Genomic DNA, 144,179 nt, shown 5'->3' with positions numbered 1-144,179 from the left:
GCATGGTGGCTTTGCCACAAATAGGATGTCAATTACATGATCATGCAAGGCAATATGACAATGATGAAACGTGTCATGATAAACGGAACGGTGGAAAGTTACATGGCAATATATCTCGGAATGGCTATAAAAATGCCATAATAGGTAGGTATGGTGGCTGTTTTGAGGAAGATATAAGGAGGCTTATGTGTGATAGAGCGTATCGTATCACGGGGTTTGGATGCACCGGCGAAGTTTCCACCAACTCTCAAGGTGATAAAGGGCAATGCACGGTACCGAAGAGGCTAGCAATGATGGAAGGGTGAGAGTGCGTATAATCCATGGACTCAACATTAGTCATAAAGAACTCACATACTTATTGCAAAAATCTATAAGTCATCAAAAACCAAGCACTACACGCATGCTCCTAGGGGGATAGATTGGTAGGAAAAGACCATCGCTCATCCCCGATCGCCACTCATAAGGAGGACAATCAAAGAACACCTCGTGTTTCAAATTTGTTACACAACGTTTACCATACGTGCATGCTACGGGATTTGCAAACTTAAACACAAGTATTTCTCAAATTCACAACTACTCAACTAGCACAACTTTACTATCACTACCTCCATATCTCAAAACAATCATCAAGCATCAAACTTCTCTTAGTATTCAACACACTCATAAGAAAGTTTTTACTAATCTTGAATACCTAGCATATTAGGACTAATTTCTCAATTAAAGCAAATTACCATGCTGTTTTGTAGGAATCTCTAAATAATATAAGTGAAGCATGAGAGAACAATAATTTCTATAAAACAAAACCACCGCCGTGCTCTAAAAGATATAAGTGAAGCACTAGAGCAAAAACTATATAGCTTAAAAGATATAAATGAAGCACATAGAGTATTCTAATAAATTCCGAATCATGTGTATCCCTCTCAAAAGGTGTGTACAGCAAGGATGATTGTGGTAAACTAAAAAGCAAAGACTCAAATCATACAAGACGCTCCAAGCAAAACACTTATCATGTGGTGAATAAAAATATAGCTCCAAGTAAAGTTACCGATGGACGAAGACGAAAGAGGGGATGCCTTCCGGGGCATCCCCAAGCTTTTACTTTTTGGTGTCCTTGGATTTACCTTGGGGTGCCATGGGCATCCACAAACTTAGGCTCTTGCCACTCCTTATTCCATAATCCATCAAATCTTTACCCAAAACTTGAAATCTTCACAACACAAAACTTAACAGAAAATCTCGTGAGCTCCGTTAGCGAAAGAAAACAAAACACCACTTGAAGGTACTGTATTGAACTCATTATTTATTTACATTGGTGTTAAACCTACTGTATTCCAACTTCTCTATAGTTTATAAACTATTTTACTAGCCATAGAGTCATCAAAATAAGCAAACAACACACGAAAAACAGAATCTGTCAAAAACAGAACAGTCTGTAGTAATCTGTAACTAACGCAAACTTCTGGAACTCAGAAAAATCCACCAAAATAGGACGACCTAGATAATTTGTTTATTGATCTACTGCAATTGTAATCAGTATTTTATCACGTTCGGGTGATTTTTAACAATTGTTTTCGTGAACAGAAAGTTTCTGGAGTTTTCAGCAAGATCAAATAACTATCATCCAAGAAGATCCTATAGGTTTAACTTGGCCCAAACACTAATTAAAACATAAAAACAAATCTAACCAGATGGTAGATCAAAGATTTATTCCTAAACAGAAGCAAAAAGCAAAAAACTAAAATAAAATTGGGTTGCCTCCCAACAAGCGCTATCGTTTAACGCCCCTAGCTAGGTGTAAAAGCAAGGATAGATCTAGGTATTGCCATCTTTGGTATTGGGAAAGAAAAGAGAAAATTTATTATCTATAGCATTTATCTTTATATTTTGAGAAAGCACGTGGCCATTAATGGTGGAAGAAAGATTAAGTACGCTACGGAAATTTGCATCTAAGCTAGCCTTCATCTCTTTGATAATTTCGTTTTGGTAAAAGCACAAAAGAGAGGTGGATTCAACTTTCTCACTCATAGGGTGCCCAAATATAGTTTTCATCTTTTCATAGGTATCTATGGGTTCCCCCTGAAGAAAACCCTCTTCAAAAATAGAATCTAAAACTTGCTTGAACGAAGCGGGCAGCCCAACATAAAAGCTTTTTAGGTATATCTCAATTTGATATTGGGGCACATAGCTAGCTCGGATCCTTAAAAGCCTATCCCAAGCATCTTTCAAAGACTCATCAAGCAAATAACAAAATATTTCGGGATCATCTTCATCGATATTATTCAAACACTCATCGATAACCCGGGTAGGCCTTTCCATAACATCATTATTTATGAGCTTAGAGAGGACAGAAGGACTATCCAAAGTACTAAAACCCTGGAGAGAGCCCTTAGCCCTTTTTGGTTCGGCCATGGCACAAGAAAAACAACGGGAAAGAGGCAAACGGAAAGAGAGGGCGAATAAAACGGCAAGGGTGAAGTGGGGGAGAGGAAAACGAGAGGCAAATGGCAAATAATGTAATGCGAGGGATAAGAGTTTGTGATGGGTACTTGGTATGTCTTGACTTGTGCGTAGACTCCCCGGCAACGGCGCCAGAAATCCTTCTTGCTACCTCTTGAGCACTGCGTTGGTTTTCCCTTGAAGAGGAAAGGGTGATGCAGTTAAGTAGCGTAAGTATTTCCCTCGGTTTTTTAGAACCAAGGTATCAATCCAGTAGGAGACCACGCTCGAGTACCACGCACCTACACAAACAAATAAGAACCTCGCAACCAACGCGATAGAGGGGTTGTCAATCCCTTCACGGTCACTTACGAGAGTGAGATCTGATAGATATGATAAGATAATATTTTTGGTATTTTTTGGATAAAGAGAAATAAAGATGCAAAGTAAAATAAACGGCACCAGAAATAGCTTGTTGTTGGGAAATTAATATGATGGAAAATAGACCCGGGGGCCATAGGTTTTACTAGTGGCTTCTCTCAAGATAGCATAAGTATTACGGTGGGTAAACGAATTACTTCGAGCAATTGATAGAATTGAGCATAGTTATGAGAATATCTAGGTATGATCATGTATATAGGCATCACGTCCGTGACAAGTAGACCGAAACGATTCTGCATCTACTACTATTACTCCACACATCGACCGCTATCCAGCATGCATCTAGAGTATTAAGTTCATAAGAACAGAGTAATGCTTTAAGTAAGATGACATGATGTAGAGGGATGAACTCATGCAATATGATATAAACCCCATCTTTTTATCCTCGATGGCAACAATACAATACGTGCCTTGCTGCCCCTGCTGTCACTAGGAAAGGACACCGCAAGATTGAACCCAAAGCTAAGCACTTCTCCCATTGCAAGAAAGATCAATCTAGTAGGCCAAACCAAACTGATAATTCGAAGAGACTTGCAAAGATAACCAATCATACATAAAAGAATTCAGAGGAGATTCAAATATTGTTCATAGATAAACTTGATCGTAAACCCACAATTCATCAGATCTCGACAAACACACCGCAAAACAAGATTACATCGAATAGATCTCCAAGAAGATCGAGGTGAACTTTGTATTGAGATCCAAAGAGAGAGAAGAAGCCATCTAGCTAATAACTATGGACCCGAAGGTCTGAGGTAAACTACTCACACATCATCGGAGAGGCTATGGTGTTGATGTAGAAGCCCTCCGTGATCAATGCCCCCTCCGGCGGAGCGCCGGAAAAGGCCCCAAGATGGGATCTCACGGGTACAGAAGGTTGCGGCGGTGGAAATAGGGTTTTGGCTCCGTATATGATGTTTCCAGGGTATATGGGTATATATAGGAGGAAGAAGTACGTCAGTGGAGCAACGAGGGGCCCACGAGGGTGGAGGGCGCGCCCAGGGGGGTAGGCGCCCCCCTACCTCGTGGCTTCCTCGTCTGTTGCTTGACGTCCACTCCAAGTCCTCTGGATCACGTTTGTTCCGAAAATCACGTTCCCGAAGGTTTCATTCTGTTTGGACTCGGTTTGATATTCTTTTTCTGCGAAACCCTGAAATAGGCAAAAAAAACCAGCAATTTGGGCTGGGCCTCTGGTTAATAGGTTAGTCCCAAAAATAATATAAAAGTGCATAAATAAGCCCATTAAACATCCAAAACAGAATATATAATAGCATGGAACAATGAAAAATTATAGATACGTTGGAGACGTATCAAGACACCACGTGATGATTGGGTGTGATAATCTCTACGTTCACATACAACGGGTGCAAGCCTGTTTTGCACACGCAGAATACTCGGGTTAAACTTGACGAGCCTAGCATATGCAGATATGGCCTCGGAACACTGGAGACCGGAAGGTCGAGCGTGAATCATATAGAAGATATGATCAACATAGTGATGTTCACCATTGAAAACTACTCCATCTCACGTGATGATCGGACATGGTTTAGTTGATATGGACCACGTGATCACTTAGATGATTAGAGGGATGTCTATCTAAGTGGGAGTTCTTAAGTAATATGATTAATTGAACTTTAATTTATCATGAACTTAGTCCTGGTAGTATTAGCATATCTATGTTGTAGATCAATAGCTCGCGTTTAGCTCCCCTGTTTTATTTTTGATATGTTCCTAGAGAAAACTAAGTTGAAAGATGTTAGTAGCAATGATGCGGATTGGATCCGTGATCTGAGGGTTATCCTCATTGCTGCACAGAAGAATTATGTCCTTGATGCACCGCTAGGTGACAGACCGATTGCAGGAGCAAATGCAGACGTTATGAATGTTTGGCAAGCTCAATATGATGACTACTTGATAGTTTAGTGCACCTTGCTTTACGGCTTAGAATCGGGGCTTCAAAGACATTTTTGAAACGCCACAGAGCATATGAGACGTTCCAAGAGTTGAAATTAGTATTTCAGACTCATGCCCATGTCGAAAGGTATGAGACCTTTGATAAATACTTTGCCTACAAGATGGAGGAAAATAGCTCAGTTAGTGAGCATGTGCTCAAAATGTTTGAGTACTACAATCACTTGAATCAAGTGGGATTTAATCTTCCAGATAAGATAGTGATTGACAGAGTTCTCTAGTCACTATCACCAAGTTACTAGAACTTCGTGATGAACTATAATATGCAAGGGATAACGGAAATGATTCCCAAGCTCTTCGTGATGCTGAAATCGACGAAGGTAGAAATCAAGAAAAGCATCAAGTGTTGATGGTTGACAAGACCACTAGTTTCAAGAAAAGGGCAAATGGAAGAAGGGGAACTTCAAAAAGAACGGCAAGCAAGTTGCTGCTCAAGTGAAGAAGCCCAAGTCTGGACCTAAGCTTGAAACTGAGTGCTTCTACTGCAAAGGAAATGGTCACTGGAAGTAGAACTGCCCTAGATACTTGGCGGATAAGAAGGATGGCAAAGTGAAAAAAGGTATATTGGATATACATGTTATTGATGTATACTTTACTAGTGTTTATAGCAATCCCTCGGCATTTGATACTGGTTCAGTTGCTAAGAGTAGTAACTCGAAACGGGAGTTGCAGAATGAACATAAACTAGTTAAGGGCGAGGTGATGATGTGTGTTGGAAGTAGTTCCAAGATTGATATGATCATCATCGCACACTCCCTATACTTTCGGGATTAGTGTTGAACCTAAATAAGTGTTATTTGGTGTTTGCGTTGAGCATGAATATGATTTGATCATGTTTATGGAATACAGTTATTCATTTAAGTTAGAGAATAATTGTTGTTCTATTTACATGAATAAAACCTTCTATGGTCATACACCCGATGAAAATTGTTTGTTGGATCTCGATCGTAGTGATACATATATTCATAATATTGAAGCCAAAAGATGCAAAGTTAATAATGATAGTGCAACTTATTTGTGGCACTGCCGTTTAGGTCATATTGGTGTAAAGCGCATGAAGAAACTCCATGCTGATGGGATTTTGGAATCACTTGATTATGAATCACTTGATGCTTGCGAACCATGCCTTATGGACAAGATGACTAAGACTCCATTCTCCGGAACAATGGAGCGAGCAACTGACTTATTGGAAATAATACATACTGATGTATACGATCCGATGAGTGTTGAGGCTCACGGCGGGTATCGTTATTTTCGGACCTTCACAGATGATTTGAGCAGATATGGGTATATCTACTTGATGAAACATAAATCTGAAACATTTGAAAAGTTCATATAATTTCAGAGTGAAGTGGAAAATCATCGTAACAAGAAAACAAAGTTTCTACGATCTGATCGTGGAGGAGAATATTTGAGTTATGAGTTTGGCCTTCATTTGAAACAATGTGGAATAGTTTCGCAACTCACGCCACCTTGAACACCACAGCGTAATGGTGTGTCCGAACATTGTTACCGTACTTTATTAGATATGGTGCAATCTATGATGTCTCTTACCGATTTACCACTATCGTTTTGGGGTCATGCATTAGAGACAGCTGCATTCACGTTAAATAGGGCACCATATAAATCCGTTGAGACGACACCATATGAACTGTTGTTTGGCAAGAAACCAAAATTGCCGTTTCTTAAAGTTTGGGGTTGCGATGCTTATGTGAAAAAGTTTCATCCTGATAAGCTCAAACCCAAATCGGACAAATGTGTCTTCATATGATACCCAAAGGAGACAGTTGGGTACACCTTCTATCACAGATCCGAAGGCAAGACATTCGTTGCTAAGAATGGATCCTTCCTAGAGAAGGAGTTTTTCTCGAAAGAAGTGAGTGGGAGGAAAGTAGAACTTGATGAGGTAACTGTACCTGCTCCCTTATTGGAAAGTAGTTCATCATAGAAATCTGTTCCTGTGACTCCTACACCAATTAGTGAGGAAGCTAATGATGATGATCATGTAACTTCAGATCAAGTTACTACCGAACCTCGTAGGTCAACCAGAGTGAGATCCGCACCAGAGTGGTACGGTAATCCTGTTCTGGAGGTCATGTTACTTGACCATGACGAACCTACGAACTATGAGGAAGCGATGATGAGCCCAGATTCCGCGAAATGGTTTGAGGCCATGAAATCTGAGATGGGATCCATGTATGAGAACAAAGTGTGGACTTTGGTTGACTTGCCGATGATCGGCAAGCCATAGGAAATAGATGGATCTTCAAGAGGAAGACGAACACTGATAGTAGTGTTACTATCTACAAATCTAGACTTGTCGAAAAAGGTTTTTGACAAAGTTCAAGGTGTTGACTACGATGAGATTTTCTCACTCGTAGCGATGCTTAAGTCTGCCCGAATCATGTTAGCAAATTACCACATTTTATGAAATCTGGCAAATGGATGTCAAAACTACATTCCTTAATGGATCTCTTAAAGAAGAGTTGTATATGATGCAACCAGTAGGTTTTGTCGATCCTAAAGGTGCTAACGAAGTGTCGAAAGCTCCAGCGATCCATTTTTGGACTGGTGCAAGCATAGGAGTTGGAATATACGCTTTGATGAGTTGATCAAAGCATATAGTTTTATACAGAATTGCGGTGAAGCCTGTATTTACAAGAAAGTGAGTGGGAGCACTAAAGCATTTCTGATAAGTATATGTGAATGACATATTGTTGATCGGAAATAATGTAGAATTTTCTGGAAAGCATAAAGGAGTATTTGAAAGGAGTTTTTCAAAGAAAGACCTCGGTGAAGCTGCTTACATATTGAGCATCAAGATCTATAGAGATAGATCAAAACGCTTGATAAGTTTTTTCAATGAGTACATACCTTGACAAGTTTCTGAAGTAGTTCAAAATGGAACAGTCAAGGAAAGAGTTCTTGCCTAAGTTACAAGGTGTGAAGTTGAGTAAAACTCAAAGCCCGACCACGGCAGAAAATAGAAAGAGAAAGAAAGTCATTCCCTGTGCCTCAGCCATAGGTTCTATAAAGTATGCCATGCTTTGTACCAGACCTATTGTATACCCTGCCCTGAGTTTGGCAAGGAAGTACAATTTTGATCTAGGAGTAGATCACTGGATAGTGGTCAAAAATTATCCTTAGAGGACTAAGGAAATATTTCTCGGTTATGGAGGTGATAAGGAGTTCATCGTAAAGAGTTACGTCGATGCAAGCTTTGATACCGATCTGGATGACTCTAAGTCACAATCTAGATACATATTGAAAGTGGGAGCAATGAGCTAAAGTAGCTCCATGAAGAGCATTGTAGACATAGAAATTTGCAAAATACATACGGATCTGAATTTGACAGACCCGTTGACTAAACTTCTCTCACAAGCAAAACATGATCACACCTTTTTACTCTTTGAGTGTTAATCACATGGCGATGTGAACTAGATTAGTGACTCTAGTAAACCCTTTGAGTGTTGGTCACATGGCGATGTGAACTATGGGTGTTAATCACATGGTGATGTGAACTATTCGTGTTAAATCACATGGCGATGTGAACTAGATTATTGACTCTAGTGCAAGTGGGAGACTGAAGGAAATATGCCCTAGAGGCAATAATAAAGTTGTCATTTATATTTCCTTATATCATGATAAATGTTTATTATTCATGCTAGAATTGTATTAACCGGAAACTTAGTACATGTGTGAATATATAGACAAACCAAGCGTTACTAGTATGCCTCTACTTGACTAGCTCGTTGAATAAAAGATGGTTAAGTTTCCCATGAGTTGTCATTTGATTAACGGGACCACATCATTAGAGAATGATGTGATTAACTTGACCCATTCCGTTAGCTTAGCATTTGATCATTTAGTATATTGCTATTGCTTTATTCATGACTTATACATGTTCCCATGACTATGAGATTATGCAACTCTAGAATACCGGAGTAACACTTTGTGTGCTACCAAACGTCACAACGTAACTGGGTGATTATAAAGGTGCTCTACAGGTGTCTCCGATGGTACTTGTTGAGTTGGCATAGATCGAGATTAGGATTTGTCACTCCGATTGTCGGAGAGGTATCTCTGGGCCCTCTCGGTAATGCACATCCCTATAAGCCTTGCACGCAATGCAACTAATGAGTTAGTTGCGGGATGATGTATTACGGAACGAGTAAAGAGACTTGCCGGTAACGAGATTGAACTAGGTATTGAGATACCGACGATCGAATCTCGGGCAAGTAACATACCGATGACAAAGGGAACAACGTATGTTGTTATGCGGTTTGACCGATAAAGATCTTCGTAGAATATGTGGGAGCCAATATGAGCATCCAGGTTCCGCTATTGCTTATTGACCGGAAACGTGTCTCGGTCATGTCTACATAGTTCTCGAACCTGTAGGGTTCGCACGCTTAACGTTCGGTGACGATCGGTATTATGAGTTTATGTGTTTTGATGTACCGAAGGTAGTTTGGATTCCCGGATGAGATCGGGGACATGACGAGGAGTCTCGAAATGGTCGAGACGTAAAGATCGATATATTGGACGACTATATTCGGACATCGGAAAGATTCCGAGTGGTTCGCGTATTTTTCGGAGTACCGGGGAGTTACGGGAATATGGGGGAAGAAGTATTGAGCCTCATGGGCCAAGTGGTGGAAGAGGCAGGACAAGGCAGGGCGCGCGCCCCCTAGCCCAAACCGAATTGGACTAGGGGGGCCGGCCCCCTTTCCTCCTTTCCTCCCTCTCCTTCCTTCTCCCTCCCTTCCTCTTGGTGGACTCCTACTAGGACTTGGAGTCCTAGTAGGACTCCACACTTGGGCGTCCTCTAGGGCCAGCCGGCCTCCCCTCCTCTCCTCCTTTATATACTCAGGCAAGGGGCACCCCATAGACACACAAGTTAATCAGTTGATCTTTTAGCCGTGTGCGGTGCCCCCCTCCACCATAATCCACCTCGGTCATATCGTAGCGGTGCTTAGGCGAAGCCCTGCGTCGGTAGCACCATCATCACCGTCATCACGCTGTCGTGCTGACGGAACTCTCCCTCGAAGCTCTGCTGGATCGGAGTTCGTGGGACGTCACCGAGCTGAACGTGTGCTGAACTCGGAGGTGCCGTGCGTTCGGTACTTGGATCGGTCGGATCGTGAAGACGTACGACTACATCAACCGCGTTCTCATAACGCTTCCGCTTACGGTCTATGAGGGTACGTGGACAACACTCTCCCCTCTCATTGCTATGCATCACTATGATCTTGTGTGTGCGTAGGAATTTTTTTGAAATTACTACGTTCCCCAACAATACCAGCATATGTTATGAGTGTTTTCAAAATCCCGGCTTCGGTCTGTGATGATCTAACAAGGATGCTACGCCAGTATTGGTGGGGGGTGGAGAACGGGAAGAAGATGGCCTGGATGAGCTGGGATAAACTGCGATTGCCTAAATCCATGGGAGGTATGGGTTTTAGGGACATGAGGGCGTTTAACCAGGCGCTGCTAGCTAAACAGGCCTGGAGGCTCCTGGATAGGCCGGATAGCCTATGTGCGCGTCTGCTGAAGGCAAAGTACTATCCTTCTGGTCAGCTTTTGGATACGGTGTTCCCGGGCTCCGGGTCAGAGGTGTGGAAAGGAATCCTGCATGGCCTTGAGTTGGTCAAGAAGGGCGTCATTTGGCGAGTTGGTAATGGCATGAAGATTCGTACTTGGCAAGACCCTTGGCTGCCTCGGCCTTATTCCTTCTGCCGATCACTCCGAAGGGGAACTGTCGCTTCAACAGGGTCTCTGATTTCTTGGATGGCAATGGAGCATGGAAGCAGGACCGGTTGAGGGAGTTTTTTTGGCCGATGGATGTTGATCACATTCTGAAAATCAGAACCTCACCTCGCCAAAGAGATGATTTCTTGGCCTGGTATCCGGAAAAAAGTGGTGGGTTCACGGTGAGAAGTGCCTACAAGTTGGCTACACATGATCATAATGTTGTCGCTGCTAATGGTGCGTCGAGTACTGCCCCAGAGGGGAACCGAGCAGGGTGGAACTACATTTGGAAGTCCGGGGTACCTCAAAAAATGAAAATCAATGCATGGAGATGTGTGACAAGGACGATGGCAACACAGAGTTGTAAGGTCTTCAGACATTTAGCAACGCGCTCAACCTGTCAGCTATGCGGGGTGGAGGAGGAGGACTCGTTTCATGCATTGATAACTTGTTCACATGCGAGAACGCTCTGGACAAATATGTGTCGCCGTTGGCCACTTCCTGAAGATGACCTCCTTATCCATGATGGGAAGGAATGGCTAACTTCATTGCTGGCGAAGTGTTTGACCGACGTCCAAGATATGCTGATTATGTTCATTTGGCGGATTTGGCAGCTCCGTAATGATTTGACCCACGGGAAGGAAGTACCTCCTGTGCCGACTGAGGGAGTCCTGGACTAAGGGGTCCTCGGGCGTCCGGCCTGTTAGCCATGGGCCGAACTGATGGGCTGTGAAGATACGAAGACCGAAGGCTACGCCCGTGTTTGGATGGGACTCTCCTTGGCGTGGAAGGCAAGCTTGGCGACCAAATATGAAGATTCCTCTCTCAGTAACCGACCTTATGTAACCCTAGATCCCTCCGGTGTCTATATAAACCGGAGGGCTTAGTCCGGATCAGGGGATATTCATAACCATAGTCATACAGGCTAGGCCTCTAGGGTTTAGCCATTACAATCTCGTGGTAGATCAACTCTTGTAATACTCATATTCATCAAGATCAACCAAGCAGGAAGTAGGGTGTTACCTCCATAGAGAGGGCCCGCCCCTGGGTAAACATTGTGTCCCCCGTCTCCTGTTGCCATCGACCCTAGACGCACAGTTCGGGACCCCCTACCCGAGATCCGCCGGTTTTGAATTGGTGCTTTCATTGAGAGTTCCACTGTGCCGTCGTCAAACGGTTTGATGGCCCCTTCGATCATCTACAATGACGCTGTCCAAGGGGAAGTTTTCCTCCCTGGACAGATCTTCCTATTCGGCGGCTTCGCACTGCGGGCCAACTCGCGTGGCCATCTGGAGCAGATCAAAAGCTATGCCCCTGGCCATCAGGTCAGATTTGGGAGCTTGTATTACGTCGCGGACATCCGCGGAGACTTGATCTTTGACGGATTTGAGACCGCGGCTGCCGCTCCCTATCACCTTGATGAACATGACTTAAATCTGTCATCGGACCACATCCAGGAGATAGTTCCTATAACTACTTCGGCCTTAGATCCGGAGCATATCGCGCCATCCGAGGACGGGAAGCTCAACTCCGCCACGGAGGCCACAGATTCCGCGGCGTTGGAGCCGCACACAGACTTAGCCTCATGTGATATCTGTGTCACTGGAACTCTGGACTCGTTTCCGGTATAAGTTCGAAACCATGTGCGTCCGCGGACGCCGAGCTTGATCGCTTATCGATCTTCGAATTTAGCGCCGTAGACATCTTCCGACACTCGCCTTTCGGTGATGTGCTAAACTCATTAAAGAATCTGTCCTTGACGGGGGACTCACAGCCGAATTATGTCCGGTTTGAACTGGAGGCTGATGATGGGGGAGAATTCCGCTTCCCACCCGCCACCCACTTCATAGCCACTGTCGAGGATTTAACTGACGTGCTTGATTACGGCTCCGAAGACATCGACGGAATGGACGACAATGCCGATGAGGAGCAGGGACAAAACCCGCCGCTTACCGGACGATGGACGACCACTTCTTCGTATGATGTATACATGGTGGATACACCTAAAGAAACTAACAACGATGACGAAGAGGATCTAGTTGAGGACAAACCTCCTGAGACACAGCCCAGACACCGGCGCCAGCAACGCCGCTCTAAGTCACATCATGCAAAAGAAAGTAACGCCGGCACTGGAGAAAACAATACTCCGGACGATGCCGAAGACAATGAAGACCCCGTTGGGGCAATCTCCGAACAAGATAAACGGGAAGACGGGCACGTTAGCCCTGACGAACAGGCCATACACGAAGACTTGGAGGATAGTAATTATCTCCCGCTTTTCGAGGAAGAGGAGAGCCTCGGCAACGAGGATTTCATCGTGCCTGAGGAACCTCTCGAGTAGGAGTGCTTTAAACGCCGGCTATTAGCCACCGCAAGGAGCCTGAAAAAGAAGCAGCTGCAGCTTCAAGCTGACCAAGATATGCTCAATGATAGATGGATCGAAGTCCTGGCCGCCGAGGAATACGGCCTTAGTGGCCCAGCCAAAAATTACCCGAAGCGCAAATTGCTACCTCAGTTCGATGACGAGGCGCTGGAGCCCGTACCATCATCTCACAACGCGACCGAACGACCGCCACGCGGTCGGGATAAAGCGGCAACTCAAGCCGAACACCAGACCGCCCCACCTCGCCGTAAGGGCAGGAATAAAACAGCTCGGGGTTATACATACGACCTTCGGCAGGGCCTCGATAGCAGAGCAGGACATACAAGATCGATTTACGGATCGTGAGGATGCGCCTCGACACGCGACGACGGCTATCTATTTGGACGTGACAAACCTAGCCACGCCCGGGCCAAAAACCGCAAACGGACTCCATCGGAGATACGTCGCAGTGTAGCCCAATATAGAGGCATCGCACACCCTCTTTGCTTCACTGACGAAGTAATGGAGCATGAGTTCCCAGACGGGTTTAAACCCATAAATGTCGAATCATACGACAGAACAACTGATCCTGCGGTATGGATCGAGGACTTCCTCCTCCATATCCACATGGCCCGCGGCGACGACCTCCATGCCATCAAATACTTGCCATTAAAACTCAAAGGACCAGCTCGATACTGGTTAAACAGTCTGCCGGAAAAATCTATCGGCAGCAGGGAAGACTTGGAAGACGCCTTCCGCGACAACTTCCAAGGAACATATGTCCGGCCAACAGATGCCGATGACTTAAGTCACATTGTCCAGAAGCCCGGAGAGTCAGCCAGGAAGCTCTGGACTAGGTTCTTAGTTAAAAAGAACCAAATCGTCGACTGTCCGGACGCGGAAGCCTGATAATCCCCAAGTGCAGGGAATCATCGTAGCAATTACCAAAGGAGGAAGTGATAAGTATGGAGTGTCGAACCCACAAGGAGCTAAAGGTAAGATCAATATTCTCTCAAGCCCTATCTGCCACTGATACGACTCTACGTACACCGAACGTTTGCTTCCAACTAGAAACGAGAAATAAAACTATGTTGTGGGTATGAAGAGGATAACTTTGCATGATATCGGAGAGCTAAAATATAAAAGTAGTTGCTGTTATCATAAAGTTAGAATATACTACGAAATATTATAAATAGCGAGTGTGGAATAATGATGATTCGATGTGCGGAATTGTCCTAGGCAATTGTTAACAAGACCGATAGTCGTCATTGCAATTTCATATGAGGGAGAGGCATAAGCTAACATACTTTCTCTTCTTGGATCATATGCACTTATGATTAGAACTCTGGCAAGCATCCGTAACTACTAAAGATCATTAAGGTAAAACCCAACCATAGCATTAAAGCATCAAGTCCTCTTTATTCCCATACGCAACAACCCCCTTACTCGGGTTTGTGTTTCAGTCACTCACCAACCCACTATAAGCGAATCATGAACGTATTGCAAAACCCTGCAGCGGGAATCCCTCACGCTTGCGCGACACGGAGGGCATAATAGGACAACACCAAAATAAAACATACAAATCGTACCAATATAGATCATCAATCAACCCAAAGACAAAGGATATCTACTCAAAACATCATAAGATGGCAACACATCATTGGATCATAATATGTGGCATAAGGCACCATGTTCAAGTAGGGATTACAGCGGGGTGCGGGAGAGTGGACCACGTAAAATAGATGAGGATGGTGATGATGATGGTGATGTTGATGAAGACGATCACCGCAGCGATGATTCCCCTCCCGATGGCACTCTGGCGCCACCGAGAGAGAGGAGGAGAGGTTCTCCCCCTTGTGCTTCCTCCTCCATGGCCTCCCCCCTAGATGGGGAGAGGTTCTCCCCCTTGTGCTTCCTCCTCCATGGCCTCCCCCCTAGATGGGGAGAGGTTCTCCCTCTGGTCCTTGGCCTTCATGGCAATGATGGCCCCTCCGGGATCCTCCTCCATGGCCTCCGGTGATGATGGCCCCCTCCGGCAGGGTGCCAGAGAGGGCCTAGATTGATTTCTCGTGGCTACAGAGGCTTGCAGCGGCGGAACTTCCGATCTAGGTTATTTTCTGGGGGTTTCTGTATTTATAGGAATTTTTGGCATTGGTTTCACGTCAGGGGGGGGGGTCTCTGAGTCGTCCACGAGGCAGGGGCCCACGCCCGGGGGGGTGAGCGCCCCCACCCTCATGGACAGCCCGGGACACTTCTGGCCCAACTCTTTTGCTCCAGGGGCTTCTTTTGGTCCATAAAAAATCAACAAAAATTGGCACGTCAATTGGACTCCGTTTGGTATTCCTTTTCTGTAAAACTTAAAAACAAGGAAAAAACAGGAACTGGCACTGGGCTCTACGTTAAAAAGTTAGTCCCAAAAGTCATATAAAATAGCATATAAATGCATATACATCTAAGATGGATAATATAATAGCATGCATACTTCATAAATTATAGATACATTGGAGACGTATCAGCATCCCCAAGCTTAATTCCTGCTCGTCCTCGAGTAGGTAAATGATAAAAGAAATAATTTATGAAGTGTGAATGCTAGCAGGTGCACAAGTTTGATCAATGATAATTTCAATCACCTTTTCTAGCATCATTATATGTCATAACAGTAGCTCATCACATAAAACTTTTCATGATCAAGTAACAAGCTATTCACATGTTAAAGTATAGATCATAAACTTTCTTGAAACTAACAAACTATATTCTCAGTCACCAAACAATTGCAATTCATCTTATTTTCAGGAAGGGTCTATGTCAGAGCTTTGATTCAGCAAACTCCACATACTCAATTATCATTTAATCTTTCGCAATTGCTAACACTCACGTGATATTTATGGGTTCAAAGTTTTAATCGGACACAGAGAAAGATAGGCGCTTATAGATTCGCCTCCCAACCTTTTATGGTAAAGTCAACAATAATAGTTCATGATAACTTAGATCCAATTGGATATATATCAGGATCTTTCCAACACAATGCGCTTGCCAAAGGATAAAATGTAAAAAGGAAAGGTGAAGATCACCATGACTCTTGTATAAGGGTAGAAAGTAAAAGTAAAAGATAGGCCCTTCGCAGAGGGAAGTAGATGTTGTCATGCGCTTTTATGGTTGGATGCACAAAATCTTAATGCAAAAGAACGTCACTTTATATTGCCCCTTGTGATAAAGACCTTTATTATGCAGTCCGTCGCTTTTACTACTTCACTATCCCAAGTTTGTATAAAGCTTATTTTCTTCGCACTAATAGATCATACATATTTAGAGAGCAATTTTTATTGCATGCACCGATGACAACTTACTTGAAGGATCTTACTCAATCCATAGGTGGGTATGGTGGACTCTCATGGCAAAACTAGTTTAAGGGTCATTCGGAAGCACAAGTAGTATCTCTACTTGGTGCAAAGAATTTGGCTAGCATGAGGGGGAAAGGCAAGCTCAGCATGTTGGATGATCCATGACAATATACTTTATTTCGGATATAAGAAAACATAACCCATTACGTTGTCTTCCTTGTCCAACATCAACCTTTTATCGTGTCATATTTTAATGAGTGCTCACAATTACAAAAGATGTCCAAGATAGTATATTTATATGTGAAATCTCTCTTCCTTCAATATTCTTTCATGAATTGTTCAAGTGACCAATTCCGCGTTTGCTAACTTTCAATAAGTTTACTACCTATACTTATTATGTGTGAAGTCATTACTCCCCATGGTATAAGAATATGAAACATATATAAATTCAGATTTATGATTTTCAATTCATTCAACCATTTACTTATAGGATATATGTGAAGCACATGAGTAAATGACAAACTACTCCAAAAAGATATAAGTGAAGAACACTGAGTAGTCAAACAATTAACTAGCCATGGGAGGATTCTTTTTCATTCAATATTTCAGATCCAATGATTTTATTCAAACAGCAAGTAAATTGAAAATACGCTCCAAGCAAAACACATATGATGTGACGAATAAAAATATAGCTCCGAGTAAGGTATACCGATAGTTTTGAAGACGAAAGAGGGGATGCCTTCCGGGGCATCCCCAAGCTTAGGCGCTTGAGTCTTCCTTGAATATTAACTTGGGGTGCCTTGGGAATCCCCAAGCATAGGGTCTTTCCACTCCTTATTCTCCTCATATTGATATCTCACCCAAAGCTTGAAAACTTCAATCACACAAAACTTAACGGAACTTCGTGAGATTGGTTAGTATGATAAAGAGTAAACCATTTACTTTGGTAGTGTCAAAGACAAGGTTCATTATTTTTCTCACACAATGCCTACTGTACCATATCATTTCTACAATTTATATTGAGAAATATAAGCCATATAAAATAGGAAACAAGCAAACTATGCAATGAAAACAGAATCTGTCAGAAACAGAACAGTCTGTAATGATCTGAACATCAACCATACTTATGCTACTCCAAAAATTATGAAACAAATTGATGGACGTGAGTAATTTGTCTATTAATCTTCTGCAAAAAGAATCAACTCAAAATCACTCTTCTGTAAAAATGGCAGCTAATCTCGTGAGCGCAAAGTTTCTTTTTTTACAGCAAGATCACATGAACTTTCACCCAAGTCTTCCCAAAGGTCTTACTTGGCACTTCATTGAAACAAAAATCTATAAAACATGATTAATACAGTAGCTTAATCATGTAAACACACAAAAACGGTAAGGGTAAATATTGGGTTGTCTCCCAACAAGCGCTTTTCTTTAATGCCTTTTAGCTAGGCATGATGATTTCAATGATGCTCACATAAAAGATACGAATTGAAACATAAAGAGAGCATCTTGAAGAATATGACTGGCACATTTGAATCTAGCCCACTTCCTATGCCTAGGGATTTTGTGAACACATAATTTATAGGAACAATAATCAACTAGCATAGGAAGGCAAAACAAGTATAACTTCGAAACCTTAAGCACATAGAGAGGAAACTTGATATTATTGCAACTCCTACAAGCATATATTCCTCCCTCATAATAACTTTCAGTAGCATCATGAGTGAATTCAACAATATAACCATCACATAAATCATTCTTTTCATGATCTACAAGCATAGGAATTTTTCTACTCTCCACATAAGCAAAATTCTTCTCATTCGGAATAGTGGGATCACTAATTCCTAAAGTTGACACTCTTCCAAACCCACTTTAGATGATAGTATTATTCATACTCCAAAATATATAAGTGAAGTTCATGGAGCATTCTACAATTAATATAGACTAACCAATATCCAAGCTCAAAATGTATAAGTGAAGCACACGAAGCATTCTATAAAACCATACTCAAAAGATTTAAGTGAAGCACAAAGAGCAATTCTATAAGCTCATACTTAAAAGATATAAGTGAAGCACATGAAGTATTATATAAATCAATGAAGGGCTATCTCATACTAGCTTGGTTCTTAAAGGAAAAACAAAAACACAAAGGACATAAATCATGTGAACAAAACAAAAACCGAGGTATACCGATATTTGTTGAAGAAGAAAGATGGGATGCCAACCGGGGCATCCCCAAGCTTAGATGCTTGAGTATCCTTTGAAATATTTACTTGGGGTGCCTTGGGCATCCCCAAGATTGAACTCTTGCCTCTCTTTATTCTTCTCATATTGATAGTTCATCGATCTTCGAACACTTCATCCACACAAAACTTTAACAAAAACTTTGTGAGATCCGTTAGTGTAATAAAGAAAACTACCACTTTAAGGTACTGTAATGAACTCATTATTTATTTATATTGGTGTTAAACCTACTTTATTCCAACTTCTCTATGGTTCATACCCCCCGATACTAGCCATAGATTCATCAAAATAAGCAAACAACACGCGAAAAACAGAATCTGTCAAAAACAGGACAGCCAGTAGTAATCTGGAAGTTTAGTAAACTTATTTAACTCCCAAAATTATGAAATAATTTTGAAAATTTGAAACATTTGTACAGAAGTAATTTTCAAAACGTTTCAGACCCATTTGACCTTCCAGTAAAAAATGTAAAATCACGCACTACAGCCAAAGTTTCTGTTTTTGTTCTGCACATAGTAAACAAGCAATCTAATCATCCTAAAACCAAAGCTTGGTACATTATTTTTATAATACAATGGATATACACAAGGGGATAATTATTTACAGAGAAAATTCCATGAAAAATTCTACATTGTTTCCGTGAGCATGAACACAAGTGCTCAAGGTCGACCCTCACTTCTTCAATGCATAACTTTCCAATCACTTCTCTTTTTGAAAAACTTTTTAGGCATGAGAGGCAAATAATTTTTCTTGTATTTTTATTCTTTAAATTTTTTTTGTATGTTTCACCCACAACTAAACAGAAACAAAAAGGAAAAACAAAATCTACATAGTGGAGAAAGCAAACAAGCACACACGAGAATATCAACCCCACGCCATTGCTCCCCAGCAACGGCGCCAGAAAAGAGCTTGATAATCCCCAAGTGCAGGGAATCATCGTAGCAATTCCCAAAGGTGGAAGTGATAAGTATGGTGTGTCGAACCCACAAGGAGCTAAAGGTAAGATCAATATTCTCTCAAGCCCTATCTGCCACTGATACGACTCTACGCACACCGAACGTTTGCTTCCAACTAGAAACGAGAAATAAAACTATGTTGTGGGTATGAAGCGGATAACTTTGCATGATATCGAAGAGATAAAATATAAAAGTAGTTGCTGTTATCATAAAGTTAGAATATACTACGAAATATTATAAATAGCGAGTGTGGAATAATGATGGATCGGTGTGCGGAATTGTCCTAGGCAATTGTTAACAAGACCGATAGTCGTCATTGCAATTTCATATGAGGGAGAGGCATAAGCTAACATACTTTCTCTTCTTGGATCATATGCACTTATGATTGGAACTCTAGGAAGCATCCGCAACTACTAAAGATCATTAAGGTAAAACCCAACCATAGCATTAAAGCATCAAGACCTCTTTATTCCCATACGCAACAACCCCCTTACTCGGGTTTGCGTTTCAGTCACTCAACAACCCACTATAAGCGAATCATGAATGTATTGCAACACCCTACAGCGGGAATCCCTCACGCTTGCGCGACACGGAGGGAACAATAGGACAGCACCAAAATAAAACATACAACTCGTACCAATCTAGATCATCAATCAACCCAAAGACAAAGGATATCTACTCAAAACATCATAAGATGGCAACACATCATTGGATCATAATATGTGGCATAAAGCACCATGTCCAAGTAGGGATTACAGCGGGGTGCGGGAGAGTGGACCGCGTAAAATAGATGAGGATGGTGATGATGATGGTGATGTTGATGAAGACGATCACCGCGGCGATGATTCCCCTCCCGATGGCATCCGGCGCCACCGAGAGAGAGGAGGAGAGGTTCTCCCCCTTGTGCTTCCTCCTCCATGGTCTCCCCCTTAGATGGGGAGAGGTTCTCCCTCTGGTCCTTGGCCTTCATGCCGATGATGGCCCCTCCGGGATCCTCCTCCATGGCCTCCGGTGACGATGGCCCCCTCCGGCAGGGTGCCAGAGAGGGCCTAGATTGATTTCTCGTGGCTACAGAGGCTTGCGGCGGCGGAACTTCCGATCTAGGTTATTTTCTGGGGGTTTCTGTATTTATAGGAATTTTTGGCGTTGGTTTCACGTCAGGGGGGTCTCTGAGTCGTCCACGAGGCAGGGGCCCACGCCCAGGGGGGTGGGCGCGCCCCCACCCTCGTGGACAGCCAGGGACACTTCTGGCCCAACTCTTTTGCTCCAGGGGCTTCTTTTGGTCCATAAAAAATGATAAAAAATTGGCACGTCAATTGGACTCCGTTTGGTATTCCTTTTCTTGAAAACTCAAACAAGGAAAAAACAGAAACTGGCACTGGGCTCTAGGTTAATAGGTTAGTCCCAAAAATCATATAAAATAGCATATAAATGCATATAAAACATCTAAGATGGATAATATAATAGCATGAATACTTCATAAATTGTAGATACGTAGGAGACGTATCAAAGCCCTAGCAGCCTTCAAACACAGCGTCCGGGACGAGTGGCTTGCCCGCTACCTTAGTCAAGAAAAACCAAAATCCAAGTCAGCCCTTACCGCTCTGATGACCCGCTTTTGCGCGGGAGAAGACAGCTGGCTCGCTCGTTGAGGGAGTCCTGGATTAGGGGGTCCTCGGACAGCCGGACTATATACTTTAGCCGGACTGTTGGACTATGAAGACACAAGATTGAAGACTCCGTGCCGTGTCCGGATGGGACTCTCCTTGGCGTGGAAGGCAAGCTTGGCAATACAGATATGTAGATCTCCTCCCTTGTAACCAACTCTGTGTAACCCTAGCCCCCTTGGCTATACGAAGGAGAAATTTTTTGATTTCTTTTGAATTTTTTTTTCCAATTTTTAAATTTTTGAATTATTTTCAATTTAATCTCTAATCACCCCTCATGATTGCTCTATTTAACCTCTAATCTCTAATAACCTCTCATCATTCCAAATTCACTAACTTCCCGGCCGGTCACCCATCCTCTCACTACTCCAGCCTGAGCATGCTTAACTTCTGGGTTCTATTCTCTCTGATTTCCAAGTCTGCACTTGTTGTTTTCCTGACAATAGTAAGATGTCAATCCTATTAACCCTCAGGAGTTTAGCTTGAGCATCAAGTCACACGTTTCACTGTTTGAGTTTGAAACTATTATTCTAAAAAACAATTATTATTTAGTAACACTAATATTTCTTGAGTAAGTAGTTTGACCATAGTTTGACCACAGTTTGACAACATTTTGACCACAGTTGGACCAGATTTGACCAAAATTCAAAAAAATTAAAATAATTATTTAGTAACACTAATATTCTTGAATAATTATGTAGTAACACTAATACTTCTTGAATAAGCAGTTTGACCATAGTTTGACCAGGTTTAACCAAAATAAAAAAAAATGAAATTTGAGCATATCTTTTTTTGCTTTTGGAATTTGAGGATTCTAAAAATTTGCAAACAAGCCGTAGGCCGTCAAAATCGGATGCAGATTTTCATGCTGAACATTTTGATATATTATACGTTTTTTCTGACATCGTATGCAAAAGTTATATCCGTTTTACATTTTCCCTACACTTTTTGCAAAACATGTCCAAATTTAAGTTTTTAAATTTTCCTAACTAGTAGATGTAGTAACATAACTACATCTCGAAGGATTTTAATTTTTGAAGTTTTTATCATTTTCTTTTGCTTTTTACAAAACTGGAAAGGCGATCCACCGGGGGGGTAGAGTTTGAAAATGGGACCTTTAGTCCCGGTTTGAGACCGGGACTAAAGGTCTAATCTTTAGTCCCGGTTTGAGACACGAAACGGTACTAAAGGGCATCGCACCCTTTAGTCCCGGTTCGTGTCTCAAACTGGGACTAAATGGCTCATCTGAACGGGGACTAATGCCTTTAGCCGCACGAACCGGGACCAATGCTCACATTAGTCCCGGTTCTTATACGAAAGCCATGTTTTCTACTAGTGCGTGAAGGCCGCGCACTCAACGGCGATAGAGCCGAATGCTGACTTCACTTCCTATGAGACCCGTGTTGCCGGACACCTGGATTCGTCCCCGGCCACGGGCTCTGAGCCGCCTGCGTCTGTGCCTATCGAATCCGATTGGGCACCGATTATGGAGTTTTCCTCCGCGGATATCTTTCAGCACTCACCACTAGGCGACGTGCTAAACTCATTGAGGTCTCTCTCCTTGTCAGGAGACCCTTGGCTGAACTATGTCCGGCTAGAATGGGATGCGGACGATGAAGAAATTTGCTCCCCACCCACCACCCACTTAGTAGCCACTGTCGACGATTTAACCGACATGCTCGATTTCGGCTCCGAAGACATCGACGGTATGGACGACGATGCAGGAGACGAACAGGAACCACGGCCCACAGGGCGCTGGACTGCCACCTCATCATATGATATATACATGGTGGACACCCCCAAAGAAGGCAATGGCGATAAGACAACGGAGGATAATCCCTCCAAGAAGCAATACAAGCACCGACGTCAGCGGCGCCGCTCTAAGTCCCGCCATAGCAAAAGCAGCGATACCGGCACAAGAGACAATAACGCTCCGGATAGTGCCGAAGACGACGACAATCCCCTCCAGCCAGACCTCGAGCGGGAGGATGAACAAGCTAGCCCTCCGGAACAGGCAGCAGACGGAGAATCAGAGGATGACAATTACATGCCTCTCTCCGAAGACGAGGTGAGCCTCGGCGATGAAGAATTTATCGTGCCTGAGGATCCCGTCGAGCAGGAGCGCTTCAAGCGCCGGCTTATAGCCACAGCAAACAGCCTGAAGAAAAAGCAACAACAGCTTCGAGCTGATCAAGATCTGCTAGCGGATAGATGGACTGAAGTCCTGGCGGCCAAGGAATACGAACTCGAGCGCCCAACCAAGAGTTACCCAAAGCGCATGTTGTTACCCCAACTCGAGGAGGAAGCATTAAAACCTACATCACCAGCGTATGATGCGGCTGATCAGCCACCTCGTGGCCGAGACAGAGGGGCATACCAGCCCGAAGTCCAGCCCGCACCCCGCCGCCATTCAAACAAAAATACCAACGCCCGGGGCAACACGCGGGACCTGCGAGACGTATTGGAAAACAAAGCATGACATACAAGATCGATCTACGGATCACGGGGTCGCGCCCCAACGCGTGACGATGATCGTCATGCCGGATACACTAAAAGCAAATCCGGCCGGGCCGAATACTGCAGACAAGACTAGTATGAACTGCGTCGTGACATAACCCGGCACAGAGGCGCCGCACACCCCCTATGCTTCACCGATGAAGTAATGGATCATGAATTCCCAGAAGGATTCAATCCCGTGAACATTGAGTCATATGATGGCACAACAGACCCCGCGGTATGGATCGAGGATTTCCTCCTCCACATCCACATGGCCCGCGGTGACGATCTACATGCCATCAAGTACCTCCCACTAAAACTCAAAGGACCAGCTCGGCATTGGCTGAATAGCCTGCCAGCAAACTCCATTGGCAGTTGGGAGAATTTGGAAGACGCATTCCTTGACAACTTCCAGGGCACTTACGTGCGACCACCAGATGCTGATGACTTGAGCCACATAACCCAACAGCCAGGGGAATCGGCCAGGAAATTCTGGACTCGGTTCCTAACTAAATAGAACCAAATTGTCGACTGTCCGGATGCTAAGGCCTTAGCGGCATTTAAACATAACATCCGGGACGAGTGGCTCGCCCGACACCTCGGCCAAGAGAAGCCGAAGTCCATGGCAGCCCTCACGACACTCATGACCCGCTTTTGCGCGGGCGAGGACAGCTGGCTGGTTCGCAGTAACAGCACATCAAGAAATCCAGGCAATTCAGACGCCAAAGGTACTAACGGAGACCACGTCGCAACAGACACAAGCACCGGAACAACGGCGACAACACCGAAGACACGACAGTCAATGCCGGATTCAGTGGCTCTAAATCCGGTCAGCAGAAGAAGCCGTTCAAAAGAAGCAATCTGGGCCCGTCCAGTTTGGACCGTATACTCGATCGCTCGTGTCAAATTCACGGCACCCCCGATAAGCCAGCCGATCACACCAACAGAGAATGCTGGGTATTCAAGCAGGCTGGCAAGTTGAATGCTGAAAACAAGGACAAGGGGCTGCATAGCGACGACGAGGAGGAGCCTCGGCCATCGAACACAGGAGGACAGAAGAGGTTCCCTCCACAAGTGAAAATGGTGAAGATGATATACGCAACCCATATTCCCAAGAGGGAACGGAAGCGTGCACTAAGGGACGTCTATGCGATGGAGCCAGTCGCCCCAAAGTTCAACCCATGGTCCTCTTGTCCGATCACCTTCGATCGCAGGGACCACCCCACTAGTATCCGTCATGGCGGATCTGCTGCATTGGTCCTTGACCCCATCATTGACGGATTTCACCTCACTCGCGTCCTTATGGACGGTGGCAACAACCTGAACCTGCTCTATCAGGATACAGTGCGCAAAATGGGCATAGACCCCTCGAGGATCAAACCCACCAAAACCACCTTTAAAGGTGTAATCCCAGGTGTAGAGGCCTGTTGCACGGGCTCAATCACGCTGGAAGTGGTCTTCGAATCTCCGGACAACTTTCGAAGCGAGGAGTTAATCTTCGACATCGTCCCCATTCGCAGCGGCTATCACGCACTGCTCGGACGAACCGCAATTGCTAGATTCAATGCGGTACCGCATTATGCATACCTCAAACTCAAAATGCCAGGACCACGCGGGGTTATAACAGTTAATGGAAACACAGAGCGCTCGCTCCGCACGGAGGAGCACACTGCGGCTCTCGCAGCAGAAGCGCAAAGCAGCCTTATTGGGCAAACCGCCAATTCGGCGAAAAAGACCCCATACACCTTCAACCGAGTCCGGGGTACCCCGCAGGAGGATCGCCAGGCACGTTTTGAGCTCGCCTAGCAATTCGGCCTCCGTCCTAGTCCCAGTCAAGTGGCGAAATTTGCGTCGTGCGTACATAACTACGCACTCAAGATACCATGGGCATAGGCGGAGGCACAACTACGGAACGTCCCACAATGCGGCTCAACCGCCCCAGGGGCCATATACCTTTATCATTTTCTCTCTTTCAGGACCTTACTCTCTGGAAGCCCTTTCCGGCAGTCTAATTGTTGGACCCATCACGGTAAGGAAATACCAAGGAAGCAAGACGCTCTGATGTACAAGGGAATCCCCAGGTGGTCTCTGATAACGATCGAAATACCTGTTTTACATACCCATACGCAGCTTGCCCTTGGATAGGACATGTCAAATAGTCCTATTTTTTGCTTATTGCACTACTTGTATCCGTACGCTTTGACGTATTATTTAATAACAATGCATAGCGTTAGTCTATTATTGCATTCCCCTTCCTTTTTTCCCTTGTCTGCTTATTTACGACAAATTGCACCCGTACATTCTGGTACGACCAGTGCGCCAGGGGCTTTAGTATACCCCATAATACGGCGTGAGAAGTCCGAACACTTTCGACAGTGCGGCACCCCGAACTTATAGCATTATATGCATCAACTCCAAATCATGTCTTGGGTCAATAGTTGGGTTTGCCCGGCTCCCATGTTTTGGTACCTTACGTTCCGCAATATCGGCTAAGGTAGCACTGGGAGAACTACTGCGATTGTGTTCCGGTTCTTCCGGACGAGCACCTCAGTAGAGAAAGTCGAAAACTGACTGTCATGATGAGGCGAGAGTTGGTCGCTGTTCGAGAGGTCTCAAGTCCTTAAGGACTTTTTCCGCTTCGGGCGAGGAGTCGGCCTTGCCCGACTTAGGTGTATATAGCGCCCCAAATTCAGCCTTCCGAATACTAGGGGCTTCGCCAAAATTTAAAATTGTAGACTTCTATGGCTAAGTGAGAGTGATAAAGCTTTATGGTCCGATTGCCTGGTTCGTTGTGCTGAACACCTCCTTCGAAGGACCCAAAATTGGGATAAAGAGTGCTCAGGTTTATCCCGAACACCTCAATACTAGTTACATGGGGGCATAAGCCGACGACTGGCCAACTCTCAGATTTTATAAACGGCCGCACAGAAGGTAATATTTTAAATTAACAAGCGTTGCATAGCGCAAATGAACTTGTTTCATATTACAGGATCACATGAGTACATTCATTCAAATATTACATCCTTAGCACATTCCTCCGCCACAAGGTGAGCACCCTTCAGGACACTGTCATAACACTTTTCGGGGTGGCGATGCTCCTTGCCCTCCGGCGGCCCCTCCTTCACCAGCTTTTCGGCGTCCAGCTTCGCCAAGTGCACCTTCGCCCGGGCAAAAGCCCTGCGCACACCCTCAATGCAGACGGACCGCTTTATGACTTCAAACCATGGGCAGGCATTCACAAGCCGCCTCACCAGACCGAAGTAGCTACCAGGCAGGGGCTCGCCAGGCCACATCCGGACTAAAAGACCCTTCATGGCCTGTTCGGCCGCCTTGTGAAGCTCGACCAGTTGCTTCAACTGGTCGCTCAAGGGCATTGGGTGTTCGGTCCCAGTATACTGAGACCAGAACAACTTCTCCGTCGAGCTCCCCTCCTCGGCCTGGTAGAACTCCGCGACATCCGACACACTGCAGGGTAGATCTGCGAACGCTCCTGGAGAGCTCTGAACTCGGGTAAGTAAAAAGAAAGTTTCCTTCACATGCTTGCTTTGCATAATGAATGCCTTACCCGCCGCTATCTTCTTAACCGCCTCAATTTCCTGGAGGGCCTTTTGGGCTTCGGCCTTGGCATGTTGTGTGCTTTCGAGGGCCTTCGCAAGCTCGGACCCTTGCGTCTTAGAGTCAAGCTCCAAGGACTCGTGTTTCTTGACGAGAGCCTGGAGCTCTTGCTGCACCTCGCCTACTCGGGCCTCTTGCTTCTCTCGCTCGATGCGCTCCTTGGCCGCTTTGTCTTCGGCCTCGGATAGCGCCTTCTGCAGGGCCGCCACTTCGGTCGTGGCCCCTAGCAAAATTCATGACGATCCTATTATTCCAAAACCAAATTTTTCTTTATCAATATTCAGACGGGGTGTCACTTACCTTTGTTCTCTTCGAGCTGCCTCTTGGTAAGGCCGAGCTCTTCCTTGGACCGCTCAAGGTCCCGCTTCAGTGCGGCGACCTCCGCAGTACGAGCGGCGGCGGCCAGCAGTGAAGCCTGCTTATTCACATAGACACATTCTGATTAGACTCCTGCGATTATTATTTGATCCTCTATTCGGCCTTTCTTCCGCGAACGCCAAACAGAGCATCAGGGGCTACTGTCTATGCTGTAACATTTTCTTACAATTTGATTACTTACCTCAAAGCCGGTTAGGAGGCTGGCACAGGCTTCAGTCAGTCCGCTCTTAGCGGACTGAACCTTCTTGACTACCGCACTCATAATAGTGCGGTGCACTTCGTCAATGGAAGCGCCGCGAAGCACTTCCAGCAAGTTTTCCGATGCCTCTGGATGGACAGAGGCCATCGGCACAGACGGCTTGCCCCCCTTAGCGAGGGGTTGCCTGACAAAATCCGGAACCACTGAAGGTTCCGGCGCCGTATTCGGCTTGGGGCTAGACTTGCTGCCCCCGGCGTTAGGGCCCAGGGGAGTCTTGCCCCTCATGCGCCTAGCGCCTGGAATGTCGCCTTGGGGCGCCTCCGGAACTGTCTCCCCTTGGTTCAGTTCCCTTTGAGACAACACTTCGGCGTCGCCCGTAGGGCGGGGGGAGGAGGCGGTCGGGAGTGAATCGCTGTTCATATCTGATGGGCCCAGAGAATCATCCGACGAAGATACGTCGATATGGGCTCGGGACGGACTGCATAATCATGCGCGGTGTGATAAGAAACAGTACAATAAGACGTACCAAGAATTATTATGGTATCCAGATACTCACGACTTTGCCAGGGGCTTGTCCCTAGGTAACCACTCCTCGTCGCTGAAAGCGGCCGTCGTGGAGCAGGCCGGGAGGAGGGTCCTTCCCTTCTAGGACCCTTCGGCCTCCCCTGATGGGGCGGCCTTCCTTTTCCTGTCCCCCCCGGCTGGGGGCAGAACTTTCCTCTTCCTCCTCCTCGTTTTCGTGGGAGGAGTGCGCCTTGGTGTTTTCGGACGATGAGTCCGATATAACCTTGCGCCGGAGACCCTTCCTGGTCCCCGTGGCCTTCTTCTTGGCCTTCTTCTCCGGCACCTCATAAGGCACCGGAACCAGCATCTCCGTTAGGAGAGCATCCGCTGGATCTTCGGGCGGGGGGCTGGACAATCGATCTGCTCCGCTGTCGCTACCCAGTCCTGTTAAATGGCGTGGAGGCTTAGATCCCGCGCGTGGTTATACTGGGGAAAAGAACATCTTATGAGATATAAAAGAATTACCGGATTGGCAGGACACTTTGCGCTGAGTCCGCGGTCCTCGGTAAGGGGAGGAGGTACCTCGGCGCCCTTGAACAGCACCTTCCAGACGTCCTTGTGCGTCGTGTCGAAGAGCTCTCGCAGCGTCTGGTGCTCGGCCGGGTCGAACTCCCACAAATTGAATGCCCGTCTTTGACACGGGAGGATCCGGCGGAAGAGCATGACTTGGACCACGTTGACAAGCTTGATTTTCTTGCTCATCATGTTTTTGACGCAGGTCTGGAGTCCGGTCAGCTCTACCGAGGAACCCCAGGATAGGCCCTTCTCTTTCCAGGAGGTGAGCCGCATGGGGATTCTGGATCAAAATTCGGGGGCCACCACCCAGTTGGTGTCGGGCGGCTCGGTGATATAGAACCACCCCGATTGCCACCCCTTTATGGTCTCCACACAGGAGCCTTCGAGCCAGGAGATGATGGGCATTTTGCCCACCATGGCGCCTCCGCACTCCGCTTGCTGGCCGACCACCACCTTCGGTTTAACGTTGAAGGTCTTCAGCCACAGGCCGAAGTGGGGCTTGATGCGGAGGAAGGCCTCGCACACGACGATAAACGCTGAGATGTTGAGGATGAAATTGGGGGCCAGATCGTGAAAGTCCAGCCCGTCGTAGAACATGAGCCCGCGGACAAACGGGTGGAGGGGAAATCCCAGTCCGCGGACGAAGTGGGTAAGCAATACCACCCTCTCATGGGGTTCTGGAGTAGGGACGATCTGCCCCACATCTGGTAGCCGGTGCGCGATATCCGCGGCCAGGTATCCGGCTCCCCGTAGCATTGTGATGTCCTTCTCCGTAACGGAGGAGACCATCCACTTGCCTCCCGCTCCGGACATGCTTGGAGTGGTTTGAGGAGAAAATGCGAACTTGGGTGTTGGAGCTCAAGTGCGCAAGAACGGATGACCAAGGAGGAAGAGGGCGTGGGTGAAAAAGATGAATCCTTGTCTCTTTATAAGGGCGGAAGGAACTATGTTCCTCCCCACCTGCCTGGTAAACTCGCTTATTCCCCAAGCGCCGTAATTGATGGCGCGGTTAGGTTACCCACACCCGTATTGATGAGAATCCCGTGATAAGGGGACACGATCTCTGCTTCGACAAGACGTGCCAAGAAAACCGCCTCACGATATGTGCAGTGGCTGGTTGAGAAAAACGGTTCGAATAATGACCGGGCCATGGTGTGATGTCATGCTGCAGAATGTGTCAGCAGATTAGATTTGTGGAAATATTATTCTCTCTACGGTGGTATGTGGAATTTGTTTTGCAGAGCCGGACACTATCCTTGTGTTCAAAATCTTCTATGAAATATTCGGAGGAGGAACCCGCCTTGCAATGCCGAAGACAATCTGCGCGCCGGACTCATCGTCATTGAAGCCTGGTTCAGGGGCTACTGAGGGAGTCCTGGATTAGGGGGTCCTCGAACAGCCGGACTATATACTTTAGCCGGACTGTTGGACTATGAAGACACAAGATTGAAGACTCTGTCCCGTGTCCAGATGGGACTCTCCTTGGCGTGGAAGGCAAGCTTGGCAATACGGATATGTAGATCTCCTCCCTTGTAACCGACTCTGTGTAACCCTAGCCCCCTCCGGTGTCTATATAAACCGGAGGGTTTAGTCCGTAGGACAACAACAATCATACCATAGGCTAGCTTCTAGGGTTTAGCCTCTACGATCTCGTGGTAGATCAACTCTTGTAATACTCATATCATCAAGATCAATCAAGCAAGAAGTAGGGTATTACCTCCATCGAGAGGGCCCGAACCTGGGTAAACGTCGTGTCCCCCGCCTCCTGTTACCATCCGCCTTAGACGCACAGTTCGGGACCCCCTACCCAAGATCCGCCGGTTTTGACACCGACACTCGTAGAAGCAACAACGCCAGCGATCCGGGCACTTCCGAAGTCCGAGACGGCAATGGCAAGCCACGACGTAGCAAAGACAAACGTCACAATGATAATGAAAGAACGCGCGACACAGCGGTCAACGCCGGATTCAGCGGTCCCAAACCCAGTCAACGGAAAAAGCTATTCAAGGCGAACAGAGACGGGCCGTCCAATTTAGACAAGATATTGAATCGACCCTGTCAGATCCACGGCCACCCCAACAAACCAGCTAATTATACCAACAGAAGCTGTTGGGTCTTCAAGCAGGCCGGCAAGCTCAACGCCGAACACAAGGGGAGGAGGCCGCCCGGTGATAGCGACGACGAATAGACTCACCAACCAAATACTGGGGGTCAGAAGCAATTTCCCCCCGAAGTGAAAACAATGAACATGGTATACGCGACACACAACTCTATAAGGGAGCAGGAAAAGCACTCCTTCCGGACTGAAGATTATACTGCGGCAACTTCAGTACAAAACCGTCTTATTAAACCGCATACCTTGTTGTCCATTAAGCCACCGGTCTCCATTCAACAGGATCGACCAATTCCAGAGCGGAAATAGCAGTTCGGCTTCCGCCGCCCATCTCATATACCTGCGAAATTCGTATCGCGCATACATAACTACGCACTTAAGATACCATGGGCATCGGTGGAAGTACAATGCGGACAAGCCTGCAAGAATTTCAGTAACATTTTTATCTAAATTACTTTTTCTTTCTTCATTATCTCTTAAAAACAGGTGACACAAAGGACAAACATATAACTGACTCTATCGGAGTTCGGATCCGTACACTCACCTAGGGGGCTACTTCCGTCCAGGAACCCCCTCGCCGAGGACAGGCGGCGCAGACGTGCGAGAGGAGGTCCAAAATAACTTTTTGTAGACCACACTCTTTATTTCGAGCCTGTAATATGCCTTTTTCCTCCGCCTTCGACCCCGGGCATGTCAAATAGCCGGGGTTGTGATCTTTTTATCTATGAAGTAACCATTGGCATATCACTCAGGTCCCAGTAAACATAATACGCATTCATCATTCGTTTCTTTTTCAAATATGAATTTGGCTCCTATGGTTGTTTCACACACATACCTCGGCATAACCTGCCAGGGGCTCGGTATGGGAACAAATGAGTTACCGACAAAGTCCGAACAGCTATATAGCGTACTTCGGCGTCTCGAGTTTGGCCTTATATGCATCAGCTCCGAATCATGTCTTGGGTCAATGGTTGGGTTGCTCGGCTCCTGTGCTTACTACCTTATGTTCCGCTCTATCATCTAGGGTAGTAAAGGGAGAACTACTGCGATTGTGCTTCCGGTTCATCTAGTCAAGCACCTCAGTAGAGAAAGCCAAAAACCGACTGTCATGATGCTGCGAGAGCTGGTCAACCACTCGATAACTTATCGGAATCTTTCGCGATTCCCTCCGTATTATATGAAGGACCTTTTTCTTTAGGTCATATATGTAACGCACCATATTGGAATAAGCCGTACACATACCAGGGGCTATATCGTAGTCCCCCCTATAAAACCCCTATGGCTAAGTGAAAGTGTTAACGCCCTATAGTCCGATTGCCTCGTTCACCGCATTGACACCTCCTTCACGGACCAAGACGTTGGGTCAAGAGTGCTCAGATGCTTTTCCGAACACCCCCGTATTTCCTACGAGGGGGCTGAAGCCGACGACTTGAAAACTTTCAGACCATATACAAATGGCCGCATAGGAGGAACAAAATCCTTTTAGGCAAAATTAAAATATAGACTGATTATAAAAATTGTCTTTTACAATTCGGATACACTTCACTCAAAAATTATGTCTTTCGAGCATTGACCCTCGATTAAGCGGGCAGCCTCTAAGACATCATCGAAATAATGCCCTGGTGCGTGATGGTCCTTGCCCTTGGGTGGACTCCTCGCTGCAACATCGACGGCCTTCATCTTCGTCCAGTATGACTTGACACAGGCAAAGGCCTCCGTGCACCTTCAATGCACGTTGACCGCTTAACGGCGTCGATACGCGGCACCGCGTCAGCAAGTCGCCGCACCAAGCCAAAGTAGCTATCCGGAATGGGCTCGGTTGGCCATAGCCGGACCACGACATCCTTCATGGCAGCACCGGACATCCGGTGAAGCTCGGCCCATTGGGTCATCTGTTTGTTCAGCAACAGTGGGCGCTTCAACGCACCGAACTGCGACCAGAAAAGCTTCTCCGTTGCATACCCCTCTTGCGCTTGATGAAACTGCGCCGCATTGGAAGCACTCTTCGGCAAATCCAACAAAGCGTCTGGAGAGCTCCACACTTGGTTAAGTGGGGCATAATGCGGATCGCCGAACTTAGTTTGTAATAAAAAGGGCTTACCGGCCACGATCTCCCGAGCATGCCGGATCCCCTCCCGGACCGCTCTAGATTCGGACCGCGCTTCTTTTGCCTCTTGTAAGGCCTTATCAATACTAGAAGAACGCCCGTGCGTTGCAACGGGGCCACATTAACTTTAAGAGTTCAATATCAATTATGCTAATATTACATTTAATATTCTCATACATATTAAGTGACATTGACGACCTTTTTTACCATCAAATTCTCTCACACACACACCCTCTCCCTCCCTCTTCCTCACTCTCTCTCCCCCTCTCGCTCTCTCTCTCTCTCAAACACACACACATATCCATCTTATTGGGTACGGGACCATAATCCATCTATTTCACACGCACACGCGCTAGTGCATAACAATATGGATTATGTGTATTATATTTGCCACCGCAACTGAGGGAATTAATTTCATGTAATCGGCCAGCCACAGCTCCATGACAAACAATACATCTAAATTCTCAGCGTTATTTTTATGTAACATTGGCGAGAGGTAAACGATGGTGATTGTTTCCTTTGTTTGAAGATTGATTACCATCCGTGAGTTAAGCTGGGTACTAAAGAAGAATCTGATTGTGATACGTGAATTGATTGTTGCCTTGTACGTTTGGTTTTGGTATTTGAAGATTGATTACCATCCGTTAGTTGGGTTACCAAAGAAGAAATCAATCACCATTTGTAGAAAAAGGAACTACATTGCACATGCTTACACCTCATCGACTCGTGAGAATATATAGAATTGGAGCAAACAAAATAAGTGCAGACGAGAGATAAAACATCAATGAGGATCCCTAATGTCTTGACTAATATGTTGTCCTCCAGCTTGAGAAGCATGCACCTACAAGAAATTGGGAGGTGGGAGCAAGGACGAAAAAAACTAGGGGAGGTGGGACGAAAATAAACCCGGAACGGAGACTACCAACTGAGACATTAGGAGTAGAGATCATTTAGTCGATAAAAATAAATAGAAAACAGTGTTAAAAAGGAGAAACAGATTAGAATACATTGAAAAACCAAAAGGACGATGTAAAAGGGGATTCGCCCTGCCCCCTGGGCCTTGCCACCGAACCGGCTCAGCGGTCCAGTCCCCGCGCGGTCGTCTTCTCCTGTTCCCCGAGCCATGTCGCTACAGAGCCGGGCTCCCGCCCGACCACCTCACTGGCATCGAAGGGGAATGGATAAGGGTGACGCCTTGCCTTCCCTGCCCCCATGGCCTCACTCGTCCTCGACGCCCCCTCCCAAATCCACTTCTACTCCTTGCTCGCTCGATCCCGTCGATCTGGACGAAGTCAGACGCCACGGCCACCATGACCGACCCCGTCCACACGGCCACTGCCCTCCCTGCGGGCTAGGAGCTTGTCAAGGAGCTCCGAACGCCTTCGCTACTTCGTCTGCGCCAACGAGATCAAGTCCAGCACCCCCGCATCGACGTCGTTGCCGTCTTCCTCAACCTTGGGTCACCGCGACGTTATCGTTCGATCCGCGCCGCCCCGAGCTCCCATGTCTGCCCCTAGGGCGCCATTGACACCGCCAGTCTTTCCTCTTGCCTTTCCCCTATTTCCCCTCTCGTTTGCTCTCGTTAGGTATTTCGTCGTGGCCGAGAACCGCCGTCCGCCATGGCCATTGCAGGAGTAGCCACCGAGCTCCTCGGATTGACCCCGTGGCACATGCCCGCTCCTATGCACGCCCATGCCCGAGCCTGCCGCTCTTCTTCCGCGCCCGCGGGGCCACTCCCTCTCCATGCCCACGCCCGTGCTACACCGCGTCGGTCGCGCCCGCCGCTGCCGTCGCGCTCGCCGCAGCCACCGCACCACTGTGCCCCGCGCGACACACACCCTGGCCGCGCGCCACACTCTCGCTGGCTGCGCTCGCCCCGTCTGCCGCCGCCTATCCCTTCGCTCGCCCCGTTGTCGCGCCCCTGCCTCGCGCCGCCTCCAGTCGTGGCCATCTTTTGCCGGCCGCCCCCTCAGCCACGCCGGCCGCATCTCTGCCCTCCACTGTCGGCCGCTTGCCTCGCCTGCTGCGTGCTGCTTCCTGCTGCTATGCGCTGCTCTACTGCTGGTACGCTGCTGCGCCATGCCCTCGACACCGCCGTGGACAAATGTGGCAGAGGGATTGTTAATGGAGTACGAGAAGGAGGTGGTGGAGAAGGTGTGGAGAGGCAGGAGGTCTGGGGTGGTGTCACCTGGCTGTGGTGGAGGTGTTTATGCGAGAAGGAGCCGGAGTGGAAGGAGAGGTCACAATTGGAAAGAATCGCAAAAAAAAATCATAACCCGGAGATCTCATTCCAAGAAATGCTAATATCGATGGAGGGGTGATTTCCTTCAATAGGTGGAAAACATAGGAAATATTGGTTGTTATCAAGGAAAGGTAAAAATTTAGGAAAGTTAGGATTTTTTAATTGATTTTATGCAAATGAGGTTTTATTGTTTGGTAACGTGATATCAGTACCTGCCCGTTTGGCGTGGAAGGCAAGCTTGGCGACCAAATATGAAGATTCCTCTCTCTGTAACCGACCTTATGTAACCCTAGATCCCTCCGGTGTCTATATAAACCGGAGGGCTTAGTCCGGATCAGGGGATATTCATAACCATAGTCATACATGCTAGGCCTCTAGGGTTTAGCCATTACGATCTCGTGGTAGATGAACTCTTGTAATACTCATATTCATCAAGATCAATCAAGCAGGAAGTAGGGTACAACCTCCATAGAGAGGGCTCGAACCTGGGTAAACATTGTGTCCCCCGTCTCCTGTTACCATCGATCCTAGACGCACAGTTCGGGACCCCCTACCCGAGATCCGCCGGTTTTGACACCGACACCAGCCACTGTCGAATTATTGGACAGTTACTACAAGTCCATAAAGCTCGCTGCGCGTTACACTACGGAGGAGATTATTAAAGGGAAAATGTCAACCTCGGCGGTGACGTTGCCAACCCAAGGAGTCAAGCCCCCGGCGGCTCCCTGGCCGGCACCGCTGCTTGGCAGGGTGGCGCTGTCAGTTGATGGTTCTTTCCTGCAGGAGGATGGCTCTGCGGCCATCGGTATGGTGCTTCGGAACGACAAAGGCGAGATCCTAATGGCAGCTTACCGTTTCATCTTCTACTGCAATGACCCACTCGAGGCAGAACTGCATGCGATTATGCAGGGGTTGGCCCTAGCATTACAACATTCTGACCTACCGGTGGTGGTTCAGACGGACTCCTCTGAAGCACTGTCTAGCTTGACAAATGATGCACTTCTTCGTTCGGTTTATGGACAAATCGTCCTGGAGATCAAGGCACTTTTAGGTACTAGGGAGTTTTTTCCTCAAAAGATTAGTAGACTTCAAAATAGAGTTGCCGATCGGTTGGCTAAGTATAGCCGCACCGAGCGTGCCACGGCTGTTTGGCTTGGCTCGGTTTCACCATGTATCGAGGATTTGTGGCCTCTCGACTGTAATTCTATATCTATGCAATAAACTCCCTTTACCCCCGCAAAAAAAAATTAAAATCAAGACCCTTGGGCTAAATAATCTTGACAGAACTACAACCGAAGTCGCCATCATTGTGCAACGATGGCTCTAGCAGACAATGAACAACTTTGACAAAGTTAACCGCTAGATTGATGCAAAGACCTCTAGAGGACAAAACCTCATTGGATCGTTGCAATAGTAGACTGCCATGTATGATGCGATAAGCAATCACTGGGCACTCCACCCAGATTAAGTCACAGACCGGTAAACACGCCATCATTGGAAAACATCTTTTTCCTTTCCTGAAAAAAATTATCTACTTTTCATGTTGACCCATAACCATGAAAAGTTTCAATCTCTCTCCCATGGCGCTTTCCTTTGGCACCACCTTGTAAAAAAAAGGAACCTACACCGATGCTCTCTCCCGGCTTCATATTGTGCAGTTGAGAGAGGAGATAGCAATTACTCCCTCCAGTCCGGATTATAAGGTGTTATAACTTTTTTTTTCTGAATTGCCTTGGATGTATATAGAGGCATTTTAGTGTCTTTGTTCACTCATTTTAGTCCGGATGTAGTCTATATTGATATATCTAAAACCCTTATATTCATAGCAGAGGTGACAGCTATCGATTTGAGTTACGTCAGATGTGAGTCCGTATTCGAATTCCTCACCCGGTCGTCCAAAATCCATGCAACAGTGATGACTGTGATTATTTGGGAATTGTGGGACACCCAAAACTCTGCTTGGAACACCAAGAAGGCAGTTTAGGTGACTTTGCTCTTTTTCTTACAGACATGTTGCCCAAATAATATTTATGTGGTTCCGATAAGAGAAAACGAACAAATAAGTTAATTTGATCTCATGATTATTGTAGGCTTGGAGGTTAGTTAGCATGTCAGTTTTTTTCTTTTTATATAGTCCCTTCGTCTCAAAATTCTTGTCTTAGATTTGTCTAAATACAGATTGTAAATTTTTAATACCAGTAGATTTTATCAAGATTCTTTGTGCTGTCACTGTGTGTAATTAACCCAAATCTTCTGTCAATTTTTTTTGTGTCACTGCTTGTAATAAACACAAATCTTGTATCAAAATTTCATTGTAACTAACGCAAAGCATCTAAACTTCCTTGCAGCATGGAGCCAAATCCACCGCCGGCATTGCAGAATCCTCCACACAAGTGAAGGACCCTGCATCATCATCACCATGGTATACACTAATTTTAGCTTTAATGTTCTCTCATCAACCTGTAAAAAAGAAAATGGTTTCTAACTCAGCTCGCTCTTCGTTTGCTTGCAGTCCACCTAAAGATGAGAAACAGTTTCGGATCACCGTAATGAAATTAACACTCGGCGCCGTTGCATTTACGGTTGCAGGCCTCTATGTGGAGGCCAAGTATATAATCAATGGCCCTTTCCTTGGGAGGGAGCGGCCTGTGAATAACACTGGTGAACGTTCAGATGCTATATGCTTTATGAAGTAAAATTAGTGTCTTAGTAGTTTTATGGACGTACTGTGGATTTGTGGGATAATATAATAGTTGTGATGATGATTGTTTTGTAGGTTAGTTTAGTCATCAGTGCTTTGCTACTGTATTTGCTATGTCTCCACGCTTATATAGTGCCATACACTGTGTTGGAATTCCTCTGTGGGTAGATGTCGCTGCTTGTGGTTGACTTTATATAGTAGGCCTGGCATACACGTATATGACAACACCTAACCCTCTATTAATTAGAAATCCAACTATAACTCAACTCGTACACTTATATTCGGCACATATATTTTAACAAAAAATAAATATATTGATGAACAAATGGACAGATCTTCAACAATACATAAGGTACACTTTTTCTTGACGATAAAGCAGCAGAGTGTTGTTTTTCACTGACATAGAAGGTGTGAAGTATACAAACGTAACCAGAGACATGAAGTGAAAAAGAAATGCTAGTAAGGTACACTATCTTTCCTTCCAACAAAAAAACAATACATAAGGTACCCTTTGTTTCGCAGAAACTCTCCAGTTTTATGTTAAATGTTAGAGACCATCTCATATCCACTCGATCTCCTCCTCTGCGAAGGAAGCGGCGCGGTGCCTGGAAGTCGCTGCTGCAAGAACAACAACAAGGCCAGCAACGCCGCCCCGCATGGTATAACCATGTCCCAAGCGACGCTGAACAGATCGTCGTGGGGGCTCGCGTACAATTTGGAAGAGCGCATGCTCGGCTTGTAGATCCGGGCCCTCACTACATCATACACATGAGGCATCAAGCGGAGCATGGTGCCCCCAAGGTAAAACCACGGCGAGATCGCCCAAGCTCTGGACCCTCCCAAGGACGCGTTTAGGATGATCTGCGGAAGAAGGAAGCCATCCAGTATCAGCCCCGCGTACGACACAAGGTCCTGCCAGATCGTCACCCGCCATCCGGCCATGCCGATCGTGGAGGCGCGGGCGTTGATCACGTGGAAGACCGCGGCCACGATTCCTCCAAGGGCGTACAATGGCAGGCATATCCATAACACAGTCCGCTCGGACATGGTGGATGTGCGTCGGCCGGACCACGCGAGCTGGAGAAGGCGCAGCTGCAACACGAAGGCGATCAATGTAGGCGCCCTCATCATGACCTCGTTGATCTCGATCCTTCGGCTAGTGGGGTGCAACTCATAGTACTGGCTCCTCCTGCTTGCGAACAGGGCCTCTGAGTTGAGCACGAGAGGGGCGAGGAACCCCATGGTGAGCACGACGAGCATGGTCACCGATACCGCCGGAGCCGCCTCCGGGTTCCTCTTGGTGTGAAGGATCTGCAGGATGGTGAAGACACACGAGAGCGTCGTCGAGGCCACAAGCATGACGCTTTCCATGTCCATCCTTGATATGGCGTTCTCCACTTGCGCGGAGTACATCCCGTGCATGGTGAAGTTGATCTTCGCAAAGAAGAGGCGATCGGTCTTGTCTCTGAGGCTGCTGATCGCTCCTGTTCCGTGCTCCGGCATGTTGGAACCAAGGGAAGCGAACTGCACCGTTACCAGTGTCTGACAGTCAGTCAAGCCGGCGCGCTCTTGGCAGCCGACCATGCACAGGATGCCCCTCTTCCGGTCATAAATGCCCTCTGCCAAGATCTTTCTTTTCTCGACGCTATAGTTTGAGTAGTGGGCCACATTGCTAGGACGCACCCTCATCTTGTCACGTGGAGCAGAGTAGCGTATGACATAGCTGACATTCAACAGGTCCTCCTTCATGTCGTCAACCACCGCACGCCGGGCCGCGGCGGTCGTGGGCATGCTCCCGTAGACCACCCAACGCCGGGAGGAGGCATCGTCGTCGGCCAGAATATTGTCGGCGACCATCCCCGAGCCGATTGTGACTGGGTAGGCTTGTCCCCTGATGTCTAGCGCTTGGAAACTAAACTCAGCGTCACCGTTACTAGAGTTGAAATCTGGGAAAGAGTCTGACCCTATGATCTTCTTCCCGTTGCTGATCTCCTGGTGATGTTTCTTGGCCTCCTCCAGCATCGTGTCGTTGTAGCTGTACTTCACGTCGGAGATGTTGGCGTTGCTTCTTTGGTCGTCGATGATCGGCATCGGTTCAGCGCCGGCTTGGCTAGAGTTCCAGAGCATCCCGGCCACGGATCTCCGTTCCCGCATCGTCCACACTGCTGGGAACCAGAAGCTCATCCCGATCCCGCAGTCGACTGCCGGAGCAGACGCCGGCGCCCTTAGCGTAACCCGGCACGCCCTGAGGCACAGCATACGCCGAGCCTGGTCCCAGTGCCCGTCGGCCACCAGGGCTTCATCGCCGACCAAGAAGCGGCGTCGACGGTAGCCCCTCTCGGTCGGCCTGGTGTCATTGAAGAGCACCGCGTATGCGTGCAAGGCGGCGCCATCCGCGCTGCACTGCATCTGGTTGACGCGCATCCGCGGAAACACGGCGCGGCCATGCTCCAACCTGTAGGAGATCATGAGCTGTTCTTTAAGGTGGGCGCACACGGAGTTGACACCGCCGAGCGCCCGGAGCGAGCCAATAGCCGGCAGCCTCGATGGGCCGGGGCTGCAGGCCGCATGCTCGGAGTCGTACTTGTAGTGGTCGCCCTCGGTGTACGCGAGGAGGCTGATGGTCCCAAGGTCGGAGGAGCCCTCCATGCTGCCGGACACGAAAGGATCGGCGAGGCTGGGAGGGCTGGGGACATGGAGGCGGAGGACAACGTCATGGTACTGCCTGAGAGAACCGTCGGCGGCGTGCTCGGTGCCGGTCCCGACCATGCAGAGCTCGCGCGAGGCCGAGGAGTGGTAACCGTCGAGGACGAAGGCGATGGTCGCGGCCTCGCTGTAGTAGTGGTGGTTTCCACGGTGCCAACTGCGGGGACCAAAGATGGTCAAGGTGCCGGTGAGGTGAACGAGAGCCAGGTCGTCCGTGCGGGACGCGCCGTGTGGAAGGAAGTGGAACTGGCGGGCTTTGTAGGGGTCGTCGTCGGGGGAAAACAGCCCGTCGGCGCCCCCGGAGAACTGGCCGCCGGATATTTGGAAGGAGCGGATGAGTGCAACGGCCTCGTCGCCGTCGGTGTGGCGGTCCTGAGCCGGTGTCAGGGAGGGGCAGGCAGTGGAGTAAGAGGAGGCCGTGACGGCGGCGGAGAGGGTGGCCGTCGACGCAAGAAGAAGGAAGCAGAGGTGGTGCCTGTACATGGTGCGATCCCTCACTGGTGGCGCCATTTTCGGTTGATTGAGCTGGTTAGCCGGCCATGTGTTTGCACTACGTGGTAGAAGAAGACTACAGCCTAGGGGTGGAGCTGGTTAGCCGGGCCTCTGTTATAGTCTATACGTAGCCGGCCATTTTGTTTGGATGCTGCACTGCCGGCCGGCTGCGACGTGGTCATTGGATGGGGCATTTCTAATCTATCCCTTAAAATTTAGTGAAGTATATATATTTCATTAAAATTCGTTCAACCTAGCTGATCATTTATATTTAACAGAGTTAAAAAAATTCATTTACATTTTATTTTCGGCCACCGAAACACATGTCTTTACTTCTTTATTTCATTCAGTGACATTGGAGTACATAATAATTCATCAATTCTTTTCTATAAGAGAAAGACCAAAGAAAATAAGAACCACAACTAGACAGTTTAGAAGATATCCAACTTTCTTAACTGCTCCCATTAATTGAATTAATATCTTCTCTATGTTTTCATTGTTGATCTCTGGCTTCTTGAGCATAGAGGTGGAGCTGGTTAGCCGGCCTTGTGTTTGCACTACTTAATTAGCCGGCCATTTTGGACGCTGGCACGCTGCAGCGCCAGCCGGCGTCGACGTGGTCACTTGTACGCAACTTGCATGTATGGAAGAGAAAATGGGAGGAAATGTCGAAGAGAAAATGTGTCCCACACACTTGTCTTGTTCTGGTTTCTCAAAGTAGCTCATCCAGTACGTAACCATTTTTATTAACGAGTAACCAAGAATTAATTAACGGTGAACTGTATAGAACATGGGGTGTTTGTGCTTTGGCTAGCTGCTGTCCGTTGGATGGCGTTTGAGTGGCTGATGCATAGCCGCAAGTCGCAGTGCAGGGAGAAGCATGAGAAAAGGTTCACTAGTAAAAAAAAAGGCCATTTGTCCCGGTTCGTAAGGCCCATTTGTCCCGGTTGGGGAACCGGGACTAAAGTATCGGTACTAAAGCCCTACACCTTTAGTCCCGGTTCTTACACCAACCGGGACAGATGGGCCTCCATGTGGCCGCTGCGGCGAGCCCAGGCAGGAGGGCCTTTGGTCCCGGTTGGTGGCACCAACCGGGACCAAAAGGCATCCACGCGTCAACAGCTGGCAGGAGCTGAGGGTTTTTTTTTTGAAAAGGGGTGGTTAGGGGGTTTTGGGGTTTAATTTAGGGTGTTAGCTAGCTAATAGAGAGAAGTGCCCTCTCTTATCTCCGTGCTTGGTTTACCAACGCTACTGCTATGCCTAAACATGGCTTAGATTGAAGTGAAGGCAACATGTGATGCATGTCGAAAGTAATACTAATCCTATAACTTGATCTAGTTTGGATTAGTACTACTTTCGACATGCACGACATGCATGTTGCCTTCACTTCAATCCAATCCATGTTCATTTCACCCACTGATATATAATAACTCTTCATGCTCGTATCATGCATCATCATAATAACAAGTCCTATTAATCATCATCATACAACTTCTACTCGTTATTAATAACAAGCCATACGATCATCATCCTTATAGTCATCGAACCAACCCTACTTAATTATTCTTAGCACATGATCATCAGTATTAGGTAGGACCTAAATACCCTCTTTAAGATAAAATAGCATAAAACAATATAGACCCTGACTCTCCATTATGGAGAATGGAGATCATCCTGTCTCCAATTCATGCGCTTCGCTTCCTTTTGCTTCTAAGAACCTCCTTACGACTGTCCATATATTTTTTCATTCTTTGATTTTCATGTCTCCACTTCTTTTAAAAATCCGGTATGGACAATTGAGATTCATAGGATGACCTGGCTGTATGTTCAAAACATCAAGGCGACCATTCTAATACATCAGATGAGGCACACAATCATTCGGGATTTCCTGTTGAAAAACATAGTAATAACTTCGTAGTTAGCAATGTAGTTAAGTTTCAAAAGAATTTATACAAAAGATGCACGGATGTCGTAATACTAAAAAAAATCTTACCATGGCATCTCCATGGATGTTACCGTAGTTCAACACGTGCACTAGTGGCACGTATTGACCATAATGTGGAGGAGTTTTATAATAGATATTGTAATTCTCAAGATCAGTACAAAATGAGACCAAATGATTTTTCTCCTGATAAATTAACTCAGAGCCATCGGTGTAGTAGGTTCTGTCCACCATGTTCCGCACATTGTTTGAAGAATGAAAATAAGCTGTCGACTATTTTGAAATGAACAATATAAATTAGTTAATAACTATGTTTGAGAAACTCACATAGCGGTAGAATTGGAAGCGTATCAACAAGGACCCAAATGTCAATATTGTCTTGGTCGATGTCAGGATCACCAAGATCCATGGTGACAAGCATACCCTCATAAAAATCATACATCTTGCAAAGTGCTTCCCAATTTTTGCAGCAGGTACACATTCTTCCTGCATTTGTCCAGGTATATACTTTCGGTGTCAGCTAAACAGTGCGTGCATGCGTGGTATCCCTTGTTTGTCTGTCCTGAAAGGTTACTGAGAGCGGGCCAATCGTTGATGGTTACAAACAGCAACGCGTGCAGGTTAAACTCCTCCTGTTTGTGCTCATCCCACACACGTACACCGTTTTGATTCCACAGCTGTAAAAGTCCTTCAACTAATGGCCTTAGGTAAACATCAATGTCGTTGCCGGGTTGCTTAGGGCCTTGGATGAGAACTGGCATCATAATAAACTTCCGCTTCATGCACATCCAAGGAGGAAGGTTATACATACATAGAGTCACGCGCCAGGTGATGTGATTGTTGCTCTGCTCCCCGAAAGGATTAATGCCATCCGCGCTTAAACCAAACCATACGTTCCTTGGGTCACCTGCAAACACAGCCCAGTATTTTCTCTTGATTTGTCTCCATTGCGACCCGTCAGCGGGTGCTCTCAACTTCCCGTCTTTCTTACGGTCCTCTCTGTGCCATCGCATCAACTTGGCATGCTTTTCGTTTCTGAACAGTGATAACCCACAAGTATAGGGGATCGCAACAGTTTTCGAGGGTAGAGTATTGAACCCAAATTTATTGATTCGACACAAGGGGAGCCAAAGAATATTCTCAAGTATTAGCAGTTGAGTTGTCAATTCAACCACACCTGGATAACTTAGTATCTGCAGCAAAGTATTTAGTAGCAAAGTAGTATGGAAGTAACGGTAACGATAGCAAAAGTAATATTTTTGTGTTTTGTAGTGATTGTAACAGTAGCAACAGAAAAGTAAATAAGCGAAGAACAATATGTGAAACACTCGTAGGCATTGGATCGGTGATGGAGAATTATGCCGGATGCGGTTCATCATGTAACAGTCATAACATAGGGTGACACAGAACTAGCTCCAATCAATGTAATGTAGGCATGTATTCCGAATATAGTCATACGTTCTTATGGAAAAGAACTTGCATGACATCTTTTGTCCTACCCTCCCGTGGCAGCGGGGTCCTAATGGAAACTAAGGGATATTAAGGCCTCCTTTTAATAGAGTACCGGACCAAAGCATTAACACATAGTGAATACATGAACTCCTCAAACTACGGTCATCACCGGGAGTGGTCCCGATTATTGTCACTTCGGGGTTGCCGGATCATAACACATAGTACGTGACTATAGGCTTGCAAGATAGGATCAAGAACTCACATATATTCATGAAAACATAATAGGTTCATATCTGAAATCATGGCACTCGGGCCCTAGTGACAAGCATTAAGCATAGCAAAGTCATAGCAACATCTTCAGAACATAGTGGATACTAGGGATCAAACCCTAACAAAACTAACTCGATTACATGATAAATCTCATCCAACCCATCACCGTCCAGCAAGCCTACGATGGAATTACTCACGCACGGCGGTGAGCATCACAAAATTGGTGATGGAGGATGGTTGATGATGACGACGACGACGGATTCCCCTCTCCGGAGCCCCGAACGGACTCCAGATCAGCCCTCCTGAGAGAGTTTAGGGCTTGGCGGCGGCTCCATCGTAAAACGCGATGAATCTTTTTCTCTGATTTTTTTCTCCCCGAACACGAATATATGTAGTTGGAGTTGAGGTCGGTGGAGCACCAGGGGGCCCATGAGGCAGGGGGCGTGCCCAGGGGGGCAGGCGCGCCCCCACCCTCGTGGACAGGGTGTGGGCCCCCTGGCCTTGATTCTTTCGCCAATATTTTTCATTATTTTCAAAAATAATCTTCGTGGATTTTCAGGTCATTCCGAGAACTTTTGTTTCTGCACATAAATAACACCATGGCAATTCTGCTGAAAACAGCGTCAGTCCAGGTTAGTTGCATTCAAATCATGCAAGTTAGAGTCCAAAACAAGGGCAAAAGTGTTTGGAAAAGTAGATACGACGGAGACGTATCAACTCCCCAAAGCTTAAACCTTTGCTTGTCCTCAAGCAATTTAGTTGATAAACTGAACGTGATAAAGAAAAACTTTTACAAACTCTGTCTGCTCTTGTTGTTGTAAATATGTAAAGCCAACATTCAAGTTTTCATCAAAGATTATAACTAACCATATTCACAATAACTCTTAGATCTCATGTTTACTCATATCAATGGCATAATCAACTAGCGAGCAATAATAATAAATCTCGGATGACAACACTTTCTCAAAACAATCATAATATGATATAACAAGATGGTATCTCGCTAGCCCTTTCTGAGACCGCAAAACATAAATGCAGAGCACCTTTAAAGATCAAGGACTGACTAGACATTGTAATTCATGGTAAAAGAGATCCAGTCATAGTCATGCCCAATATAAATTAATAGCAATGAATGCAAATGACAGCGGTGCTCTCCAGCTGGTGCTTTTTAATAAGAGGGTGATGACTCAACATAAAAGTAGATAGATAGGCCCTTCGCAGAGGGAAGCAGGGATTTGTAGAGGTGCCAGAGCTCGGTTTTAAAGCAGAGATAAATAATATTTTGAGCGGCATACTTTCATTGTCAACATAACAACTAAGAGATGGCGATATCTTCCATGCTACACACATTATAGGCAGTTCCCAAACAGAATGGTAAAGTTTATACTCCCCCTCCACCAACAAGCATCAATCCATGGCTTGCTCGAAACAACGAGTGCCTCCAACTAACAACAGTCCGGTGACCAGCCATTTGGTTTGCAATTATTTTGATTTGGTTTGCATAAAGCATGGGACTGGGCATCCCGGTGACCAGCCATTTTCTCGTGAGTGAGGAGTGGAGTCCACTCCTCTTGAGAATAACCCGCCTAACATGGAAGATACGGACAGCCCTAGTTGATACATGAGCTATTCGAGCATACAAAACAGAATTTCATTTGAAGGTTTGGAGTTTGGCACATACAAATTTACTTGGAACGGCAGGTAGATACCGCATATAGGAAGGTATAGTGGACTCATATGGAATAACTTTGGGGTTTAAGGGATTGGATGCACAAGCAGTATTCCCGCTTAGTACAAGTGAAGGCTAGCAAAAGACTGGGAAGCGACCAACTAGAGAGCGACAACAGTCATGAACATGCATTAAAATTAATAAACATTGAGTGCAAGCATGAGTAGGATATAATCCACCATGAACATAAATATCGTGAAGGCTATGTTGATTTGTTTCAACTACATGTGTGAACATATGCCAAGTCAAGTCACTTGAATCATTCAAAGGAGGATACCACCCCATCATACCACATCACAACCATTTTAATAGCACGTTGGCATGCAAGGTAAACCATTATAAACTCCTAGCTAATTAAGCATGTCATAAGTAACTATAATCTCTAATTGTCATTGCAAACATGTTTATTCATAATAGGCTGAATCAGGAATGATGAACTAATCATATTTACAAAAACAAGAGAGGTCGATTTCATACCAGCTTCTCTCATCTCAGTCAGTCCATCATATATCGTCATTATTGCCTTTCACTTGCACGACCGAATGATGTGAACAATAATAATAGTGCACGTGCATTGGACTAAGCTGGAATCTGCGAGCATTCAATAAACAGGAGAAGACAAGGCAATATGGGCTCTTGGTTAAATCAACAATAATGCATATAAGAGCCACTACAACAATTTAATTATGGTCTTCTCCTATCGACCCCCAAAGAAAAGAAAAGAAATAAAACTATTTACACGAGAAAGCTCCCAACAAGCAAAAGAAGAACAGGAAATCTTTTGGGTTTTCTTTTAATTATTACTACTACAGCAAGAAAGTAAACTAGCTAAAAGCTACAACTAATTTTTTTTTGGTTTTTTGCTTTTTCTTAAGGTTTATCAAACACACAAGAAGAAAGCATAAAAGGAAAATAAACTAGCATGGATATTACAATGAAAGAGTATGAGCACCGACAGCTAGCAATGAGTGTGTGAACATAAATGTAATGTCGATGGGAAATACGTACTCCCCCAAGCTTAGGCTTTTGGCCTAAGTTGGTCTATTGCCACGGATGGCCTGGCGGATATCCAAAGTTGTAGTTGGGGTCGTACTGAGAAGAAGAGGCCTCTGATTGCCACTGGTTGGCAATCATCTCTGGATCCCACTGGTAATTAGACGGTCGTGGAGGATCAAATTGTGGTTCCAGCTCTGGCTCTGTGGCTGATGTAGGGTTCCGGTAGGCGTGAATGGCCGCCAGCGGAACGAGATACTAGCCTGCAAATAAATCAAACAAGGAAGGAGCAGGCAAGGTAATAGTCTCAGGGTGATGTTTATCAAAGAAAAATTTGTATTTAAGCGCCCTTTCCCTATTCTTAACAAGAAAATCATGTGCTACCATACTCTTATAATCTAAATAAACAGTAGGCAGCAATTTTTCTTCTTTTTCATAGTGCCTAATAGGTATGTTATAGTATGCAGCAAGGCGTGAAGCATAGACACCTCCAAAGTTGGGGCCCTTTGTACGGTTTAGACTTAACCGTTTGGCAATAATACCGCCCATACTAACAGAGTCGTCACGGAATAAACCATGGAACAAAATAATAATATCAGGAACACTAAGGTTTCCACAGTTTCCGCGACCAATTAAGCAACGACTAGCAAATATTGCAAAGTAGCGTAAAACAGGAAAATGTATGCTAGTGATTCTTGCATCGGAAACCTTCCTAGTTTCCCCTACAGTAATAGTATCAATAAACCCGTCCACATCTTTACGATGTGGTTCCTCTAAGCTACCCTCGAAAGGTATTTTGCAAACCCTGCAAAATTCATATAATGACATCTTCTTAACCACATCATATAAATGAAACTCTACTGAAGGAGGTGATTCCTTAGGATAATAGTAGAAGTTTTGCATAAAAGTATTGGTGAGTAAGAGATACTGTTCGCGTTGGTCGCGGAGGAAGTCGGTGAGGCCTGCATTCTCAGCCAATTCATAAAAATCATCATAAATCCTGGCTGCTCTCAAGAAATCATCGGAAGGCCATTCACACAGCCGAACCTCCGTGGTGCGAGGCAGATTATATTTGGGCCTCTCTGCTTCTTCACTTTGCTTTTTCTTCGAGCTTCGGCTCGATGAGCCCCTCAAAAATCTCTTCATCGTTTTCTGAAAATTTCTGAAATTTTTAGTAACTTCAAATAAAAGTGAACCAAGCTCAACAAAATTGATAGCAACTACTCCTACAAGTGCCTAGAGCCTATACCATGCATTAAAACTACTTGGAACCATATAAATTTGACATGCAAGCTCAAGAACATGGTCACCTAGGTAGCACAAATTTGCAATGAATAAAGCACTAGAACAAAAACTAATTGGACCAATGGAGGAGTCACATACCAAGGAACAATCCCCCAAAGCAGTTTTGTGACAGGTGCTTTGAGCAAGGAGATCGAAAATCACAGCAAAATGAGCTAGAACTCGTGCTTGAGCTGGATGGTGATTTTTTGGGAGGAAGAAGAAGTGTGTGGGTGCATGAATAAGTGGAGGAGAGCCACCATGGGCCCACGAGGCAGGGGGCGCGCTCAGGGGGGTGGGCACGCCCTGGACCCTCGTGGCCAGGTGCTTGTTCCCCTGCTGTGTTCTCAGTGCCAGATATTCTCAAATATTCCAGAAAAAATCATATTAAATTGGCAGGGCATTTGGAGAACTTTTATTTTCGGGGTATTTTTATATTGCACGGATAATTCAGGAAACAAACAGAAAATACTAATTTTACTTTATTTCAACTAAATAGCAGAAAGTAGGAGGGTACACAAGGTTGTGCTTTCTAACTTCATCCATCTCATGCTCATCAAAAGGAATCCAGTAACAAGGTTGATCAGGTCTTGTTAACAAACTCATTCCGAATCGCATGAAACCGGAGAAATTTCAAATAACACTATGTTACCTCAACGGGGATATGCACATCCCCAATAATAAGAATATCATATTTCTTTTTGACAGTAGGAAGAGGAAATTCAAAACCTCCAAAAATAATCGATGGAATTTTTCCAATAGAATTGATACTGTGGACTTGAGGTTGTTTCCTCGGAAAGTGTACCGTATGCTCATTGCCATTAACATGAAAAGTGACATTGCTTTTGTTGCAATCAATAACAGCCCCTGTAGTATTCAAAAAGGGTCTTCCAAGAATAATAGACATACTATCGTCCTCGGGAATATCAAGAATAACAAAGTCTGTTAAAATAGTCACGTTCGCAACTACAACAGGCACATCCTCACAAATACCGACAGGTATAGCAGTTGATTTATCAGCCATTTGCAAGGATATTTCAGTAGGTTTCAACTTATCCAAATCAAGTCTACGATATAAAGAGAGAGGCATAACACTAACACCGGCTCCAAGATCACATAAAGCAGTTCTAACATAATTTCTTTTAATGGAGCATGGTATAGTGGGTACTCTTGGATCTCCAAGTTTCTTTGGTATTCCACCCTTCAAAGTATAACTAGCAAGCATGGTGGAAATCTCAGCTTCCGGTATCTTTCTTTTATTCGTAACAATTTCTTTCATATACTTAGCATAAGGATTCATTTTGAGCATATCAGTTAATCGCATACGCAAGAAGATAGGTCTAATCATTTCAGCAAAGCGGTCAAAATCCTCATCATCCTTTTCTTGGATGGTTTGGGAGGAAAAGGCATGGGTTTCTGAACCCATGGTTCTCTTTCTTTACCGTGTTTCCTAGCAACAAAGTCTATTTTATCATAACGTTGATTCTTTGATTGTGGGTTATCAAGATCAACAGCAGGTTCAATTTCTACATCATTATCATTGCTAGGTTGAGCATCAACATGAACATCATCATTAATATTATCACTAGGTTCATGTTCATTACCAGATTATGTTTCAGCATCAGAAATAGAAATATTATTGGGATTCTCAGGTGTGTCTACAATAGGTTCACTAGAAGCATGCAAAGTCCTATCATTTTTCTTTTTCTTCTTTTTAGAAGGACTAGGTCCATCAATATTATTTCTCTGAGAATCTTGCTCAATTCTCTTAGGATGGCCTTCAGGATACAAAGGTTCCTGAGTCATTTTACCAGTTCTAGTAGCCACTCTAACAGCATAGTCATTATTCTTACTATTCAATTCATTGAGAAAATCATTCTGAGCTTTAAGTACTTGTTCTACTTGAGTGGTAACCATAGAAGCATGTTTCCTAATGAGTTTAAGTTCACCTTTAACTCTAGACATATAATCACCCAAGTGTTCAATCATATAAGCATTTTGTTTCAATTGTCTACCAAAATAAGCATTGAAGTCTTCTTGATTAACCATAAAGTTATCAAACTCATCCAAACATTGGCTAGCAAACTTAGTAGGAGGGATTTCAGCTTTATCATATCTATAGAGAGAATTTACCTTCACTACCTGTGTCGGGTTATCAAGACCATGTATTTCTTCAATAGATGATGGATTAAAATCATGTATTTCTTCAACAGACGGTTAATTAAGACCATGTATTTCTTCAATAGGAGGTAAATTCTTAACATCTTCAGCTATAATACCTTTTTCTTTCATAGATTTCTTTGCCTCTTGCATATCTTCAGGACTGAGAAATAGAACACCTCTTTTCTTCAGAGTTGGTTTAGGAATAGGCTCAGGAGCTGGCTCAGGAAGTGTCCAACTATTTTCATTTGTCAGCATATTATTCAATAGAATTTCAGCTTCATCCGGTGTTCTTTCCCTGAAAACAGAACCAGCACAACTATCCAGGTAATCTCTGGAAGCATCGGTTAGTCCATTATAAAAGATATCAAGTATTTCATTTTTCTTAAGAGGATGATCAAGGAAAGCATTAATTAATTGGAGAAGCCTCCCCCAAGCTTGTGGGAGACTCTCTTCTTTAATTTGCACAAAATTGTATATATCCCTTAAAGCAGCTTGTTTCTTATGAGCAGGGAAATATTTAGCAGAGAAGTAATAAATCATATCCTGGGGACTACGCACACAACCAGGATCAAGAGAATTAAACCATATCTTAGCATCACCCTTTAATGAGAACGGAAATATTTTAAGGATATAAAAGTAGCGAGTTCTCTCATCATTAGTGAATAGGGTTGCTATATCATTTAATTTAGTAAGATGTGCCACAACAGTTTCAGATTCATAGCCATAGAAAGGATCAAATTGAACCAAAGTAATTATATCAGGATCAATAGAGAATTCATAATCCTTATCAGTAACAAAGATAGGTGAAGTAGCGTAAGCAGGATCAAATTTCATTCTAGCATTCAGAGTTTTTTGTTTAAGCTTAGCTAATAATTTCTTAAGATCACTTCTATCATTGCAAGCAAGAAAGTCTCTTTTAGTCTCTTCATCCATAACATAGCCCTCAGGCACAACAGGCAATTCATATTTATTAGAAGAGTCTTCATCATCACTTTCTTCAGTATTATCAGTTTCCATAATTTCATTCTCTCTAGCCCTAGCAAGTTGTTCATCAAGAAAATCACCAAGTGGCACAGTAGTATCAAGCATATAAGTAGTTTCATCATAAGTATCATGCATAGCAGAAGTGGCATCATCAATAACATGCGACATATCAGAATTAATGGCAGAAGCAGGTTTAGGTGTCGCAAGCTTACTCAAAACAGAAGGTGAATCAAGTGCAGAGCTAGATGGCAGTTCCTTACCTCCCCTCGTAGTTGAGGGATAAATTTTAGTTTTCTTGTCTTTCAAGTTCTTCATAGTGACTAGCAGATATAAATCCCAAGTGACTCAAAGAATAGAGCTATGCTCCCTGGCAACGGCGCCAGAAAATAGTCTTGATAACCCACAAGTATAGGGGATCGCAACAGTTTTCGAGGGTAGAGTATTCAACCCAAATTTATTGATTCGACACAAGGGGAGCCAAAGAATATTCTCAAGTATTAGCAGTTGAGTTGTCAATTCAACCACACCTGGGTAACTTAGTATCTGCAGCAAAGTATTTAGTAGCAAAGTACGATAGCAAAAGTAATATTTTTGGGTTTTGTAGTGATTGTAATAGTAGCAACGGAAAAGTAAATAAGCGAAGAACAATATGTGAAAAGCTCGTAGGCATTGGATCGGTGATGGAGAATTATGCCGGATGCGGTTCATCATGTAACAGTCATAACATAGGGTGACACAGAACTAGCTCCAATTTATCAATGTAATGTAGGCATGTATTCCGAATATAGTCATACGTGCTTATGGAAAAGAACTTGCATGACATCTTTTGTCCTACCCTCCCGTGGCAGCGGGGTCCTAATGGAAACTAAGGGATATTAAGGCCTCCTTTTAATAGAGTACCGGACCAAAGCATTAACACATAGTGAATACATGAACTCCTCAAACTACGGTCATCACCGGGAGTGGTCCCGATTATTGTCACTTCGGGGTTGCCGGATCATAACACATAGTAGGTGACTATAGACTTGCAAGATAGGATCAAGAACTCACATATATTCATTAAACATAATATGTTCAGATCTGAAATCATGGCACTCGGGCCCTAGTGACAAGCATTAAGCATAGCAAAGTCATAGCAACATCAATCTCAGAACATAGTGGATACTAGGGATCAAACCCTAACAAAACTAACTCGATTACATGATAAATCTCATCCAACCCATCACCGTCCAGCAAGCCTACGATGGAATTACTCACGCACGGCGGTGAACATCACGAAATTGGTGATGGAGGATGGTTGATGATGACGACGGCGATGGATTCCCCTCTCCGGAGCCCCGAACGGACTCCAGATCAGCCCTCCCGAGAGAGTTTAGGGCTTGGCGGCGGCTCCGTATCGTAAAACGCGATGAATCTTTTTCTCTGATTTTTTTCTCCCCGAACACGAATATATGGAGTTGGAGTTGAGGTCGGTGGAGCACCAGGGGGCCCACGAGGCAGGGGGCGTGCCGAGGGGGGCAGGCGCGCCCCCACCCTCGTGGACAGGGTGTGGGCCCCTGGCCTTGATTCTTTCGCCAATATTTTTTATTATTTCCAAAAATAATCTCCGTGGAGTTTCAGGTCATTCCGAGAACTTTTGTTTCTGCACATAAATAACACCATGGCAATTCTGCTGAAAACAGCGTCAGTCCGGGTTAGTTCCATTCAAATCATGCAAGTTAGAGTCCAAAACAAGGGCAAAAGTGTTTGGAAAAGTAGATACGATGGAGACGTATCAAACAGACGTTTCAGCCGTGGAATTATAGGAGCATACCACATCACCTTCGCAGGAACCCTCTTCCTGGGGGCTCGCCGTCAACATCACCAGGGTCATCTCGTCTGATCTTATACCGCAATGCACCGCATACCGGGCATGCGTTCAAATCCTCGTACGCACCACGGTAGAGGATGCAGTCATTAGTGCATGCATGTATCTTCTGCACCTCCAATCCTAGAGGGCATACGACCTTCTTTGCTGGCGTACGTACTGTCGGGCAATTCGTTATCCTTTGGAAGATTCTTCTTCAATATTTTCAGTAGCTTCTCAAATCCTTTAGCAGGCACAACATTCTCTGCCTTCCACTGCAGCAATTCCAGTACGGTACCGAGCTTTGTGTTGCCATCTTCGCAATTGGGGTAAAACCCTTTTTTGTGATCCTCTAACATGCGATCGCACTTCAGCTTCTCCTTTTGACTTTCGCATTGTGTCCTTGCATCGACAATGACCCGGTGGAGATCATCATCATCGGGCACATCGTCTGGTTCCTCTTGATCTTCAGCAGCTTCCCCCGTTGCAGCAACACCGTATTCAGGGGGCACATAGTTGTCATCGTCCTCTTCTTCTTCGTTGTCTTCCATCATAACCCCTATTTCTCTGTGCCTGGTCCAAACATTATAGTGTGGCATGAAACCCTTATAAAGCAGGTGGGTGTGAAGGATTTTCCGGTCAGAGTAAGACTTCGTATTCCCACATATAGGGCATAGACAACACATAAAACCATTCTGCTTGTTTGCCTCAGCCACTTCGAGAAAATTATGCAGGCCCTTAATGTACTCGGAGGTGTGTCTGTCACCGTATATCCATTGCCGGTTCATCTGCCTGCATTATATATAATTATGTGTGTCAAAAGTAAGAAAATTAGACAAGTATCTATCTAAAGTAAGAATTGTTTTTCTTTCAGAAAGAAGATAAGAACAAGAGGCTCACCACGGTGGTGCCGGTGACGAGATCGGCGCGGGCGATCGACGGCGGTGAAGACGGGGACGGGACATGACGGACCGCTAAACCTATGCAAATCTCGGGGGAAATGGAGCTTGGAGGTCGAGCTTCGAGAGGAGAAAGCTTAACTAGTGTGGCTCGGGCATTTCATCGAACACCTCATGTGCATAGGAGGTGAGCTAGAGCACCCAAATGCCATCCCCTCGCCGGCCAGAAAAAACAGAGCACTATGGAGTGCTCTGCTGCGGCGATGGGGTATATATAGGAAACTCATTTGTCCCGGTTCGTGGCTGGAACCAGGACTAAAGCTCCCCCTTCTGTCCCGGTTCGAGCCACGAACCGGGACCAATGTGTGTGGGCCAGGAGCGAGGCCCATTGGTCCAGGTTCGTGCCAGGAACCGGGAAAAATGGGTCCAGATGAACCGGGACCAATGCCCACGAGGCCCAGGCCGGCCCCCTGGGCTCACGAACCGGGACGTATGCCCCCCATGGGTCCCGGTTCGTGACTGAACCAGGACTAATGGGCTGGCCAGGCCCGAACCAAAACCTTGTTTTCTACTAGTGGTTGGGGCTTTTAGTTATCTATTTGCAGTCAATTATTTGTTTTCAGATCTTCCCATCCCCTTGCTCATACCTTTTGACCCAAGAGGGTAAAAGATACAACGGTTTTGCTAAAGGACATCTAGATGTGTCATAAGCATCGCACATCTAAGTCCTATGTCATTGATTTTACTTGAGGATGCTTGATTGAGTCACTTAGATGTGCAATAAATCTAGATACGTCCTAGACAGACCCGAAAGACAAACATTCATCTGCATACTTGAAATTAATAACCTTGGTGGGATAAATCCTAGTCATTAACCCTTTCACATGATGATGCTGAGCAGCTCTAATGAGCAATGATTATTACAAATTTAATGAATTTTTTTTCTAGTTTTGTTGGAGTCAGCCACCCATTGTAATAAGAAGCTAACTCCAACTATCAGGGGCAAAGCTTGGTGTTTTTCCCAATGCAGATTCGTTTCTACCAAACATTCGTCTCTTTCATTGTTTACGACAGTTTATCATTGGTATTACGTATCACCATATATTTGTGTAAATTCATTACTACCAAATATTCATTTCTTTCATTATTTACGAATTTCGTGCCAGAGTTTGGAAAGGGAGGTGGTGGAGGAGATGGGAGATGGGAACCCTAAATCGTCTTGCAACCCGCAAATATATCGGTTGCGGGGAGTTTTGCAGGCCGCGCGGATATTATTTATGGATCGGGCCAAATATACCACATTTGTTCGGGCCACAAAACGGGCAAATGTGATAAATCCTCCAGAAATATATAGGTCAGAGAGGTTATACGGCATTTGCAGGAGGTTGACACTATTCACATCCAATTTTATCGTTTTTGTTTCTATTATTGTAGTAGGTTGAATTAGGAGCTGCTATTTTTTGAGGTTGCACATCAAACATTTATGTGTCTACAAAATTTTTGAGAATGCATGAACATGTATTTAAAAAAAATCGATGTCATAGATCTCATGTAATGGGATATCTCACACATAAGTCTCCCCTACGAAAGGACCGGACAATTTGTCTCATTACTACCAAATATTCATCTCTTCCATACGAAATTTAATCTTGGTGTTGCATATCTCCAAATATTTGCGTAAATTCTTGTCATCCTATTGAAATACCGCACATTTCTAATATATCTTGCGTATCTTTGCTTCCATGGATGCAGTAACAAAACATATAATTTAAACATATTTTCTAGTTTTGTTGGTGTTGGTGACCCACGGTGCTAAGAAGCCAACACCAACCCTGAGGGGCAAAGCTTGGTGTTTTTCCCGAATTCGTTACTAGCAAACATTCGTCTCTACATTGGTTACGAAATTTTAACATTGACTTAGCACCATATATTTGTGTAAATTCCAGTCATTCCATTGAAATACCGCACATTTCTTGTATGTCTAGGATATCTTAGCCTTGAGGGATGCAGTGACCCATCAGCCGAGATAGTAGCGAGCACACGACATGGCCAAGCGATGAGGGTTGTGCATGTATTCCTTGTATTCTTGAAAAAAGCATCTCATATTGAAGAGCAAATGGACATACCTACCACAATACATAAGCTACATTTTCTTTGCTTTCAACCGAAAACAATACATGTTATTCCATGAACCGTAACTGCACCCTTTGATTCCCAGAAGGAGAAGTCCCCCGTTTTAAGCTAAATGTTAGAGACCATCTCATATCCACCCGATCTCCTCTCCGAAGGAAGCGATGCGGTGCCTCCGAGCCGCTGCTGCAAGAACATCAACAAGGCCAGCAGCGCCGCCCCGCAAGGTATAACCACGTCCCACGCGACACCGAAGAAGTCGCCATGGGGGCTCGCGTACAGGTCGGACGAGTGCATGCTCGGCTTGTAGACATGGACTCTGGCCACATCGTACACATGAGGCGCCACACGGACCATGGTGCTCCCTATGTAGAACCACGGCGATATCGCCCGAACTTTGGATTTTCCTAACGACGCGTTCAGGATGACCTGCGGAAGGAGGAAGCCATCCAGTATCAGCCCCGCGTACGACACAAGGTCCTCCCAGATCGTCGCCGGCCCGCCACCCATGACGATGCCCGACGGGTTGCGGCTCGTGGCGGCATGAGCATTGATCATGTGGACGACCGCGGCCAGGACTCCTCCAAGCACATACAAGGGCACACATATCCACAGCACGGTCCTGTCGGACAGGGTGGACGTTCGGCGGCCGGACCACACGAGTTGAAGAAGGCGCAGCTGCAGCACGAAGGCGATCAGCGTGGGCGCCCTCATCACCACCTCGTTCATCTCGATCCACCGGCTGGTCGAGTACTCATAGGGAAAGTACCGGCTCCTCCGGCTTGCAAACAGGGCCTCGGTATTGAGCGCGAGAGGGGCAAGGTGCCCCATGGTGAGCACGGTGAGCATGGTGACCGACGTCGCCGGAGCCACCTCCGGGTTCCTCCTGGTGTGGAGGATCTGCAGGACGATGAAGACGCACGACAGCGTCGTGGAGGCCATCGACATGATGCTCTCGAGGTCCATCCTCAATATGGCTTCGGACACTTCTGTCGCATACATCCCATACAAAGTGAACTGGATCTTCTCGAAGAAAAGGCCATCGGTCTTGTCCCTAAGGCTGCTGATCACCCCTGTTCCGTGCTCGTGCGCCATGGAATCAACCGCGGCGAACTGCACCGTCACAAGAATCTGGCAGTCCGTCGAGCCGTTGCGCTCTTGGCAGCCCACCATGCACAGGAGACCCCTCTTCGGATCATAGAGGCCCTCCGCCGAGATGCGTCTTCTCTGAGGCCTCATCGAGTAGTTTGAGTAGTAGGACATATTACTGCTAGCACGCACCCAGTTGTCACGTGGAGCAGAGTAGCGTATGTCGTAGCTGACATTCACCAGCAGATCCTGCTTTGTGTCGTCAACCACCGCAGGCTGCCAGGAGAAGGCATCGTCGGCGGCCAGCATATTGCCGGCGACCATCGCCGAGCCGATTGTGACAGGGTCCGCGTGTCCGCTCCCGATGACCGGCCCGTAGAAACCGAACTCAAAGTCACGGTGAGTTGTGTTAAAATCCGGGAACAAGTGCGAACCCACGGTGATCTTCTTCTCCTTGCTGATCTTGAGGTAATGCTTCATGGCGTCGTTGAGCAGCGTGTCGTTGTAGCTGTACTTCACGTCGGAGAGGTTGGTGGAGCTTCTTTGGCCGTCCATGCTCGACGCTGTTATCAGTCCAGCGCCGGCTTGGGTCGAGTTCCAGAGCATCCCGGCAACGACGCTCCGCTCCCGCATCGTCCACACGGCCGGGAACCAGAAGCTCATCCCGATCCCGCATCCATGCTCTGGCACCGCCGGAGCAGACGGCAGCACCGGGAGCTCCACCCGGCACGCCCTGAGGCAGAGCATGCGGCGATCCGTGTCCCACTGCCCGTCGGCCACGACGGCCTCCTCGCGGACCAAGAAGCGTCGTTGGCGGCGGTAGTACTCGCGCGTCTCGGTCGGCGTGGTGTCGTTCGAGAGCACCGCGTAGGCGCGCACGTGCACGCCGGCGCCGTCCACGGCGCAGTGCACCTGGTTTACGCGCATCCAGGGAAGCAGAGTGCCGCCGTGCTCCAGCCTCAGCCTGTACGAGGTCATGAGCTGTGGTGTCAGGTGTGCGCACACGGACAAAGGGTGGTTGCCGCCGAGCACCCTGAGCGAGCCGCTGGCCGGCTGCTTCGGTGGGCTGGGGCTGCAGGCCGCTCGCTCGGAGCCGTACTCGTAGTGGTCGCCCTCGGCATACGCGAGGAGGCGGATGGTTCCGAGGCCGGCGCCGCCCTCCAGGCTGCCAGTCACGAAGGGATCGGCGAGGGTGGGAGGACTGGGGACGCGGAGGCGGAGGGCGACGTCGGGGTAGTGCTTGAGAGAGCCATCTTCGGTGCGCTCTGTGCCCGTCCCAACCATGCAGAGCTCCAGTGTGGTTGAGGAGTAGTAACCGTCGAGGAAGAAGGAGACGGAGTCGGCGCCGCTGTCATTACGGAAGGGGTCGTTGAGGGTGAAGGTGGCGGCGAGGTGGACGAGAGCCGGGTCGTCCGTGCGGGAGGCGCCGTGTGGGAAGAAGTAGAAGGAGCGGGCGTTGTAGGGGTCATCGCCGGGGAAAAAGGGGCCATCGGCGCCGCGGGAGAACTTGCCGGTAGAGATCTGGAAGGAGCGGACGAGCGAAAGGGTGTCGTCGGCTTTGGTGTGGCGGTCTTGAGCGGGCGACAGGGAAGGGCAGGCGGTGTAGTAGGAGGAAGCGGTGACTGCGGCGGATATGGTTGCCGTGGACAGGAGGAGAAGAAGGCAGATGTAGAAATAAGTGTGCAGGGTGAGGGTGGGATTCCTCCGTGGTGGCGCCATTCTTGGTTGGTTGGTCGGCCAGGAAGGAGGAGGATCAAGGATGCCCATGGGCTATGTGTTTATATACATACAGTTAGTAGAAGAAGACTGGCTGTGTGGAGAGTGAAGTCTGTTTTAAACCTTGAGGTTGTAGAGCTCGTTGAAAATAAACCCTCACCTCTAAATCCCTGAAGTTTGTACCCTGTGCTACCTAATCCCGGTCAATTTCAACCCTCAACATGTTTGGCGCACCGGGAAAAGATACATCCAGCCCCGGATCAAAGTCTACTCTCACTTACACCCTGCCCCACTTGTTATATCTATCCTCTACCCCCAATCCCCTGTTGTCTCTTTCCATCCTGAAACCAGCGCAGCGCCTCGACGGCACCAACAGGCGGAGCGGAGATAGCCGTACTGGCATGGCACTGCGGTTGGCGGATCGACGTGCACACATAGCGAGCATGCATGGAGCCGAGGCCGAGGACGAGCCACGCGACGGAGATGGCAGCGGCCAAGAACTCTTGCAACAGGCGAGCGCGGCGGCGCCTCAGCGTGGCAGTGGGTTCCTGCGTGCTGCAAGGCGCGTCGCGGCTGTTGGAACGGCACCATCGACTCGAGTGTTGCCCATTAACAGCCACACCCGAGTCTCACGCTCGCCACGCTGCCGACCGATGCAAACACGGCGCACTAGCCCTCCATGCTCCCGCACACGCCTCTGTAATGCTAATTAGCTGCGCTTTCTGTTGTTACCCACTTACCCTTTTACATGTAGATAAACACTTGGATGTGATCGATGGAAATCATCGGCGATTCACACACACCGTGTGGCCAGCACGACACCGAGTGGTGTGTAAGAAGTGGCACGGCCGGCAGGGTACGGCGACAACTCGATTGGCAGATACACCGCTGCGTGCAAGTCAATGGCAGCCCGTCACCATGCCTGAGGAAGGAGATGCCGTGGTTTCTCGGGAGAGAGGATGGAGAGATTGGGTAGATGAATATGGCGTGTGGACTCATAGCAGTCAGGGAGACTAGAGGGTAATCCCGGCTAGGATCATTATTTTCCTAGTGTGTCAAACAAATGTAAACAGGTTTGGGGTCGGGATTGACCGGGATCGATAAGTACAGGATATGAACTTCAGGGATTTAGAGGTGGAGGTTTGTTTTCGACAAGCCCTACAACTTCAAGGTTTAAAATAAACTTCACTCCGCTGCGATGCGATGTGGAACGGCTTGACTTGCACGATCATGGAGGAAATATCTTCCTGCCACTATTGACTGGTAGTGGTAGGGAACCTAGCATAATGGCATGTGGGTCCCACACACTGATCTTGTCCTGGGTTTCCAAGTAAACGTCAATGGTCAACATGGTATGACAGTGACCTGCGTTTTGGAGCTGGAATTTCCAAAGTGGTCCTCCCTTTTCAGTGGCCGAGTCAGGATTGAAGCAAGTCCGGGATCATCAAAAAAATAATTTAACCCTCATTTCACCCAAAGGAATCAAAATAGAGAAAAACACAAAGAGAGAGAATATAATACAGAATGCAGAATGCATCAGATCTCCAAGGTTAAAAGAGTGACATCACAGAAACGCCTCAGACGCAAATTACCCATATAACTTGTGTCTCTGTGCCTGCATGAACACAGCTCTTCCAAGAAACAGCTTCAAGAAAGAATCATGAGAAGCAGGCCCAAAAACACTGGTAGATTTCAATTCAACAACAATGTCTTATGATGCAACTAAACCACCCTACAGCCAAGCACTTCAGGGGTAAGCAATCCTACAGCCAACACATGCTTAATATTTTCCGAAGCATAAAATAAACTAGATTAGATACAGTAGGGGTGACATCTCATATTTTATATGACTAAACTAAGGACTTTGCTGTTCTGCAGGTAATGGTTTTCCTTTGACATTGTTACCTCCGAAACATTGGTTTTATTTTCGCAGAAACGCTGGTGACCTGATTTGGTTCAGTATTTAGGCCATCATATCAGCCAATCAAACCAATAGGGAAATTAATCTCATTCGTCATCTCATCTACCACTTATTAAAAACCAAAACAAAAGATATTTATGAGAGAAGTACTAAGAACGCAGAAGACATCAGCAAGGGAATGCATTGGATCTCCAAGGTGAAAAAGAGTGACATCAGAGAAATGCCTCGGATACAAATTATCCATAAGCTCGTTTCTCCTCAAATGCATCAACAACTCTCCTTTAGAAAAAGACACTTCTCAAGAAAATAAATAAGAATAAACATACAAACCAGCAAAGTATTCTTTCTTCAAGACACGGAATAAAACAAGTATGGGATACGTTCAGATAGAGCTAATACATGATTCATTCGACATCATATCCTCCATCAACAATACACTTATATCCTCATCTCACCCAAACGAATAAAAATTACCACAAAAAAAGAAGACAAAGAAGAGGATATTATCAAGGACTCGTCAGATCTCCAAGGTGAAAAGGGTGTGACATCACAGAGAGGCCTCAGACGAAAACTACCCATGAAACTTGTGTCTCCTCATATGCATCAACAATGCTACTCGGAGAAACAGCAGCAAAAATGAGATACAAAAACAAATTCCAACATTAACTATGCGATGTACACTGCTATCACCTACCAAAGCACAGCAGTGAGCCCATATATAACGTGTGTGCGTGTTGGAGGGAGGGGCCAAAACAAAAACGTGGGAGACCACGCGAACAGAGGAGAGGAGGAGGCGGACTCCCGGCGAGGGGAGGGGATGGTATTGGTGCGAGGAATCCCGGTGTGGTGGTTGGATGGCAGGTGGCGTGGCTTTGGCGGCCGAGCAGAGCACACGAACGAACGAACGAACGGGCTCCGTGGGTGTTAGAAGGGAGAGAGGGATTTGGTGGAATTGTTTGATTGTATTGCTTGAGCCTCGTGGGCATATATATAGGAGTACATGATCTACTTGAAGTACAAGGCAAGCCAGAATAATTCCTAGTCTAACCTATGTTTCCTAATACAATCACGTTACTCAACATCCCCTCGCAGTCACAACGGTAGCGACGCAGACGGTGAGACTGGAGAAGAATCCGAAGGCAAGCCGACGAACGGGCTCCGTGGGCTGCGAGGAGGAGAGAGGAGAATGAATGCGTTTGTTGGTTGGTTCCCGGTGGATGGGACTTATTTTTGGGCGAAAATTGGAGCTCGGAACGACATGCAGACCGGAGAGGAAGAGGAGGCCGCAGCAGCGGGAGAGGTGACGCCGGCGCATTTGAAGACGATTCGATTCATTGGGTGGTTGGTTTTGAGGTGCATGGAGGTGAAATCGGGCGGCGAGGCGACAGAGGAGCAGCTTGTTTCCGGCGGCGAAGCAGAGCGCGGAGAGCAGGGATTGCGGCGGCTATGGCCAATCAATTATCCCTGTCCTGTTTGGCAAACGAAGGGAAGGGGAATATGAGTTTAACTCTAATTCCCTTTCCCCATCTCAGTTACCAGCCCTTCCCCAGGTAATAGATAAGTGGGATTTTTATACGTGAATTCCCCTTTCACTTCCCTGTCGAATTCCCATTCCACCTAAACAAACAAAGGAATAAAACTCTCTAAGCCTCAAACTCCCATTCCCTCTCTCCAACTCCACCGAACCAAACACGCTGTATGGAGTCTGGACGGGACGGCGTTGCGTGGCACAAGGAAGGAGGAGGAATTGGAAGGTGGGGAAAAGATGCGGTTCGTTTTTTGTGGTGTGGGTGAGTCGCCGGAGTGGAGGCTGGGCGGAGAGGAGAGGAAGGAGACAGGGGCGGCGAGGCATGAACGGGCAGGCAGGAGGGTGAGGGGAGGTCCGTTTCCGGCGGGCGGGAATGCGGCGGAGCGAGGAGCGTCCCCTGCGCAGGCGGCGGTGAACAGCCGCAAGCAGTTGGACGGATCGTGGGATTTCGTCCGTCCTCGCAGAAAAGAAAATAAAAGAAAGAAATTGTTTTTTTATTTGGATTTGGATTGATTTGGAAGGAGCGGATGAGTGCAACGGCGTCATCGCCGTCGGTGTGGCGGTCCTGAGCCGGCGCCAGGGAAGGGCAGGCAGAGGAGTAAGAGGAAGCCGTGACGGCGGCGGAGAGAGTAGCCGTGGACGCAAGAAGAAGGAAGCAGAGGTGGTGCCTGTACATGGTGCGATTCCTCACCGGTGGCGCCATTTTTGGTTTGTTGAGCTGCTTAGGCCCTGTTTGGTTCATAAGTCCTAAGACTTTTTTTAGTCCCAACTTATAAGTCCCAAGTCCCTAAAAAGTCCTTACCTGTTTGGTTCTGGGACTTATAAGTCCCTATAAGACCATATTACAACTATAAGTCCCTATAAGACTCTCCTTGAGAGTCTTATTTCATAAGTCCCAAATGCCCACTTTAAGTCCCTATAAGTCCCTCCTGTTTGGTTTAGATGGGACTTATAGGGACTTTTTTAAGTCCCTAAACCAATAAATCCCTGGAAACAAACACCCTTTTAGCCGGCCATGTGTTTGCACTACTTGGTAGAAGAAAACTACGACCTAGGGGTGGAGCTGGTTAGCCGGGCCTGTGTTATAGTCTATACGTAGCCGGCCATTTTGTTTGGACGCTTCAGTGCCGGCCGGCTGCGACGTGGTCATGTGGAATGGCTTGACTTAACACATACGGCATTGCAAAATCTCACTCGACTGAGTCTTTAATATTATATTTGTGAGATCTTACATGAAGATCCGTGTAAATTTTTATTTTTAATTTTTCACATGTTACAGTACGGCATTGCAAAATCTCACTTGACTGAGACTTCGATGCTATATTTGTGGGATCTTACATGAAGATCCATGTAATTTTTTCTTTTTTAATTTTTTACAAGTTAGTATGTCACTTGAATTGGACTTCGTTAATTAAATCTTAGTCAAGTGAGACCTCGCCACACCCTAACACATAATCATATGCAAGTTAATTAACGGAGTAACCAAGGACGCTTCACACACGTATACTAGCATTTACTTCAGAAAATAGCTCATCATGTACGTAACCATTTTTATCAACGAGTAACCAAGTATTAATTAACGGTGAACTGTATAAAACATTTGGTAATGATACACTGCATTATTCAATTTTCATTTTGTAGATTATTTCACATAAATGAGCAAACAAAAAAGGTTTACTAACATTCTTCCCATGTGATCAATTCGGTCTTCTTACCAAACTCCTTAGTCCATGTACAATATGATCATTATTATTACCAAACTAGTGTCCGTTGGGTTCATCCAATTTATGTTAGGGAACAAATTTCAGCAATGCAACATCTAAAATAAAAGATGAAACATGTGTTTCTTACGAAATTGCCACTACCTAAAAATAGTTTCTTGACCAACAAGGCCCGTTTTAGATCCCCATACCAATACAATGATGTGATATGTGATTCTCTTAGTTTGATTTATGCAAAGTTTAATTTGTTATACATAGAGAATAAAAAAAAAGGGAGGTAATGTCGAAGAGAAATTGTGTCCAGTGGGGAGTAGCATAATAGTCAATGGGTCCCACACACTTGTCTTGTCCTGTTTTTTCAAAGTATAAACGTGAACGCTGAGTGAACCCTTTCGTTTTCATTACAGGTTTCTAACACATAATCATAAGTTAATTGACAGAGTAACCAAGGACGCTTCACACACGTATAGTAGCATTTAGTTCAGAAATAGGTCATCCAGTACGTGACCATTTTTATAAACAAGTAACCAAGTATTATAACGGTAAACTGTATAAAACATTGGTAATGATATATTCTCTTGTTTTCCTTTTGTAGATGCCTACCTAATAAACTGATTATGTCACATAAGTGAGCAAACAGAAAAGGTTTATCATTCATCTCATGTGATCAAACATCGGTCTCCTTTCTAGTTTTTATCAAAAAACACACCACTTTAGTCCATGCATAAATATGCTGATTATTACTACCAAATGTACGAAATTCTTGACAATGTGGTAGCTAGTAAACAATTACTAAAACAAAAAATTTAGTTCCCAAGATCATGTTGGTGAAACCCCTGAATTACTGTTTAGTTTTCAACCCCCAAAACCATAGAAAAAATATAAAGATCAACTTAGACATGATGTAACCCAAAGCATTGTCGAATTTTTAGAAAACACAAAATTCGGTGCAGCCATCATAACTATCACTTGTGGTTGGACGATTCTTGACAATGTGTATCTCACATTATTTTTCTCCCCTCTCGAGCATGCATCATTTGATCTGCATCTTCTAGACCTGACATCAAGACCAACCCGTCTCGTGGTTCACCCTTGGTCTCAAGGCCATACAAATCAGTATTCACTTTGTAACTATATTTGATCTATATTATTTTGGATGTGCATCACATCAGTGCCATATACTTATCCGGCGAGAGTTTCTGAAAAATTATTCCTACACTTGTGAATGAGTGTAGAATTGTACCTACTAGGTCAAAGCATGCAATGGTTATAAGATTGTGATGGTATTTGTGGGTGAGAGAACAAAAAGAGCAAAAATAAGAGGACCGGCTAACCGCAAGTCACCTGAAAAGTAAAACTGGGTCAGTCGATTTTCCAGGATCAATTTGAGCCAATGGATAAAGAAAGAATGGTTCAGCTCAAGTCTTCTTCCTCCAACCGTTCTTCCTCCCACCGTCTGCTACCACCGGCCGACCGCTCAGCCCCCCCTCCCAACCGTCGCCCATCGCCGTGCTTCCGGCACCCCCGAAAATCCCTCTAACCTAGGTGATGAAGAATTTTCTTCGGCGAACCTGCAGCACCCCCACACCACTAAGATAGATAATGGTGGGTCGCCTTCCACCCTAGGATAGATGCCTGGGTTGCCTACCACCGTAAAATAGACCCAGAGGGCTTCTTTGGCGAGCTCCTTCCTTCCGTAGGACGAGCTCCTTACCCCCCCCCCCACCCCCCACCCCCCCCCTCCCCGTTGTTCCTTCCTTCACGGGAAAATCGACTGGCCCAAATTCTAAATTCGGGCTACTTACATATAGCTATTGTGAAAATTAAGAAACAAAGGAATGTATCTTTGGCTACACCCTCACACAGGTGTACACCACTTACGATTCCATGTGGACTTGCACTAGCAATCCATGCCCTCACACTCTTGCTGCAATGTTTAGTCCATTTTCGCACGCACCTGCATGTTCTTTCAATACGTCTGGACTAGCTCGAGATGTGTAATGCAATCCATGCCATCACGATCCTTTTTAAAATTTCGGCCCATTTCCTCACACTCCTAATTAAACTTATGATCTATGCTCTCATACTCATGCTTGAATTCCGTCCATGGCTACACACTTGTCCTTGATCTTGATGTCCATGTCCACCTGGTAGATCAACACCTTATGATTCGTATCATCACGTTCTTGCTTAACTTTCTTGTTCATCTCCTCATGCTCCTGTTGCACCTTCTGGTCCATGCCCCATGGGTTAGATGCACATACTTGTCCACATCCGCATGGTTTTGATGCACCTTCTAATCCATGGTCGTTGTAGCAAACCACAAATAACTAGTTTTAGGTTTGGGGGTTTGGGACAAAGACCTATTTCAATGTAATACTAACCTAGTTGTTGTTGTGGGAGCTAAGAACGATAAAAAAAACATGTAACCTAATATATTTTTTCCATTCTATTTTAAAACGGGTGTTTCACAGGCTGCTTCTTAATTTATTTATTGCGTTAAATGGTTTCTGATATTGTTCTTTAACTCCCACAATGACTAGGTTAGTAAACTCATATATTTCAGTTGGCCTTTGTACCAAAACTAGCACCAATTTGTGTTTTGCTGCATGGACCTTGGATCCAAAGGAGCACTGTGACCATGCAAAGATGGAAAAGTATGCGCATATGGCGCTTGAGGACATGTAAGATAATTAGCATCAGGAGCATGTGGACATGGGCTGGAAGGTTAAACAAAATGTGATGACATGGAACGTAAGGTGCTGGTTCACCGGGTGGACATGGAAATTAAGCTCAAGGGCATGAAACCATGGACCAAAAGTTGAAGCAAGTGTTATAACATGTATCAACAGTTGAAGCAAGAAAACGAGGACATGGAACGAAGGTTGAAAGAAGATCGTGAGGATATGGATCACATTATACATCTTGAGCATATCCACATGGAATGTAAGAATATCAAGATCGACCCGGTTGGTAAGGCTAAGAAAATGGTCATAACGGGGATGTGGGAAGATCATATCCACAGTTGTGAAACTGCTGATCTACCATCTAGTAAATACAAAAAAATATTACTAATGTTCCCACCATTTTGGTACACACCCGCCTATTTGTTTTTTAATAATGCTTCCTATTTTTCTACCACCTGTATTACTTTTGGTGGGTGCCTATATTTATTCCACCACCATGAAAGTCATATTATTATAATACCCTTTATTCATAAATTTAATACTTTTTAAATAACTTCACCATATTACCTGTGAGCAAAATTCAAAACGGTGTGTTCCTAAAAGTACCACTTGTGTTTTCTAACCGATATAACCAGGCTCAACTAATAACCTATTATCGCACAAATCTCTACTATCTAAAAAGAACATAGGGTTCCCTTTCTTGCAAGAGGACCACGTTCACGTCCCACCATCCTTAATAAATTCATCACTGTAAACAAATAAATCTCTACTCCTAATGTATGAGTCGGTAGGATTGCGTCCACAGCTTATTTTCGTTCGGTTAATTTTTGTCCGTTTTATTTCCGTCCCACCTCGCGTATCACCCCTCCACCTGTTTTTCTGTCGTTGCCCCGCTCCACTGTTTTTTTCTATTTCCAGCCCACACACACACACGAGCCCTTCATCTCTCTCTCTCTTCAACAATTGATTTCTCTGTGTAGGGTTCCTACAGACAGACTGCCCCGCCACCGCCGCCGCCCGTCCTCCCTGGCCGCCAGATGCCTCCGTCCGTCCTCTTCCCCTCCGCGTCCGCTCTCTTTCCACACGGCACTCCTCGATTGAATGCAGCTGCCGCCAAGGAGAGGGCATCACATGGATGGGATCGAGTCAAATCCCTCTCTTCCACCCTCATCGCTGGCCATCGCTCCGGCCACTAGCCCCGCGGGAGCCCAGGAGGCGCTCCACGAACTCACCCCCACCGCAGAACCAGCATAGATCGGGGAAAAGACCCGCGCCTGCGACGGCACAGTCCAGACGGGACATACACTGCACCGCAGCAAGAATCCCCTTGCGGCCCTGCAAGTGGCTCAAGGACGCCGACGCCATCGAAGAGGACGATCGCTGGTGCCGGCAATGGCCGTAGGGCATTCAACGTTGCTGTTGTTCGTCCAGATTCTCTTCTCATGGATTCGACTGCACCACCAATCCAAGGTCAGTGTATTCTCCCGTTTCCATTCTTTTGTCATGTACGTATTCGACTTATCTTGTTCTTATGCATGAGAGATTGTTTGGTTTGATGCTGCTCAACCGTTGGTTATTTGGGTTGTTGTATACAGGACACTAGGACCCTTGGTGTTTGGAGATTACCCACAAGAGATTGTACAGTACAAATGTTGGTTCTCGCCATCCTTCACAACATCCCAATCTGAATTAAGCATGCTATTGATTTCATAGGAATAAATCAATAATATTCTGTCTATGTGAACGATCGCCCTTTAAATGAAGGTGTTCATGACTATACAGCAGAAATGTCATTTTACCAGAGAGGTAAGCAAATTTTGTATCTGCATCGGTATATTGCTGTATTGCTCATGAGTTCAACAACTAGAATTGGGAATTTGATTCATTAAACATATATACTGACCAAATAGTTTGTCGAAGCTTTCAAAACATGTTTTCTTCCGTGATGCAGGTTCTAGAACAGACCCAGCAACAAGTGAGTTAAAAGTTTCCAACTATCTTTTGTCAAAGATGCTACTTGCTTCAGCTGTTTTTGGACTTGAAGTAGTTGAACTGGGAATTCGATCTGGTTCATGCAACTTTCTCTCTTGAGTGCAGTACGTCCCAATGGCTTATATATCCAGACGACGGAAAAGGATTACGAGGTATGTTGCAGACCTGACAGAAACCTATGGGTGCCTCCCCGGTCGTGTTTAAGATAATGGCAAGTGGTCACACCGATCTCCAATTTTTTTATTCAGTTTTCAACTAAGATTAAATGATTCGGTAAATTTGATCAAGTTTGGCCATGGTTATGCACATACCAGTGCATCGCTGCTTCAAGTCTATTATGATTGATGTGGCATTTCACTTCAGGCAAGGCATCTGCGAATGAGACCGATAGGTGGAATACTAGAATGACTACATAGGGCACATTGGATGCGTTAAGGTCAGTTGTTCAAACAAATTGTACCAAGAATTTTCATGAAACCTTCAGAGATTAATCCCTCTTTATTTGGTAAGTTGCTTACATGTTGTTGCCAGATGAAGTGAACCACTGACTTAAAGTGTTTTTGTTTGCTTAGATTGATGAGTCAAACAACAGTACTTCTCTTAATTAGTAAAGGGGCAGAGTTGTGGTCTTTCGTTGGGAAGATGATTGCAACCAAAACTGAGGTACATAGATCTCCGCTGCAGGGTCTTGATATTCTGGAAGCAAGGCACTAACTGAATTTCTGTTTTTCATCCTTATATCTGCAGTAAAAAAAATAGCAGTTCTAGGTACGAGAGGTTCTTTGCATTGGTTCCCTTTCTGTATGTTGTTCTTCCATCCATTTCCTTCCTTATCTATAGTCATGTTTGTTATCAGTTCGATGCCCACGGTAGACATATACATGTATATGCGGATTGTGGTATAGTTCTAGGTAAAAATGGATATGTTGTTCTATACCAGTTGAAAGGGATTTCCAGTGAGACTCCAGGTATTTAGTTGTGTTTTATTTTGAACCAGTAATAATACTAGAATGATTTCCTGGCCAGGAAAAATTGACGTGTGTGAATACCATTGAACTGCTATGCTAAAATATTTACTTTAATAAGAGTCAAAAAATATGATTTTGGGGAAAGTTTTCATATCCCAATCGTGGTACACATACTGTGGGTTGTGGCAATGTTGTAATGTCAAAGTAGAAGGTGCGTGCATGATTAAGATATTGAGACCTTATAAATGAACTGGGTACCTTACTTTCTTGTTTATAGTTGATCTGCTGATGGCGCTTCACTACAAATTACTGGAATATGTGGGTACTACTAATGATAATATCATTCTTTCCGCGAGTTGTGGATACATTATTGAAGGTTACAAGTCTGTTAATCGGCCGCCTACCCAATTTCCGTTATTTAGTTACCAGTTTAACTCATAAAACTAAAGTATGATTGTTGCCGGAGATAATATTGTTGCTAAGAATTTGAAGGTACTGCATTTCTCCCAATTTTGTCACCTGGCAAAATGTTCTCCCATTTATACACTGGCGAGGTATGTGCCTCTCCCTCTCCCATGCATGTCAACATGTAATGTTTTAAGAAGGTAACTCAGTGTAGCAAGAACATCATGGTTTGTAGATCAATGCACTTTGTCCATTTTTCCTTGGGGAAACCATGCATTCTAAGATCATGATTATTAGCAGGTATGAAGTTGCACTTTTGTCCGAGAATGCCTTGAACACACTTCCAAGCTCCCAACCATCATCAATTGTAGTCTCAAGTCAGATATTTTGGAATCAAATTTTATCTGAGGATGTGCAAGAAAAGCATGTTTTTTGTATCAGTTGACCGTTGAAATCTCAATACTACTGCCTTGAGTAGCCTATGAACCCTAAATTAATTCTTGAGAAAGCAAACATATTTAACCACATAGTTTTTTTTTCTTTTTATAATTTTGGATCATACTACTTATTGATCTCTGAGCTCTAATAATATTCATCCTTAATTTGTTTTTTGTGCACACAGAGGAGGAGAAAGAAATGCTATCCAGGACTGTGTAGATACTAACATTGTATTAAGGTTCGTGCTAGCAATTTTTTCCTTCAGGAACAGATGATTACACAGAAAGTAATGGTACCCATGATTGTACCATACTAACATTAGTAATTATGGGTTCGTGGCTATTTCTATCTTGAGGCTATTCCTTAGGAACATATGATCATTCCTTTGTACCTAGCTTCTGATTTCAATTAGTTATCGGACATTGTTTGTTCTTACAGGAAACATCTATAAATAGAACATTTGTCATTTTTTAGTCCTCGATGCATAGTAACTACAGTACAACAACTACCTATTTATGCATGATAATCTACGTTGCACGGATACTTGGATACATATCGGATACACGATACGGGGATACGCCCGATACGCTAATTTTCTGAAAACATGGATACGAGGATACGTTTATATATAGATATTACATATATTAATTATTAAAAATATTGAAAACAAAATAGAGCTTCTAGGTCAAAGCATGCCTCAATAGGATTACTCCCTTTGTTTTCTTGCACATGGTCCACTATCATTAATTGGCAGTGCGATTTTCCTGGGTTTGTTGTTCCAATCAGTGCATCGACTCTCTCTTGCTCACCTTTTAATTGAACAAGAACATTGACAGTCATGTTTTGGCATGAACTCACACCCATGTTGCGTATCTTCAAAAGGTGCACCTTTACTATTGAGGGGATTTCATGTCGAACGAGGGGTTTCAGGTATCCGAAAAGTACCGCAGAAGTATTCTAGGAGTATCGAACATTATTTTCTTTTTTTATAATCAAAAAATCAAGGGATACTTACGGGATACGTATCGGGCCGTATCGAGGCAGTATCCGGCTGGATGCGTGCGCTTTATGAAGTATCCGCGCAACATAGATGATAATAATATGGAAAGCTGCTCCAAAATAACGCTTAAAACAGGTCAAAGAACCAAAAATAAGAGATCCATTCTGAATTCTAAAATCATCCCTTCAAAGTATGCAGTAAACTGCTTCCTTTATGATCTGATGAAACTCAGAGGACTTATCATGACGACTGCAAGGATATACTAAAACCAGCACACCAAAGGCGAGGGTCCTTGATCTCCACCGTAGCCGATGAAGCCAGTGTCGGAGTCGCCATCTTTTTCGCCAAGGATAGTCACAATGAAGAGAAGGTATAATAACAGAGTAATTATTGTATCAAATGTTTATCAATGCTGTCAAATATCCATCATCATCTGTTGACCTCATGTATGATCTTTGTCTGTCTAAGATGATTAAGAGTATGTGCGAGTCGTGTGTGCGCTTCGAAGTTGAGAGAAGTAGAAATTGTGTTGCTCATGAACTACTTTCCCAGGCTAGAGTGTTGTATTTTTGAAACCTCGCTTGGCAGTGTGTGTGATAGTGTGTATGGTGTGTATGCAAATCATTTTGTAAAGCTATCCAATATTTATAAACAAGCATATGTTCAGTAAAAAAATGGTAGGTAGCATCTACTGTGTCCAGTTTAATATTCAAGGGGTTATCTCAAGAGATTTTGAACTTGTTTTATGCTGCACATTATTACATGGTATTTCATGTACTTGGAAAAGGCACACATCATTTGTTATTTGGGTGTTGAGAAACTACTTTTCTTGCTATTCACGACTGCAGCATAGATCTAAGCAACTAGCAATAGATTGAGAATATGTGAGAGCAGCTGCATTGTTTGGTATATTTTACCATGAGGGTTGAACACTATCACTTAGTGGTACTTGAAGTTCTGACCCTGAACATAACCTGATAGCAAGGATATGCAGGTCACACAGTCACTTTATTAGAGGGTCATTTTTGGACAAGCTATGCCTTCTACTCCCTCCGCCAGCTTGCAAAACGATCTTATGGGACAGAGGGAGTATCTGTTAATCATTGCATATTGATCCTCAACACATGAAATATACCGAACAATGCAGGGACGGTGGTGGAATGACACGAACACGGGGGAGAGGATCAGGGCATAGACTGGGGGGTGGCGGGGGTCTGCTCCTTGGCGGTCCATGGGAATGAAGGAGAGAGGACGGCATGGCGAAGGTGAGGTGGGCTTCATCCTGTTTTAAAGGAGAGGGCTCTGGCGAGAAATGTTTCGCTATGGTGGGAAATCGAGTGGGAAGGGAAGGGTCCAACGGAAAAAGGGAAGGGTGTGCCTCGGAGTGATTTTTGTGTGTTGCGACTCCGTGTTGGAGATAACATCGTGGATAGTCCGGACAACATGAAAGTGCAACTATCCCTGGGTGGTTTTGGTAATTCCTAACAACATATAGCTCATTGAGCTAATGCTATTTCAAGATAAATATTTCAAGAAAGTTCAATGATTGGCATGGCATGGATGAGAAAAGTGGACCCCTCAAAATGCTAAGGACAAAAAGATTGGCTCAAGCTCAAAGCACAAGACTCTACATTTTCTAGTTTAGTGATCCAAGATCACATTGAGTCCATAGGAAAAGCCAATACTATCAAGAGGGGATGAGGTGTTGCCTAATGAGTTTCTTGCTCAAAGTGCTTAGTGATATGCTCCAAAGCCCTCAACTACTTTCTCATATCCACATATGTCCCAAACCAAAAGTCAAACTCGGCCCCACCGAAACTTTCTATCCGGCGCCACCGAGTTCATTTGACATAGCCACTGCCAGAAACCCTAGTCTTTTCGGTCTCACCGATAGGGATCTCGATCTCACCGAGATGGGATTGTAATCTCTCTGTTTCCCTTCGTAACATTTCCTCAAACCGAGATGAGCGATCGGTCCCACCGAGATTGCAATGCAAGCTCTCTGTTTTTCTTTCGTAACGTTTCGGTCCAACCGAGATGAGCGAATCGGTCCCACCGAGTTTGCCTGGCCAACTCTCTGGTTAGCTTATTACCAAAATCGGTCTCACCGAGTTTGTGTAATCGGTCTCACCGAGATTACGATATGCCCTAACCCTAACGAAATTGGTCCCACCGAGTTGACATGTCGGTCCCACCGAAAATCCTAACGTTCACATTTTGAACTAACTCGGTCCGACCGAGTTTCATGATTCGGTCCCACCGAGTTCGGTGATTTGTGTATAACGGTTAGATTTTGTGTGGAGGCTATATACCCCTCCACCCACTCTTCATTCGTGGAGAGAGCCATCAGAACATGCCTACACTTCCAACACATATTTTCTGAGAGAGAACCACCTACACTTGTGTTGAGGTCAAGATATTCCATTCCAACCACATAAATATTGATCTCTAGCCTTCCCCAAGTTGCTTTCCACTCAAATCTTCTTTCCACCAAATCCAAATCCTGTGAGAGAGAGTTGAGTGTTGGGGAGACTATCATTTGAAGCACGAGAGCAAGGAGTTCATCATCAACACACCATTTGTTACTTCTTGGAGAGTGGTGTCTCCTAGATTGGCTAGGTGTCACTTGGGAGCCTCCGTCAAGATTGTGGAGTTGAACCAAGGAGTTTGTAAGGGCAAGGAGATCGCCTACTTCATGAAGATCTACCCGAGTGAGGCAAGTCCTTCATGGGCGACGGCCATGGTGGGATAGACAAGGTTGCTTCTTCGTGGACCCTTCGTGGGTGGAGCCCTCCGTGGACTCGCGCAACCGTTACCCTTCGTGGGTTGAAGTCTCCATCAACGTGGATGTACGATAGCACCACCTATCGGAACCACGGATAAAAAATCTCCGTGTCAACATTGCATTTGCTCCCTCAAACTCCTACCTTTACCTTCATATGCAATTGTTTTACATTCCGCTGCTATACTCTTAGAATTGCATGTGTAGGTTGATTGCTTGACTTGTGCTAAGTTGCTAAAATATGCCAAGAACTAAAATTTGAAAAGGCTAGATTTTTATTTGGTCATGTAGTCTAATCACCCCCCCTCCAGACATACTTTCGATCCTACACAACCACATTTCTCCCCTACATATGAGCTGGATTTGTGGGAGCCCCGACGGTTGATTTTTGGGTAGCCCATTGGGGCACCCGTTTGATGTCTGAATACGTCCGGATGTATGAAGAAGAAATAAGTTCCGACCTTGGAGACGACCTTAAGCATTTGTCTAATTCAGTTATATGCATTGTAGCCCGTAGCAACGCACGGGCGTTCTACTAGTAGTAGTAGTTAATCTCTTATATTTGGTAACCCAATAAAGTAGATCAATCGCGGGCACATGACTATTTTGGCCATGTTATAGCGCACAGGCACATACTATTTGTCCTCGTGGCAACGCGCGGGCACGTATGTAGTCACTGTAAAAGAAAGGAATGATGGTACGTCTCCAGCTCACCCACACAATGGTATACGTCTCCAGCTCACCCACACAATGGTATGTCGTTTTCATGGTACGCTCTTCCAACCTCGCCATCCTAGCGCTAAAGTTTTGGTTACTTTTTAATTTTTCCCAAGCTAGATCTAACGGTGTTCTTGTCCCTTGCAACTTTAGTGATCTTAACCCACGCTTTACTTTTCACTTTGATCATTCCTCCCCCCTCCCCCCCCCCCCCCGAGATTGACGGGTGGGGCCGGGTCCACTAGGCATTGACACAATCCTGGGGCAAATCATCAAACCCCTGATAAAGTGTGGCAAATCATCTAATTACCCCGTTTGTTTCCTCTGTTTCCTTAGTGTTGCCACAAGATAAGGTAGCCTCTTTGTCATGGCAAAGAATTTGTTCCAGGTCTCCTTGAAGAAATAGAAAGAAAAACTTATTTTAATCACTTTCATTTCAATCCAACATGACTCTTCCCACGTATTAGGGCATGTATAGTGGTTGATGAGGCGGTCTTATCTTAAGCCCATCATGTAATCTAGTGAAGACAACAAAAAGATGCACAATGGGTGATTTCTTAGCCCTATCTCTAACAACAAGATATCCCTAAATATATGGTGAGGCAATTGTTGCTAAGAGATCATCTATTAATGTAGAGAAGTCAAGCCTTTTCTTATAGTTTCTCTCTCATCCACCCATCTTTTATCCTATGTGTCACTCCTAATATAGCACCATTATACATGCCCTAATAGTACCATGTGCAGTAGTTGTCACTCTTGTGTTTTCCTATTGGAGCTGTGTCGAATATTATGTTCAAGGTAGATTACATTGGACTGTGAGTCGTATGTTGTGTAAATAGGATATGTAGTCGTGCCCTAATAGGACACTTGTATCCTAGGCCTCTTATATAATATGGGGTTAACGCGCGATGTAACCAATGCCAGCATAGTAACGCAGGCATAGGGAGCCGGCGTCGTGCGCTGGCGCAAGGTGGCCGGCGCGAGGTATTGTGACGGTGTCAGGGGAAGGAGCGCTGATGTCTACTATGCAACCTTTCTTCTTGTCGACTCGTGTTGGGCCTCCAAGCGCAGAGTTTTGTAGGACAATAGCAATTTTCTCTCAAGTGAATGACCTAAGGTTTATCAATCCTTGGGAGACATAGGTGGTTTCTCTCAAACAACCCTGCAACCAAATAACAAAGAGTCTCTTGTGTGCCCAGCACACCCAATACAATGGTAAATTGTATAGGTGCACTAGTTCGGCGAAGAAATTAAATGGTGATGCAAGTGTAGTATGGATGGTAGATATAGGTTTTTGTAATCTGAAAATATAAAAACAGTAAGGTAGCAAGCGATAAAAGTGAGCACAAACGATATTGCAATGCTTGAAAATAAGGCCTAGGGTTCATACTTTCACTAGTGCAAAGTCTCTCAACAATGATAACATAATTGGATCACATAACAATCCCTCAACATGCAAGGAAGAATCACTCCAAAGTTTCTATCGAAGAGCGTAGGACGAAAACGTGCATCAACCCCTTTGCATAGATTACCCCAATGTCACCTCGGGAATCCGCGAGTTGAGTGCTAAAACATACAACAAGTAAATCAACAGAACATCCCATTGTCACCACAAATATCATCGCAAGACATACATCAAGTGTTCTCAAATCCAATACTCAATCCAACATAGCGAAACCTCAAAGAGCAAGACTCGATTCATCACAAGAAGGTAGAGGGGGAAAAACACCATATGATCCAACTATAGTAACAAAGCTCGCGGTATATCAAGATTGTGCCAAATCAAGAACACGAGAGAGAGAGAGAGAGAGAGAGAGAGAGAGAGAGAGAGATCAAACACATAGCTACTGGTACGTACCCTCGGCCCCGAGGGTGAACTACTCCCTCCTCGTCATGGAGACCGCCGGGATGATGAAGATGGCCTCCGGTGATGGTTTGCCCCTCCGACAGGGTGCCGGAACGGGCTCCCGATTGGTTTTTTCGTGGCTATAGAGGCTTGCGGCGGCGGAACTTCCGATCTAGGTTTTTTTGGAGGTTTTCGTATTTATAGGAATTTTTTGTGTCGGAAACAAGTTAGGGGGTTCTCGAGGGGCCCACAAGCCCTCAGGACGCCCCCCACCCCTAGGGCGTGCCCTGGAGGCTTGTGGTCTCCTCGGGACTCTTCTGGCCCAGCTCCGGTGCTTCGGGGGTCTCTTTTGGTCTATAAAAAGTCACTATAAATTTTCTGCCCATTCCGAGAACTTTTATTTCTGCACAAAAAAGACACCACGGTAATTCTGCTGAAAACAGCGTCAGTTCGGGTTAGTTCTAATAAAATCATATAAAATTGTTGCAAACATGCCCTAGGGATATAGCGATGTTTGGATTCAAGTACGCTTATATATGTTTTCATTGGAAAATGGAACTGTAATTAATGTGCCAGTGTATCTGAGATTGCAACGGGAGGATAAAGTGAAGCAGTGACAACGATAGTGGATGTGAGAAGCTGGCGGAGAGAAATGGAGATGAACGAGAATTTATTGTACATTTACATAATAGAGGATTAGGAATAGAGCCCTCGGGCAAGGAATGATCACAGTAGATCGGATGAGTGTCATAGAGAGGCATGAACAGGAGTAGCACATGTTAGCATAAAAAAATCCTATGTGTCACCTCAAATGTAATATGGGTTCGTATATTGCTGCAAGTGAACAGTGAATATTAATAATTTAATGAAATATTTTCTAGTTTTGTTGGTGTTAGCTACCCACGGTGCTAAGAAGTAAACTCCAACTCGGAGGGGAAAAGCTTTAGTGTTTTTCGCAGTGCGATGAAAATAATCCTTTAACCAATGTCTTTATATATTTTGTTGCTCCATATATAGCAACCGCATGGGCATTAGGTAGTAAATATAGATAACTAGCTGAGTCAACAAGATGGATGCTACTAACTTATCACCACGAAAGGACTGGACAATTTGTTTCGTTACTACCAAATATCATAGTTTTAAATAGCCGGCTATAGCTCCGCTATAGACCGCTATAGCCTTTTCAGCAGGGTGCCGCTAAATGGTCGCCTTCACAAATAGCCCGCTATAGCCCGCTTTAGCCATCTATAGCTCCGCTATAGCTGATTTGGAGGCTCGCCGCTATTTTCCATAGCCTGCTATTTAAAACATTGCCAAATATACATATCTTTCATTGTTTATGAAATTTAACTTTGGTGTTGCATATCTCGAAATATTTGTGTAAAGTCTTATCATTTCCATTGAAATGCCACACATTTCTAATATATCAAGCATATCTTTGCTTCCAGGGATGCAGTAACCTATCAGCGGAGATGATGAGCACACAACCGGTGAGGGTTGTTTGTGTATTCCTTGTATTCTTAAAAAAGGTACAATCTCATATTGAAGTGCCAATGGACAGACCTCCAACAACACATAAGGTACACTATCCTTGCTTTCAAGCAAAACCAGTACATGTTATTCCATCAACCACAACCGCACCCTTTGTTTCCCTGAAGGAGAACCCCTCCCATTTTATGTTAAATGCTAGAGACCATCTCATATCCACCCGATCTCCTCCTCTGCGAAGGGAGCGCCGTGGTGCCTCCGAGCCTCTGCTGCAAGAACAACAACGCCGCAAGCAGCACCGCCCTGCATGGTATAACCACGTCCCACGCGATGCTGAAGAGGTCGCCATGGGGGCTCGCAGACAGGTCGGAGGAGTGCATGCTTGGCTTGTAGACATGGGCTCTGACCACATCGTACACATGAGGCGCCACACAGACCATGGTGCCCCCTGTGTGGAACCACGGTGAGATCACCCCAACTCTGGATTTTCCTAAGGATGCGTTCAGGATGACCTGCGGGAGGAGGAAGCCATCCAGTATCAGCCCCGGGTACGACACAAGGTCCTCCCAGATCGTCGTCGGCCATCCACCTATGCCAATCATTGATGGGTCACCACTCATGGCATGGGCGTTGGCCCCGTGGATTATTGCGGCGAAGGCTCCTCCGAGCGCGTACAATGGTAGGCATATCCACAGCACGGTCCTCTCGGACATGGTGGATGTGCGGCGGCCAGACCACGCCAGCTGAAGAAGGTGCAGCTGCAGCATGAAGGCGATCAGCGTAGGCGCCCTCATTATGACCTCGTTCATCTCTAGCCTCCGGGTCGTGGAGTAGTAGAACTCATAATACTGGCTCCTCCTGCTTGCAAACAGGGCCTCTGAGTTGAGGGCCAGAGGGGCAAGCACTAGTAGAAAACAGGGCTTTGGTCACAGCTCAATGTACACATTAGTCCCGGTTGCATTACGAACCGGGACTAATTAATGTGAGCATTAGTCCCGGTTTGAGCGGCTAGGGTGTCGGGAAGGCATTAGTCCCGGTTCAAATGGGACCTTTAGTCCCGGTTTGAGACACGAACCGGGACTAAAGCGTGCGATGCCCTTTAGTCCCGGTTCGTATCTCAAACCGGGACACTGTGAGCATTAGTCCCGGTTTGAGCGGCTAGGGTGTCGGGAAGGCATTAGTCCCAGTTCAAATGGGATCTTTAGTCCCGGTTTGAGACACGAACCGGGACTAAAGGGTGCGATGCCCTTTAGTCCCGGTTCATATCTCAAACCGGGACTAAAGATTAGACCTTTAGTCCCGGTTTGAGACATGAACCGGGACTAAAGGGTGCGATGCCCTTTAGTCCCAGTTCGTGTCTCAAACCGGGATTAAAGGGGTTCGTGTCTCAAACTCTACCCCCCCCCCCCCCTATCGCCATTTTAGTTTTGAAAAAAAAAGAAAATGATAAAAACTTAAAAAAAAATAAAAACCTTCGAGATGTAGTTATATTACTACATCTACTAGTTAGGAAAATTAAAAAACTTAAATTTGGACATGTTTTGCAAAAAAGTGTTATGCAAAAGTAAAACGGCTATAATTTTTGCATACGATGTCAGGAAAAAACGTCTAATATATCAAAATGTTCAGCATGAAAATGCGCATCCGATTTTGACCGCCGTAGGACGTTTTGCAAATTTTTAGAATCCTCAAATTTTAAAAGGAAAAAAAGTTATGCTCAAATTTTAGTTTTTTTAATTTATGTTAAATCTTGTCAAACTGTGGTCAAACTACTTATTCAAGAAGTATTAGTGTTACTAAATAATTATTCAAGAATATTAGTGTTACTAAATAATTATTTTATTTTTTAAAATTTTGGTCAAATCTGGTCAAACTATGGTCAAACTACTTATTCAAGAAATATTAGTGTTACTAAATAATTATTGTTTTTAGAATAATAGTTTCAAACTCAAACCGTGAAACGTGTGAGTTCATGCTCAAGCTAAACTCCTGAGGGTTAATAGGATTGACATCTTACTATTGTCAGGAAAACAACGAGTGCAGACTTGGAAACTAGGGGGAATAGAACCCGGATGTTAAGCGTGCTCAGACTGGAGTAGTGACAGGATGGGTGACCGGTCAGGAAGTTAAACGATTTGGAATGATGAGGGGTGATTAGAGAATAGAGATTAAATTGTAAAATAATTCAGAAATTTGAAAATCAGGAAAAATTCAAAAAAAATTCAAAAAAATTTCTTTAGCCCCGGTTGGTGTTATCAATCGGGACTAAAGATGGAGCTTCAGACAGCGGCCACGTGGAGGGCCTTTAGTCCCAGTTCATAACAGAACCGGGAGTAAAGGAGGCTAGGGGGAGGGGGGGGGGGGGGGGGGCTGCCTTTAGTCCCGGTTCCAGAACCGGGACCAAAGGCACCGTTACCAGTGTCAGCCGACCATGCACAGGATGCCCCTGTTCGGATCATAAACACCCTCTGCTGAGATCTTTCTTTTCTCAAAGCCAACTGAGTAGTTTGAGTAGTTGAACATGTTGGTGGGGCGCACCCAGTTATCAGGTGGAGCAGAGTAGCGTATGCCATAGCTGACATTCAGCAGACCCTGGTCCGTCTCATCCACAGCCACCGCATGCTGGAAGAAGGCAACATGGCAGCTAGCCTATTGCCGGCGACCATCGCCGACCGATTGTGACAGGGTAGGCTTCTCCACCCCCGGTGTCTTGCCCGTCGAATCCAAATCCAAAGTCACTGAAACTGCAGTTAAAATCCGGGAACGACTGTGACCCTGTGAACTTCTTCCCCTTGCTCATCTCCGGGTGATACTTCTTGGCCTCCTTGAGCATCGTGTCATTGTAGGAGTACTTCACGTCATAGAGGTCGGTGGTGCTTCTTTGGTCGTCGATGCTCGACGCTGTTATCACACTGTGGAACGGTTCAGCGTCGGCTTGGCTCGAGTTCCAGAGCATCCCAGCCACGGCGCTTCGGTCCCGTGTCGTCCACACTGTTGGGAACCATAGGCTCATCCCCAAACCGCAGTTGTGCTCGCGCACCACCGAAGAAGACGGCGGCGCCGGTAGCGTCACACGGCACGCCCGAAGGCAGATCATGCGCTGAGTCGGGTCCCACTGCCCATCGGCCACCAACGCCTCCTCCCCAACAGAGAAGCGGCGTCGACGGCTGCTCCTCTCGGTTGGCCGGTGTCATTGGAGAGCACCGCATACGCGCGCACAACGGCGTCGTCCGCGACGCACTGCGTCTGGTCAACGCGCATCCCGGGAAACAGGGCGCGGCCGTGCTCCAGCCTGTAGGAGATCATGAGTTGTTCTTTCAGGTGGGCGCATGTGGAGGTGAAGCCACCAAGCGCCCGGAGCGAGCCCCTGGCCGGCTGATGACCCGGTGAGCTGGGGCTGCAGGCCGCATGCTCGGAGCCGTACTTGTAGTCGTCGGCCTCGGTGTAAGCGAGGAGGCGGATTGTCCCGAGGCCGGACGAGCCTTCCAGACTGCCAAACACGAAAGTCTCAGTGAGATTGGGACGTCTGGGAACGTGGAGGTGGAGGGCGACATCGTGGTCGTGCGTGAGAGAGCCGTTCACGACGCGCCCAGTGCCCGTCCCGACCATGCAGAGCTCGGGCGAGGCAGATGAGTGGTAACCGTCCAGGACGGAGGAGACGGGCGCGGTGGTGTGATAGCGGCGGCGTCTCCTGACCCAGCTGTGGGGGCCGGTGAGGGTGAAGGTGGCGGTGAGGTGGACGATAGCTGGGTCGTCGGTGAGGGAGGCGCCGTGGGGGAAGAAGGAGAACGGGTGGCTGGTGTAGGGGTCGTCGTCAGGGGGAAAGAGGCTGATGTTTGAGCCGCCGAAGAAATGGCCGGTGGAGATCTGGAAGGAGCGGATGAGCGAGATGGCTGTGTCGCCGTCAGTATGGCGGTCGTGAGCGTGTGTGAGGGAGGGGCAGACAGAGGAGTAAGAGGAAGCCATGACGGCAGCGGAGAGGGTGACGGTGGACGCAAGGAGAAGGAAGCACAAGCAGAGGTGGTACATGTGCAGGCTGGGAATCCTCCCTGGTGCCGGCGCCATTCTTGGTGGGTTAGTTGAGCTTGTGTAGCCGGCCCGGAAGGAGGGGATCAAGTTTTTTTTTAAGACAATCTCGCCAAGCTTTCTTCATAACCCAGAATGTTTACAGGTAAAAAGTGCAACTCTCTGGGCTGGCCCAACCAAACATGACGTCCAAGCTCGAGATTTAAAGCATGCTTAGAAAGATTGTGAGCCTCGAAATTCGAGCTCCAAACTCGTGAACATTACAAGAATTGAGAAGACTAGAACGACCTATAATTTCATGTACAATAGCTCCGTACTCCGACATCAAGTTCTTCCCAATATCAGTAACAACTGTCCTGCAATCAGATGCAATGTGAATTCTGTGGACATATAAATCCTCGGCCAAAGCTTGACCTTCTCTGATCGTCAGGGCCTCCAGAGTGGCTGCTGCTGTAATACCCTTGACTATGATAACTGAAGCTCCCAGGAAGGTCACGGCACACAGCCGACGCCGCAACAAAAGGTCCCCCCGTTGCTACAGTTGCATCCGTAATAATTTTCACAAAGCCCTCCGGTGGTCTCAGCCACACCGCCGGTCCTGTCTCTGTATTGCTTGTCTACTTTTACTTGTCCTTTTCCAGTACCTGAATGTCTCTGAGAAAAACATTGATAAATGAATACGTCATGAACGGGCTCTCAAATATATCTTCATGTACTGCTCTTCTCCGGGCTCGCCATATCGCCCACAAAGTTACCACCACTCGGGTGAAATCCTCATGCAATAACGCTTCATGGGTCGTGAACATCCAGTTCTTTGCATTCATAGACGAATTATCTACCATTACTTCTTCTGAACATAGAGACCATATGCTTCTTGCCATTACACAGTCTATCAGTGCATGCTTCCAACTATCCTCGGCTGCACAGAAAGCACAGATTTTTGTGCTAGACATATTCCTGTGATGTAATAGATCTCTTGTAGGTATAGTCTCATGGCACAGTCTCCACACAAACACATTTATTTTTGATGGGATCTTCATATTCCACAACAGGTCCATGCCCTTTCATCCTCTGTGTGGTTTGAGTGGCCACCTGCAGATTGTAACAGCTCATCATTGCTCCTCTTCAAACCTGCCAGGAATTTGTATACCGATCTAATCGAGAAAATGCCTCTTTTATCTTCTCCCCATGCCCAAAAATCATTCACTCTCCTTGTACAACTTGGAATCCCTAGGATGATATCCGCATCAACTTGGAGGAACACCGAACGCACCATATCTTCTTTCCACGAAGCAGAAGAGCTATCAATCAACTCTGAAACCCAGGTCGATTTCTCAGCTACTAAAGGTACCATCGGCTTCATCAAACCAGGCCGTGGTAGCCAATTATCTTCCCAAACTCTTGTTGATTCTCTAGTCCCAATTCTTCTAATCAAACCTTGAGCAATAGCTTCCCTTCCATCGATGATGGCCCTCCAAATCTGTGACGGATTGTTACCTGTATCGGCCTCCAAGAAAGAGCCTGCTGGGAAGTACTTTGCCTTCAATACTCTTGCACTTGAAGTCAGCGGCTCCTGGATAATCCGCCATGCTTGTCTTGCCAAAAGTGACATGTTGAAAATTTCTATATCTCGGAAACCAAGCCCTCCCAAATACTTCGGCCTTGTGCAAACATCCCAAGAAATCCATTAGCACTAGTAGAAAACAGGGCTTTGGTTTGGCCAGAAAAGAGCATTAATCCCGGGTGCATTACGAACCGGGACTAATGTGAGCATTAGTCCTGGTTCGAGCGGCTAGGGCACCGTACAGGCATTAGTCCCGGTTCAAATGGGACCTTTAGTCCCGGTTGGTGCCACGAACTGGGACTAAAGGGTGCGATGCCCATTAGTATCGGTTCGTGGGCACCAACCGGTACTAAAGGTTAGACCTTTAGTCCCGGTTCGAGCCACCAACCGGTACTAATGGGGTTTGAGGCATTAGTACCGGTACTAAAGATCCCATTTTCAAACTCTACCCCCCCCCCCCCCCCCCGGTGGATCGCCTTTTCAGTTTTGTAAAAAGCAAAAGAAAATGATAAAAACTTCAAAAATTAAAATCCTTCCAGATGTAGTTATGTTACTACATGTACTAGTTATGAAAATTTAAAAAACTTAAATTTGCACATGTTTTGCAAAAAGTGTAGGGAAAATGTAAAATGGCTATAACTTTTGCATACGATGTCAGAAAAAAACGTATAATATATCAAAATGTTCAGCACGAAAATCCGCATCCGATTTGACTGCTTACAACCCATGTTTGCAAATTTTTAGAATCCTCAAATTCTAAAAGGAAAAAAAGTTATGCTCAAATTTCTGTTTTTTTTGAGTTTTTTGTTAAATCTGGTCAAACTACTTATTCAAGAAGTATTAGTGTTACTAAATAATTATTCAAGAATATTAGTGTTACTAAATAATTATTTTAGTTTTTTAAATTTTGGTCAAATCTGGTCAATCAATGGTCAAACTAATTATTCAAGAAATATTAGTGTTACCAAATAATTATTTCAGTTTTTTTGTATTTTGGTCAAATCTGGTCAAACTGTGGTCAAACTATGGTCAAACTACTTATTCAAGAAATATCATGTTACTAAATAATTATTTTTTTTTGAACAATAGTTTCAAACTCAAACAGTGAAATGTGTGACTTCATGCTCAAGCTAAATTCCTGAGGGTTAATAGGATTGACATCTTAGTATTGTCAGGAAAACAACAAGTGCAGACTTGGAAACGAGGGAGAATAGAACCCGGAAGTTAAGTGTGCTCAGGCTGGAGTAGTGAGAGGATGGGTGACCGTCTGGGAAGTTAGATGATTTGAAATGATGAGGGGTGATTAGAGATTAGAGGTTAAATTGAGCAGTGATGAGGGGATTAGAGATTAGAGGTTAAAATAATTCAGAAATTTGAAAATAAAAAAATAAAAAAAATCATAAAATTTTGACCTCCACGCAGCGGCCACGTGGAGAGCCGGGACTAAAGGTGGACCTCCAGGCAGCGGCCACGTGGAGGGCTTTTAGTCCCGGTTCGTGTAAGTACCGGGACTAAAGGGGGAGGCTTTAGTAACATGAACCGGGACTAAAGGCCCTTATAAACCGGGACTAAAGACCCTTTTTCTACTACTATAGGGCTTTCTCTTCCCCCTCTTACAGGAGGGGATCAAGTCAGCCTGGACGTGACGAGCGGGCTTTTGGCCCGGCTCGCAGCCCGTTATGGACCCGACCGATCAAGGATGCCCGGCCATAGGTCAGTACAGAATTAGTTAGGCTACTAGTAGGGGTGAAGTGGATGCTGTCGTGCTGCGATGCCGAAGGGCAACTTGTAAGAGAAAATGGGAAGAAAATGTGTTAGAAGCATAATGGCCAGCAGGCCCACATACTTATCTTGTCCCGATTTTTCAAAGTAAACGTCAACGGTCTGTGAACCCGGCGTGTCATTTTCAATGACGAACCCTGCCCATAATTGTATTCAATATTTTTAACACAGTATAGACGCAAGTGATTATATATACGTGTGTATGCTCATCCCTATAAACGCACGCACTTACACCTTATCCCTATGAACATTTTCGAGAGACTAAGCCGACATGTCATCTTGAGATTTTACGAAGTCATCGTAGGCGTCTCGTAGTCGATGCGAACGTCTCCACCCATTGAACACGTACCGTCAGAAATTTTGAAATAAATTCAAGATAAATACGAGCGCCAGTATTTGAACCCCGATGGGTAAGGAATACCATCGCCCTCCTAACCAGGGGCTGAGCTGGGCCCCGGGCACCCAGGGCCCAAGCCCGGGGCGTAGGGTTTTTTCCAGCTATTACCTAGTTAGTTTTTTCGTATTGGCCCGTGGTTTAGCCCACCGCAGCACAGCCGAAGGCCCAAAGCCTGGCTGTTTCACAGCAATGAGCAACCCACGTAGCTCTCCCTCACTACGCACACACGCACGGCACGACTAGTCGCAGCCTCCATCGCCCGCACGGTCTCGCCTCCTCCTTGCTCGATTGCTCGCACGCCGCCGGCCTCCATTACCGTCGTCCTGCGCGAGTGCCCGGCCCGGTCGCTGGCTGCTGGCTGCAGTCGCCATCCGCCTCCAAAATCCCCCGAAGGGCGGCAGTACCTCTGAGGCCCTGAACCGACTCCATGTGATGATTCTGAGGCTCTGACGTCCACGCGGGTATTGGAATACGAGCTCCCTCAGTTTTTGCTGGATTCGCTTGTTAGATTTCACCTGTCCGCGTCAAATGGAGATTGGTTCGAGAAAGAAAACTCATCGTTCCTGTCTATGTTCAGCAATGTGCTCTAAATATAGAGACAAAGGGAAAGCTCTTTCAATTACATTAGTGGGTACAGTTCACCTTTCGTTGTAACAGTTTATTGTACCGGGTGTATGAGTGAATGCATTGTGTATGTTAGTATGTCGGTATGGATGATTTAATCTTAATGACTCTATATGAAAATATGTGCAATGTGTTGATGGAAATCAAATCGGTTCATTTTGTAGAAATAGAAGACGTGAGATTGTTTTTCACCAGTGCCCTCAAGGTGGGTTTCTACACCTCTCATTCAGCTCAAGATATGGGAAGCACCGATGAAGAAAACCATTAATTTGGTACTCCTTTTTATCCCGCACCGTTTTCCGTTTATTGTATCATTAAGTAGTTTACAATCAGAATTTATTGCACAATTGAATCATATTTCGTATATTTTCGTATGCGATATTTCTTTAAGGTAGTTACAGCTTTATGGTTACGTTTTTCTCTCCAATCTTGGCTCCGCCACTGCTCCTAACCATCCAACCACAGATTGGTTTGCTCATATTCAAGTTACAGAGTAAACCAAGCAGGCCAAAGGTACTTCATCCGATTCCAAAATAATTATAGTTTTAGTAGTTTTATTTTAAGTTGAACATTATTAAACCTGACCCGTAATAATGATCAAACTTTTAATGAACGTATCCCTTCAATCCATATTACTTGTCACACGAAACGAATATATCTAGATGTGTTTGGGTGCTAGATACATCCATTTCAGCGACAAGTAACATGTATCAAAGAGAGTAGAAAAATTCTAGGATTATATCCTCGCAGCTGGGAGGTTGTAAAATCGCAATTGAGGGTATCTGCACCGATGATCTCCACCAACTCTCCTTTCGTTGCGCTTTTGAGTAGATAATGATTGGATCAAACCTTGTGTGCATCTTCATACTGGTCCTGGGCATGCCCGTAGTATGGAAATTTTTTGTTTTCTGCTGTGTTACCCTACAATTTGACCTAGAGATGGATGGATTGTGAGATTTGACAAGTTTTGCCTTCTTTTACTTAAATCTGGCCAGTTCTTAGGCAGATTTAGGATACCATATTTCATAGAGATGAGATTTATTCTCTCGACATTTCAGGGGTTCAAGTTTCAGTTCACTAGGAGGTGCGCTAATGCAGCTGCTCATGCTGCGCTAAGAGAGGTTGTTGTTCAAGGTCCTGGTACTTGTGATTTTCTTGTAATTCCTGATCATCTGATTGTTCCTGTTGAATTGGATATGAACTCGCCTATTATATAGAATAAAGTGCCTAGAGAGGGCGAATTCTCAAGAAAAAACAAAATTTGCTCGCTAACGTTACGTTGTTTCCTGGGCTACCTCATTGGCTATAATGTCAACACACATTGTGGTTTTTGGAAGCTACCAGAACTTTTCGTCCAGTTTTGGGAATGTCCTAGAAGTTTCTTTTTTCTTTCTTCTTTGGCTTTTCTGGTTTTTCATTTTCTGTTTTCTTTCCTTCTCATCTGTATCCCTTTCTTCATTTTCTTATTTAAATTTTGGAAGCATTTTACAAATTAGAATTTTTTTTAATTTGTGAACATTTTTGCAATTCATGAATATTTTTCAAATCCACAACAATTTTTCAAATTCGTGATTAATATTTACATCCGTGGACATATTTTTTCAATCTGGTGAACCTTTTTTTTAACATTTTCAAACACTTTTTAAATATGCAAACATATTTTGAATTCACTAATTTTTCAAATTCGTGAACAAAAATTCACAATGATCTACTGTATAAATACAAATCTAATTATAAATCCAACTTAATTAAGTTTAACTTGGGACAATCTAAGAACTTTCAGTACTTTGAAAAAAGGGAATACGTGTGAAGCATCCTTGGTTACTCCACTATTATTTTTGTTTTCGAAAAGGTTACCCCGTTAATTAACTTGAGTATGATTATGGGCAGGGCTCGTCAATGAAAACGAAAGGCCGGGTTCACTGACCGTTGACGTTTACTTTGAAAAACCAGGACAAGATAAGTGCGTGGACCCATTGGCCATTCCATTATGCTTCTCACCACTAAACACATTTTTTCTTCGATATTTCCTCCCAACTTTCCACTAGACACATTTTTTCTTCGTTATTTCCTCCCAACTTTTCTTCGATACATGCAAGTTGCCAACAAACAAGTCAGCCATTCCACATCGCAGCACTGCAGCGTCCACTTCACCCTGCAGTTTTCTACTGGTAGTCTAGTACTCCCTCGGGTAAGTACGTAGTACGTACTAACACATGGCCATGGCCGGGCTAACAAGCTCAACCAACCAACCAAGAATGGCGCCGCCACCAGGGAGGAATCCCAGCATGCACACGTACCACCTCTGCTTGTGCTTCCTTCTCCTTGCGTCCACCGCCACCCTCTCGGCCGCTGTCACCGCTTCCTCTTACTCCATCGCCTGCCCATCCCTGCCCCCCGCCAACGACCGCCACACCGACGCTGACGACGCCCTTTCCCTCACCCGCTCCTTCCAGATCTCCGCCGGCCAGTTTTCCGGTGGCGCCGCCGGCCTGTTTCCCCCTGAAGATGATGATCTCTACAATGACCGCTCGTTTGCTTTTTTCCCACACGGCATCTCCCGCACCGAAGACCCGGCTCTCCTCCACCTCACCGCCACATTCACCCTCACCGGTGGACGCCGCGACAATTACAGCTTCCCTGCGTCCGTCTCCTTCGTCCTCGACGGGCACTACTCCTCGGCCTCTCTGCAGCTCTGCATGGTCGGGATGGGCACCGAGCGCGCCAAGGACGGCTCCCTCAAGCACTACCCCGACGTCGCCCTCCGCCTCCGCGTCCCGAATCCTCCCAGCCTCGCTGATCCCTTTGTGACCGGCAGTCTGGAGGGCGGCTCCGGCCTTGGGACTTTCCGCCTCGTCGCGTACGCCGAGGGCGACGACTACAAGTACGGCTCCGACCGCACGGCCTGCAGCCTCAGGCCACCGAAGCACCCGGACAGGGAGTCGCTCCGGATGCTCGGCGGCGACAACTCTGCGTGCAGCCACCTGACCCAACAACTCATGACCTCGTACAGACTAGAGCACGGCGGCGCTCAGCTTCCCCGGATGCGCGTGAACCAGATGCGCTGCACCACGGACGGCGCGGCCGTACACGTCCGCGCATATGCGGTTCTCTCGAACGACACCGGGTCGTCCGAGAGGCGCCGGTACTACCGCCGCCGACGACGCTTCTTGGTACGTGAGGAAGCCGTCGTGGCCGACGGGCACTGGGACTCGGATCGGCGCATGCTCTGCCTCACGGCGTGCCGGGTTCCGCTGCCGGTGCTGTCGTCTGCTCCGGCGGTGCGAGAGCACGGATGCGGGATCGGGATGAGCTTCTGGTTCCCGGCCATATGGACGATGCGGGAGCGGAGCATCGTGTCCGGGATGCTCTGGAACTCGACCAACGCCGGCTCTGGACTGATCCACGGCATGATAACAGCGTCGAGCATGGACGACCAAAGAAGCTCTACCAATCTCTCCGACGTGAAGTACAGCTACAACGCCACGGTGCTCGGGGAGGCCAGGAAGCACTACCTGGAAATCAGCATGGGGAAGAAGAAGATCACGGGGTCACACCCGTTCCCTGACTTTAACTGTACTGTCAGTGACTTTGCGTTTCGTTTCGACGGGCTGGACATCTGGGGTGGAGAAGCCTACCCAGTCACAATCGGCTCAGTGATGCTCGCCGGCGAGAGGCTGGCCGCCGATGACGCCTTCTTCCAGCACACTGTGGCCGTGGAAGACAAAGAGCCGGCTCTGCTGAATGTCAGCTACACCATACGCTACACTGCTCCACCTGATAACTGGGTGCGTCCTACCAATATGTTAAACTACTCAGTTGGCTATGAGAAGAGAAAGATCTCAGCAGAAGGTGTTTATGATCCCAACAGGGGCATCCTGTGCATGGTCGGCTGCAAGGAGCACAACGGCTCGACGGACTGCCATACACTGGTAACGGTGCAGTTCGCCTCCCTCGATTCCAAGGCGCAAGGGCATGGCACGGGGGTGATCAGTAGTCTCAGAGACAAGACGGACCGCCTCTTCTTCGAGAAGGTCGACTTCACCTCCTATGGTATGTACTCCTCACAAGTGTTTGAGGCCATATCGAGGATGGACATGGAGAGTGTCCTCCTGCTGGCCTCCACCACGCTGTCGTGCGTCTTCATCATCCTGCAGATCCTCCACACAAAGAGGAACCCAGAGGCGGCTGCGGCGACATCGATCACCATGCTCACCGTGGTCACCATGGGGTATCTCGCCCCTCTCGCGCTCAACTCTGAGGCCCTGTTTGCAAGCAGGAGGAGCCAGTACTATGACTTCTACTACTCCACGAGCCGGAGGCTAGAGATGAACGAGGTCATGATGAGGGCGCCTACGCTGATCGCCTTCATGCTGCAGCTGTGCCTTCTTCAGCTGGCGTGGTCAGGCCGCCGCACATCCACCGTGTCCGAGAGGACCGTGTTGTGGATATGTCTACCATTGTACGCTCTCGGAGGGGCCTTCGCCGCCATAATCCGCGGGATCAACGCCCGTGCCATGAGCGGCGACCCGTCAATGATCAGCACGGGTGAAGGGCCGGCGACGATCTGGGAGGACCTTGTGTCGTACGCTGGGCTGATACTGGATGGCTTCCTCCTCCCGCAGGTCATCCTAAACGCATCCTTAGGAAAATCCAGAGTTGGGGTGATCTCACCATGGTTCTACATAGGGGGCACCATGGTCCGTGTGGCGCCTCATGTGTACGATGTGGTCAGAGCCCATGTCTACACGCCAAGCATGCGCTCCTCTCACCTGTACGCGAGCCCCCGCGGTGACCTCTTCAGCATCGTGTGGGACGTGGTTATACCTTGCGGGGCAGTGCTGCTGGCCTTGTTGTTGTTCTTGCAGCAGCGGCTCGGAGGCACCGCATCGCTTCCTGCGCAGAGGAGGAGATCGGGTGGATATGAAATGGTCTCTAACATTTAACATAAGACAGGTGAGTTCTCCTTCAAGGAAACAAAGGATGCAATTGTGGTTGATGGATAACATGTACTCTCTTCGTCCCAAAATAAATTAGTGTAAAATTAATATGAAGTTGTACTAAATTAGTGACACTTATTGTTGGATTGAAAGCAAAGTATGTATCTTATGTGTCATGGAAGGTTTGTACATTTGCATTTCAATATGAGATATTACTTTTTTTATTTCAAGAATACAAGGAATACACGCACATGCGCACAGACGAAGTAGAATGGCGCCTAATAAAAATAAGGGAGAGTAAATGATGGGGACAAATAACGATTTAACGTGGTAACCACGGCAAAGCCAAGTAATTGTGGTATCTCCTACTACTGGTATGATCGCTAGCTAAGTTTGTAACTACTGTTGCTTCCGAAAAGGACATCTGACCCCAAGGTGGTACGTATCCTATAAAAATTGTCACAATCATTAACAGGAATATGATAACTCCAACACTGAACAAATTCCCTAGGACTGCTATAACTCGCATGATATGAACCACGAAAAATATGAAGCCAGCTGGCCATGTTGTGTGCCGGACATCTTCGGTGTGAAACCGGACATTTTGGATATGTGAAATGGATTGTTTTCATGTGTGTAACTAATTATTTCATATATATGAAATAATTTTACAAAGCAAAACACTTTTTGTTTTATGAAAGTGCTTTAAAAGATAACTGCAATATATTAAACAAACATTAGCTCAAATATATCATTTTTTAATGAAACCAGTGATTTGAAATAAGTGAAATCAGTGAAACATGTTTTAAATTTGAAATGAAAGGAAACAGTTTTATGTATTGACTTAATCAAGTGTTTTTGAAATACTTGAAATATTTTTTAAATGAGTGAAATGTGCATATTAAAATACTGAATTTTGAACGAGTAAAATTATATTTTTTGAAACCAGTGAAACAGTAAAAATTAAAACTAGTTCAAATGTATCCTTCATTGAGCTTGTTCTGAAGATCTTCTCCCTACGAATTATAATGTATAAAAAATAAAAAACGAAGCTATGGTTCAGAAGATATCTATCATCCAAATTTTTACTATCAAATTAAAGAAGTCGTTTGCATAGGGGAGAGAGAATACTTTGTAAGAGCATGGCTAATAGAAACGCCGGCTACTAGCTCTATACCGGTGCCATGTCAGCAATAGCCTCTATAGTAAAAGTCTGGTGTAATAAGCTGGCTTTATACGAGCTGTTAGATGGCTAGGGTAATCAATGTTTGCATGCATCTACTACTCCTATAAAAGCAAGAAATGGCGGAGAACCATTTTATCCCATCCATCAAATCCTACGATCTTATGATCTACATCGCCCCAACACACTAAACTCGTTTTATGTTTTAATTACCCACCATGCCATTAGCCCCTAACCTCTCCCAACTCTTTCATCAGAAGGAAAAAAAACGCCGGCTTCCGCTCTCCTCTCCCGAACACGCCGCCTCGGTAGTTAGCAACCACGCCCCAATAATCTCTGCCACCGCCGGCCCTCACCCCCCCAAAACCCAGCCCCGCTGCCCTGCACCTCACACTCGATCTCCCTCCCCGTGCCTGGTGGTTTCCTCGATCTTTTTTGTGTCTTTTGTTTTGTTTAGATGAATTGAGGATGCACAAGAGCTTGCGGTTCAACACAATTATAAGTGGATTTTTGTATGTTTCTTAGTTAATTTTTTAACCAATAACTGGACAATCCCAGATTCATGACCACGGAGCAAATAGTTAGCAATTGTAATTTGAATTTTCTCAGTATATATCCAAGCAATTTTGTCAGAACGACTATATATGCTCAGATTTTTCAAAAGGTATTTTCGGTGAATGACTACAATTGGTTAATTATTTTCAATATGAAAGCATTTTGGAATATTTTATTTGTAATGGTGTGTATTCTGAAGGCCAACCTGGGCCCCAACCGCTTTCGTTTACATGTTGACAAGCCCTTTGATATGAGATAGAGAGGATATTCCTATGGTTAAATGTTAGGGCATAAATTATTGACCTTTGTTTGGTAAGAAAAGATGTTGACTCATAGTTTCCCTTTTTCCAGATTAATGCCAATTTTGTAAAGAATCTGAAGATGTGGGCATAAGCCATGAAGGATTCAGGAGGTACAAGAAAGGTTTTACCTTTATTACTTTATGCAAGTTTTACTTTGTGCTCCTGTATTGAATTCTGTAATCTTATGAAACCGGCGATACTTCCAATTCAGATCACAAATATTGGGCAGCTGGTCTTTAAGGCAATTTAAAAAGTGAAGGAGCATCAATATAATTTTTTTGTTGCTTCCATCACAGGTTTATCTTTGACGACAAGCTCTTTATTAGGCAACGTAGTCTGGCGGATGTCTCTTACATGGCTAATTTAACTTTATATTTGTTCTATGCCTATATTTTTATTAGCAACAACAATGAAGGCTGACATCTGATCGAGGATGCTTCTGCTAGAGACATAGTGTGGGACATTTAAGATGTACATCACATATAGGAGAGTCGAGAAATGCACATAACCTCAAGTTATATTTTCTACTGCAACCAGAAATATGAAATAAAATGTGTCGTAATTCTTTCACTCATCGAGGTTGCTAGGTGCCAAAAACAATAGCTATAAAAAGTAACAACGGAAACCTGGAACTATTATATTTCTTTGATGGATGACAGTTTCATATGAGGAAAACAAATCAGGTGCTTTTCTTCTATCTCTAATTTGTATAAGGTGCAGATTCTATGGAAGTTTTGTATAATTTGATTGCTACAGAACCTGCTGTATGAGTTTATTGCCACATAATAGTTCTCGGTTCTATCTGCTCATATAATTTATACTCTTATGTATGGTTTGTTTTACTATCTTTGTGGACTGCAGATAACTATCTCTGTTTTTCATTCGTGACAATAATGCTTGAAAATTAATTAATATTCCAAATAAACCATGTTACTCATGTATAGGCCATATTTTTTTACAGATTACCGGATGGTAGTCAGTTTTGTGGGTAACATGAATTATTGTACTTTCTTTTCCAGCTTTTTGTTTGGAATCAAATTCAGTACCGTCACTGCTAAGTATAATGAGCAACGCAACAATTTCTAAATCTTTATTTATTTGGTGCTTTATAGGATGGTTTCAGTCAGATGATGACATGAGATTATTGTATCTTGTTGTTCGTGAGGTTTCGTATGTCTGAATGTTGTTGTTTCTTGCATTGTATTTGCATGAACATTTCCATTTGTTCAGGCTGGATGCCAACGACATCCTGGCTTTGGTTGCAGTGCCCAAAACCTGTGGATTTTCTATCATTCTATTTACATGAACTCGGTTTTCATATGTCTTCCCTTGTTCTTTGTTGACATTCAACTAACTTGGCTGTCTATTTGCTAGAAATGGTTGAAGATGGGAGACTTGCCTATTGGTTTAGATTAAATGATATGCTTTCCCCTTTGTCAGAAAGGAGTGTGAATTGGATTTATGTTACCGCAGGTCGCAACTGCGTAAGTTGTTCTTTCTATAGTTCTGTGTGGGGTACACGTTTGTTTTGAAAATACATATGGAAAAATAGTATGCAATTTAATTCATATTGCTTTTGTAGGTCAGTGTAATTTACATGTTACAGTTATTTCAAGGTCTGCTGTTGTGTCCTTCATTATTCTTCATTTTGTGCAATGCGTCAAAACAACAATTCAGATTGCTCTGGATGAAACACATCTTATCTTTACTAGCATTGCACTTACTAGAGCATTAGGCTATCTGTGGCACATAAAATATTTTTTGGTTTGACCGTTGGTGAAGTCCTCTAGAACTTTTCATCCAGGTGGTGGAATCAGTACAGGAAGCAAACTAAGGTTCATATTTGTAGAAATGATATCATCGGGATGAGTTTGTATAATATCGGAACTCACATTAATTCTCTTATACTTAGGCCTTGACCCTTGAGTACAAGTATTCATGTAGGACATCTTGAATCAACAATTTCACTCATGTTTGGTCGGGCAAGTTCTTTCTTTGCATGGTTACACATTGATAAACTATTCACTAGGTCATATGGCAATAAATTGAATTCAAATCTTTATTGGGCAGAAATAGTTGACTTATTTAACCAACTTTCATGCGCCCATTATTCAAGTATGTCGATATGCATTTTCTTCTTTAGGCCTGAAACTTTATACATAAAAACTGATATTGGCCAAAGTTACTTTAAAAGAATTGTGCCAGTATGTGATTTAAATATACTGGAAGAAAATTTCACTTATTTTTCAGGTTTTAGTAACCCTTTTTTGTTGGTTGTTGTCAGTATGGCTAAATTGGTACTTGGGTTGCTGTACAGGCACATCTTATTTCAACCACTATCTATAGTTTCAGCTTATTAACTAATGAATTTACCTTGGAAAGTGTGGGTACCAGGTCATATAATGCATATAATTTTGGTTGTTTTTCGTTGTTGTTGTTTTCTTACACTGACAGTAGGTACTATTATATACGGCAATGTGAGAAATGCTTGTGAAGTGTCTTTCCCTTTAGTGATTTACTGTAGAAGTAGAAGTATTATTGATCTCCTATGTTGAGCGTCCACAAATGAGCATTTAAACTCAGTGATGAATCTGGATGAAGAGGAAGCAGATAACATAATCTCAATGAAGATATTTCAATGGAGGCAAGATAGTGTTGTACAATTGATTTTCTTAGTAGAGCAATCGCAAATTGTATTGCTTGATTTTTATATTCTCTTTTCAATGTGTTTTTATGTATTATTGGTTTGGAATAGATGATATCTCACAATCAAGTTTGAAGTTACTCTAAAAAATGATAACATGGTTGGGCATTGTTGTCCAGTTCCATTTTCTCCATATTTATGCTACCTTTATTTGTGGTTGTATTCCGTTTACCATTTTTATTCATTCATATTACATTTATTGCTCATAGTCTGTTCAACGAGCAATATTGGACCATATAAACATGGATCTAATTCTGGGTATACTACTTCTCATTGTAGACCAAATGACATGATTATAGCGGGCCACATATGGTGACTATTATTTTCAAGCTTGGTGAGTGTGCTGCTTGATCTTTAAATGCATGTGAGTTGTAGTAGGTGTATCATTGAAAAGAGTGTTAGTCGAGACGTGCATTGCACGTGCAAGCTTACTAGTGTGGAGAAAGGAAAAGGCGGTTGATTGGACAGTGAGATGCAGGGGATTGGGAGCAGTGGCGCTATCGCTCGCTTCAGGCTGCAAGCGGGCAGAACTTTCTCGCTTCTTGTGTTGCAGCCGGGCGCTTTGTCAAGCGCCCATTCCCTTCTCTCTCTTGCCTTTACCCTCCTCCAGCTCAGAAGTTTGCTGAGGTGGGACCCTTTGTAGCATGCTGAATAGGATTATTATACCTGCTCTAATGCATGTTGCGGTGTACATGCACAGTTTCTCCTGTAAAAGAGCTGCACATTAGACTACGCACAGTGGAAGTAATATAGGTAGTAACATCACACAATGGAAGTAATATAGGTAGTAACATACACAGTGGAGTATCAAGATAAGGTAGATGATGTGGCAAGCAATAAATGAAGAAAGAGAGAAAAGTAATAATATAGCTAGTTACTATTAGGCTGGTCACAGTGGGGAGTAACTTAGACTACTGTCATGCATATATCAGTAGTCTAAAGTACTACCTTCATAATGCAAAGTAACATAATAGTAGTATCATAGATGACTTCATTTATTAGCTCGTAGACTCGTCTTGGAAAGCGCTATGTTACAGTAACATATTATGTTACCACCTCTCATTAATTACTTGCCACATAAGCAGAATTTTCTCGAAGTGCGCTATGTTACTAGCTAAGTTACCCCCACTATGACCAGCCTTAGTACTCTCTCCGTTCCATAATATAGTGCCTATAGATTTTTACAAAAGTCAAACATTACAAGCTTTGACCATGTTTACAGAGAAAAGTACGTAGGTACATCTAGAATACCAAATGCACATCATTGGATAAATCGTGAGTTATATTTTCAGAATGTACATATTTGGTATTGTAGATGTAGATGGTTTTTTCTATATACTTGGTCAAAGTTGGCAAAGTTTAACTTTTACCAAAATCTATAGGCACTACATTGTGGAATGGAGGGAGTATGAGTAACATCACACATATCAAGACAAGATGTGTCTATAGCCTAATAAATGAAGTGTGGCATTAGTATATGTTACTTTCCACTATAGAGGTAGTAACATAGACTCATGTTACTAGTCTATATTACTATCCATTGTTGCTAGTCTTAATGAGGTCCACTCTATGTTTTGTTAGTCCTGACAGATGTACTATTCACCTGGTACAAGAGGGAATTAGTTTACAAGTTTAGAGCAACTCTAGCAGACCCCGCAAAACGCCGGCACGCAAAACGCGTTTGCAGTTTGCGCAAAACCGCTTTTGCGGGCCGGCGCGGGCTGGCACAGATGCAGACCCCCCAAACGGATCTGTAAAAAAGTATATTCGCGGAATATGCTTTTTTACGGGTCGGCTATGCGGGTTCTGCTCGGGCACCAACGCAACGACCCGCAAACAGAAAAACTGCAAATCTGGAATTTGACATAGGGTTTCACAAACAAGTTCAAATTCAAATGACATAAACAGTTTGCGCGCAAATAAAAGCGAAGTTCATTAAGCAAAAGAGGTCATGCAAAGGTTTGCGCCCATGTCCGGCATCATCTTGGGGGTCGATCTTCACTCCGCGCCATGGAGTCCATCTTGAAGTTCATCGGCGCCACCGTAGCTACCTCCGTCGCTTGTTCCAACTCCTGCACCGAAATCATCCACATTGCCACCATATGGAGCAGAGAAAACATCACCGGAACTGGCACACGGACCGGCCGAGGCGACCATTCTCCTCTTCAAGATCTCTCTCTTTGCCATATCATGCCATGTTTTGGTGACGTCGTCCATGTCATTGCGGTTCATTGACATGATCTTTTTCTCTTCGGCGAGCAACAATGACATCGATTTGTTTTCAGAGGCGCGTGCTTTTCTCTCCTCAATGGCAGCTCTGCGCAGCCCCTCTTCCTTGAGCATTTGTCATTTTTCTTGCTTCTCTTTTGCCTTCTTCTCGGCCAACTCTTTCTTGATCTCCAACGACTTCAACAACATCAACTCGTTTGATTGCACCATGGCATCAATCTTCTCCCTCAAGCTCGATGCTTCTTGCTCTCTCTTCATCTTCTCTTTAGTCTTCTTGTCGCCATCGGGCTTGTGCAAATTTCTTGGGCCATCATCATCCTCATCTTCATCCATGTTTGTAAATGAGCCTCTCTTTGGTGGGGATTCTTTGTCGATCAACTTCCACTTCTCGCACTTTTGGAGCAAATCCCAACAATGCTCTAATTTAAAGAATTTTCCTTCCGAAGCTTCCATGTCCTTGTATCAATGTTGAGCAATCTTGTCCTGCACAATGTGAACAAAGTGATGCAATCATTTCTCATGATACATTATGATGATGCACAACTTGAACAAAGGCAAACAAACTCACATAGTCGGACTCCACGGTGCCATTTGGAGGTGCATTGCGTACTTGCTCCAAGCAAGCTGCCCAACGGCTGCACATAGGCTTGATGTTCTCCCAACGACCTTGAAGCGACCGAAATGTGCGTGGAGTCCTATTGGAGTAGTTTTTCATAATGCAGAAGTATTGATCTTCGATCCTTTGCCAATATCTCTTAGAGGTTTGAGAAGTACCCGTGCATGCATCAAGAGACACCGCACTCCATGCTTTGATCAAAGCTTGATCTTCCAAGATCGTGTAGTTCTTCGATCTTTGGCTTTTCCTAGTTTTTGCTTGTGAATGCTCAAACGCTTCCGCTTCGATCTCCTCCAACTCGTTCGCACAACCATGATCGTCCACGCCGCCCTCCGTTTCATGGTAGTCGACTGGTTCGAAAGGGGCTTGGTCAATGTCAACCGCGTTCCTGTCCAACAAGTTCACGAACTCGGTTGTTGCATTGTTCGAACCACTGCTATAGCGAACGATAACAAGTCACGAGCTATCGAGAACAATGGCAAAAAATGAAAGAGAATCGCCGAGGACCGAAGAGATATACCTTCCGGCCATTTCGTCGAACACCTCGCTCGCGGTTGGAGCGGCACCGTTGAACGGCATCGCCGGAGCACCTCCTTGCGGGGGGGGGGGGGGGGGGGGGGGGGGTGGAGTGAGAGGTTGAAGAAGATGGCTTCCTTGAAGTCGGAACCTTCCTCCGCTTTGCGCCCGCGGCCTTGCCGGCCTTCTCCGCTGCCGGCCGGGATCACACTGCGGCATTGGCGCCCGGAGCGCGGGCCATCGCGGCAGGGGCAGCCGGATTCCCGCCCTGCACAACCACCTTGCCCTGCCGCTTGCGGGCAGGCGCGGCGTGTGCTTGGGCGACGGCGGCGGGGCCAACATGGCCGGGAGCGAGATCCGCCCGTGGGGAAGGGGCGTGCGCGACCTCGACGGTGACGGGGGACAGCATGGGGTCGTCCATGGCGGCGAGGGACGGCCGGGGAGGAGCAGCCGGAGCTTGCCGGGGGGGGGGGGGGGGGGGGGGGGGGGGGGAAGGCAATGGTGGCGGAGGGTGCGGGGAGCGGGAAAGGGCGCGCGAAAATGTCCCTCCTGCCAAATCTCGCGCCGGATAGGGGTTGAGCTCGGGTCGGCCTCCCAACCCGTGAAGATAGAGGTTGGGGAGAAGATTTGCCGCGCCCCGCAAAATTTTTACGGGCCGGTGCGGGATGCGGGGTCTGATCGTGCAGATTTTTTGACCCGACCCGCAATTTGACGGTTATTTTGCGGGGCAGGGCGTTTTGCGGGGTCCGCTAGAGTTGCTCTTATACCAAGTCAGGGATCTTGAGGAAAGTGACGAATGGTAGATTGCCAACAGGTGGACTTTGCTAGACACAAGGACGGACGCGTTTTTACAGGCTTCATGGAGTGTCACATGTGGCATCATTTGATTGGGATAAGGGAAGGAAGGGCCCCACCATTCCTAAAATTCAGGAGGATGGAGAAGTTAATTAGCACTAAAAACCCGTTCTTTGTCTGTAAGTGTAGGATTATTGTCAACCGGTACATACTGGTGCCGGTAAATTTATGGGATTATGCGGCTTGTGTTATCTCTTTGTAAGCCGCCCAGACTTCGTTGACCAAAAATGATCTGAAATTTGCTGCATTTATGTCCGGCTTGTGTTCGAATCTTTAGGCCGCCCGGCCTCGGTGTACCGCGCAAAAGGCACAGTCTGCCTTTGTTTCGCTTTGTTTCTACGCATATCCAGCCGGACTTGGACACGACAAGGATTCTGATTCCTCCATTATATATCTGAACACGGCGGGGATCAGCCTAGCAAGAAGTGAACTTGACTGGATGGCGGCGGCTCTCCAGAACATGCCGTGGCTGGCGGCGGCAGCGACCGAGTGCCGGCTCGGAGGGCAAGGGGCCGCCAAAATAAAGACCAACCCGGATGTCATGCCAGCCGCCCGTGCACCGTCCGCATCCACGGCGACCTTGTCGTCAGCTACGAGCAGCGCGATGTGGGGGGCTTCAAGGTGCCGAGGCTCGTGCACGAGGACCCGGCCCAGGCGTTCGACCAAGCGTTCCACCTCCCCGACCCCGCCCCTTCTTCCGGAGCTACTCGTCGTGCCACGAGACCCTCCACCAGATGTTCATGCAGACCCCCGTCGTCCGCGATTTCGACCTGGCCGCGGACAACTGGGAACACGGGTTCCTGCCCCACGTCATGGGCGGGCTCATCGTTGGCAGGTTAACATTTGCAAGTGCCGGCGCGACATCGACCAGCACGGGAGCGTCTCCCGGGCGGTGCACCGCGACCTCGACATGTCCATCAGCGTGTCCGTGACGGCCGTCTACAACGAGCCCAGGGCGCTGCTGCTCGCGTGCGAGGAGGCCGTCGCCGCTGCTCAGTGTGCCCAGGCTGTCGAGTGCTGCTGCTGCTGCTGCTGCTGCATATGTATGGTGGATTTTGCGTCGGTTGTGGCGGCAGCCGACACCGTGAGGCTGCCCGTGCTCTCATGCCTTCCACACCCGGTGCCTCATACCGTGGTTCTACAAGGCGGCGACGTGCCCAATGTGCCGTCACGATTTGTCCGGGTACCTCACTGACGCCACCCACACCCCGAAGGGGAGCTTTCCAGGTCTCCGTGCATGATCCTTCCTCCATTGTACGTCGTTGGAAGAAAGAAGACCCACATGTGAAACTATATCTTATCGTTTTCACAAGACAAAGAAGGCTCAAGATATTGATGCAGAGGCCGAGGGCTCTGTGTGTGCATCACTCGATGCAGAGGCCGAGGGTGTTTCACCTTTTTTTCGGAGAAAAACAAGACAAAGGCTCAAGATATTGATGTAGCTTGCCTTATTGCCTAGTTCCGGCGTGTTGTATGTTTTGCAACTTAAATTAATTAAATACTAGCTTTGTTATAAATCAAACTTGTAAATATTTGATCAAGGCCTTCAACGAATATATCTTGATATCAACAATCATCAAACATATAGTTTTTTGATTAATCTGAAAACACTAATTTGAAGTTACAGATGTTGACATATTTTTTTTCCCAAATACGCAAAGGTTGCGTATCATTCCATTGATAGAAGAAAAAGAAGATTCAGTACAGGGGGTACAACACATGACACGAACGCAGACAGGTGTGAACATGGTGCCCGGAGCAGAGAGACAAGGGATGCTCGGCCCAAACAGAAGATACATCACAGCTAAACCCACCAGACCCGAGCCAATAGCGGCGCTACCAAAACCAACGAGAACTACAACATCGTCCGAGCCAGAACCGGAGACACCGCGAGCGAGCAAGATAGTGCCTTCAAGAAGGAGAACGCTGCCGAGACTCCGTCACTATCCGGTACGGGAGACCCGGACCTAGGGTTTCCCCCGAGCTCGAAGAGGGGCCCAACTAAAGAAAGCCTTGGCAGCGCCTCCAAGGAGGAAAACGACACCCGCGGGCGCCATCGCTACCGGCACCGGCGAGCCGAGCAGGGATTTCTCCCTGGCCTAAAGTTGAGCAATCCCATAGCCGCCGAATCCGGGATCGAAGATGGGAGGCCAACGCTGGTTGGAATCACCGACTCATGGGGGTTGGTGGGGCTGCACCTGCCGCAGGAGGGTGGCACCACCTCTACACCCAAGGGCACAAGATCTGGCAAAAGGGGAGGCTTTGAGGCGTAAATGGTAGGGCGGGCGACGAGGCGAACCACGCGGGAGGGTCTTGCCGCGACGGCGTCCAGCAACGCCGGCAAGCACGGACTGGAAGCACGCAGATCCAAGCTGCCGTGGCCTTGACCGTCGGGATCACGGCGAGCCAGGTAGGCTGGAAGGGGCGCAGCTACCCGGTCGCCGCGCCGGAGCAGCCCGGTGGAGAATGCCAGCAGCGAGGGACACCGGAGAGACGCGGGCCTGTAGCCGCCGGGGCCGGAACACCAGCAAAGACCCACCGCGAGGGGTCCCGACCAAGCCACGACCGCGTACACGTCGCCGCCTCCGCACGAGAGCCATCACCGTTGCTTGGGGAGGGGGAGGGCCGCCGGAGACGAGGGGGCTGCCTGCACGAGAGGGCAGGCCGCGAACGCCCCGCAACCGGCCGTCGCCGTAGACTGCAGGCTCGAGCAGCAGCTGGAGTGGGAGCAAGGCCCGAGAATCGCCGGAAAACGACCGGGTCGTGGGCAGAGAGGGAGGCGCGAGGGGAGGGGCGTCCGTGACGGCCGAGGATGGCGGGGCAGGGGGGCCGCGGCCGGCCGGCGACGCGCGGGGCCAGGCCGCCCCGGGGTGGCCGGATCTGGCCCCGCCGGACCAGCAGGGGAGGGTGCCGCCGCGGCTGGACGGGGTGGCGGGCGGAGTGTCGGGGGGCGTTGGGGGCGCGAGGGCCCCGATCCGCCCCGCCGCCACCTTTGTGGGGTCCGGCCCGGCTTCGCCGGAAATTGGAAGGGATGTTGACATATTTTATCTACAGGGCTTTGTCAATTCTAAAGATTGACGTAGGATAGCTATTAATTCAACTGATTCGGATCGGAGTGACTACCTAACTTTTATGCACTCACCCGTTATCCCTCGCGCCACTGCTTCAGTCCCCCTTCTCCATTAATGCAGGCTATCGACCAGCCTCTCAAGGTATTGAGTTTAGCTCAAAGACCGGTTCGATCGCAAGAGACTAATACGTGCGCATAAAACTTTAGGAAAACCCCCGAAAACAAAACATTATGAAGAGGCACACATCGTGCCTCTATTTTATTTTATATATTTTCACAACTCTCACTAACTGGTTACAGGGTGCATGTGTAAAAATACACAATAACCAGGCTTGCTACATGACTCAATCCTAGATATGGACTCACCAAAGACTCACGGTCGCTGGTTACCGCGTCACTACATGATTCAGCTCGATCTCCTCGGTGAGGCATGCAAATAGCCACCCATCATCTTGTCTTCACGCATGGTCTTCGCCCACGATGACACGCTGCACTGGACAATCCTTCAACAATCCCACACTTCAACTACAACGGATACCCTATAAAACCAAGTGTTGGGTTTAGCTTAAGGACTGATGCCATGAAGAAAGATGAACACACGTCCATGGAAACATGAGCAAAAAACACGTCTCTTCCTTTTATGCTTCTGTTTAAAGGTAATATCACTAGTGGTGCTTAAACTTGTCACCAATGTTCACTTTACTGTCTAAACTTGAAAAATACGCCGAGCTGATTTAGAACTTGGCACAAGCGGGCAAATACGGTGGTCCAATCCACAGACGTATATTGTGCAATTTTTTTTTTGCATGGTAAAATACGTGTCTCATTTATACATATGTCATAAGGATCATAGTACAAGCCACATACATACCGACCTGACAAACTGAAAAGACAGCAGAACGCTAATCTTTGCACACAGGAACACCAGCCAAGAAGTAAAATTGCAAACAAGACTGAAGAATCCTCTGAGCTTGACAACAACGTCCTTCACCTGCCTCTGGCACCATCATAGCAGCCACCAAAGGAGAAAATGACGGATCACCTCCACACCCGAGCTCGACGCGGCTCCATTGCTGATATGCAGCTTTGCGAATCTCCAAGGTGGCTCGCCAATAAAGGCGAAGCCATTGCCGTTGAACGAATCAGACCGGGGCAACACCCCGTACACGCCATCGAACTTCAGATCTGGCACCCCCGCCCAACTAAGACGTTGGACGAGGAAACCATACCTGCCTGCCACGAACCACGAACCCAAATCCACCATCTTCCAGATGCCGTCGATGCAGACCACAATCTGCATCCGCTCCTGGACTACCTCCCAAGCTCCACGCCGGCGCTGGAGCAAATGCCGCCGCAACGACGGAGCCGGAGGACACATGTCCACCACGAGGATGCCGCCGCCGCTGCACCATCCTTGCTTGAACAATCTGGTTTCCAAATCCAGCCCAAAAGTGGATCGCCTCGTTGGGGAAGGATCTGAAGATTTATTAGTCGGCACCGCCATCGCCGCCGCCGAAGCCATGACGATGAACAACCCAAAATCCCGAGAAACTAATGCCTAACACAATCCAGACGCGTGGATCCGGCGACCCCCCTCACCACCGACGACCGAGGTCATCAGCGGAGGGGAGCCGCCGGAGGACGGCGGCGGAGGAAGGCGCCCTGGCGGCAGGAGGCGAGATCGCCTTTCTTTCTTCTCCAGGAAGAAAGAAAGCGACCCGTACGCCGAGCTAGTTTAGAACTTGGCACGAGCGTGCAAATATGGTGGTCCAATCGTATAATGCGTTGACGTGGCACCATATTTTGATTAGCATTAATATACGTCTCCATGACCAGTGGGCCTCACATGTCAGAATAAAGAGAAATTAAACGATAAAAACAGTCCCAACCGGAATCGAACATACAAAGTCAAGAGAGCTAACGCCAACCAGTACCAATGCACCCCTCATGCTTTCTTTTTAACTGAAGATTATGACGGTTTATATTATAAACGAATACGTCATGTGGTTTAAATAGGTTGCTATCTGTGCGGGCCATGTTTCACTTGTTACATTATTTTTAGTATTTGTAAAATGTAAGTAAATTATAATGATAGTAATAAAAATAACATTCAAATATTCGTGTGTTATAAATATTACACATACAGAAAATAACTTATTTAGCAAAATATTCAAGTACTTTTATAAAATATTGACGTCTTATTTTAGAAAAAATCATATAAATAAAATAGTATTTCTGATTACAAAAATGTTTTTATAATTTATAGTAATATAGATATTTTCCAAATTACAATTAATAATTATTATTTTAAGTTCACAAATACTTGAATAATTATATGCACATGTTTATATTTCAGGTGTCGCTTCCCTCTTGAGGGTTTTGTTGTGGTCCCTTAACAGTGCCAGGGCTCCGGTGTGAATACCCTAGTCCGTGTTCTCGGGCTCGACGACAATGGCGCTTGATGTCATCGCCCTCTTGAGGGCGTCGTCGTGCAGCCCTGGTCCCTTTTGGTTGTAGATGGCCAGTCACTTCGGGCATGCCTTGTACTTGTCTTGTAGCGCTCTTGAATTTGCGTGGATGGTCTCGATGTTCTCCTATCTTATACAAGTGTCCGTATGGTATCTCTTCATGGTCCTTGCTAGCTCTTGGCAGGAGCGGCGCTCCAGGGCCCTGAGTGAGGGGGCTGTCTCAACTGTCAGTTGGCCCCTTTCGGATGTGGCTTGGTGTGTTCGGTACGATGGAGCCCGGTGGTTTCTCAAGGCGGCACGGTTCCAGCCCTGTTGAGTAGTCTTGGGTGTCTCTTGTTAGGTGTGGCGTCTCGTGTTTTCATGGTCGGTGTTGGTTTGCTGCATTGCCGCTTGCTCAAATGATGTTTTATTTTTCTTTGACATGTTTGTATGAGGATTTCCTCACCACTTTATATTGGTTTGGCAGTTTGTGTTATATATATAAAGTGGGGCAAAAGCCTGTTTCGAGAAAGATAATTAGTGTTTGTAGTTGTGCAAAAAGGAAAACACCAATCAAGTCAAAAGAAAAAATGATGTGCAAGTGCACGCGTTCCACGTCGCCAAACAGCCACACCCCTCCATGCGGCCGGGCTGGTACGAGGCTGGTACGCCATGCAACCTGTCTGCATGGTGATTTTGCCGCTGAGTATATAGGAGCTACTAAGGTATTTGGCGGAGTTGGAGATCACATCATCACATAGAGTAACTAAAAAGAGCATTGACAAACTCCAACCGCAGATCAACGGTAGAAGAAGCTACCAGGCAACTGTCCATCCATGGCGGCCTTGCTTCGGTTTGCAGCGAGGAAGGTCTGCAGCCGCGCCAGCCTTGAGCGACTACCGCAGGTCAGCTTCACTGCGACCACGTCGCTTGCCGTCGTAAAGGAGCTGGAACAGCAGCGGACGCTGCCCTGGACGATTCTTTTCCATGGCCGGGTGAGCTCGCTTCGCTGGTTCAGCAGCTCCTCCGAATCACCAGACAAGGTACGCAGGACCATGCGTCGTTGTACTATGTTTCACCAACTACTTTGATTTTTTTTATGTTACTGATGTACGTCCTCACAGATCCTTGCGGCACAAGTGGAGGACAAGAAAGAAGAGCTGCGCCATCTTCTTCGTGAGCTGGATGTGCTCCGCACCCAGAAATGCGCCATCGCCGCCAGGGAGAAGGAGAAAAAAGTTTCAGAGAAAAAGAAACATAAGGAGAACAAGAAGCTCCTCCACCTGCTTTCATTGGGCGACCCACTATATCAGCTGCATCGTCAGGGTATTTATGTTACTTGATGTGTTCTTCTAGTCGAAGTTATATATGCCCTTTTTCTTACTCGCTTTTCGTTTGCAGTTCCAAGCGTGGGTACCCTGCTTATGATGATCTTGGTAATCCTTGCTACTTTACTTGTGTGTGAGAAGGGTCATAGGGCTTCAAAAAAGCGTGGGCAGACACCTCGGCACCTACCATCTACCTAAGATGATGAGACCAACACGTCAGATGGTGGGGGCAACATGCAATGGAACTATGCATGGAAGCGTGAGGTGGCTATTTGAACTTGTTTTTAGGTGGTAGCTAGTTTGCGGCACCATCCTGACGGATTTGTGTTTTTCGTTACCACGTCATGAACTTGTATCCTTGACTGCATTGGGGAGGAGTAGCTATACTATGGAAACAGATATCCGTGAACATGGTACCGCAAAATAATTGCTGTTGCATAACATGCAGTGAACATGATGTTGAACAATGATAACGATGTTTGTTTAGTATCTCGAGCCTCTGTATCGAGTATTAAGTATTGACTCATGTCATGACCACACATAAAAAACCACAATATTTTGCGCTAATTTGTCACCATTCACAGAAGCAACTTAAGGGTTGTATGCATGAACTGATCGATAGATGCAGAGATGGGGGCGACGTTAACCCTCTTTACGAGAAGAAAATTCACACAACCAACTTGCCTCAACAGAGCTAAGATAGTTGCTGCTCATAACAAGTAAACCTAGCTACTTGCGAGTCCCATATCAGCAACTCACGTCAGCAACTCACAGTCTTCTCCTTCCATGCTTTCCGTATCAATCTCAGGCCAGCGCCCGCGAGCTATGCCGGTGCTCCATTCACCACCAAACTAACATGTGTTGTTTGTTGTGGGTCCAGCTGAGAGGCTGCACATTGCACGGTTTAAAACTCATTCCTCTTTGATGGTTATGGCTGCCCATTTCTCTTTGCAAATAACATAAGCCTATATGCTTAAGCCAAATAGCATCTAAGTAAAGTAAAGCTATTATGGAAAATGCATAGGTGCTCCAGGGTGCTCCACCCCCTATATATAAATATGCAATTCAAAAGATACCATGAAAATAAAAAAAAACTGAAATCTTGGGACATAAAACCTGGTGCCCAATCTATTACCGTTCGAAGTTTGGTGAAAAAATACCAAAAAATGTATCCGTGACGAAGAAAATATAGCCCTGAGTGAGATTACTACAGCGACGACCTGGGTATGTGCGACATGTCTCACTTGGAAAACGATAAGCTCTTCACCATCAAGCTGGACGCGACCTTCAAAGTTTTTACGGTAGGTGATACGTCCGTTCTGCATCATGTTTTCCTACTGTTAATGATAATGATTTTGATCAATAAAATACTTTGTGGTGTAATTCTAATGCCTTTTCTCTCTTAATTTGCAAGATTTTCCTGAAGAGGGAGATTGCCGGCAGCTGGAATTCTGTACCTGAAAAGGCTACATAAGAGATACCTACTCTGCACAACTTCAAATGAGCTGAATTTTCATGGAGAATTATTTTGGAATATATAAAAAATACTGGAGAAAAGTAATACCAAGGGAGGCCCACCAGGCGTCCATTTTGCAAAACATCACACAGTATTCACAAGAGCATTGGCAAAAAAATTATCATTAGAGTTGGCAAAAGGCGAACACATCAAACCAGAAATCTCATGCAGTAAAATTTAAAATAAACATAGGTTGTACTCTGTTAGTAGTAAACTTTAATTCTAAATAAGGTCGAGCTGACGTCTCGTGGTGGCCGTCATGGATTCGGTATATCCTTATTGCTTAATTTGTTACACTTACTAGTTACTATTCAGTTGAAGGTTTTTTCTATCTATTTAGCTAACTAAAAAAAGCTAACCAAATGGACGTGTATATGTAGGGGTCATATGTCCAATATATCTACATACTTCAATAAATTACCAAAAAAATTGATTTGCAGAACCTATATTTAACATGGCAAGGGGGCATATTCCCCCCCCCCCCCCCCCCCGGCGCAGTTCACCGCATTGTATTTTTTTTTCAGTAGTTGCCACTAGAAGAGATTGGGCCTACTGTGAAAAGCCAAAAAGTGTCATCGAATAGTCAATAACGTCATAAATTACTACCTAGTGACATTTTACCAGCGTCACACAGAATCCCCGTCATAGATTACACCTTTTGACGGCGCGCGAAGAAGACGTCACGGAAAATGTGACCTTCGGTGATGTTTTCTAGAATGTCATCAACTTGGCATCTGTGTGACGCCCAATAAATGTCACATGTTACGAGCAAGTATGGCATAATCTCCCATATTCACTGATGAAGCAACGTCACTGACTTGTTGCCATGTCATCACCAACCAAACTATCCCATGGCTACAAAACGTATTTGGCAACCAAATGATATTATAAGTTCAATCATCTCAGCAAAATAGAAATGACAGTAAAACAACATTGATTCACAAGTTTGACAATCACGACAATATACAAGTTGGCAACTAATATTTAGATAACTAAACACCACAAAAGTGTTGTCCTGATGATTTTTATGTACTCCATGACAAAAGTATGAACCTTATGCACCATTAGTTTGGACCAGGATTACTAAGTTCCTCAAGCGCTTGAGAGAAAAAGCAATAAGGTTCTCCATTTCTTGTTGCTTCTTTTCCCAGGCTTCACTCCTGTCTTGCTGACTCTTCTTCATAACTTCAAATTTTCTTGCTTTCTCTCTCCATCTCTTCAAGTGCTCTATCTTGTCTTTCAGGTCTTTAGCCTCCCGATGCCTATAAATTGACGAAACACAGCAGTGTTACATGTTTGTTAGATGAAAACAGACAGGACTACATGGTACAAGAGTACCACTAAGAAGCTTACAATCTATTAAATTATGAATCTGAAATGAGAAGTACCTTATCAAATGTATAGACAAAGAAGCGGATGGGCCAATGAAACAATAAAATGCAATAATAAGTTATAGTGGTTATACGACATGCATAAGGCAGAGCAAGATTCCATATATCCATCTTGAAAAGCAGCAAGCTTCATAAAAAAAAGAAAGTAAGCCAGTAACCCCGTTATGTTTTCATTTTCACTAACATGAGTGCACAGTTCACACAAAAGCAGAAAATAAGAAACAAGGAGAACTTAAAGAGGAAAAATAGAACTACATGTCATTTGCATTTCTTTCCTGCGTACCCTTTCGTTCAATTCTCCCTTCTAGATCTCGGATCTGTGCTGATGAAGCGGACCTCTCAGATTTGTGTATTTGGCATGGTAGAAACTTCATGTGCCTGGGTCTAACAAGTTAGAGAAAAAGAAGGCAGTGAATCGACATTGCCTTATGTAATTTAGCACCAGTTCAAAAACGTACAGAACACATACATAGGATAGAAAGCATCAGCTAGATTAATTAGTACGAGTAGAAGAGTGGAGAGACAGAAATTGAGAATCAATCTGCAGGTAATTCATTTTAGTTGAAATTCGGTAAGCCATGCCCATGTGAAAGTTGTGAAAGAAAGAGAAGATGGATTGGATCGACACACCTAATGCAACGGCCTTAGTATCAATATATAGGGAGCCTCTAGGGCTACGGCTAGGTACAAGAGGATAAGTACATAAGTCGTTATAGGAGATAAGCATAATCCTAGATACTAACAACATCGGTTATCTATAGAGTTTAACATTCCCCCTCAATCTGAACTTCCTACAAGAAGATTCAGATTTTGCCTATTTGAAACAAATGGCACCTCGGCTAGAGGCTTTTTGAATAGATCTGCAACTTGTTCCTTGGAGGAGATGAATTAAACATCAAGTGAAAGTCCACTTCTATATGCTTGGTTCTGGCATGAAATACCGGATTTGCATATAGATAAGTGGATAAGTTGTCACACCACAAAACAGGAGGATGTGACATAAAGATCCCGGGTTCACCAAGGACTGATTGTATCCAGATCACCTCAGCCGTTCCATTAGCAAGTGCTTTATATTCAGACTACGTGCTTGACCGAGAAACCGTAGCTTGCTTTCCTGAACTCCAAGAGACAAGATCAGGACCAAGAAATACAGCAAAACCACCCGTGGACCTGCGGTCATCACTGCACCCAGCCCAGTCTGCATCTGAAAAAACAACTTAGTAGCATTGAAGGTGACTTTCTAATAGAAAGACCCATACCACGAGTATACTTCAAGTATCTCAAGATCCTCTTGGCTGCCGAAAATGCGCAGTCGTAGGTGCATGAAGGAACTGGCAGACACGATTTACTACAAAGGAGATGTCCGGCCTCGTGGGTGTCAAATACTGAAGTGCTCCAACCAGGCTACGATATTTGGTATTGTCATCCTAAGAAAGTGGTGATCCACTATTGTTGTTAATTTTCTCACTGGAGGACATGGGCGTGGTGGAAATCTTACAGTTGACCATGTTGGCACGATGTAGGATGTCACCAATGTACTTCTGTTGTGACAGAATGATTCCCCCGGTGACGACTGCACATGTACTCCAAGAAAATAGTGTAAGGGACCAAGATACTTGAGGGCAAACGAGGCCTGGAGATCAGCAAGCAACTTGGTGGTAGCAGTGGGAGAGGAGCTGGCCACAATTATGCCATCCACATACACAAGCATGAAAATGGTAACACCACCACGATTGAAGACAAACAGAGACGTGTTAGCTTTGGAGGCTATAAAACTAAGTTGTTGGAGCTGAGAACTCAACCTGGAGTACCATGCCCGAGGGGCCTGTTTGAGTCCATAAATAGCCTTGCGAAGCTTACTCAAGTGATGAGGAGCCGAGGGGTCCACAAAACCAGAGGTGTTGTCGGATGTACACCTTCTCTTGAAGGATGCCATGAAGGAAGGCATGCTAAATATCTAACTGACGCAAACACCAGCCACGAGAAACAGCAATGGAGAGAACCAGTCGCAAAGTGACAGGTTTAACCACTGGACTGAACGTGTCATCATAGTCCAAACCATAACGATGTTTAAACCCCTTGGCTACCAGTCGTGCCTTGTGACGATCAACAGACCCATCTGACTTGTGCTTGATTTTGAATACCCACTTGTAGTCAATCATGTTGACATTTGATGGAGGAGGCACCAGAGTCTAGGTGCCGTTTGGATGAAGTGCATCAAGCTCAAGTTGCATAGCCAGACGCCACTCCGGAGAGGAGACCGCTTCACGATGATCAGCAGGTTCCCACAAGGCCAGAAACGCACGACGAAACGGATCATAGGTGACAGTACCATCAGTGCATTGCAGAAGTTTGCGGGTGTTGTCAAGTGTGCGTCTCGTCATAGTATGCGCCGGTGGAGCAGCAGATCGAGTCGCCAAAGACGATCCGGGGTGAATACATGCAGCCTGACTAGCAGGTGAATCCCCCTGGGATCCTGTGCCAGGCAGGGGTGAAGAAGCGAGCGACAGATCCATCTGGGATCCAGCGCCACAGGTGGATGCAGTGGTCGGCCCCGCAGCGGAGGCCCAGCCCGCGGAGGCCCCAAGGACCGCAGCCCGTGGCGAGGCGGGAGGTGTGGCGACCAACCTAGAACTGGGTCCAGCCACAACAGAGGGCGGTCGCACGCGTGGGTGGGTGCCGCGGAGGGCGACGCAGACCGCCCGTCCATAGGTACCACATGGTCGGCTAGATACGGAGATTCGTCCTGGGCGCGGTCGCCTGTGGCAGGAGACACCGCGCCGCTGTCGCCTGACAGCGCATGATCCAAGGGCGATTCTGCGCCGGATCCAGTGCCAGGATCCGCCTGGGTTCCCGTAGGTGTGATCTTCTGCGCTGAAGCTGGCCTGCATCCACATTAGTTCGCGAAACAGATGTGCCATAGATCATGTGGTCATGCGAAAATAAAAAGAATGGCATTTTCAGCAACTCGAGGTGGGATGGGAGAGGGTTGGACATTGGCAAAAGGAAAAACTTGTTCATAAAAAACAACATCATGTGATATGTAGACACGAGCCATAGGCACGTGGAGGCACTTGTAGCCTTTGTGACGAATACTATACCCAACAAACACACATTATTGTGATCTAGACACAAGTTTGTGGCTGTTGTAGGGGCGCATGTTGGGTCAACAAGCGCACCCAAACGTGCGGAGAGAGGTGTAGTCAGGTTTGTCGCGAAACAATTTTTTCATGGGATTAAGATTGCCAATGACACGACTTGGAGGTCGATTGATGAGATAGCATGCAGACAAATATGCCTCGTCCCAAAAATATAGGGGCATAGATGCATGTGATAATAGGGATAGACCTATGTCAACAATGTGACGGTGTTTCCTTTCGGCAGAGCCGTTTTGTTGGTGTGTGTGTGGGCAGGAAATGTGATGTGTGATGCCAAGTTGATGAAAGAAGGTATTGCTAAGTTTTTCGTATTCGCCACCCCAGTCGGATTGAACACATAAGATCTTACGAGATAATAGGCGTTCAACATGGGCAAGGAAATCACGAAAAACATCAAACACATCATATTTTCTCTTAAGAAGATAAATCCACACAAACTTACTATAATCATCAATGAATGAAACATAGTACTGGAACCCACCAAATGATGTCTTGGCAGGTCCCCACATATCCGAAAAAATAAGTTCCAAAGGGAAAAAAGAAACACTCGAAGATCTAGGGAAAGGTAGCTGATCTGCTTTGCCTTGTTGACAAGCATTACACACGTGGATCATAGACCGACTCGAAGATGCTAATTTATTGGATGCCAAAACATGTTGAACGAATTGTGTGAATGGGTGGCCAAGCCTAGCATGCCTATCTTCAGTGGAGAGCCTAGCCGAAGACAAAGCATGAGAGGATGAAGACCTAATGGGATAGAGCCCATTTTCACATCTGCCTTGAAGACGAACCCTCTTGGTGATCAAATCCTTCATAAGAAAATGAGTGGGATAATATTTTAGATAAGAATGATTGTCAATGGCAAGATGATTAATAGAAAGAAGGTTCTTGTCGGCATTGGGAACATGTAATATGTTGTAGAGCTTAAGATTGGCAGAGGGTGTTGGAAGGATAGCATGACCTCGAGGAGCTATATGCAAACATAAGCCATCGGTAGTGTGAATGTGATCCCTTCCTGGATACTTCACCCTTACAGTGAGACAGTCCAGATCCAACATGATGTGATCGGTGGCCCCTGTGTCGGTGAACCAAGTCGGATCGCCGAGGATGGACGGCGGCGAAGCAGCAGCCAGGACCGCTTGGAGTGTTGGGGTTGAAAAGCGTGGTTGTAGCGTTGAACGCACTCCTAGGCATAGTGCCCAGGGCCACGGTAGAGTTGGCACTGAACGCGCGAATCCCCTCCACCACCGTGGTCACCGCGGTCACCGCCACGGTTCCCGCCGCAGTCACCGTACTGGCGATTGTCACCACCGCCACGGTCACCGCGGTACCCGTTGCGGTTGTTGTTGTTGTTGTTGTTGTTGTCACCGCGATCACCAGGGTTGTCACGGCCCTTGCCGCGGTAGTTTCCCTTGCCCCGGTTGTTGGCGTTGCCGTTCTTGTCACGGGCGATGTAGTTGATGGAGGAGCCGCCCGCATGAAGTTGAAGACGAGCCGCGTGATATTCGTGGCGGCGCTCGAAGGAGATGGCATGGAAGTAGAGTTCCCCTAGCGTCATGACGTCGATGCGAGTCGTGACGGCAGTGATGAGGGGCTCGTACTCGCTATCGAGGCCAGTGATGATGGCAGTGATGATGTCATCCTCCCTCATGGGACGACCAGCAGAAGCGAGCTGGTCAGCATTGGAGCGGATCTTGGCGAAGTAATCCACCATGGAGAGGTTGCCCTTGCGGAAGTTCGCCATGTCCAGCTTGATCTGCACCACGCTGGCACGACAATGGGTGGCGCACATCTCCTCAAGGTGCGCCCAGATGATGCGGGAGGTGTCAAAACGATGCACCTGCTGTGGCACGTCGTCGGTGAGCGAGGCGAGAAGGTAGCTCGGGACGATCTGGTCTTGACGGAACCAGGTGTCAGATGCCGGATTGGGAGCACGCTCCCCCTTCTCATCAGCCGGGAGGAGACGAGCGGGAGTCGGGAGGGTGTCGTCGACATAGCTGGTGACGCCAGCGATGCGAAGAGGAGGGAGAATCTGGGTTTTCCAGAGGAGAAAGTTGGAGGACGTGAACTTTGCGGTGCTGAGGCTAGCAGAGGGTTGGGGAAGGAAAACCCATTGAGCAGTTACGCGAGATGGCGCCGAGAGCTCATTGAGCAGTTACGCGAGATAGCCTGATACCATGTGAAAGAAAGAGAAGATAGATTGGATCGCCACACCTAATGGGGCGGCCTTAGGATCAATATATGGGGAGCCTCTAGGGCTACAGCTGGGTACAAGAGGATAAGTACAGAGGTCGTTATAAGCACAATCCTAGATACTAACAACATCCGTTACCTATACAGTTTAACAAAAGTACCATTCTGTTTCCCTAAAATGTTGATCCAAGTATAAAAATTGATAAAAGATACTTAGTTTTTAATGGCATGTCAATGATGTCACACTGTATATGTTTTCGAAATGTAAACATATTTCAGCAGATTGCTCTATGCATGCTTTGGGTGGAGATTTCAATGTACTATGTACCTAAAATTTCATTTGACATGCACCTCCTGGAGGTTGAATTGAGGTTTACTTTTGTATGCTCTTCAGGTCCATGCAAGACAACCAGTTTGTCTAAGTCAACCTCTCCCTAGGTTCATGCATGACCATCTGTCGGTGACGTCATGGAGTTAGCCAAGTTGGCTTTTATCTTTCAGCTAATCCCGAGCAAAGGGAGCAGGTCCTTGATACTAGGATCTAGATGTTGTCTGTCCTAGACATTTCCCTTGCCAACGATGCTCAATGTTTTGAAGTTTGTTCACCGACACAAAGTGAATGTGAGTCAAAATAAAACAGTTAGTTCTAGATGGAGCTGAGGAGCCGCTTATCTGGTGGAACCGAATTATAACGGTCTACATCAATTTATGAAATCCTGGGACAAAAAATCTCAAGAAAGCCCAAAATCCATCTTTCTTTATTGGTATTAAAAAATAGAGTAGAAGTAACAGAAAAAAAACTTAATCTCTTTTCTAAAAGTAAAAAAAAAACTTGATCTCTTTTCACGGTTGAAAACAAAAGGAATATCTCTATCTATCTAAACCTCCACGGCATCTTCTCCCAGTTGGAAAAGCTCCACCGCATCTTCTCCCTTTTGAAAAAAAAACAACCTGGGGCAATCTCTCCACGATCTCTTCCTTCTTATTAGTTATAAGGCCAACAACCTGAAGCAATCTCCATGTATACCCAAACCCCTATTTCCGGGATGTTTTTGCCCTGACGTTTAGCCACTTGAATGAAAGTAACTTGTGGGCATTAGGTGTCTTGACGCGTGTATTTCTTTGTAGAAATGCATGTGTGGTCGTGTGTTTTTGTTTGAATTTTTTTGAACGTGGTTGCCTCATCGCCGTGTAGCTCTAGCATTGTATGCAGATTCGATTTTTGTTTTCGTCCGTGATTGGACCACATGCATGCGCATGCATGCTGCATCACCTGCTTTCTCGTGTGATATTGTTGGCTGTTACGTGGGTTGACGCGTGGATCAGTGTTCATCGGTTCGTTTCCGTTTCTTCACGTGTCCATCATCTCGTGTTTTCTCGAAGCCTCTGGCCAAATCGTCCATCGTCTAACATGCCTATAAAAGCTCACATTCTCTCCTCCCAAAGGCATTGACTAAAACCCGTCTGTCTCGCCTCGCACGGTCTTCTCATCCTAACATGCGGGCTGCCTTTTCTTCGTTGCCTCTAACTGCTCGCTGCCAGTCGTCTCTCAGCCGCAGCCATTAGCCCACTCCATTTCTTTCCCAGCCTCTCCCCCACTCGGCATGGAGCCCGCAGTAGCAGTTCTAGGCCTGGTTCTGCTTGCCGATAGCTCTCCATGGCAGTGCTCCTTCGTTCTTCCTGAGACACGACGATGACAGTGTTGTCTCCGCACCTCCTGCGGACTTCCATGGTGAGCGGCGCCGGACAAGCTCGAGGTCCGCCACCAAGGGGCAACCGGTGTAGCCCTCCACCATGCCACGGTCGTTCAGCAGTGGCGGATGCACCAGCTCCACATGCCTCTGCTCCTCAAAATCGCAGTTCAAGCAGAGAAACGGAGTGGTGCCGCGGCGGACGGAGGCCGCAGCGTAGCACGGGCATGGCGGCAGCAGGAGACCAGACGTGGCGGTAACATGACAGGTAGAGCATCGCGACATCCGCCCTACGATGTGTCGGCAGCAACTCCGGACCACATGTCGGCGTCGGAGTCGGACATGGCTTTCTCTGTTTCTCCATCTGCTCCCGTCGACGGAGGCCCACGTGGTGATGCGCCAGGCCGTGTGCATCATATCCGGCGACGATGAAGCATGCAAGTTCATGGGCAAGAACCGTGGACCGTGCGGACGGCGATGGAGTGATGGGAGGAAGGCACGGCGTCAGAGATGGAGATGGGGCAGTTCCGTGTCCATGACACCATGGTCGTAGAAGAGATGGTGGTGGTGAGCTTAGATGAATTGTGTTGGCAGCCCAATCGCAGGCTCATCGTCCAGGCCAGCGTGGTTGGGCGAGTATAATCTTCTTCTTGATGTACGAGGGCGCCGTGTTCATACATGTCCGTGCATGGTGTGTATGTGTTCTTGCGCTGATTCATCTCCCCGCTGAGCATAGTTGCCTTGCAGTTTCTATGCGCACTAATTTTTGCAGTTTATATACACTGAAACATGGCCTTGGTGCCGGCCCTTGGGCTACCGTACGTCGAAGCACCGGTTTCGCTCCCGTGCAGGATGATAGTCCATTTTGCATCATGCTTTTATATCGATATTTATTGCATTATGGGCTGTTATTACACATTATATCACAATATTTATGCATATTCTTTCTTATTTTATAAGGCTTACATGAAGAGTGAGAATGCCGGCAGCTGGAAAATGAGCAAATATTAGAAACCTATTATGCACAACTTCAAAAGACCTGAAACTCCATGGAAGTTATTTTTGGAATTAATAAAAAATACTGAGCGCGAGGGAGGGGGCGCGCCCCCTGCCTCGTGGGCCCCATGGCAGGCCTCCGGTGCCCATCTTCTGCTACATGAAGTCTTTTACCCTGAAAAAATTATAAAAAAGCTTTCGGGAAGAAACTTCGCCGCCACGAGGCGGAACCAATTTAGGGCTCCGGCGGAGCTGTTCTGCCAGGGAAACTTCCCTCCGGGAGGGGGAAATCAGCGCCATCGTCATCACCAAGGATCCTCTCATCGAGAGGGGGTCAATATCCATCAACATCTTCACCAGCACCATCTCATCTCAAACCCTAGTTCATCTCTTGTATCCAATCTTTGACCTAAAGCCTCAGATTGGTACCTGTGGGTTGCTAGTAGTGTTAATTACTCCTTGTAGTTGATGCTAGTTGGTTTATTTGGTGGAAGATCATATGTTCAGATCCTTTATGCATATTAATACCCCTCTGATTATGAACATGAATATGATTTGTGAGTAGTTACGTTTGTTCCTGAGGACATGGGAGAAGTCTTGCTATAAGTAGTCATGTGAATTTGATATTCGTTCGATATTTTGATGAGATGTATGTTGTCTTTCCTCTAGTGGTGTTATGTGAACGTCGACTACATGACACTTCACCATTGTTTGGGCCTAGATGAAGGCATTGGGAAGTAATAAGTAGATGATGGGTTGCTAGACTGACAGAAGCTTAAACCCTAGTTTATGAGTTGCTTCGTAAGGGGCTGATTTGGATCCATATGTTTCATGTTATGGTTAGGTTTACCTTAATACTTCTTTTGTAGTTGCGGATACTTACAATAGGGGTTAACCATAAGTGGGATGTTTGTCCAAGAAAGAGCAGCACCCAAGCATCGGTCCACCAACATACCAAATTATCAAATTGTCAAAGTAACGAATGGGAATCATATGAGCCTGATGAAAACTAGCTTGACGGTAATTCCCATGTGTCCTCGGGAGCGCTTTTCTCTATATAAGAGTTTGTCCAGGTTTGTTCTTTGCTACAAAAAGGAATGTGCCATCTTGCTGCACCTTATTTACTTTCATTACTTGTTGCCCGTTACAAATTACCTTATCACAAAACTATCTGTTACCGGTAATTTCAGTGCTTGCAGAGAATACCTTACTGAAAACTGCTTGTCATTTCCTTCTGCTCCTCGTTGGGTTCGACACTCTTACTTATCGAAAGGACTACGATAGATCCCTTATACTTGTGGATCATCAAGACTCTTTTCTGGCGCCGTTGCCGGGGAGTGAAGCGCCTTTGGTAGGTGGAATTTGATAAGGAAAAATTTATATAATGTGCTGAAATTTACTGTCACTTGTTACTATGGAAAGTAATCCTCTGAGGGGCTTGTTCGGGGTATCTTCAGCCCGACCGGTAGAGCAAAGAGTTGCTCCTCAACCTACTGAACCTACTGAAAATGTTTACTTTGAAATTCCTTCGGGTATGATAGAGAAACTGCTAGCTAATCCTTTTACAGAAGATGGAACATTACATCCCGATTTGCACATGATCTATGTGGAGTTTGTGGATTATTTGAGCTTGCAGGTATGCCCGAGGATGTTATCAAGAAGAAGGTCTTCCCTTTATCTTTGAAGGGAGAGGCATTGGCATGGTATAGGCTATGTGATGATATGGGATCATGGAACTACAAACGATTGAAATTGGAATCGTGATGATACGTGTTTGTCACAGTAGGTCGCGTTTTTTGTCATGCATGTACATCCATGACGATTTTATGACAGAATCAAGATAGTCATACCTGTGCTGTCGTAGAAGTGTTCCATGACATTACCAAAATTATTATCACGGAAGTGTCCACTTCCATGACGATAAATCGTGCGTCACAGAAGTGCTTTCGTCAAGGGTGACCGACACGTGGCATCCACCGTAACGGAACGCCGTTAAGCTATCGGGTCGGGTTTTGGATCCGATAACCCGTTAACAGCCCCGACCAATGGGAAATTTCCACGTGTAAAATTCTTATTAGCCGGACGAAACACGTGTCAGCTCGTCAGTGGGTCAGATAGGCGCCTATGATATGTCGACACGTGCCACGGCCCACCACTGGCCCATTTAGCTTACAAAGCCGGCCCGTTTGACTTGGTCAAAAGTTAACGGGCTGGCCCATGAAAAGCCTGTTAACGGTCTCTTCGCAAATAGCCCATTTTACGGCCCGTTAACTCACGGCCGGTTAGGCCCTAAAGGAAATTGGCCCAACAATGTCATGTGGGCCGTCGAATATAACACCAGCCCATTTCACTTTCGGCCCATGTATTGCCCATGACGTCTTTCGGCCCATATGAGGCCTTCGTATCTTTCGGCCCTTTACAGGCCCACGGTGACTCTAGCCCATAATGAACAGTAATTTTCTTTATACCCGTTAACGGCCCGTGATTTACATGGGCCGTTTCCAGCCCGTGTTAGCTTTCGGCCTATTGACGGCCCATACGTTCTTGGGCTCCTTTTCGGCCCTCGATTACTTCCGGCCCGTTACTGGCCTGTTCCCCTAATGGGCCAAATTCGGCCCATGGCAAGAGTCGGCCCGTTACTGGCATGTTCCCCTAATGGGCCAAATTCGGCCCATGGTAAGAGTCGGCCCGTTACAGGCCTGTTACCCTAATGGGCCAAATTCGGCCCATGGCAGGAGTCGGCCCGTTTCTGGCCTGTTAACCCGTTGCGCCGTTTCCAGCCCGTCCTATATTCTCGCCCATTAACGACCCGTTATGCCTGTGACAGAATTAAGCCTTTGCTGTCCTACGGCCCGCTAACGGCCTGTTACCGTGCTGGGCCGATACCAATTACGCCCGATTACGGCCCATGTAGACTAATTTATCCGACGGCCCGAGGCCCACCGACTATAGGCCCATTTATCGACGGCCCGTAGGAGACCCATGGATCCTACGGCCCATATATGGCCCATGGTAGTTGCGGCCACTAGCAAACCAGGGAAAAAGAAGACTAGGAGATAAATAAGGCCGAAACTAAAGCTAGGCTATTAAGGCGATTGCACAGATTACATCCACTCGACATCAAAGATCCCCACCAGTGCAAATATAGGGAACACCCTACACTATACAATGGCTTGCTGTTTTCTTCAGCCGGTGGCTGCACGTTAAGAATAAATTTTGTATCGCACCAAAACAAATTACAACAATATAACAAAAGGAAGGTTAGCATAAAACTTAATAGTCTAGCAGATAAATGCACCACCAGAAGTTCAGAAGCTGAGTTCATTTGACCTGACTCTTACGTTTTCATGCTGTATTGTCCGATGGAGCACCATAAACCTCACCTTCATTTCCCCTAGGCTCCTGAACAACATAGCAAATGTCTGATAGTCTGGTTTCAAAACCATGCATATCTTGACGACATTGAGCAATGTTTCTCCTTGTTTCACAAAGGGTCTCTGTTAGGGAATGGACTTGTGTCTGGAGCGCAGATACAACATTGCTTTGAGCTTGCATATCTTGATCATGAGGCAGTTTGGACGATATTGCCTTAACAACCAACCCAGTATTACGCAGGAACGTGCTTTTGGCACTGTTAGTGGACAGGTACTGACCCACTGCAGCAAGAGCTGACATTGCGGTTATAGTTGCCTCGCCACCTTCAGAAGGTGGCGGTTCCACCATTTTTTCCATAGCTTGCTGAAAAGTTGAGGTTTTACATTAGTAGTACCAGAACAGAAGATATTAAGGAGGCAGCAAACCAAACAAAATAGCTTTGGTCTATATACAGAACTTATTCTGGTGAACCCATGTAAAATATTAGTTGTATTTTATTGCAAAGTACATAATAAAACCAGATTCCAAACATATGACCATGTACCATCGCTAATGTATTGTATATTTCTTCACATTGTATTGAGGGCTAAGAATAAAGAGACGAAGTTTATAATACGGTAAGCATAGTATGACATCATTCATATCACAAAACAACTGAGAACAGACAAACATGCAATTGTAACGTTGTGTGGGCAAGTCCAGCACGGAACTAGATTACGGGTCAAGATCAAATGAACATCACTCCTCTCTTTTAAACCTTGTAAGGTGCAATGATACGCTAAGACAATTGTGTATAAAATTGAAAAGAGTAATAGACATTGGCTGCAAACCATGCAGTTCAAGGCACAAGTCAGAGTAAGTAGTAGTTAAAAGGCATGAGGATTAAGGACTTACAACAGCGGCTTTGACTGGTGTAGTCATGCCCTTCTTGCTGGTGTGACAGTCCTTGAAGATTTCCACAACATTTGGTTCAAGTACTTTTTGGTCCTTGCGGGCTTTCCTCTGCATTTTGAACAAGTCAATATAGATCTGATAATATGGTACAGCGAAAAGAGTGAAACAGCAGCTAATTACAAGAGCCTCGCAGTGTGCAATATAGCTACGAGATCCTGTCGTCTGTTGGAATTTCACTTTCGTACGGTTGGCCTTGTTCTTTGAACAGTTCACCTACAAGAAGATAGATTTGTGTGGCACATGCGTAAATAGGACTTCAACATGTGATCTGATCACATATATATAATGTACCTGATACTTCAGATCAGACGAGTGTTTAACAAGGCCCCTCTAGTCTTCATCCGATACATTTTCCACCGGAGATGTTTGGGAAACACTAGTAGAAAAAGGGTCAAATGTGAAGCACATTAGTGCCGGTTTGCTTTTGAGCCGGCACTAATGTGTGCATTAGTGCCGGTTCCAACGGCTAGCCAGCCGCTTTCATTAGTACCAGTTCGTGGCCGACCTTTAGCACCGGTTCGTTCCACGGACCGGTACTAAAGTGAGTGGTGGCAGGATGTTGTCAGTCCGGGGCCCCTCCAGCACCTTTGGTACCGGTTCATGGCACGAACCGGTGCTAAAGGTCGTCCTACATAAGCCCTTCGTCCACCCGAGCTCGCTCTGTTCTTCCCCTTTCCCCTCTCCTCTCTTTTCTTCCCCTCTTCCTCTCGAGCTCATCACACATTTTACCCAAAATTTGTCAAGATTTGAAGGCCCCCATCCATTCAAATGATCACAAAGGTTAGCAACTTTGTCCTTTCATCTCTCATTGCTAGATTAGCTCTTGCAATGCTTTGTATAGTGATTAATTTATGAGTTTAGTAATTTGGTAGAAAATATATGTGCTAGTATTTGATTTATATGCAATTTGTGGTCAAAACTAACACTTAGTTTGCATATGTAGGTGTGGTTTACTTAGTGCCTTCTAAATCTCCGTCGTAACCACAGTCGATCGCCCGCACCGTTCCGTCGCCGGCACCACCTTGTGGTGAGCCTCTTGTTCATGAATGTTTTACATTACCAAATTGATGTTTGTGTGATTTGGATATATAGTTACTCGTATAATTATCTTACCCGTACGTTGTTTGTTATACATAGTGCCATGGTTTTGATATCCGTCCCCGTCGGCCCTCGTCCTTGTTATGATTCGGATGTGGTATATTCTCTTTTAAAACTAGTTGTTGCATTTCGTGTTTATGACAAATTATGCCCATCAAGTTGACATAGATATTTTTGTCTAGGAGGTTTGTGAACCGGAAGTTCCAACCGACCCTATTGTCAAGAGGTTAAATTTAGTTGAAAGAGAAAACGAGTATTTGAAAGAAAAATTGAAAATAATTGAGGGGGAGAAGATGGAATTGGAGTTGCATGTTGCCGATGTCGTCGATGATCACAAGATCAAGATGGAGAAAATGCGCTTGAAGATTAGAAAGATTAGAAAATATGCCATTGATAGTGAGGCTTGGTATCATTATGCTGTTGGATCAATTGTTACCTTAGTTGCGATCTTGATTGCATTTGTTGTTGCATTTAAATTCTTTAGTTAGAGAGTTATTTGTTTGTTGCATTTAAGTCTTGTATGAACTTTATGTATGAACTTGTATTAATTTGGTCTATTCTGTGTTGTGTAATGAAGATGAGCCAACAATGGATGTACGATGACCGATGCTCTCCCGAGTTCATTAACGGCGTGCAAACTTTTCTGCTTGCGGCTGAGGCAAACAAGCGGGCGGATGGTTTTATGCCTTGTCCATGTTTAGTCTGTAAGAATGATCACAATTACTCTACGTCAAGAACCATTCACGTCCACCTGTTTAAGTCCGGTTTCATGCCCCACTATAATGTTTGGACAAAGCACGGAGAAAGAGGGGTTATGATGGAAGACAATGAAGAAGAAGAGGACGACGACAAATATCCTGGCCATGGGTTCCCTGAATACGATGATACAACAATGGGGGAAGAAGCTGAGCCGGCAATGCGGAAAGAAGCTGAAGAAGAGGCATCAGATGAGCCCGCTGATGATCTAGGTCGGGCCATTGCCGATGCAAAGAGAAACTGCAAAAGTGATTTGGAGAAGAAGAAATTGCAGCGCATGTTAGAGGATCACAAGAAATTGTTGTACCCGAATTGCGAAGCTGACAAGAAAAAGTTGGGCACCACACTCGAATTGCTGCAATGGAAGGCAGAGAATGGTGTATCTGGCAAGGGATTTGGAAAGTTGCTGGTAATGATAAAGAATATGCTTCCAAAGGACAACGAATTGCCCGAGAGTACGTACGAAGCAAAGAAGGCTGTCTGCCCTCTAGGGTTAGAGGTGCAAAAGATACATGCATGCCCTAATGACTGCATCCTCTACCGCGGTGAGTACGAGGATTTGAACGCTTGCCCGGTATGCGGTGCATTGCGCTATAAGATCAGGCGAGATGACCCTGGTGATGTCGAGGGCGAGCGCCCCAGGAAGAAGATTCCTGCCAAGGTGATGTGGTATGCTCCTATAATACCACGGTTGAAACGTTTGTTCCAAAACAAAGAGCATGCCAAGGCGATGCGATGGCACAGAGAAGACCGTAAGAAAGACGGAAAGTTGAGAGTACCCGCTGACGGGTCGCAGTGGAGAAAAATTGAGAGAAAGTACGGGAAGGAGTTTGCAGATGACGCAAGGAACGTATGGTTTGGTCTAAGCGCAGATGGCATTAATCCTTTTGGGGAGCAGAGCAGCAACCATAGCACCTGGCCTGTGACTCTATGCTTGTATAACCTTCCTCCTTGGTTGTGCATGAAGCGGAAGTTCATTATGATGCCAGTGCTCATCCAAGGCCCTAAGCAACCTGGCAACGACATTGATGTGTACCTAAGGCCATTAGTTGAAGAACTCTTACAGATGTGGAATGGAACAGGTGTACGTGCGTGGGATGAGCACATGGGGGAAGAATTTGACCTAAAGGCCTTGCTGTTCGTGACCATCAATGATTGGCCTGCTCTCAGTAACCTTTCAGGACAGACAAACAAGGGATACCGCGCATGCACGCACTGTTTGGATGATACCGACAGTATATATTTGGACAATTGTAGGAAGAATGTGTACCTGGGACATCGTCGATTTCTTCCGAGCAGGCATCCCATAAGAAAGAAAGGCAAGCATTTCAAAGGTGAGGTGGATCACCGGACGAAGCCTCGCCACCGTACTGGTGCTGATGTACATGATATGGTCAAGGATTTGAAGGTAGTCTTTGGAAAGGGTCCTGGCGGACAACCTGTTCCGAATGACGCTGACGGACGCGCACCCATGTGGAAGAAGAAATCTATATTTTGGGACCTGCCCTATTGGAAAGATCTAGAGGTCCGCTCTGCAATCGACGTGATGCACGTGACGAAGAATCTTTGCGTGACCCTGCTTGGCTTCTTGGGCGTGTATGGGAAGACAAAAGATACACCTGAGGCACGGGAGGACCAGCAACGTATGCATGGAAAAGACGGCATACATCAGGGTCATGCCAGCTATGCTCTTACCAAAGAAGAGAAGGAAATCTTCTTTGAACGCCTGCTCAGTATTAAGGTACCGTCTGGCTTCTGGTCGAATATAAAGGGAATAATAAACATGGCAGAGAAAAAGTTCCAGAACCTAAAGTCTCATGATTGCCACGTGATTATGACGCAACTGCTTCCGGTTGCATTGAGGGGGCTTCTACCGGATAACGTTCGATTAGCCATTGTGAAGCTATGTGCATTCCTCAATGCAATCTCTCAGAAGGTAATCGATCCAGAAATCATACCAAGGTCAGAGAATGATTTGGTGCAATGTCTTGTCAGTTTCGAGTTGGTGTTCCCACTATCCTTCTTCAACATCATGACGCACGTCCTAGTTCACCTATGTGAAGAGATTAGCGTTTTGGGTCCTGTATTTCTACACAATATGTTCCCCTTTGAGAGGTTCATGGGAGTCTTAAAGAAATATGTTCATAACCGTGCTAGGCCAGAAGGAAGCATCTCCAAGGGCCATGAAAATGAGGAGGTCATTGAGTTTTGTATTGACTTTATTCCTGACCTTAAGCCGATTGGTGTTCCTGAATCGCGGCAAAAGGGCAGACTGGATGGAAAAGGCACGCTAGGAGGGAATCAAAAAATATGTATGGACAGACATTCTCTCACTGAAGCACACTACACAGTTATACAGAATTCCGCCTTGGTGGCTCCGTATATGGACGAACACAAGAATTTTCTACGCTCCAAACACCCGGAGCGGTCTGATGACTGGATTACACGTGAACAAACCAGGAGTTTCGCCGGCTGGTTGCAGACACGTTCCATGCATGACGCCTCTATTGAAGATGACCTGTACTCGCTGTCCCAGTTACCATCTTCAAATATAATGACTTTCAAAGGGTACGAGATAAATGGTAATACATTTTACACGATCGCCCAAGATAAGAAGAGCACCAACGAAAACAGTGGTGTCCGCTTTGATGCAACAACCAAGACGGGAAAGGAAACATATTATGGTTACATAGAGGAGATATGGGAACTTGACTATGGACGTGATTTGAAGGTCCCTTTGTTTCGGTGCAAATGGGTCAATATGACACGATATGGGGTAACGGAAGACCCGCAGTATGGAATGACAACAGTGGATCTCAACAATCTTGCGTATGCAGACGAACCATTCGTCCTAGCTAATGATGTGGCACAGGTTTTCTATGCGAAGGATATGTCTACCAAGCCAAGAAAAAGAAAAGATAAGGAAGCGAATGCATCATACGATGAGCCAAAGCGCCACATAGTTCTTTCTGGGAAGAGAAACATCGTGGGAGTGGATGACAAGACAGACATGTCAGAAGATTATGAAAAGTTTGATGAAATTGCTCCATTCACAGTGAATATTGACCCGAGCATCCAGTTAAATGATGAAGATTTTCCATGGCTACGGCGCAAAGGGACATACGCGAAGAAAAAGTTTCACACCCAAAGATCTGGGATGTGATCGGCTTCACTATCATCACTTTCTTCTGTGTTTCACACCCAGAAGGGAATCTCTGTAATAGTTAGGGTAGTTATGTGTTTTGGCATTTGAAACGCGAAGAAATTTTATGTGCAAACAAATTCTTTCATGCATTTACTGATTTTTTCAGCTAAATGACCCTGAAATTGAAAAGCATTTCAAATGAACTCAGAAAAGGTTGAAAGTTGGCATGGTATCATAATTTCACCCACATAGCATGGGCGAAAAAGTAGAGAGGGTTACCGCAAAAATTGGATGCACTTCGTGTATAAAATGGACAATCTCTTTCGAAGTATCAGGGTTTCGGATGAAAACTCATCCGTTACAAAGGGATTTCATTTTTTAAATAACCTAAGCATTACCAAATTGAATATAATGATAAAACACACTAATATTAAACATAAGAAAAAAGAATCAATGAAAATCTATTTTCAAAGTCAAGTTATTCACAAACTAGTGATTCACACAAATTTAAAATAATTCAAAATGTAAACTATTCAAATTTGTAAACTACCGGCACTAACAGAAAGTTTGTAAATTTTTGTACCTAAAGCAAAAATATTCCCAAAGAAACTCTAAATACAGCAAACACACATTATTGTGATCTAGACACAAGTTTGTGGCTGTTGTAGGGGCGCATGTTAGGCCAACAAGCGCACCCAAACGTGCGGAGAGAGGTGTAGTCAGGTTTGTTGCGAAACAATTTTTCCATGGGACTAAGATTGCCAATGACACGACTTGGAAGTCGATTGATGAGATAGCATGCAGACAAATATGCCTCGTCCCAAAAATGTAGGGGCATAGATGCATGTGATAATAGGGATAGACCTATGTCAACAATGTGACGGTGTTTCCTTTCGGCAGAGCCGTTTTGTTGGTGTGTGTGTGGGCAAGAAATGTGATGTGTGATGCCAAGTTGATGAAAGAAGGTATTGCTAAGTTTTTCGTATTCACCACCCCAGTCGGATTGAACACATAAGATTTTACGAGATAATAGGCGTTCAACATGGGCAAGGAAATCACGAAAAACATCAAACACATCACATTTTCTCTTAAGAAGATAAATCCACACAAACTTACTATAATCATCAATGAATGAAACATAGTACTGGAACCCACCAAATGATGTCTTGGCAGGTCCCCACATATCCGAAAAAATAAGTTCCAAAGGGAAAAAAGAAACACTCGAAGATCTAGGGAAAGGTAGCTGATCTGCTTTGCCTTGTTGACAAGCATTACACACGTGGGTCATAGACCGACTCGAAGATGCTAATTTATTGGATGCCAAAACATGTTGAACGAATTGTGTGAATGGGTGGCCAAGCCTAGCATGCCAATCTTCAGTGGAGAGCCTAACCGAAGACAAAGCATGAGTGGATGAAGACCTAATGGGATAGAGCCCATTTTCAGATCTGCCTTGAAGAAGAACCCTCTTGGTGATCAAATCCTTCATAAGAAAATGAGTGGGATAATATTTTAGATAAGAATGATTGTCAATGGCAAGATGATTAATAGAAAGAAGGTTCTTGTCGGCATTGGGAACATGTAATATGTTGCAGAGCTTAAGATTGGTAGAGGGTGTGGGAAGGATAGCATGACCTCGATGAGCTATATGGAAACCTAAGCCATCGGTAGTGTGAATGTGATCCCTCCCTGGATACTTCACCCTTACAGTGAGACAGTCCAGATCCAACATGATGTGATCGGTGGCCCCTGTGTCGGTGAACCAAGTCGGATCGCCGAGGATGGACGGCGGCGAAGCAGCAGCTAGGACCGCTTGGAGTGTTGGGGTTGAAAAGCGTGGTTGTAGCGTTGACCGCACTCCCAGGCATAGTGCCCAGGGCCACGGTAGAGTTGGCACTGAACGCGCGAATCCCCTCCACCACCGTGGTCACCGCGGTCACCGCCACGGTTCCCGCCGCAGTCACCGTACTGGCGATTGTCACCACCGCCACGGTCACCGCGGTACCCGTCGCGGTTGTTGTTGTTGTAGTCACCGCGATCACTGGGGTTGTCACGGCCCTTGCCGCGGTAGTTTCCCTTGCCCCAGTTGTTGGTGTTGCCGTTCTTGTCACGGGCGATGTAGTTGATGGAGGAGCTGCCCGCATGAAGTTGAAGACGAGCCGCGTGATATTCGTGGCGGCGCTCGAAGGAGATGGCATGGAAGTAGAGTTCCCCTAGCGTCATGACGTTGATGCGAGTCGTGATGGCAGTGATGAGGGGCTCGTACTCCCTATCGAGGCCAGTGATGATGGCAGTGATGATGTCATCCTCCCTCATGGGACGACCAGCAGAAGCGAGCTGGTCAGCATTGGAGCGGATCTTGGCGAAGTAATCCACCATGGAGAGGTTGCCCTTGCGGAAGTTCGCCATGTCCAGCTTGATCTGCACCACGCTGGCACGACAATGGGTGGCGTACATCTCCTCAAGGTGCGCCCAGATGATGCGGGAGGTGTCAAAATGATGCACCTGCTGTGGCACGTCGTCGGTTATTAGTTATTAGTTATTAGTTTTTCTGTTATTAGTTATTAGTTTTTAGTTTTTTCAGTTTTTTCTGTATTAATGTTATAGGAATGTTAGTTATATAGAAATGTTAGTTATATATAGAAATGTTAGTTTTTTCTGTATTAATGTTATAGAAATGTTTGTTATATAGAAATGTTAAAGAAAAATTAGTTATACAATTTTAGTTATAGAAATGTTAGAAATGTTAGTTTTAGATATGGTCAATGTTTTTTAGTTTATTATATTTTTAGTTATAAAATTTAGAATTTGCATATAAGAAATCACAATCCAATCATTTAAAAAATGTTACTTTACTTTTGCGGCATATAGAATTTGTTGTCGACGATGCCCGGCCCGCATCCTCGCCGTCGACCCGTTCGCGACGACGTCCTGCTTCAGAGGACCCATGTCCGGGATTGGGCTCCGCCGGGCTGGCACTGGGAGGTGCTACCTGGAGGGGCGCGACGCTTGGTGAGGAACCCGGCCTCGGGTCCCGTCGTCGACCCTGATCTCCTTTGGTGGCGTTCGCGTGGGCCACATTCGGTGCAGAGGGAGCCGGCCCCGCCGGAGGTGGTGCGTCGTTGTGTCAGGGAGGAGGACGAGCATGTCCATCGCTACATGGCTGCTATGGACGTCAGGTTCTCCAATACCTGGCAGGTTCTTTGGGCAGATGACCGGAGATATGATCCTGTGATGGTTCCTTGTCTTTGGGTGTCCACCGCCCGCGCCCCAGGAACCGCGAGTGGCCTAGATTCTTCTATAGTATTCGATCTTTATTAGCTACCTAGCCAGTGATGTATTCGAGATTATATATTATTTGAGACGATGTATTCGAGATTATATATTATTCGAGATGATGTATTCGAGATTATATATTATTCGAGACGATGTATTCGAGATTATATATTATTCGAGACGATGCATATTATGTACTATATGATTCAGTTTTTCCTTATTGATTGCATCCATGCATTGTAATTTGAATAGTAAATTGTTTTATATTTCTTCTGTATTAGTTAAATAAAAGCTATGGCACAATACCGGCAGAGAGGGAGAAGAGGCCCTGTTCGAGATCATACGCAGCCCTAGCAGGCCAGATGATCTGAATGAAGCAAATGACGGCTCCCAATATCTGAACAATACCGGGGAGGGTGACGATAAGATATTCGATCTCGACGACGGAGCTGATGAAGTCATGAACTATGATTATGATTATGATGACGCAAACAATGATTATGATGACGAATACAATGTTGATCTTGAAATAATAAAGACTACCGGCGAGGTATATTTATATAAGCAGGCATCTAGTGATCATCACATGTTTTTTTATTTGAAGATATATTAACGAATCGATCTTTCTTCTTTCAGCCCTCCGGATCGAGCAAATCTGCTTCTACAGACAGCAGGACAAAGCGCGGCCCGAGCAAAAAGTTGAAGGAGGGTGTAAAGTACAACATCGATTCCATCAAAGCTAGTGGCGAACCCCTCACGCTTAAGAACATTGCGAGCAAGTTCGTTCGTCAGTGCGGAGTTCTTGTGAAGGACCAACTCCCGATCTCCATTCAAGAATGGAAAGAGCCAAAAACTAAATGCCCAGATGTTACTTGGGTCGATGACAGAGCAAAACAAAAGCTTTGGGAATCTCTGATGGAACATTTCACCCTACCAGATTATTTCACTGATGCAGATGTGCAGAAAGTCAAGGACGCTGCTCTTAAGAAGATGGCAATTGCATTCAACACCCACAAGAAAACTGTATGGGCCAACTACCTTGCTGCAGAAAGGAAGACTCCAGAATTCAAGGGAACACTGGAGAAGCAAAGAGAACACTGGCCCGCTTTCGTGAAATTCAAGGAATCAGAGTTATCTAAGGAACGGTCTTGAAAAAACAAGGCCAATGCCGCAAAAAAGACGCAGTTCCATAGGCTGGGTCCAGGTGGCTACGCGGTGGCAATGCCTAAGTGGGATAAGTCTGAGCAAGAGATGCAGGATGCAGGGGTCACTCCGGTTACTAGGAGCTGCCCCCCAGGTGCAGAACTTGGTTCTATGCGCATGGGGGGCGTTGGACCCGAAGACAGGCCTGGTTTCGAAGAAGGCAAGTCTAAACGGAGCAGAACAAAAGTTACTTGATGCAATAGAAGATGCTCGAAAGGGGGTGTTCACGCCCAACAGAGAGAACGACGAGCTTACGCGCGCCCTGGGAAATCCTGAACACCCAGGAAGAACACGAGGCAAGGGCGTTATTCCTTGGTATGAGGGCTTTTCGGAATGGAACGACGACTACATGACCCGTGCAAGAAAGAAGATGGAGGAGGAGAAGAAGAGGAAGCTGGAGGAGGAGCAGAGGAAGCAGGACGCGGAACGCCTTCAAGGCCTAGAAGCAAGGCACGCGGACTTGGCACTCAAATTCCAGCAGCAGCAACAGCAGATCGACTCACTTAGCCCGGAAAGGGGGTCTCAGCAGCGGCAACAGCAAGCGGATGATCATCCAGCATTGGATAGCACCATCCCATCCATGCCGAGAAGCAGCGTTGGTTCCGCCCCGGGCGACGCACTGCTGGATACATACCCTGTGGATGACATCATAGAGAACACTAACTGTGAGCTACACTTCAAAATGAAGAACATATCCATGAAAGTGGCGAACGCCGTTGCTTTTACAATTACCCCCGAAGCAACCTTCCATTGCGCCCCGATTCCAGTGAGCTATGCTCGTGTCTTGGTTGATGAGGTGGTGGGCCCATATTTGGGGCTCGAGCTTGACATTCCTGGAGGTGACGACGAGCAAACACTGGGAGAGGCCATACATCATTTCATCCTATGGAAAAATGATTGCATCATCTTTCGAAGTCCACCGACACCGCGTCTGCCGACTCCTCCTCGAAGTCCGCCACCGTGTCAGCAGACTCCCGCTCCTCCAAGTCCACGAACGCGTGAGCAGACTCCTGCTTCAAGTCCGGCACAGCGTCAGGCCACTCCTCCTGTTTCAAGTCTGACACCGTGTCAGGCCACACCTCCTACTTCAAGTCCGGCACAGCGTCAGGCCACACCTCCTTCTTCAAGTCCGACACCGTGTCAGGCCACACCTCCTGCTTCAAGTCCGGCACAGCGTCAGGCCACTCCTCCTGCTCCAACTAAGCCACGTCAGCCGTCTCCGCCGCCTAAGCAATCGCAGAAGAGACACGCCGCAGCTATGGTGCGTAGCGGTACGAGTCGAGGTAGTACAGAAAGTACAGGCGGAGACAAGCGATATAAATATGGTCCAAGCAGCCTCGCTCCTCTTCCTCAGAGGCCTTACGACATGACCGAGGAGCAAAACGATGCAATAGTGCGGGCCGAAGTGGACGCTCATTTTTGACCGAAACCGGCAACGCCGCCGAGGGAGAAAGTGCCTGAGGAAAAGATTGACCACTTCATTCGTATGGCTAGACCACCAGCTCCCAAGCCTGTTGACTCAGACTATGAGCGCCAAATCAGGAAGGCACATCGAGCACGACTACAGAAAGAAGCGAGCTCGAGCTCGAGCCAACAAGCAGTTGTCAAAAAATGCGGGAAAACCGTTCCCCAGCTGGGAGAACAGGCGGCGCAATCGACCCCCCCCCCCCCCGCTTGTTGTGCCAACAACACATGAGAGTACGCGCGCCCAATATTATTGTGGGCAAACCGTTTACGTTCCCGAGCTGGGCGATGTGGTAATAACCGAGGAGCATATAATGCAGGCTGAAATGCTCAAGATCACTGTTGGACAACTCCTCGATATCGAGCCCATGCCTCCGCTTAGAGAGGAGGAAATAAAACGGAAATATGTCCGCGGCGAACCTTTGGTCGAGCCCGAGGAGGTCAAGAACCTCCCAACGAGAATGTATGAATTGCATGATTGGTACATGAAAATTACCAAGATTTCCAATCGAGAGTCCCTCATGGTGCAAGTCGAGGAAGATCATTACTTCCATAAGAAAGCTCTGGCCGTTGAGTATTCAGAACTATTTCAGTTATTCAATCAAGATGCACTCGACAAATCTATCGTCAGTTGCTATTGTCTGTAAGTGATTTCTTTCTGTAATTTAAGTCTCAAGCTAGCTCTAGTGCTCATGGATTGACCATTAATTACCTGTAATTATATATCCTCACTATATATTCTTTTCTGTGGTATTATGCAGGATGAAGATGTATGAAATGAAAATAGCTGGACGCTATGGCATTGGGTTCATTGACCCAAATACCGTTAATGAATACACATGGAAATTGGAATGGTGTAGACAAGATGTAGAGAAAAACATGGTAGAGTTCTTGAAGCGCCTCAATAGCAATGAAGATATACTACTTCCTTACAACTTCGAGTGAGTCACACTGTCTTGTACTACAAATTCTGTTTTTGCTTACTAGCTACATGTTAATAAGTGTATAGGGTTTAGAGTTATAGTTGATTAGTGTTATGCACATGCCCGCTTAATTTGTACATGCAAACGTATGCGCATGCAGCTTCCACTGGATCTTGTTAGACATTAAAGTTTACGAAGGAAAAGTTGAAGTACTGGACTCACTACTTAAAAAAAATAGTGACTACAGCATCGTGAAGGGGATAGTCGACAGGTTATTTCAATCATTATTAACTATATCTCGGCCTATTTAGTTCGTCATTTCCTGATATGAACTATTTTTAATAACTCCTTTATTAATTTTCTTTGCCGGCGGGTAGGGCTTGGGCAAAGTACATCAAGGTGACTCCAGGAAAATGGCGACAAAAGCTATGTTGGTATCGACCCAAGGTAAGTAATTAAGTAGTACTAGCTAGCTAGCTACCATCTCTTTAATTCTTGTTTCAATACCATTAATTAATTAACATGCTTGATTAATTATTATCTGATTAAATTCTATTGTCGTAAAGGCCCTGAAGCAGGCGCCGGGGACTGAAGTGTGTGCATACTACGTTTGCGAGAACATTCGCATGATGGCGTCCGAAAGGAGCAGATCTGATAGACAGGACTGGGTACGTTTGCCAGAACACTATTCACAAATCTTACATGATTGTCGATATCTAGTCACACAACTAATACACATGCATATTGATCTCCTTCTTAACAGTTCAAAGAGGTGCGGGACAAGCTCCTATCAGAGGAGCGCATACGAGCACTTCAAGAGGAAATAGCGGGATTTTTGCTCGACCAGGTCATAGATCCCAAAGGAGAATACTATTACCCGCTACCGCCCCCATGAACCACTTGTCATCGTGCTCCGAAGGCACCAAGGCAACATGTAGGAGAAATTGTATATATATACATGTGTATGTGTGAATAATTAATGGTGGTTGTGAGACATTCGATTATATATATATGTGATCAGTTCTACGAGAAAATCTATTTATATATATGCATAACGTGTACAATATGTAGTATCGTAAAATACCAGCAAACAAAAAAGAATTAAATGGAAAACACAAAATTAATGGAAAAATAAAAATTAAAACCAAACCCCCCCCCCAAACATTTAGTACCGGTTGGTGCTACCAACCGGTACTAATGGTCTACCAACACCCGGGCCTGGCTCGTGCCACGTGGTGGCACTTTAGCGCCGGTTCGTGCTGAACCGGTACTAAAGGGGGGGGGCTTTAGTCTCCACTCCATAGTGCCGGTTGCAGAACCGGCACTAAAGGCCCTTATGAACCGGTGATAAAGGCCTGTTCTGCACTAGTGAAAGTTCACTGTTAGCCTTGCCTTCAAAGTGAGTTTTCCTCAAGTTATACCGATACTGTCGCCGAGCAGACTTGAAAACATGGGTGCAGGCTTGTCTGGTTGCATCATCTTGGCTATCCAACTTGAACCTCATCTGTTGAAAATTATGGGAGTCTCATTATCAGCAACCTAGAATGTATGGGACAGAGCAAGACGATATTACTAGTTTCCATACATAACCATACTTACAGATAAATGGTCGAGGAAGGTGTTGAACTGGGTTTCGTCTTTGTCATTCCTGTACTGAATCCATGTTGGGAGGATACGTACATGACACCTAACGGCAACCGCTGCCTCTGATACTAACTTGGCTGACTTTGTAGGATCACGTGGCCTTTTTAAACCTGCCTCAAAACGGATCTCCATTCTTCCTCCTCTAGATTTAGTTAACCTATCGAGCATTATCCCTGATGTTTGTTTCCTCTTGCGCCTAGGTGCTAGTCCAACAACGAACATAGGAAGTGTTAGTGTACATCAAACTGGGAGACTACATATAAAGAAGCATGCAACTGTAACTTGACTCCAGCAACTACCTTCTTGCTGTTGAAGCTCACAAGGTTCATCTGATATTGCCAACTCGTCTTGTGTCAAGAGTGCTTGGGAAGTAGTGTCAGGTGGCAAGGGAGCTTGGGAACGTGCTGCTAGCTTAGTTGACGCACGAGTAAGTCGTGCAGCTGGTAGTAATGTGGTAGGTGTTGCAAGAACTAGGGCTGTCTCTGCTTGTTTGGTGGCAGCTATTTGTTTCTGTTTGGCTTTTTTTGCAACTTGTGTAGCATGGGATGCCGTGTTTGTAGAATTTTCCGCTGGACTTTGACCTTCTATTGCACCATCAGTACTAGGAGAATCTGCAGGATTCATCCGCTTCTCATTCCCTACCATTCTGTGTTTCTTCCTCTTTCTCTGTGCCATGTTAAGTCAAGCTGACAAGAAAAACGAATAACAATTTAGTTCTTTAGAACAAATTGATGCGTGATGTAGATGAACTGAACTTTGATGTTAGACAACCACATGATAGGAGGATGTAATATGTATGAAAAACAGGACGGAAGAGATAACCAGAACTATGATGTGTAAACTAAGAAGAAGACATTTCACCAAATTAGAAGCAATGATGGAAGGTAGACACCATATGAAAGATGCTACAAATATCGCTCTGCCAAGTTAACAGTGTCTCATCATAAATGGCGTTTAAACAAATGTGAAGCAGTACAAGAAATAAATCATATGCAAGATGCAAACAACATCACACTACCATGTTAGAGGTCTCTCGTCATTAGTGCCATTGCATATTCACAGCATTGCATATTCACAGCTTATGATGTGTAAACTAAGGAGAAGGCATTTCAACAAATTAGAAGCAATGAAAGCTAGACACCATATGAAGGATGCAACGAATATCACTCTACCAAGTTAAAACTGTCTCGTCATAAGTGCCATTTCAACAAATTAGTAGTACAAGCTAGAAAAGAATGTGAGATGTAACCTATATCACACTCCGAAGTCAAACGTGTCTTATGATAAGTGATTGTTGCAGGTTACACAACAGTAGTAATTTGATGTAAGAACATGGTGTGATAGACAGATATTGTATGTTCTAGAAACAGGAACACATGTCTTATTCAAGTATAATGTGTAAAGTAAGCAGATGGAATTCAACAAAATTAGAAGCAATACAAGCTAGACATCACACATAACATGCAACCACATATAACAATGCCAAGTTAGAGGGAGCACCGGTGATGCTGCACTAGGGGAGACGTGCTCATCATAAACACAACTTTGTTGAGTGTCTATGCATGTGTTGTCTTGGAAATCATCTTGGGGGTGTGGAGGAGTAGAAACTGTAGAGGCCCTCCGTTCGGAAGGAGCACCTTTATCCGCTGCCTTGCTAACTTCCTTCCGCTTTATTGATTTTGAATTGTCAAGTAAAACCGACAAGAAAAAGCAATAAAATTCTCTCTTCAGAACTCATTCATGCATGATACTGACAATCACTACTTTGATGTAAGGCAAACACATGATACCAGGATGGAATATGTACGAAAAATAGGACGGCATGGCATGTTCACAACTGTTTGTGTAAACTAAGCAGAAACCATTCCAGCAAATAAGAAGCAATGCAAGCTAGACACCACATGAAAGATGCAACCAATATGACTCTGCCAAGTTAAAAGCGTCCCATCATAAATGGAATTTCAACAAACTAGAAGCAGCGCATGCTATAAATCATATGAAAGATGCAACTAATATCGCACTGCATATACTAAAGGTGTCTCGTCATGTTGATTGATGCGGGATACAAAAAAAACAATAGTTTTATGTAAGGACATGCTTAATAGACAGATGTACTATGTACTAAATACAGGAAGGCATGTCACATTAACAGGTATAATGTATAAGCTAAGCAGACTAGCACATGCAGTTTAACCAGATTGGAAGAATTACAATCTAGACACCATATGCAACATGCAACCACATATCACGCTGCCAAGTTAGAGCAAGCACCTGCGATGCTAGTGTAGGGGAAATGCTGTAATCAACTACAGAGCTATGTTCACTATCTTCATCTAGCATTTCTGTTTCTTGAGAATCATGTCGGGAGGCTGACGCTGCATTCTTTAAATGAGGAGTAGTCCCCTTGCCTGCCTGCCTCGTCATAAGTGATTGATGAGGGATACACAAGAACATTAGTTTGATGTAAGACATGGTTAATACACAGATGTATTAGTATGTACCAAAAACAGAAAGGCATGTCATATTCAAAGGTATAATGTGTAAGCTAAGCAGATGCAATTTAACCAAATTGGAAGCAATACAAGCTAGACATCCGGCTGGAGTGGTGAGCATGATCATCTAGGACCTGAGAGCCTGGTGGGAGGCGGGCTGCTTCGCCACCATCGCAGCTTTTTAGTTGGCTTCCAGGTGATGCCTATCTTTGCTGGGCTTGTCACTGGCTCGGCCAGTGCCCTGACTAGATATTTGTCTTCTGGTGCTCACTCTTACCGACTTCGGCCTTTCGAATACAAGCTAGACACCATATGGAACATGCAACCACATATGACACCGCGAAGTTAAAGCAAGCACCTGGGATGGTGGTTCATTGCGAGCGAGGTCATCAACTCCAGAGCTATGTTTACCGTCTCCATCTGCTGACACTGCACCCTTTATAGCGCTGTAACGTGTCTTGCCTAACCGCACACGAAGCTGGAGCGACTTCTCTCTTTTCTTTTTGGCTTCTCTCATGGCAGCAGAGTCTGAAATACCCTTGCATAAAAACACAATAGTGAGAGTAAGGGTGAAGTGTGTGCAGAACTAGTGCACTGTAAAAGTAGCAGATAGCAGGTGGCTGAAAAATAAATGACAGGAGACATATGATAGCTCTACAACATTGCATGACAAACAAAATTAGATTCTACTCCGTATGACTTTGTAATATATGAGCACAGGAAATGCAGGTACTCCTCCAGCACACCACCACATGTGGTCATATCTAAGATAATAGTCGACTGAAAATAAATAGGTCAGTCGATTTTTTTAATGAACTGTCCGATCTATAAGGAACGGGCAGATGGCCTTCGTCTACCTCCCGCCAGTCACTGTTGACGATCTTTCTCGAATCGCCAGCGACCACCAGCCCAGACCCCTGCCTCCGCCGCCCCGCCCTCCCATGGACCTCACACCACCGCCGTGCTTCACTACAACAAAATTGACATACTGTGACGAAAATCCTCGTGACGATGGTGGACAACGTCACCGAAATGCCTAATGTGTGATGTTCTCGTAGGTGGCGTCACTAATTATCGCAAATCGGTGACGTTGGACGTCACTGGAATGCCTCGGCCTTTCAGCACACCTGGTTGCCAATTTCTGTGATGGTTTGATATTTTGCATGACGAACTAGCTAGAGTCACCGAATACTACAAATGTGTGATGGTCATTTTTTGTCATGTAGCGTCTAGCAGTGGGACCCACCAGAGCTAGTTCACGGGTTATTGAGAGGTAGGAGCGATGCGTTGGTTTTGGCAGTGGGATCCGCCATCATTTTTGCAAAGCCTATTGAGCGTTGTAATTATTTTGTTCGATTCTAATATAAGTAGGTAGTGGCCATGGAAATACTTATGACTATTATATTCTTAAAAAGGGAAAACCTTGTTTTGTTCCTTTTTAGATGGTTATTTTGTTCTTTCTAATATAAATATGTACTGGCTCGACAAAAAAATTAATCGAGCATTAAAAATATAAATTTTACACAATTATTTTTATTCTGCAGTGTCTATGCTGAAAACTTCAATTGGGAGCTTGTGAGCTAATTTTTTTGTTCTATCTCAAAAGTTAAAATGGAAATAGGAGAGTCGATGACATCTTACTTTTTTTTTCTTATCTATAAACAGACTGGGCAAAAAAACTTGAATGGGGCGCTCGTCAGGTCATGTTGTTTGGTTCTATCTATAAGAACTTAATAGAGGAGAGTCGATGCAAAAAGGATTGGTAAAGGAGTTCGAACCGGCATTAGGAAAGAGTTCGGATGCTATACAAATCGTGCCATCATATTCTTGGACTATACGTTGCCATTAGGAAAGAGTTCGGACACTATACAAATCGTGCTATAATATTCTTGGACTATACGCCTGGGCGTGTGTGACTATATCTGTAGGGTTTTTTTTGAGGGAGACTATATATGTAGGTTAGTTATTTCTTCCCGGGGCATATGTGATTCGATCTGATCGTCTTTTCGGCTCTAGTTAGGGGCGCTTCGCGGCGGGGAGAAGCAGGACGGCGATAGCCGAAGCACGACACAGATCGGTTCCGGCTGGCTGTTGCCAATTCCAAGTAAGTGCATCCACTCCCCTGTACACCTCATGCGGATCCATCCGGCCACCATATCGTACGATGCGTTACAGCGCCGCTGCATCGCACCGGCTACCACACCGCGCCTCCGGCTCTCCCTCTTATCTCCGCTCTTCCACCACAGGTATCGCATTTGCTCGTCGACGGCGGGGACAACGTCGCTCGTCCCCAACCTGTCCCCAACTGGCCACCGTCCCATCACCAACTGTGCTCAGAGTTTGCAGTCTAACCATCACCTGACGAAGGCGCAGAGTTTAGACTTGCCAGTGCTCCCGGCTTGGCCCCAACTCCCAAAGCATCAGTCCAGCCGACCCCTGCAAGGTAAAGGTAAATTGTGTGAACGATTGAAACTGTTATTTCTGCTGTTGTATTGTCTGTACGAATGTTAGATGTAGCATAGATAGATGCATGGTTTTGCAATGACAGTGAGCATATATATGTTTGTGTACAAGACATGCACAAGTCCATGGCGTTTGGAAACCAAGCATATATGTTGTACTTAGGAAAGACAATGTGAAGGAGGTTTTGTTTTACTAAATTCATTGCCTGAGTAGATGTTCTCATCAATCTTGAAAGGGTTAAATTTGTGCCCGTTTTGTTGTTTCAGTTTAGTAGTGGGTTCACTAGTTGTGTTAGTAGTAGATTTTGCTTCAATGCAGTGTAAGCATAATTTTGTTAACGGTAAACTATTTTGTTGTAGTCAATGGATCGAAGCTGGATACAAGGAACGCGTTTCACACCACCATACATGAAAGGTGTCGAAGAGTTTATGGGTTTCGTTCGCCAAAATTTTAGGGAAAATCAGGACATATTGTGCCCATGCAAGGACTGTCTGAATGTGGAACACCGCAGCCAGGCTGAAGTAGAGGAGCACATACTATGCAATGGTATGTCCGTTACATATACAAGGTGGGTTTTTCATGGTGAAGCGGTGAGTGATGATGAAGGTGATAATACAGACGGTGCTGCATATCAATCAGATGATGATGATGACCGTGATGTAGCCAACGGAGGTGATGTTGCGTATATGGTAGATGATATGTTCATGTCTGGAAGGCAAGGCAAGGATAAGCCTAACCTCTTTTCCAAGCTAATGGATGAAGCGAAGAAAGATCTTTATGAAGGATGTAGTGATTTCACACGGCTGTCGTTCATTATTAAGCTCCTCCATATTAAATCATACAACCGGATTACAAATAGAGCATTTAATCAGTTTGTTGAGTTGATTAGTGTGGCGTTTCCACATGCTGATATACCTAAAGCATACACTGAAGCTAAGAATATTCTTAGTGAAGTCGGGCTGGGTTACGAGACAATTCATGTTTGCAAGTTTGATTGTGCATTGTTTTGGGGCCAACATGCCAACAAGAGCCATTGTCCTGAATGCGGGACATCAAGATGGAAAGACGAGGTGGGGAGGAAAAAGATACCTCACAAGGTACTTAGGTACTTTCCTATCATCCCAAGGCTTCAAAGATTTTTTGTGTCAAAGGAACAATCAGCAGATGCAAGGTGGCATAAGGAGAAGAGGGTTGCTGAGGCAAATGTTATGAGACACCCTGCTGATGGTGAAGCATGGAAGCATTTTGATAGTGTGTTCGGTTGGTTTGCTAAGGATGCCCGTAATATGAAGCTTGGTATTGCCACGGATGGATTCAACCCCTTTGGAAACATGACGAGTTCATATAGTATGTGGCCTGTTTTTATCATCCCGTACAACTTCCCACCCTGGATGTGCATGGACCAATCTAATTTCATGATGTCTTTGCTTATTCCTGGGAGAAAAGCACGTGGAAAGGAGTTCCATGTATTTATGCAACCGCTGATTGCAGATTTGATGAAGCTTTGGGTAACTGGTGTGGAAACATATGATGCATTGACGGGGGAACCATTTAATTTGCATGCGGCATTCTTGTGGTCGATTCATGATTACCCTGGACTGGCCACTTTATCGGGCCGTAGCACAAGAGGTTATCATGCATGTGTGCACTGTGATGTGGAGCCTTGCTCTGAGCCATTGAAAAATAAAATTGGGTTTGTTGGGCACCGAAGATTTCTGCCTACTAATCATCCTTACAGAAGAAGCAAACTTTTCAATGGGAAGACTGAGAATAGAGGGAAACCCCGGAAGTTCACAAATAAAGAAGTGGTGGACAAGTTAGAAAAACTTGTTTTCAAACCAGGCAAGTATCCAGGAAATAAGAGGAAGCGCCCTGAGAAAGGCGAACCAAACTGGAGTCAAAAGGTGAGTTTGTATGATCTGCCATATTGGTCGAAACTGAAATTAGCGTACAACCTTGATGTAATGCACATTGAGAAGAACATATGTGAGAATATACTTGGGGTTCTACTAGAGAGTGAT

General features: G+C 45.7%; 4 protein-coding genes, 4 non-coding genes and 1 pseudogene across 8 annotated transcripts; 2 read left to right on the top strand and 7 right to left on the bottom strand.

The window, feature by feature from the left end:
* Positions 1-38,637: 38,637 nt before the first annotated feature.
* On the bottom strand, positions 38,638-41,313 carry LOC123075779 (uncharacterized). Its single transcript, XM_044498302.1, has one exon. It carries the CDS (start codon positions 41,311-41,313, stop codon positions 38,638-38,640), a length of 2,676 nt encoding a protein of 891 aa, XP_044354237.1.
* Positions 41,314-56,963: 15,650 nt separating this feature from the next.
* Positions 56,964-59,803, bottom strand: LOC123075778 (uncharacterized). Its single transcript, XM_044498301.1, has one exon. It carries the CDS (start codon positions 59,790-59,792, stop codon positions 57,096-57,098), a length of 2,697 nt encoding a protein of 898 aa, XP_044354236.1. The 5' UTR covers positions 59,793-59,803; the 3' UTR covers positions 56,964-57,095.
* A 1,514-nt stretch (positions 59,804-61,317) lies between these two features.
* Positions 61,318-61,413, bottom strand: LOC123081215 (small nucleolar RNA Z101). The gene has a single exon (XR_006438691.1). It is a non-coding gene; the product is annotated as a small nucleolar RNA Z101 (small nucleolar RNA).
* A 315-nt stretch (positions 61,414-61,728) lies between these two features.
* Positions 61,729-61,814, bottom strand: LOC123081218 (small nucleolar RNA Z102/R77). Its single transcript, XR_006438694.1, has one exon. It is a non-coding gene; the product is annotated as a small nucleolar RNA Z102/R77 (small nucleolar RNA).
* A 71-nt stretch (positions 61,815-61,885) lies between these two features.
* On the bottom strand, positions 61,886-61,981 carry LOC123081216 (small nucleolar RNA Z101). The gene has a single exon (XR_006438692.1). It is a non-coding gene; the product is annotated as a small nucleolar RNA Z101 (small nucleolar RNA).
* Positions 61,982-62,219: 238 nt separating this feature from the next.
* LOC123081217 (small nucleolar RNA Z101) lies at positions 62,220-62,317 on the bottom strand. The gene has a single exon (XR_006438693.1). It is a non-coding gene; the product is annotated as a small nucleolar RNA Z101 (small nucleolar RNA).
* Positions 62,318-79,473: 17,156 nt separating this feature from the next.
* LOC123076628 (uncharacterized) lies at positions 79,474-83,347 on the bottom strand (annotated as a pseudogene).
* A 6,465-nt stretch (positions 83,348-89,812) lies between these two features.
* LOC123080798 (uncharacterized) lies at positions 89,813-92,838 on the top strand. The gene has a single exon (XM_044503750.1). It carries the CDS (start codon positions 89,892-89,894, stop codon positions 92,619-92,621), a length of 2,730 nt encoding a protein of 909 aa, XP_044359685.1. The 5' UTR covers positions 89,813-89,891; the 3' UTR covers positions 92,622-92,838.
* Positions 92,839-107,819: 14,981 nt separating this feature from the next.
* On the top strand, positions 107,820-108,450 carry LOC123075777 (uncharacterized). Its single transcript, XM_044498300.1, has 2 exons — positions 107,820-108,135; positions 108,217-108,450. Exons 1-2 carry the CDS (start codon positions 107,929-107,931, stop codon positions 108,433-108,435), a joined length of 426 nt encoding a protein of 141 aa, XP_044354235.1. The 5' UTR covers positions 107,820-107,928; the 3' UTR covers positions 108,436-108,450.
* Positions 108,451-144,179: the final 35,729 nt, after the last annotated feature.

This window comes from Triticum aestivum, chromosome 3D, assembly GCF_018294505.1.
Source record: "Triticum aestivum cultivar Chinese Spring chromosome 3D, IWGSC CS RefSeq v2.1, whole genome shotgun sequence".
NCBI lineage: Eukaryota > Viridiplantae > Streptophyta > Magnoliopsida > Poales > Poaceae > Triticum > Triticum aestivum.
Note: the sequence above shows the minus strand (reverse complement) of the source record. Positions and strands in the feature narration are given on the sequence as shown.

Excerpts from the sequence above, each read along its gene's own strand:
- LOC123075779 (XM_044498302.1), bottom strand. The coding sequence starts at position 41,313 with ATGGCGCCACCAGTGAGGGATCGCACCATGTACAGGCACCACCTCTGC.
- LOC123075778 (XM_044498301.1), bottom strand. The coding sequence starts at position 59,792 with ATGGCGCCACCACGGAGGAATCCCACCCTCACCCTGCACACTTATTTC.
- LOC123080798 (XM_044503750.1), top strand. The coding sequence starts at position 89,892 with ATGGCCATGGCCGGGCTAACAAGCTCAACCAACCAACCAAGAATGGCG.
- LOC123075777 (XM_044498300.1), top strand. The coding sequence starts at position 107,929 with ATGGCGGCCTTGCTTCGGTTTGCAGCGAGGAAGGTCTGCAGCCGCGCC. Across the intron at positions 108,136-108,216 it reads CCTCCGAATCACCAGACAAG|ATCCTTGCGGCACAAGTGGA; the intron begins GTACGCAGGACC and ends ACGTCCTCACAG.